Source organism: Macrotis lagotis, chromosome 1 (genome assembly GCF_037893015.1).
Source record: "Macrotis lagotis isolate mMagLag1 chromosome 1, bilby.v1.9.chrom.fasta, whole genome shotgun sequence".
NCBI lineage: Eukaryota > Metazoa > Chordata > Mammalia > Peramelemorphia > Peramelidae > Macrotis > Macrotis lagotis.
This window is the reverse complement of record NC_133658.1, coordinates 24,068,982-24,213,160: the sequence shown is the minus strand read 5'-3', so window position 1 is coordinate 24,213,160 and position 144,179 is coordinate 24,068,982. Positions and strand designations below refer to the sequence as shown.

Below are 144,179 nucleotides of genomic sequence, written 5' to 3'. Positions count from 1 at the left end.
GAATGATAGTTATTTTGATCATGATAATGGCAATATAATAACAAAAAATTCATATCTTTGCATATACTAAATGAATGCGGTCAGGCTGGTTCCACCGGACAACTTAGAATATAATGCTATTGACATTATCCCTGTTGGGGTCAATTTGTTCTTTCAGCCTTAGTGCTGACCAAAAGCCAAGTATATTGAGCCCTGCATTTCATGATTCCATGAGCATTCTTAGTTGTGCTCAGACTATGGGAGAAGTTACTATTCATCAGACTTGCCCTTGGGTCACCTATCTGGGAGAATACAGAGAACTTTCAGAAACAGAACAAAGGACACAGAACTTGGAGGGCATGAGACTTGATTGAAGAATCTAAGATAAGTAAGAAGATAAGTGAAAGAACTTAACTGCCATCAGTGAATTCAGGTCACCAGAATTATCTGAGTTTAAGGATGGGGGGGGAAGTATCAGTTGAATCATCTAATCACTTCACTCTATTACAGTTACTAGCAAGACACTCTATTTCTGATACTTTTATTAGGAGCAATATGCCTTCCAATCAATCCAAAGTATCCAAAAAATCTGTAATAAATTTTGGAAGGAGAAAAATTCTTCTGATTATTAGATGAAATGAAATGTTGTCACATAGGAAATGTATTGGGATTGATTGCAGAGACTCATCCATGCCTGGGTTCTTGGACAAAACAGAAAGTCACCTCAGAATCTGAAACTTAAGGGACAGGCTAGATTACTGTTGGAAATAATTCCAGCAAGCCTGTTAGAGGGAATTTCTTGCTGGGGAGAAGGTGAAGGAGAGAGTCTTTACTCCCTTGATGAGAAGATGGCCTTTGAACTGTGAAGGGTTAGAAGATTTTTGCATATCCCTTGGGTATCATAGCGGTTTCTCTAAAACAACAATGGCAGATGGTAGCAAGTGCATTGGGATCAGAGAACAAAGTAAATACAGTTTTAGAACCCTTTTAGAAGTACAGCAGAAAGACACACCATAATTTTTTTTTTTGTTTTTTAGGTTTTTTGCAAGGCAAACGGGGTTAAGTGGCTTGCCCAAGGCCACACAGCTAGGTAATTATTAAGTGTCTGAGACCGGATTTGAACTCAGGTACCCCTGATTCCAGGGCCTGTGCTTTATCCACTGCGCCACCTAGCCGCCCCAAGACACACCATGATGACTTCATTTAGGAGAGAAATGACTATCAGATTCCAGGTACTTTGAACTACTCCTTTACCAAATTTGCTCTCCAAACGTGGACATATAAGAACTTGTGGGAGAGCGTTTTTTCAGTTTTTGGGAGAGGATATGTTGTTCCAACTCTTCTTACTCTGACATCTCATTAAATTCTCATTTCTAATTTTCTAAATCTAATCAGAGTGGATTGGTTAATTGATATCAATTGGTAGTCAATAGGGGAAACACGCCAGTAGGGGCTTATGAGCTATAAAGCTAGATTACCTCTTAGGGTTGCTCTTAAAGCTCTGAGAGGAAGTAGTCATTGCCACCTTATGGGGACCCTGCTTGCTAGAAGCTAGTGAAACCCTGTCTAGGATCTTGGAAAAACCACGGAGAATTAGGAGAGTTATTGTAGGCCAAGAGATGATGTCTCAACTTTCTAAAAAGGGGAGGTGGGTGGGCTCATCAAAAACAAGTCATGACTGACTAGTCTGAATTCTTTTGTACATAGAGTAACTTGGCTGATAAAATAGGGAAATGAAATACACACAGTAAATGATTTGACAGAGCAAGTGGGCTGGATGATAGATAGTAAAGTCAGGTGAATTCAGATTTGGTTGAGTACCTGAACTCAAAAAGCAGAGATGGATGGCTAGATGATATTTGTATGAAGAAAAACCCAGGCTTTCTAGGGGTAACAAACCCAATGTCAATCTACACTGTGATTGTTTTTTGTCTGTGAACTCAACTTGGGTTGGATTGAAGAGTGTGAAATCCCAAAGGAGGGAGCTGATAGTTCCATTATACTTTTCAGTTAATCAAAAAGCTATTTGCAGGGGTGGCTAGGTGGCAGTGGATAGAGCACCAGTCCTGGAGTCAGGAGTACCTGAGTTCAAATCTGGCCTTATCACTTAATAATTACCTAGCTGTGTGGCCTTGGGCAAACTACTTAACCTCATTTGCTTTGCAAAAACTAAAAAAAAATGCTATTTTCTCTGCATCATATCAAGTACTAGGAATGTAAAGAAAGACAAAGTCAGTCTCTGGACTATAAGAGTTCAAATCCTTATGGGGGCGGGGGAAGCCTGTAGATAACTAGGGACATCCAATGAATATACAGAATAGATGTTATTAAAATCAGAAGAGAAGACCATAGGAACTTGAGGCAGAGTTGAGATGGGTTGGAACCGAGTCTTAAGGGAAGTTAAGAGGTGTGAATGTTCAGGAAAATCATTCAAGCTTGGGAGGATGGTCAGTGCAAAGAGGCAGAGAGGGAAGACCAGAAGGGTGATAGAGTTAGTCAGTGGAACCAGAACGTCAAGAGCAAGAAAAATGTGTAAGAAAACTGGAAAGATAGAAAGGACCCAGATAGTAAAGAGCTTTCATTGCCAAACTGACGATTTTATATTTGACTTTGGAGGTAAATAGGAAGCCATTAGATTTTATTTAATAAAAGGTGAGTGTCATGCTTATGGGGAAACTAGGGGGGCATCATAAGACACAGAGCACCAGGGCTGGAGTCAGAAAAACTCATCTTTCTGAGTTCAAATCTGACCTTGAACATTTAGTAGCTGTGTCACACTGGACAAGTCACTTAACTCTTTTTGCTTCAGCTTCTTCATCTGTAAAATTAACTGGGGAAGGAAATGGTGAACCACTTCAGCATCTTTGCCAAGAAAACCCCAAATGGGGTCACAACTGAAGCAACTGAAAAGCAAGAGTGTGAATAGAGAGAGAGAGAGAAGGGAACATATACAAATAGACATATACATACAAACAAAATACGCACACATACAAAGGTGATGTGAAGGTAGACATAATAGAATTTCACAATGAACTGGATGTGTGGCATACAAGTAGTATAATCAGGCACCAAGGTTGTGAGTTTGGGTTTCTAGGAGGAATGGAGTGCCCTTGTCAGTGAAAGGGATGTTTGGAGGAGTGAATGGTTCATTTTGGAGGAAAGATAATAAGTTTGTTTTTGTCTATGTTGAGTTTGGGATATCTGGTCTGAGATGTTAAAAGACTTGGTGGTGTGGGACTTTAACTCTGGAGAGAGACTAGTGTTGGATGTATAGATCTAGAATCACCTGCAAAGAGATCACAATTAAACCCGTGGAAGCTGATGAGATGCCAAAATGAGACAGTATCCATCAGAAAAAGAAGAGGGTCTGTGATAGAGCTTTCGTGGACATCCGTGATTAGCAGGTATTATAAATAATAAAATAATGATGATGAGAAGGATGATGGTAATAACTAACATTTGCATAATGTTTACAGTGTGTCAGAAACTGTGTTAAGTTTTGATAGTATTATGACATTCTATCCTCACAATAACCCTGGGGCGTAAATATAGGATATTATTATCCACATTTTATAAGTGAGGAAATTGAGGCCAAGGGGGGCTCAGTTACTTGTCCAGCGTCATATAGCTAGTACGTATCTAAGGGTGAATTTGAATTTGTCTTCATGAATAAAGAACCAACCAGACCAAACTATCAATGCAGCAATTAGTGTCCAGGACATTGGGGTCAGGATGGTGAATGGATAGATTTTATTAGGCCATCTCTTCTGAGATTGGGTTTGTAAAGAGCTTTCCTCATGACCACCTTGCATCTTGGCAGAAATCTCATTATCTTGAACACTGTCCTCATCATTATATCATCCTGCCAGCGATGACAGCATCATCACCATCACTATTGCCATCATTGCTGTTGTTGCCATCTTGTTCATCATCATCATCATCATTTTCATAAGTCTTACCATGACATCATTACCACTTCCATCACCATCCCACATACTTACATAGTCCTAAAGTGTTTTCCATATATGATGGCTCCATAAATTTACTTACTTTCCTTCTCTTCCATGTGATGAAAACAACAGTACAGATTGGCAACAGGGTGATGAATGCCAGGATGCTCAGGATTATGTACCAAGGCTTAACCTTAGTGGTCTTTGTAGGCACTAGGAAATATGAAAGGCATCAGATAATTGGGCAGTATAATCAGAGGTAATAAAGTCCAGGATTTAGAAGTGGAATCCTGCCCTGTGGGCCCTCCCTGATAGGGGTTGCAGAGGCTAACTCCGAGGTATGGTTTCCTCAGCCATTTTGGGTGGGACACTTACCAGAGTATACAGTTGGAGTCTCTAACTCACTGTGCACCACTACACAAGTATAACCTGTCTCAACATCCTTTGGCTGGAGCTTCAAAGTGATTTGGAAGTAGAAGGTGGCATCAATGTTGGGCAAGATTCCACTGGAACTCTCCTGCCCCCACATCACCAACTTCTCATCCTTCTCCCAGTGCAACTGGATAGAACGGGGGTAGAAACCTGTGGCTGTGCAGGAGAAGGTGACATTGCCATCTGGGGTATCATGCTGGGACACCGTCACCTCTGGGGACACTGTGGGCAGAGGTCAGTACAGAATGCATCATGGCCAGCTCTTTCTGATCATTGACTCTTTTCTTTACTTCTTAATTTTTTAGGTTTTTGCGAGGCAAATGGGGTTAAGCGGCTTGCCCACAGCCACACAGCTAGGTAATTATTAAGTGTTTGCGACTGGATTTGAACCCAGGTACTCCTGACTTCAGGGCCGGTGCTTTATCCACTGCGCCACCTAGCCGCCCCTCTTTCCTTTATTTCTACCCTCTTTTCTCATCTCAAACTCCTTGTTGACCCAATTCCTTCCACATTAACTGAGACCCAGTAAAGCCTTGAGTTCCAATCTCTCATCCCTTTGTACCTTGCTCACTGGTTTGCTGAATTGTCTACATAAAAAAATCTCCCAAGAGAAGTCAATTTTTAAAGTTTCCCTCAGAAGAAAGCAATATTCTCCAGGGAAGAGACTGCTTTCAAATCTCCATCTTTTTGTTCATCACCTTGTATCAAGTAGGTATTTAACTATTGCTTATTGGATTATATTGATGTCAATGGCACCAGGGGAGTCATCAAAATAAATTATGAGTTGTCATTAAATTGGCATTTGTTGTTGTTGGGAATTGGGTTAAGTGACTTACCCAAGGTCACACAGCTAGCAAACAAGTGCCTGAGTTCAGATTTGAACTCAGATCCTCCTGATTCCAGGACCAGTGCTCTATCCATTGCACCATCTAGCTGCCCCATCTTCATTTGTTGTAATGAAGACTATTTGAAGTCATAATACTTGAGAAGATTCATGACTTCATCATTGGGGGTAATACCCATGCACATCACAATACCTACCAAACTAAACGGATAGGACCTCCTGAGATTCATTTGAAAACAAAGAAATAAAATCAGCCAGTGGTTGTCTGTTTAACGAAGGGCATCTCTGCCATTGGCTAGGCTACTCGACAGAGACAACTTTATATTTTTTTTAGGTTTTCTTGCAAGGCAAATGGGGTTAAGTGGCTTGCCCAAGGCCACACAGCTAGGTCATTATTAAGTGTCTGAGACTGGATTTGAACCCAGGTACTCCTGACTCCACGGCTGGTGCTTTACTGAGCCACCTGGCCGCCCCTACTTGACAGAGACAGACAGAGTTTGTCACTGGAGGTAGCTGGTGGTACTATGGATAGATTTCTTTGTCTGGAATCAAGAAGACCCCGGTTCAAATCTGACCTCAGGCACTTGCTAGCTGTATAATATTAGACAAGTCATTTAACCTCTGTTTGCCTCAATTTCCTCCTTTGAAAAATGAGGACCATAATAGCAGCCTACCTTCTGAGGTGGTTGGGGGATCAAAAAAGACAATATTTGTTAAAAAAATAATCCAGCATCACAGTCTGTGGTCCGTAGTAGGTGTGATGTAAGGCACCTTTCCCTTTGCTTTGAGCCATTGTATGCTTTCCCAGTTCAGGTTACAGTTGGTGCTAAACTGCTACCATTTTTAACCTCAATTAGGCATCTGAATAGAATTTGAAGCACACAGTTCCTTCTCCATCAAAGGACTAAGAATTTTACCCATTTCTCTGGTGGGGCTTTTGCACCATGAATTTGAGGTTCCCTGGCATTCTAACCTAGAGCACTGGGCTCCTGCTTTAGGATTCCAGCTCCTATCCAAGGGCCACTGGGGTGGATCTCCTGAGAGAAGAGCGACCTCACCATGCACCCGGATGTTTGAATACTGTAGCACTTTCCTCATTGGTTGGACACAGTAATCCTCCAAGTAGCACTTCACTTTCTTCGAGTCGTAGATCTTTTCTGAGAGGAGAACAAAACGCTTGGCTTCGGGCTTCTTGGCCACCCAGTGACTTATCTGCTCATCCATCTGGCAGAAATCCTCACCATCCACAGCACACCAGATGCGGCTGCTCACGTGGATGTCGTGGTCCAGGTGACAGTTGTGCCAAATCTGAATTGTGTGGTTTTCTGGGAGAGCAAAGGATTCCTTTGAGGACAAAGCTGGTGTGAGGAGTAGAATGAAAATGCCCAATGGGTGGGGTTTTGGATGTTTCAGTCCCCAGTGACTGACACTAGAGTTGCTTAATACTTGACTGTTTTGGATTGGGAGGAAGGGAACCTGAAGAGATCATCTTGGTAAAGGTTGGAATGATTTATGTTAGGTTGAAGATTTCTGATTTTTGAGGTAATGGGAACATGGCCATCCTGTCTTCTCCAGCCTCGTTCCCCTCTCTCGCCAATCCTCAACATCTCATCTCTTATCTCTTCTCTGCTGCCTACACACTTATTTCTGTCTCTCCATCCTTAGAACAAAGAAACAAAATTTTCTTGATCTGACCATCATTGCTAGCAATTGCCTTATCTCTGATCCTCTTCATCCATAAACTTGGCAAACCCACCTACAATTGGCATGTATTTCCTCTCTTCTCACTCTCTCTAAACCCTAGCCCTCCAGCTTTTATTGTTCAACTGAAACTGCTCTCTCCTATTTCCAAATCTAAGACCTTACCCAGTCCCCATCTTTCTTGACTTCTTAGCCTTTGATACTGTTGGATCATTCTCTTCTGCATATTGTTTTCTCTCTAGGTGCTAAAACTTCTTTCTCTTGTTCTCTTACTTGCCTGATGATTCTCGTAGTCTCCTTTGCTTTCTTCCTCCAAGTCTCACCCATTAAATGTGATCCCCTTCTCTTCTCCCTCCATCTATTTAATGTGATTACACCAACCCTCATTGTTTCTGTGATCATCTCTAGGTAGGTGAGTCTCTGACCTAGGTAGGTGAGGCTGAAGGCAAAGAACCATGAACTCTTTCTAAAAAAATTGATAACCTGAGAAACTGATATTATTTACTGAGGATTAAGGCTTAGGATGGAAGCCTTCAAAGTCCTTTCCCTGGATTGGGTCATAGTGGGCATTGAGGCCCAGGCTGCTTACCTTAATGGTATGACTTCATATTTTTGGGCCCCTAAAACCCCAAGGGAAAGGGAGGAAGTTGGAGGGGAGGGGGAAAAAGATGAGTGGGGCAGACTTACTTTCACCTAAAGTATCATTCTGTATCCAATTCTGGAGGGCCCAAAGGTAGTCAATCTCATTATATATCAACTTCTGCTGCTCATCTTCAATGAAATCAGTCCCCAAGACATGAGAGACCCAGGCTTCTTTGATCACAAGCTGCTGGTTCTTTTTGCTGTAGAATGCAACCTGTACATCATCCAAGAAACTGACCATGGTGAAGTCCAAGAGAGTCTTTGTTGTACCCACTGCAGTAAAAAAGATCTCGTGACTGTGATGGGCTAAATGATAGGAAGGAAAGGAGAGAAAATGGTAGTCAGATATCATAGCACCTCCCATGCCTCCCACCGTTAGGAAGCTAACTGGGGTTGAACACACTGAGCAACTTTCCCAAGGGTCAACAAAGAAGAGGGTAGAGCGCCTATCACTCATTCAGTTAGTGCCTCCTATTTAACTGCAGGACTCAATAGGTCCACTTGTCAATCAGTTGAATCAGAGGTCTTTCCTTGATGATGTGACCCTTTCTTCTACCATGACCTTGCCTTTTGGCGCTGAAGAACTGAACATGAGGGTTAGGGATGTTGGATCATGGAGGAAGCAATGAAAACAGCAGGTGCAAATGACTGTTGCCCCAGAGAGTGAAGCAGTTTTTCTGACTATGCCAGGGCTGGGTACAGCTGGTCTATTTAAGTAGGTAAGGTGATATAGCTACAGTTGTTGTAGAAAGGACTGGTCCCTTATGATTCTGCAGACACAGAAGGTTATATAGTTCAAGGTCAGAAAAGAATGGAGTCACTGTGGACAGGAAGGCAACCTGGCTGGGTTGGGGTACTCAGGGGGGCAGTTTTTCCTGCTGGAAATTAATTTCTTCAGGAATGAGATCTTGAGAAGGAAACTCTATTGTATGGAATGTATGGCTTACTGGTTGATCTGCCTTCATTTTCTTCTCATTCCATTTTATCTTCCACTCATATGACCAAGTGATTTCTCTAACATATAGCTATAACGATTTTATTTCCCTATTCGATACACTATAGTGACTGCCTGTTTCTACCAAGATCAACAGTAGGTCATATGGTGGAATTAGAAGATGAATTCCAGAAGCAGATTATTTTCTTCATCTTTGTCTGTTTCTCTCTCTCTCTCTCTCTCTCTCTCTCTCTCTCTCTCTCTCTCTCTCTCTCTCTCTCTCTCTCTCTCTCTGCCTCTGTCTTTGCCTCTTTTTTTGCTGTCTCTTTGTTTTAGTTTTTGCCTCTTTCCCTTTTTTTGAAAAACCATAAGTGTTGAAACACATGAGAAAGACTTTTTCATCTTTTTGTAGGAGGAGGAGGAACAAATGATGTACACTTCTATTCTGAACCTGAGTCTGAGCAAAAAGTAGGAATTGATTGCTTATGTAGAAATGACAGGAACCTGGAAAGAAGAAGGCAGGGGCACCTTTGAACTTTTAGCAGATTAAAAGGTCTTGTTCTGATATGTACCCTATACTTGGGAGAGTAATTAAAAAATCAAGTTAAAAGATAGAGAGAGAAAAACACCACTGTTCAAAATTTTATAGGAGAAATTGTTTCAAGAGAAAGGGACACCCTCAAGAATGAAATCATGACAAAAGATATCCAATTTATTTCAATGAGGAAGGACGGGGAAACTTTTCTGTGGTTTCATGATGTGACATTGAGATTTAGGGAAGCAGGCACCATCCTGGGAGGAGAGCCACTCAGACCACCCAATAACTAAACAGTAGGGCATTTCAGACTCAAACCTTAAGTTCCCAAACCTCCACATCCCAGGATTCCTTTATAATCATTATTATAGACCCTTCAAATAACTTTGGTTTACATGGACCTTAGTTATTGATTTTTACCATATTAGAAATAATCACATTAAACTTAAAATATTTGTCATATTAGAATTGAGTATATGATATTAGAAATGAAAGTATCTTAATGTTATTATTAAAATAGTTTTGATCTCAAGAAGCCTCTGAGGGACTCCCAAGGGTCCCTGGGTCATAGTTTGAGTATTGCACTATTTGCTGCCATTATCCTTTCAGCTTATAACATTGTTGGGGATAAACTGAATCACTTGTAAGACTTAAAACACCACATTATCATTATTTTCATCTATCATCATCATGATTACCACCGCCACTTAGCACTATTAGCTTCATCATCCTTAATTTGCTTCAGGTTAGTGTCACCTTCTACATGAAGTTTTTCTAGATTTGCGAGCTGCTAGGGCATCCCCTCCCAAACTGTCTTGTATCTCTTTTGTGACTATCTAACTGTGAGACTATTTCTCCCAGTTAAATCATAAGCTTCTTGAGGTCAGGCATGGACCATGTTATTTTTGTTTTTATGTCTCCAATATCTAGCAAAATACTCATCATGCTCTTTGATTATTTGATTGAGATTCTTTCCAATTCAGGTTTTTACGATGCTGTAATTCTGTGATCAAAGAGATCAGTCACACTAAAATGGAGTTGGAAAGTGACCAGGGCACTCCAAGAAGTGAAGAAGCATGGGGAAAGAGAATCAAGGATAAGTGAGGAGGATGATTTCCTTCTTACTGGGGGTTTTTCATGCTGAAACACTGACAGACCTGATCCCCAGGTTTGAGCAAGCTCTAATCAAAATTGCCTAATGCTTTGGTGCGTTTGTTCCCGGTTATACTCTGTACCCCGCAAAAAAGAGCCTAGATATAGAAAGAACGAGTTGATACCCATCCTGCAAACAAGGCAAGGAAGGAACTGTGCTATTTTCCAAGACAGTATGCTCCTTTCTTCTTGTGCCAAGGTTGAAGTTGCTCCCTTGCCAACCATGTTCATATTCCAGAAATGAATGAATAAATAAACTTTCTCTCACTTCCCCAGTAGCTTCAGATTCAGCCTTGTAAACAGACCCCCCCCCCAACTCACCTGCTCCAATTTCCCTCACAGCAAATACTCCCATAATGTACATCCAGGATGAGAAAGACTCTGCCCTTGACTTCTGACTCTTCATCCTGCAATGACTTGACTTCCTCAACAACATCTCATTTGGATAGAGGCTCTGGCCTCCAGTCTCTCTACTGTCTATGGTACCCAAATGGGTCTCCCTGTGCCTCATCCCCGCCCTTGCTGGGATTGGTGCTGCCAAGTCCTTTTCTGTCATATGTTGCAGACAGGCATCTGAATCCAGGCAGAACCTGACCCTGCCTGGCAGACATAAGAACAGAAGTGAAATTTAATCTGTGGTACAGTTGGGAAATTCCACAACAGGCTTTGGAGGAAGGACCACAAAGCTATGGATATAAGGATCATTCTTCCGATTTTTTGTATTAAGCCAGATTCAGAAAGTGAGCAATGACTGATGAGAGAGACAGAACTCTTGTTTTGGAGAATTCCTGTTCTAATGGAAGAAACATAGTCTCTCCTCTCAGGGAATCTATAGTCTCAGTGGAGAGATAATCTATTCCTGGGAAAGTACTTTCTATTGAAGAGATATGGTCTTACCTATAGAAACCCATAGTTTGGAAGAGTGGTTTTTGTACTGACCCCCTTTACATTCTCCCTCAGTTCACAAGGACTTCAGTGTCTGTTAGGGACCTCAAAAGCATTTTGATGCTGTGTGATCCTGGGCAAGTCATTTAACCCAGTTTGTCTCATTTTCCTCATCTCTAAAATAAACTGGAGAAGGAAATGACAAACCTCTCCAGTATCTTTAACAAGAAAATCCCAAATGGGGTCATGAAGAGTTGCAAAGGACTGAAACTGACTGAACAAAAACAACAAACTCTGTGCACTCCCATTTTCTTAGCCTCCTTAAATCCTTGACTTTTTTCATCCCAGTCACACACACAGGCGATATGTCACCTTGTATGTCACCGTTATCCACAATCATTCTATGCCCTGAATAAAAAGTGTGGACATTGTACTATCTGACTATATCTCCCATCATTTCATTTCTACCCAGCCCTCAACTCAGCCCAACATTTTCTGCCTTTATCACTCCTCCCAACCCCTCTATCCATCACTTTCTTAGCTGTTACCTCTGCTGCCGTTTCCTTTTCAGTTTTAACTATTTTACCATTCGACTCCTCATTCTTTGATACTTGTGAATTCATTGTTCTCTTGCTCCCTAGATGTAGTTATTCCTTAATCCGTGTCATGCCACCTCGATCTTACTCACACGCTGTCAATCAGGGCTAGGAGAAGGCCTACAACTATGCTAGTGTCTCATTTATTTTCCTTTATAGCATCAAAGCAATCTTTTTATTCCTTCCTAACTGATTGCATATCTCACTCCCCAGAGAAACTGTTCCAAAGCTTCTCCTCTCTCCTCAGTGTGCCCTATTCTGACTTCCCTTCCTCTTTCCTTCTCCACTGAGGAGTGAAATTGAGATTATTTCCCAGTCTCTCCTTTCTTCCAGTCTGATAATGAGGCGGCTCTTTACCAAGAGCCCTTCTATAGCAGATTGACTCTACCATCCTTCCCCCACCTCCCTCTTTTTGTCTTCAACCATTCCATATCTCCTGGTTCCTTCTCTACACCCCTTAAACAAAACTAAGTCTCTCCCATCCTTAAAACCCTTCACCAGACCCTACCTTCACCTTAAGATATTGTCTAGTCATTAATTCTCTTTTCTTTTTCAGTTAAAATCATAGAAAAGCAGCCTACACTTATGGTCTCCATTCTTTTTTCCTCTTATTTAATCTTCAATCCTTTGCCATCTGGCTTACCACAGTAATGGCTTTGGGTACTGGACTGGAATAACTCAGACTTTTGGGTTTAAGGGCTTGGGCTATTTCCCTCAGGATGTGAAGGGAGATGGTGGCCAAGGCAGATGATTTGCCTGACATTTGTATTCTCCTGTCTTTCCCCCGGCTGCTTCAGTTAGGCTGGCCTGCCTGCCCTATCTTGCCCTTTCTCCAGAGCTGCTACCCCAGATGCTGATAGGAGCCATTGACTGTAAGCAGGGACCTGTGTTCTGGGGGGATGCTACCACTTCCAGTGTTCTTGTGCCTATTTGTTGTTTCAAGTGCTGATTAGGAAGATGGACTCCTTTACATTTGACGGAGAGATAAGAAATGAGTCTAAAAAATGGCCTCTTTTACCTAGCACCCCCCCCCCCCCAAACAATCTAGGAGGGAAAGACCCTTAGGATTTCTGAACAAAACAGAAACTCACTCTGAGTCAATCAGGGCTCAAATAATGACCAAGTGGCATAGTGAGCTGAAGATGTGTACCCTATTGAATGTTTTACCCAAAATATCTCATCCAATCCCAGGTGGTTGAGTCAGAGAGCAATGCTAACTCTCTCCAACTGCTTCTTTCCCAGTAATGAGTTCCCAAGATATACTGCTCTCACTGATATCTAAGTATATTCCCACCCCTAGTTTGCTTTCTACTTGTCTCTCTCTACCATTCCTGGGAAGTCCCTTAAGAAGACTTCAGGGCTATGGCTCCAGGTATCATGCAAGTCATCACCTTGTTGCTGAATTGAGCTGTGGCCTTCATCATGAAGAAGAGGAAGACAGGTATGTTTGCGGGAAGAGAAGAAGCAGAAAAATGGAGATCACGATGAGAAGGGAGATTCTGAGATTTTTGCAGCCTCCTAGGGCAGTCTGGGAAAGTTTGTAATTTAATGAAGAAACTCCAAACAACTTCAGGGGTCACATGATAAATCCTGTGCTCCCAACATCCTGAAGTGGATGAGTTTATATGTGTGTGAAATTTTAGAACTTTGGTCTTTTGGTTGCATTTCAAAAATCACACTATATTTTATTATATACTTATTATTTGCTTATTTTGGGGGGGGAGGAGGGAGCATGCTGTTTCCTCTACTAGAATGTAGGGTTCTTGAGGGTAAGGTTTATTTTGTTTTTATCTCTATCTACAATACCTAGCATAGTGCTTTGTATGTAGTAGAGGATTAGCAAATGGTTATGGATGAATGAATGATTGATTCTTGAAAAATCACAGGAAACGAAAGAGAAGCTGAAAGACAAGAAAAGTTCTTCTTTAGGGGAGGCAATATGTCCTAGTCAAATGAATGCTGGACTAGATTCAAATATTGCCTCTAAGAGTGGCTAGCTGCATAACCACTCTAAGCCTTAACTTTTGTAATCTGTAAACTGAGAACAAAAATACCTGTAATACCTACCATACAATGTTGCTGTGAGGCTGAAATAAGATGTTTCCAAAATGTCTTGTAAATCTAAAAATAAATGCCAGACATTCTTTTCTTTTTTTCTTTTAATTTTTCTCTCCCCCCTCCCCATTTTCAAAGAGAGGAAGAAGTTCCATTCTTCCAACTCCTGGGTGAATCAGTCTGATTCATCATCTATTAAGATGATGCCAGGTACTTGGTATTAAAAAAAGACAAAAATGAAATTGTACCACTTCACCAGAGAGCATGACTTTGGCAAAATTTTACAAAAGATTCTCAAAGGGATGGTTTGTTACTATTTAGAAACAGAAGCAGTGATCACTACAAGCTGATATAGGTTCATCAAGAAGAGACAGATAATTTTCTAACATAGAACAATGAAGGGATATAATACATATAGTAATAATAGCTAAATGTTTTACTACATTAAACACATATATAATTTAGAGCAAAATATAGTTTTAATCATCTTGTGAAGAAGCATTTTGAATATTATTCTTCAGAAGAATTTTTAATGGATATCCTAAAAGCAGATAACTGGCAGGTTGGTGGTGCTGTAGAGGAGTTATCTGCTTTTAGGATGTCCATTAAAAACTCTCCTGAAGAATAATATTCAAAATGTTTCTTCACAAGATGATTAATACTATTTTTTCAGGAAAGATATTATTCTTTTTGTCTCTAGAATGAGAGTTAAATTGCCAGTGTTTCAATATTTTATTCTTTCTTAAAGTTACTTGAACAGTGTTTATAGTCTTTATGAGAGAAGCTATTGAGTTCAGTTGAATTCTAGCCCTATTAGAAGTTGGATTATAACAAATATTTTTTTCAGAACGTGATTTTGTAGTATATATTTTTTCTAATAATATTCCATAAAATGCCAAATTGTTTGAGGCTCACTCTCAGTAATGAACTCCACTACAAATTTGGGTTATATAGTCTCCATTGGGTCCCCATTGCTATATGACAATCCATTTACTTCTCCTTGGACAATTCTTTGTCACATTGTGCAAGGCATTTGTTCCAAATCTTTTCTTCTCAATCCACTAAGCCCAAGGTTACAATTTGTATCAAATCATTGAAAAAAAATTTTTTAAATCAATTTGGTCATGAACAACAACAAAATTTCATCAGATGACCAATCTCCTGGTGATATATGCCCCTCTGTGACTAGCTAGACTGGCACTCAGGAAGTAGATTTGTTCCATTTCTGGAACCATAGTCGGAGCCTTTCCAGAATAATTGGGCCTAATGGAATTGGCATTCCAATGATACAGCCTTCAACACTCACACTCTCTCACATGCCATGACTAGATATCCATCGGAATAGGACTTTATAAAGTAGAGGTACAGGCCATCAAAAAGAGTGTCAATGTAAGATTTACTTAAAAAAATAAAATGCTGCCCTTCTTTAGAAAGAATATTACATTAAGGCCAAGAATTTAGGTTTTAGTCTTTACTTTGCAACTGATAAGCTATGATTTTGACCCAATTATTTGGCCTCTCTGATCCTCAGTTTCATCATATATAAGAGAGGACTGAATAAGTTTATCACAGGATCAGATATCCAGGCTAGGAAGATTCTCTAGCACTTACCTAGTCTAACTCCCTTCTTGTAAAAACTGAGGACATTGAGGTGTAGAGAAGTTGAATGATTTGTTCAAGGTCATACTGTTAGAAAGTGGAGTTTGATTCCCAATCTGGCCCTCTTTTCTGTGTCTGCTCTTCAACCTCTAAAGTTCTAGGAATGTGGAAACTTTTTATCCTTGAGTTATGGGTGACCCTACCCTAGAAGTACAGAGCTGTGTCTATACTTTGTGGGACTATTTTTTTTTTTAGTTTTTTGCAAGGCAATGGTGTTAAGTGGCTTGCCCAGGACCACACAGCTAGGTAAGTATTAAGTGTCTGAGGTCGGATTTGAACTCAGGTCCTCCTGACTCCAGGGCCGGTGATCTATCTATTGCGTCACCTAAGCTGCTCCACTTTGTGGGACTATTGAGAAGAAACATATAACCTCTTTCCTTGTAATGACTTCATCACTTTATTGAAGGATTATTTTTCATCTTCCTCTCATGTCAAAGAGAGAGATCTAAGATCAAACTATACACCCTTGTCACATCATGAGATGACACTTCTCCACTCATAACTCCTGGGTGAGTTATAAGCACCACCTGGGGGGTGCTGAGTGACAGGAACTTGTCATTCTATTTTATCTTCTAAAAGCTTAGAGAGCCCCTCTTGCCAAGAGTTGAGCTTTATGCTTATAGTTCTATTTCTATAGTCCTCTCTCTTGACACTCAAAGATTTTATTTTTTTTTGGCTGTAGATCTATGGTGCCCAAGATATGCAAATAAGAATACCTAATCCAGGTTGATTCCACTGTGCCCACTCTCTTTTCCTTGTCTTAAGGAGGGCTAATGTTTAGTTTAAGATTTGTTTTGCAACGAATGCCTCCATCTTTCATTATATGGAGAATTCTCTCAAAGCCTGAGTGGCTTAAATGAAGGCCATTAGAATTTCCATTTTTTTTTATTGCAGAAGAAGAGGAGGAAGAGGTAAAGGGTCTTCCAGATGTTGTTGTGATGTTGTTCCTGTGGACAAAGATCTTTGAGTTAGACTCCTCTCATTTACCAATTCTCACTCTTCCTACCATCCATGTTAATGAGACATAGAAAGTAATGAGGGTAATGAGAACGCACCTGTACAATTGCACCCCGCCACCAGCCTATTACCTTCCCCCAAGAACTCTTGCTCACTCAGTGACTTGCCTTCTTTATCATTTTACCCTGTGACAGGTTTTTTGAGGTGGCTCCTTTACTTCCCTTTGGAATACATTCCAAGCTATCATAGATTCATAATTGTGCAATTATCACCCATTCCTTACCATTCCTCAGCACTTAAAAAATACCTGTGATACTATCAGTGTGGGTAACTGCTGAACCAGCACCTGATTTAACTCCTCCACATTTCATTGAGAATTTTTGAGCCTAAGCACAAAGCAGTGTTGTGATCTTGTATTTTTGTCTACTATGAACTTAGGCTACAAGAAGTGAGGTGCAATGTAATGACAGCTCTGATAAATTTAGCACTTGGCTAAGTTCTGAACTGGTAGAGAAGAAGGAGCAGAATAGAGAATGTTGATTTTCCTAGGTGTCTTTTGGAGTTGTTTTGAGCTCTGAGATTTGGAGATTCCATTTCATCATAACAGTATTGTGACTTAATTGGAATGACATTGCCATCATTAGCATAGGTATCACCATTAGCTTCAAGACCATTATCAGCATTATCATATTCATCCCCATTTCCAACTTCATTCCCTTTACCTGCATCTACATAATACTTTAAGTTTTGTAAACATTTTGTATTTTTGTAAACATTTCTATAACATTACTCTTGTACTTTCCTATCTCCTTGGGATCTATCTTTCTCTATCTATCCATCTAATCTCTTTACATACACACCTGTCTTCTTTTTCTTCCATATGTTGAAAACCACAGCACAGCTCAGAACCAGGATTGCCAGTATGCTCAGGATCATGGCCAAAGGTCTCTTCATAGTTGGTTTCCCAGGGACTTCAGGAATAAAGAGCAATAGATAAACAGGAATGGATATTTCCTCACCAGGCAATGGGGAGTGTGTGAATGGGGTCTTTTCCCAGGGGGTAGGGTAAAGAAACTCTAAGAACTGACCTTTTTGGAATGAATTCAACTAATGAGGTTGAGGCACTCACCTGGGAATGTGACTGGAGTCTCTAATTCACTGTGCTCTACCACACAGGTGTAACCTCTTCCAGGATCACTGGGTGGGAGCTCTAATGTAATTTGGAGGTAGAAGGTGGCATCAGCATTGGGCAGGATGCCACTGGAGTCCTCTTGTCCCCAAACACCTAATACTCCATCTCTTTTCCAATGAAGCATGATGGAGCGGGGGTAGAAGCCAGTGGCCCTGCAGAAGAGGGTGACTCTGCCTTCAGAAGAATCATGTCGGGTTACGGACACCTCAGGGGGCACTGATGGCAGAGAGCGGGAGAGAAGACATCAAATCCAAAACTCAATAGGAATCTGATCTTTATCTCATCTCTCTTTACTTCATAAGATCTGAGGCTATCTTTGGGTCTATGTTTCCTTCTTCAACCTCTCTACAACTTAGACAGCTGGCTTTTGACAAAAATTTAAAAAATACCCCAAAACTATTGACTAGTGATCAAATGTCTAGTGATGATTATCTCAGGTCTTAGCTGGGCTGGGTGACAGTGCCATCCTTGGGTTAGTGAATGATATTTCCTTTGCATATTATAGATCAGCTAAAACTGATGCCCAGTTTTAATGCCTCACATATCCCTGTTTCACATATAGGAAGAGATGTCAGAGTGGGACTTTTGTCACATCATGCACCTCCCAAAGAAGTACTAGGGCTTACCATTTTTTCTGCTTTGGATTTTCCTACTGAGACTTAGATAGCTCCTGGGACTATAGATATTCAGTCTTCTGGTAGAAGTGATGTGGACTTTTGTGAGGATATGGGGGGGAGAGTAAAGCAGGGACTCACCATTTTCCCTCATTCTTGAGTACTTTGAGATCCTCCTTAATGGCTCGATGCAATCTTCCTGCATGTAGTGTTTTATCTTCTTATAGGGAAAAATAACTTCCCAGAAGGGTTTGAAGCACTCAGCCTCAGGCTTCATTGCCACCCAATGTCTGTGCTGCTCATCCACCCCACAGAAAGTCTCTCCATCCACAGCATACCAGAAATGGCTGCTCATATGGGTGTCTCCATCTAGGTGACAGTCATGCCAGAACTGCACTGTGTGATTATCTGAGTGGGAAGGGCAAGAAAAGGATTAATTTGAGAACAAATCTGGTGTTTTTAGTTTAATGTAATCTCCTTGAGGACAGGGATGATTATTGTCATATTCTCAGTTCCTAGCAACGTGCATCGATTGTTGTTTAGGAAATGGTTGCTTAGGAAATATTTATTGGGTTCAATTGGGAAAAGGCGACCTAACGTACAAGTCCTATTTTGTATATCTCAGAAGGGAAGGACTTTTTTTGGTGAATTTTAGGGTTTAGTTCTGCCTTTTCTGATTTTTGAGGTGATAGGAAAATTGCCTGTATCGTATTGTTGAGGAGAAGGTGAGATCTTGTTAGACAAGAGATTACATATTACACAGAAGTGTGGGGACAGCCACGAATGAGTCCAGAAAAAGAACTTTGAAGCTAGGAAATAGCTAGGAAATTCCGATCCCTAGAATATTTAGTGACTATAAGACAAGTGTAGACTCCCCAATTATGGCTAAACTGACAGAAGGGTTTTACATTTGCATCCACTTTTCACCCCAGATATTGTGTTCATTGGTGAGAAATCGCATCCATTATTTATGAGTGGAAAGTTACATTATTATTATTATTTCCCTTCTGAATAATAAATGTTTCACACTAATATTTTACATTTTACTTGGTTTGTTGATTTGTTAGGTGGGGAGTGGCAGAAGAGTCCTCCAGCAAGAGCTCTAGAACTTTGAGAGTATTAATTGTCAAAGAGGTGGTTAAATCCTCTGGAGGGAGGGAGGGAGGGAGGGAGGGAGAGAGAGAGAGAGAGAGAGAGAGAGAGAGAGAGAGAGAGAGAGAGAGAGAGAGAGAGAGAGAACAAAAACAGAAACAGAGAGACACAAGAGAGACAGAGAGATGATATTTATCCTTCATTCTTGAAGAGGACATGACATCAGGGAGGTGATATCATAACAAGCACATGAATTAGATTTGAATGAGGGGGTCTGAGCTAAGTCACCAGCCTCACTTTCTCCTCTGGAAATATCTGTACCCAGTGACCAGATGAGAAGCAGGATGACTGTGGATATGAGGCAATAAGGCAATAAGTGACTTGCCCAAGGTCACGCAGCTAGTAAGTGTCATGTGGCTGAGGCTGGATTCAAACTCCCATCCTCCTGACTTCAAGATCAGTGCTCTATCCACCGTGTCACCTAGAGACAGATGGACAGACAGATTGACAACAGAGAAATACAACAGAAACACAGACATAGGTACACAGAAACAGAGACAGAGTTAGAGGCAGAGAGACAGAACAGAGACACAAAAAGACAGAGATGCAGAGACAGAAAGAGATACTAGAGGAGAGAAAGTGCATTATCATCATCCATAAACCTAAGTAAATGAACTTATGATTTGGAATGTATAACAATATAGGATTGAAGTGAAAAGCAGGCACTGAAAATCTGATGACTATGCCAGGACAAAGGAGATAACCGTTAAAAGAAAAATGGCAGCAGATTTCTGACTTCAGGGATTTAGGCAAGTCCTGAATTTGATTTGAGGTTCAGTGATTAAGGATGTTTGGGGCATTACAAGAGTCCAAGGACTAAAAACAAGTCCTCTGGACTTGTTCCAAGACTTAGAGCTGGTGCCTTGAGAAACTGATGTGGTTGAATGGGATTTGATGCTTAGGGCACAACCCTTCATAGCCCAGAATGGGGACAGGCTTACCTTCACCCTTGATATCATGCTGTATCCAATTCTGGAGGGCCCAGAGAAAGTTTATCTCACTCTCCACCAACTTCTGACGCTTCTTTTCAATGTAATGAACCCCTAGGGCCTGGGACACCCAGCCCTCCTTGATCACAAGCTGCTGGTCCTTTTTGTCATAGAAGCTCCCCTGCACACCATCCATAGAGCTGACCATGGTGAAGTCTAAGAGAGACTTTGTTGTACCTACTGCAGTGAAACAGATCTCAAGGCTGTGGTAAGCTAATTGTGAGAAAAGGAAAGAGAAAAGATAGGAATCAGATTTTATGTTCCCAAGATTTTTTCCCATGCTCCCCATTGTTGAGTGTAACTAGGGTTGGACAGGTTGGGTCCTTTTCCCAGACAGTTCAGATGGAGCATGGCATCCTCATACTTTCCCAACAGTGCCTGCCATAGCAGGGTTCAATAGGTCCTTATTGATTGAGTCAGAGACTGGTGAAAACAGAACTTTACCAGTTTTGCCTTTTGATATTTAAAATACGTAATGATGTATAAATATGACTATGAAGATTTGAGGTATTAATGTAGCTAAGTTTTGTGGGAGAGGAAGAAGAACAAGTGCAGGGGGGATATTTCTCCAGAAAGCGTTAATATTTTGTCTTCATCAGGGCTGTGGTGTAACTAATTTTTTAAATCAGAGTCAGCCATCTTTGAGGTTCAGGAGACTGAACCACATAATTCTGAAGACAGAACATGCTAGATTATAGGGAGAGAAAGGAAAGGAATCTTTGAGATCTCTTGGTGAAGTGAGACGTCCTGATTGCTGACCTTTAGAGGTCTCCAGGACTGCTTTCCCTTACGTCTGCTCTTTGTACTTCTGGGGTTTCTTGGGGAAAACATCATGGGGGTCAAGAGAACTCTATTTTATCAGTGGTATTGACTAGTACAATGGTCTCCTAATTTTTCAGGCCTTTCCCCATTCCAATTCATCATCCTTAGTTGTGGGAAAAGATCTTAGTGCAAAATGAACCAAACAATTTCTCCAAATCATAGATCTGTCCTTGCTAATCCCCTGCTCAGCAAACTTCAGTGATTTCCTATTATTTCTTGGGCTACAGTTTACTATTTTAAAACCCTTTACAACCTTGCCACACCTGCCCTTTCCAACTTTACTCCCTCTTTATGCTCTTTCCAACTCAACCGAAGCATTCCTACCGTTTCCACTATGAAACACTGTCTATTTCTCCCTGTCTTCAGTGGTTGCCCTCCATGTTTGGAATGCTTTGTAAATCTTAAATCACTATATGGATGATATTATCGTTATTATTTATAATAATGTCTAATTATTCATTAATATAATTTATATAATAAATTATAATCATTTATAATAATGATTATCAGCCTTACTTGATTGGAATGCTTTTAGAATCAACTATAGCACTTATAGCTATAGCTCTTTTGAGATGGTTCTAGTTGTCTGGAGGTTGGGAGAATCCTTTGAATTGTCTGGACTTGGATATCTCCCATAGAGCTATACATACATTCTGGTCCATTTACTCAAGGCATGTACTATGGCTACCTTGCCAGGGGACATGCTTTGGCATGATACTACAACTCCTCACCAGTCTAGATACAAGCCATTTTTCTTCTCTGTTCCTTACAGCAGCATTTTTTCTCCCCCACAATGGAGACTAATGTGTGCAAATTATTCCACAAATATTTATCAAGTCCCTTTTATGCTCCAACCATTTTTCCAAGGGCTAGAGATTTTTTGAAAATTCAAAAAACAGTGCTTGCTCTCAAGGAGATTACTGGATAATTGGGGAAATAATTATGTACAGACAACACATATGTGGGATGAATTGGGGACAGTCTCAAAGAAATGGCACTAAAGGGAAGGAGGGCTGGAAAAGACTTCTCATAGAAGATGAGACCTCAATTGAGAATTGTGGCAGGCAATTGTTTTTTATCATTATATGGGAAGCTTCCAGAAGACAAGAAGACTGTCTCACATGACCAGAGGATCTGTGGGAGCTAGAAATTCTTTTAGACTGGATAATTACCCAGGTGGTGCAGTGAATAGAGCACTAGCCCTGAAGTCAGGAGGGCCTGATTTCAAGTCCTACCTCAACACTTGACACCTATTAACTGCATGACCTTGGGCAAGTCCTTAAACCTGATTGCTTCACATCCAGGGTCATCTCCAGTCATCCTGAATCATATCTTACCACTGAACCCAGATGGCTTTAAGGAGAAAGTGAGGCTGGTGACTTAGCACAGCACTCCCTCACTCAAATCCAATTCATGTGCATGTCATTGCATCACCTGCCTGATGGCATGGTCTTCTTCTGGAACGAAGGACAGATATCATCATCTCTACTCAGACTAGGAGTTCCTTGAGGGTAGAAGCTTTGCCACTCTCAACAAACCCAGAGCTCTATTCAGTCTCAAACCCTATGTAGGATGAATTCAATGGAAGCGGTCCTCTTATTTAAATTTGCGCTGAATATTTCCAATGGTCTGGAATCAGTGATCATATCTTACATATTTGCAATTTTGAATAGTGTGAATTGAATTCACACAAGCACATTATTCAAACTCTCAAGGATCTCAACTTTCCATCTCACTTCCACCCCATCCTCTGACTCACCTGCTTCTGTATCCCCTAGAGTAATCACAACCCCAATTAGCAGCCAGAATGAGAATGATTCTCTCCTTGTCTTCTTATACTCCATCTTGATCTATAGGAATGGGCTTGGTCTCTCCAACAGTTGGGTGAAGTTTCTCTCCAAGCAAGTATTCTCTGCTATGTTCAAGAGGGAAATGAGCCTCCCTAAGCCTTATCCCCACCTTTGCTAGGGACTGCTCTTCAGAGGTTCTGCCTTTCTCTCATTGTCAGCTGGGGCATCTGTCTTTAGGTATTATCTGCTCCTGCCTGGGAGGAACAAAAGTAAAATGAAGTTTGTGGTGAGGGCAGGAAACCCGAGAGATAACTACTACCAGGTGTTACTGGGAGGGCCAGTTTAGACTGGGATGCATCAGTAATTGTCATTTTTTAAAAAAATAACTTTGAAAACTATGTAATTTGTTTTTCCCAATGTATCTTTATGCCCTGCCCCTTCTTCCTCCTTTCCTTTCCCCTCCCCTCCCCGCAGGGAGATATTTCTTATAAACAAACATTTAAAAAGAGGGAAAAAACCAGTTTAGAAAAACTTATGATGATATTAATGTATCAAAAAAGTTCAACAGTATATTCCTTGTTCCATACCCATAGCCCTACATCTTTACAGACAAGGTATTTTTCTCATCATCATTCTTTGGGAGGGTAACGCTTGGCAAGCATAACTTCAGAGCATTATTCCAATTGTAATACAACAGATATTAGTACTTAAGCATTCAAATGGGCAAAAGTCATCTCAAATAAAATGGGCTGAGTTTTAGAGGAAACTCACTAGAAAATCAACTGCCAATCAGTTCAAAACAAAAATAAGAGATAAAACCCATTAATTTTTTGATAGTAGATCCCTTTGAACTAGGGTGTATGTGAACAAGTCTTAGATCAAGAGCTACTCTAATGGGTGTGTGTGTGTGTGTGTGTGTGTGTGTGTGTGTGTGTGTGTGTGTGTGTGTGTGTGTGTGTTTGCAAAAGACCCCCAAATTATTATTCCCCAAGTAAAGGAAACCATGTAAGGAAACTCCCCAAGTCATATTCACATTCATGAAGTGGGTACTTAGGGGACAGATACTATTCTCTTTTGAGAATCTAGAGTTAATTTTTGAGGGGCTAGCCCTCTTTTCTTTAAGCATTCTTCAGGGTATATTTAAATATCAGTTCTTTTTCTGGAGGGGAATAGTAAGTTTCATCAGTAGTCCTTTGGAATCGCCTTGGATCATTGGATTGTTGAGAATAGCTAAGTCATTCATAGTAATACATTGAGCAGTATTGCTGTATTGTGTACTATTGTCTGGGTTCTGTTTTCACTAAGCATCAGGTGATAGAAATCTTTGCAGGATTTTCTGAAATTATTGTTTTTCATTTCTTTTAGCACAGTAATACTCCATTATAATCATATACCACAGCTTGTTTAGTCATTCCCCAATTGATGACCATCCCTTGATTTGCAATTCTTAGCCTCCACAAAAAGAAATGTTTTCAAATTTTTGTTCAAACAGGTCTTTTTCCTTTTGAGGCTATTTTTGGAATATTTATTTTTGTTTTTTTAGGTTTTTTTTGCAAGGCAATGGGGTTAAGTGGCTGGCCCAAGGCCACACAGCTAGGTAACTATTAAGTGTCTGAGGCTGGATTTGAACTCAGGTACTCCTGACTCCAGGGCTCTATCCACTGCACCACCTAGCCACCCTATATTTTTGGAATATTGACCTAGTAGCAGTATTGTTGGATCAAAGGGTATATAAAGTTTGATAGCCCTTTGGGTATAGCTCCAAATTGCTTTCTAGAATGGTTGGATCAGATCACAATTCTACCAACAGTGTATTAGTGTCCTCAGTTTTTCCACAATTCCAACAGTCAAGACTTTCCTTTTTTTTCTCATATTAGTCACTCTGATAGATGTGAGGTGTTGCCTCAGAATTGTTTTAATTTTTATTTCTCTAATCAATAGTGATTTAGAACATTTTTTATATGTGTATAAATAACTTTGATTTCTTCATCAGAAAACTGCATGTTCATATTTGACCATTTATTAATTGGGGAATGACTTGTTTTCTTTACAAATTTGACTCAACTCTTTATACATTGAGAAATGAGGTCTTTATCAGAAATTATATGCTGAAAAATTCTCCTCACCCACCCCCATCCCAGCAGTTTTCTGGTTGCATTGGTCTTGCTTATGAAAAACTTAATTTCATTTAATGTAAGTCATCTATTTAACACATTTTAATTTTTTCCTATATCTTCTTTGGTTCTAAATTCTTCCCTCACTCATAAATCTGACAGATAAATTAATCCATGCTCTCTTAATTTGCTTATGTCTAAATCTGTACCCATTTTGACTTTTTCTTGGTATAGGGTTTGAGATGTTGGTCTGTACCTAATTTCTGGCAGAACATTTTCCAGTTTTCCCAGCAGCTTTTGTCAACTAATGAGTTTTTGAGGGGTCAGCTTTCTACTAGTCTTGCTCAGAAGCACTCATCAATGTTCTTTTTGATGATGGCAAGTTGATTAGTTTTTATCAAAAGTATTTTTTTTTAAAATTTTGTTTTGCAAGGCAAACGGCTTGCCCAAGGCCACACAGGTAGGTGCTTATTAAGTGTCTGAGGTCGGATTTGAACTCAGGTACTCCTAACTCCAGGGCTGGTGCTCTATCCATTGTGCCACCTAGCTGCCCCTATCAAAAGTATTTTTATAAAATGATATAATGGCAAAAGGAAAATTCTTACCATGCACACACACTTTACTAATGTAGTTCAACAGCTCTACTCCATTGAAAATTAAAATGATGTGTATTGAGCATTAGAATTCACTTCTGTAGGGAAAAGCTATTCATGAAGGAAGTGTGTAGAAAGCCTGGTTGTATCCCACATTCTTCTACTGTAGGGGAATTATGGGAGAGGAGAGAATCGTTCCTTCCAGCTCTCTCTCTCTCTCTCTCTCTCTCTCTCTCTCTCTCTCTCTCTCTCTCTCTCTCTCTCTGAAGATTACTGGGTTAACCCCCCCATCATCTCTCCTCGGCTCTTCTTGGCATCCTTATGTTCAAGGCTGAAATCCTGAGATCCTAGAATCTCACTCAAACACATGCCTCCTTGTCTTTGGTCCCCTCCCCAAGAATTCTGTTTTCTTTTGTGATTACCCTTCTTACCTGTGCCACCTTTGCCACTTTGCCACCTTGGATGGAACTTTCATTGCCTTTCCCTAAAATTTGATCCCTTTTCATATACTTTTTAAAATAAATGAAAATTTTACTCCTGTTCATATAATTTTCAAAACAAATGAGAATCGCAGTTGATTGTCAGACCTTATGGGATCTCATGCTACTTTTGGGCAGCTCCTGTCCCTGTGCTAGAGCATATGTGATCTTAATTACAAAGTACCTAATTAGACTATTTCTCTGATTTGAGGGAGACAATTTTGTTTTATCCTCTGTGGCCTCCTGTCCTACCCATGAAAGAGCTCCTAGCCTCCAGATCCCATCTATGCGATACTGTGAATACTTCTACTTTTTGTTTCCCCTGTGATTTCTTTCATCTATGTCTGGAATCTCTCTTCACTCATCTAGTTCGACAACTCTTCTGCAGCTGATAGCTTTAGCAAATTGTCTGTAGCAATGAGAGCTTAGAAGATTTGCCCAAGGTTATTCCGTCAGTATATATCAGAGATCCAGAGCATCCTGACTAAGGTCTTGGTTCTCTGGCCAGTATACCACATTGCTTCTTACTTACAACTTGAGTCTCTCAAAGAAGAAGTTAAACGAATCAGAGAGGTTAGCCTTGAGAAGAGAAGACCCAGGGGAATAAGACAACTTTCTTCAGGTATTTAAAGGTTATGGAGAAGAGGTTAGTTTTTTCCCTGTTTGGCTCCATATAACAGATGGCAGAACTAAAGCCATGGATGGAAGTTGCATAAGAGCAAATTTAGGCTTGACTTCTGGAAAAAACCATCTTACTAAGTTGAAATTGTCCCAAACTAGACTACCTCAAGACAGTGGGATTTCCCTTCTTTGAAAGTCTTTAAGCTAAATATAGATTGTTTGTATAAATTATAGGAAGGATTCCTTTTATATATGGCCATTGAATTTCCCTTCAGCTCTCAAATCATGTGATTCTGTTCCTAACACATACTTTGTCACTGTATGTTTACCCTTCCTCCCCCAAACATAATGAAACCCTTCTATATCTTAGTACTTAAGTTGCTATGATTGAAGAAATGCAACAAGTGGAGATGAACATTTTTCAATGAATCAAAATTTTTAATTCTGTGTCCATACAACTGGGATTTAATTTGATGGTTCTCCAGCTTGGTAATAGTTGTTTTCATCACTACCTACATAACCTTTGAGAAACCAGGGTGACCATTATGCTACACTGAGGAATTGGAGAAGGAATTTTGGGTAGTCTTCATAGTAGTAGCAGTAGCAGCAATAGTAATAGTTGTAGTTGTAGTAGAAGTAGAAGTAGTAGTAGTAGTAGTAGTAGTAGTAGTGGTGGTGGTAGTGGTAGTAGTAGTAGTAGTAGTAATAGTAGTAGTAGCAGTAGTAGTAGTAGTAGTAGTAGTGTAGTAGTAGTAGTAGTAATTGTAGAAGTAGTACTAGTCGTAGTAGTTTACTCTAGGCAACCCTGAGACTGTGCTGTAGAGAATGAGTTAACCTACATTGGAAAAACGATTTTCCAATCACTTTTCGAATTTCCCATATCAATGAAATCGCAGTTCTGAACACTATCTAGTCTAGGAAATGTTCAATATGGAAACTTCCTCTGTTGATGAAGAAAGTTAACTTTAAGAAACTGAGAGATGATTCATTCAGAGTGACCCAGATAAAGACCCTGTTTTTCTGAAGAGAGAATGTGATCCACCATCAGACCTGTAGGTGGGACCAGAACCCAAGCCTATGGACCCCTGTGCTTTTCTATTTTCAGCTGCCACTCAGAAGGAAGGCAGAGTTGGCCCAGCCCTAATTGGAGATGCTAATTGGAGATGAGTTCTTATTCTCAGTCGTTTCCTAGTCCCCGACCAGAAACAATGGAACTCACCATTTAACTTCATGCTTGAATATTATAGAATTTTCTTCATGTTGTTTATAAAATCTCCCTGTATACAGTGTTTCACCAGCCTGTTCCAGAAGGCATTGAAGAGGGACTTGAAGCACTGAGCCTCAGGTTTCATGGTCACCCCATCATTTATCAGGCAGAAATCTTCACTGGAAGTGACTGCTCACTTGGACATCTGAGTCTAATTCATAATCTAAAAAGACTTGCAGTGTGTGGTTCTCTGTTGGGAGCAGAATGTGGGGCAGGATCTTTTAGATGCAAGGAATTCAAAGAGTCAGGGTAGGAAGATTCTGGGAGGGAGATTAGGAAACAGTTCCTTATTTTTCCAGTTCCTCAAGGCAATATCTCATTTGTAAAACATAACAGAGAAACACATGATTTCATCAGCCTTCTTAGATGAAATTATAGAATGAAGGAATGAACTCAATCCAGTAGGCCCAAGTAAGCAAGTCAGGAAACTGGCTCAGAACCTGGAAAAAGAACCTCAAATCAGTATTGATAGATGAAGAGAGAGACAATTAGGGATTGCTGTGACTTATTTCTGTACACATGGTCTGGAAGCTTGAGATAGTCAACTGATCTGGTCAGTCTCTCTAGATGTCTGGTTCAATTGGTTTGGTTTCATGGAGAGGGGCCCATTGGACTTAGAGGAGGTTAATCAAGAGGGGAGGCTTTGGAGTTGAGTGAGAATGATTCACTCACTGTTGGTTTCATTCTTTATTAAATTCTTGAAAGGCCTAGTGAAAACCTTTCTCAAGACTTATCAACTTCTTCTCTTTCTCTGCAATCTGCTTGATTCCCAGGGCCTGGTACAAGTTTCCTCTGTCACAAATTGTTGGCTTTATTCATTATAGGAGTTGAGCTGAACATCATCCACACAGGTGATCATGATGAGGTTCAAGAGGGTCCTTGCTCTGCCAATCACAATGAAATGCAGTGGATTGAGAGAAAGGAGTGAAAGTAGGAAGAATGGGCATTTGGGGGTAAGGCAATGCTTTCTCCCACCCTTCTTTCACCACTATGGCCCCATCAGTGCAATAAATTGGGCTGTTATGGAAGGGTTTGTGTTCCTTAGGCTGGTCTGAAAGGGGCAGAGTAGCACATAGTAATTTTAGTGAACAGTATGGTGCCAAGCAAATGATTGGCATTCATAAGTGCTACTTTAAAGTTAGAATTATTATTTCTAGAGCTGGATGGGATATCATAGGCAATGAAGTCCAAACCTTTCATCTTACAGATGAGGAAACTAAGGCAGAGGGAATTTAAATGACTTTCTCAAGGTCAGACACCTCAGAAACACTAGAAGCAAAATGAGACCTTAACTCCTCTGTCTCCAGAGCTAGGGCTCTTTTTTGCTATACCCTTATCCTCCCCATGATGCAGTGTTGGACGAGATAGGAAACAGATGGTAGGTACATTGTAGAAAGGAGATTTCTGTTTTCTTCTACCCCAACATACAATGTTATACCTTACTCTTAACATAGACAGTGTTTATTTTCCCCACCCCCACTTTCACTAGACCCCATCACAGCAGCCACTCAGGAATTTGAATAGTTTCAAAATCTTAATTCTTGTGCCCCTGGAATGGTCTTCACCTCTCCCTTCAGACAGATAGTTTGTAAGCTGAGAAATTCTTCCACAAATCAGCATATCTCTGGGGAATGGATCAAGAATCACATTCAGGGAAATGAACAGGGCTGTAAAAAATCAGAATGAGTGTTAGTACACTCATTCTGGGATGTCTTGGGAGGTAGAATGTCAAAGAAAGAATTCCGGAAACTTGTGTAAATAACTTGTTATGGGAAAATTATTGCCCTTCCTTTCTTCCAAGGCTTTTCTGTAATCTTTCTTAGCCATGTGTCAGCTACCAGACTGCAAGGTAGCTTTGTCACCAACTTCCTTTGTTGGTTGAATCCATTAACACAAACAACAAGCTGCCATCTTAACTTTATAAGGCCCCCTAACAATACCTAGTGTTTTTAGTACTCACCACACATGATATCACTGCCATTCTTATGCCTCTTAAGGACCCTGAATGGCAACAGATGCTATGGGCAGGCAATGATGGATGAACAGGCCTTGGCAGTGCCAATCCCTGTTGGTGTGGTGGAGAGGAATAGGGAGGCCTTGGGTAGCCAGGGTATTCACTTTCCACTTGAGCTATGATGTTTAGATATCTTATATGTTATTATATAATATAATATAATATAATATTATAATTATATAATATTATATTATATTATATAACATATATTATATGTTATTGAGGCAACCAGACAGTTTGGTTGAGGAACATGGAGTTTCAGAGGAGGGAAGAAAGATTCTCTTTTTGCCTGCTAATTCTGATAGTTTTTACTCCAAGGGAGACCCCGGCAGGTGAATATGGTGGAGAGGGGAATGGACCATAGCAGCATAGATCTGGAACTATAAGTGACCTTAGAACTCATCTAATCCAACCCCCTCATTTTATAAAGGTAGAAATTGAACCCAGGAGGCAGAAGAAACTTGCCCAAGGGATCTCAGGTTCTGGAAGAGGTGAGATTTGAATCTGGGTCCTTTGACTCCAAGGTTGTTGTGATTTCTACCATACCTTGTCTCCTTCTGGTTTGATGGTATACATAATCCCTGTTTCAGAAAGCTCCTAGTTTGATGGGAGTTAAGGGAAGTAATGAGATTTAATCCTTGTCTGCAAGATGTTTAGTCTTATAGATAAGCTATTGACATAAAACCCAGTTAGGTGGCTCAGTGGATAGAGTACTGACCTTGGAGTCAGGAGTCTGGGAGTTATAATCCAGCACCAGACACTAGCTGTATGATTTTGGTCAAGTCCCTTCACCCTGATTGCCTCCCATCCAGGGTCATCTCCAGTCATCCTGATTCATATCTGGTCACTGGACCCAGATGTATCTGGAGGACAAAGTGAGGCTGGTGATTTGGCTCAGCACCTACTCACTCAAATCCAATTCATGTGCTTGTCATGACATCACCTCTTCAATGTCGTGGTCTTCTTCAAATGGACAAACATTTATGATGATGATGATGATGATGATGATGATGATGATGATGATGATGATGATGAAACTGACAAAGGCAACCATAGAGATTATAAATTCATTTATTCAGAGCTGTAAAGGACCACTGAGGCATCAAGGCATACTTTGTTATTTTATAGGTGAATACATTGAAGTTCTGGGAATGTAAGGAGTCCGTGTCAGAGACTGGATCCTCACAAAACCATAGCCATGACTATTGGGCAGGATTTCGAAGGGGGTCTCAAATAAATGTAGCTAATTAGAGAAATCATACAGGAGAGGATGAGTTTCTATCCCAGAGAGTGAATATGCCCATATTGTCAGTTCTTTGAAATGGGACCCAGTTTTCAGCAGGAAGTAGCAAGACTTTGGAGGAGAGGCTGGGACAGTCAGAGTAGGGAGAGATTTAAAAACTTCACCTTCATCTCTGGGACCTGGTGGTCTGACAGGGGCATAGCCCTGTCACAGTGGGTGAGGAGGAGAGGAAGTGGGACCCAGGGAGAATTTCTTAGGAAACAAGAGCATCTTTGGGCTTTCCAAATTGGCTAGGGTTGACCTAAAGGGCAGGATCCCCAGGGCTTAGAACAATGTCTGTCAATAGGAGCTGGTTGCTTAATAGTCTTGTTAATGGACTGGCTCCTTCAGATGTGACATGAACTCCCTCCTCAGAAACTGTCTTTTGTCTTTTTATATTCTCAGTGATTAGTACAGGGCCTGATACATAGTAGGGGCTTAATAAATGTTTACTGGTTCATTGATTGATCTGTGATTCTTTGATTACAAAGGGAAGACATATGCTTGTGTTGATGTGTGTTGTGTTGTGTTGTGTGTATGTATGTGTGTGTGTGTGTGTGTGTGTGTGTGTGTGTGTGTGTGTGTGTGTGAGGGGGGAGAGAGAGAGAGAGAGAGAGAGAGAGAGAGAGAGAGAGAGAGAGAGAGAGAGAGAGAAAGAGAGATGAAAGGCGTGATTATTTATAAACCAGGACCAGCTGGTCTTTGGATTGTGAGACAATTAGAGAGGGAACAGGAACAGTAACTGTAAAGGGAAGTGGAATTTGGGAGACTTTCTTAGAAGAGAATGGAGAAGCTCAGGGTTTTCCATGCTTTCCAAGCTTGGTCCTATAAGCCATAACTGGCTGAACCAAAAACTTCTCCCAGGTTCAAAGACACAGATGATGACTATAGGTATTGGGATGATGATGAGAGGAAGCAATTTAGACCTAGGATCAGGTTTCAAGTGGGAAAACTTCAGGCAGAAAGGAATCAGCATCTACATTTCTGTGTCCTTAACATTTACACTTGCAGATATTATAGCTTTCTTTCAGAAATGCTAAGAAATTTTTCTAAGGTCACCTTGCTAGTAGGCATCAGAGGCAGAATTCAAAGGCATCATCAGGATTTTAGAATCAAAGCTAGAATCCAAGATCTGTCTTAGCATGGGAAATCCTTTGTAGTCTTTTGATTTCCTCTTGTCCATTATTCATTGGGATCCACAGCCCAAATGCTGCTGCTGCTGCTTGTTCTTCATTCTTGAAGGAGACCATGCCATCAGGGAGGCAATGCCATGATTTGCACATGAATTGGATTTGAGTGATGGGGGTTCTGATAAATTCCCAACTTCACTTTCTCCTCCAGAGTTATCTGCATCCAGTGACCAGAAAGGAATCAGGATGACTGGAGATGGCCCTGGATGTGAGGCAAAAAGGATGAAGTGACTTGCTCAAGGGCACTCAGCTAGTAAGTGGGAAGTATTTGAGGTTGGATTTGAACTCCCATCCTCCTGATTCCAAGACCAGTGCTCTATCCACTGCACCACCTAACTGCCTCATGAATGCTAATGCTTGCTTTTCTTTGATTCGGGGTCTAGAGAAGCTTCAGTGGTGACTTATTAAGAAGTTACTGGTTGGAATTTAAAGCACAACACAATCTGACTCTTTCCATATCTCTTTCATATCATTCTCCTTCATAAACTCTGTATTCCCACCAAACTTGGCAACCCATTTCTCACCTCTCTCCCATGTCTGGAATGCATTTTCTTCATTTCTACCTCTTAGCATCCATTACTTCCTTCAAGGATAGCTCAGGACCACCTCCCATGGGAACTCTTCCTTGATACCCTTGGTTGTTAGGGGTCTCTCCTTCCATGAATGATCATGTATTTCCTTATCTGGTCACTGGTTGTATTCTACCCACCTCCCAAAAAGAATTTAAGTCACTTGAGGACATTTGTCTTGTCTTTGGACCTAGTCTTATAATGTGTTTTTTTTTTGTTTTTGTAAGGCAATGAAGTTAAGTGACTTGCCCAAGATCACACAGTCAGTATCATGTGTCTGAGACTAGATTTGAACTCAGGTCCTTCTGTCTCCAAGGCCACTGCACCACTCAGGTGCCCCTAGTATATAGTCTTTTGCACAGAGAATGACTTTTGTGTTGCTTTTGAGAGGCCACTGAAGGTTATTGCCTAGTTTTCTCAATGCAACTTCATTTAGGAGAGGTTCTGGGTAAATTTGGTAAGATCCAGATGGGCAACCAATATACACAATGGTTCCTTGCTCCTCATTTTCAGCTAGAACCAGTGAGAGCTGGCAATGTCTAGAATCTGCCTTCTTCACTTCTCCCAATACCACTACCATCTAAAAAGTCAATTTTTAGGCAAACAATGGAAAACAAAATGGAGGATATGAAACCTCAGAGTTCTCTTTCAGTGGAGCTTCTCTGGTTGATGGATTCTAGGAAGGGAGGGGAAACCTGATCAAGGAAATGGGAGGGATCACTGGCAAACTTAAATTTCTTCAAAGTTTTGCCCCGACAACATTAAGCTTAAACTAAATGTGGATTGTAGAGAACTATTGGATTCATGTGTCAATGGGGATTCCCAATTCTGTAGGGACTTTGAGGATAGATATATTTTCATTATCCAAATTTTTATTATACAAGTTGAAATGGAGCTAACTCTGGGGTCAGAGGATCTGGGTTCAAATCCCATTTCTGTGTTACCTTGAGCTAGTCACAACCTTCCTCATTTGTAAAATGAAGGTGGATTAAACTTGGTAGCCCTTGAAGTCCTTTTCTTTCCATCTCCTAGATCTATGATTATGCTTCAAAACCCTCCATAAAAGCTTGTCTTTTTCATTTCTTTTCTTTTCTATTCTCTTCTCTCTTTTTTAATTCACTATTAATTACTTAGTAGGAGTAGCTAGTGGTTGGAGATGGGGAAAGGGGGGCTGGAGAAAGATGAAGAGGACCAGATAACTTTTAGGTTGTGAGGTAGAGTGTAGGTTAGAGAATACTGGTAGGAATACAACCTGGCTTGGAGGCGGGAGGATGGATCATATGATCTAGTGTATTTTCCTAAGCAAATCTCCACAGTGAAGAGCCTCAGGTCCTAATCAGTGGTGATAAACTATAGAATTTCAGATGTAGGCAGGCCCTTAGGACTTGGAAGCCTGAGATGAGAGGAATTTTTGCACCTAGAGATGGGAGGGGGGCTCAGAATACAGAATTCCTGGGCTGAGAGGAATTATTTAAAAAACAAGGACACAATGTTAGAGTTGAAGGGATCAAAAATCTCAGTTACTTCAGGGATATTATTTTGCAGATGAGAAAACTGAGGACCAGGGGATTGGTTGTGCAAGTGAACATATCTCGCAGGGAAGGAACACTTAAACCCAGTTTCCTTGATTATTACTTCAGTGCTCTTTGTTAAGCAGAGGGACAAGTTTAATTGATACGAAAAGAACCTTGATTCCAGTTTCCACCACTAGGAAAATCTAGAAATGGAGACAATGAGGTGGACTGGGATGGTTGCAGAGGAAACTCCAATACAATTTTAACACTAGAGATTCCCTAGAACTTAGCTAAGTCGAAGGAGGATTGCATTCTGCATCAGTGGATAAAAGACTCACACTGGAAGTTTTCCATTCTGATGAAATCAAAGATCTGTGTATTAATATACTTAGTCCTTGAGATAAGAATTTTGTGGTTTTATTGGCATATTTCAAATCCCAACTGCTTCATAGCAATATTAGTTTGGCATCTCATATTGTGGGTTTTTTCTTTTTGGGGGGATAAAGCATGATGAAGGATGTATTGTATGCTGAGAACTTATCACAGTGTCCGGCAGATAAGAAATGTTTAATAAATCATTTTTTAAAAAATAAATTGATTGGTTTGTATGTTCCTTTTGCCAAATTAAAAAAAAAGACTCATTTCATCTTTCACTACTTCTTTTTAATGTATAAAGTGATAGTGATTATAAAGGGAGTAATCTTAGGGTAAAAAAGGAGACCACTATTTTCCAACCAAAGACTGAAAGGCAAGAGAAATGGAATAAATATTTTATTTTATTTTTAGGTTTTTTTTGCAAGGCAAACGGGGTTAAGTGGCTTGCCCAAGGCCACACAGCTAGGTAATTATTAAGTGTCTGAGACCGGATTTGAACCCAGGTACTCCTGACTTCAAGGCCGGTGCTTTATCCACTACGCCACCTAGCTGCCCCTAAATATTTTATTTTTTAAAAAGTTTTAAAGGGATTTTTTTCCACTTACATGTAAAGATAGCTTTCAACATTCACTTTTATAAGATTTTGAGTTACAAAATTTTCTCCCTCTTTCCTTCCTCTCCCCCTAAGATAGCAAGCAATATAAGTTATACATGTGCTATCATGTTAAGCATATGAAGTAATATTTTTAAAATTCTTGCATTATTTCTGTGTATTATTTTTGATTTATCTTTATATTATAGTCTTACTTCTGCATAACTGACCATGAATTCCTTGAAGACAGGGATGGGTTTTTGCTTTTCTTTGCATCTTCAGTTCTTAGAATAGAGCTTGGCAAAGAGGAGGTGCTTAATAGATGCTTGCTAACTTGTCTTGACTTAACCTGTTAGTGATCATCTTCAGTAAAAAAAAGCAGCATTGATTAAACACCTACTGTATGCAGACATAAGCCCTGGGGATACAAAGAACCACCAGAATCTCTGCCTTTCTGAAACTCATAGCGACAACAAGCGAACAATAGGAATGAACAAGTTATAAACAAGATAGATGGGGTATAATCAAGGAAGAAATTTCTCCAAGACTAATAATTGCAAAATAGCTACTTATCTACATAGGTAGAGGGTGTTTCTTCCACTTATGACATACAGGCTTGGCCCAAAGGATCAGAAATATATTCACTGGCTCCTTAATCCTCATCTCCCTGAGATAGGGATAGTCTTGAGCCAAGCCCTCCCCTTCTATCATTTTCGGCCAGGACATCAGTTTCTAGGCAGAACTTTCTCTGTTTGGCAAGAAAATATGTGGAAATCCAAAGATAAGGTGACTCTGATGAGGGTAGGGTGGTCTTCAAAAATTGTCAAGAAATCCTAGAATAGAATTGTGCATTACCTATGACTGGCATTATATACACTGGTAGAAATAAGAAAGTCCCAGTTGTCATCAGGGAAATTCAGAGGATCAGGGATTCCCCAATCTAATAGGAGAAAGAGTCCCCACTCTTAGAAAGTCCCTCATCTAAAGTGGAAGATTTAGTTCATGCCCTCAAGATGAGGAAGTCTCTCATCTTATTTATTTATTTATTTTTTGTTTTTTGCAAGGCAATGGGATTAAGTGACTTGCAACTAGGTAATTCAAACCAGATTTGAACTCTTGTCCTCCTGACTCCAGGGCCAGTACTCTATCCACTGTGCCAGCTAACTGCCCCCCACATTTTATTTCTTATAATAGTGCTGGGTCACCTGTAAAATTTTGGGAGGAGAGGTGGTGGATCAGATATATTGGTCAATGCAAGGGACACCTACCAATGCAGCTCCAGGTCCCTTTGATTATCTCTATCATATCTGGTCCCAGTTTGCTAGGATTTTTCCCAGGGCAGAAGCCCTGTTCAGACTATTTAACAATCAGTTTGTAGACTTATTATCTATGGGTCTAACTTCCTTCCTTGGAGATGTATGGTCTGTAGGACCTGCCTTGAGTTTGGTCCTTGGAGTATTGGTTTTAGGCAACTTCATCTCATTGAAGACAGTAACTAAGTGCATTCAATATAATACTGTACTTTGACTTGACAGAATTCTGTCTCAGATTTTTAAAAGCTGTGTGTCCTTGGAAACATCACTGAATGTCTCTGAGTCTCTGTCACCTCTTCTATAAAAGAAACATAATAATGGTTCCTACTTCAAAGGGTTATAATGAGGCTCAAGCAAAATCATGAATACTCAAAAGAACATTCTGTAAATGTGAGCTATTATTGGTGTTGGTGTTGGGCAAGTCACTTAACCATTGTCTTCTTCAGTTTTCTCAACTATAAAATGGGACTAATGACAGCAATTACCTCCCAGGGTTCTTGGGAAAATTAATGAGATATATTTACAAGTGCTTAGTCCAGGGGTTACCACATAATAAGCATACTAAAACTATTTCTTCTCCTTATCATTATTGTCATTATTTCTAACTATGCCAGGGGAGCTAGGTGGTGCCATAGTGGATAAAGTCCCTGCCCTGAAGTCAGCAAGATTCCACTTCCTGAGTTCAAATCCAGCTTACTAGCAAATCAGCTTACTAGCAGTGTGATCTTGGGCAAGTCACTTAATCCTGTTCTTCAGTTTCCTCATCTACAAAATGAATTGGAGAGGGAAATGGCAAATTGCTTCAGTGGTAGCAAAGAAATGAAAACTGACTGAACAAGAACAATGAACTCTTTGACTCATCATCTCATTCATCCGATCAGTTGCCAGGACCTATGGTTTCTATTTCCACAGTAACTTTTACATATAAAATTTCCTCTCTGTCTCCACTTTTTTTTTTTAGGTTTATGCAAGGCAATGGGGTTAAAATGACTTGCCCAAGGTTACACAGCTAGGTAATTATTAAGTGTCTGAGGCTAGATTTGAACTCAGGTCCTCCTGACTCCAGGGCTGGTGCTCTATCCACTCCACCACCTAGTCACCCCACTCTGTCCCCACTTTGATTGTTTTTTTTCTTTAATCTATCATCTCTTCTTGCCTGATGGACTGGAAAAGCTTCCATCCCATCCTCCTTCCTATAATCTATCTTCTGCTTAATCCATTCCTAACACTACTTATTGCCTGAGGGTCTCCCTTACATACTTTTCTGATCATGTCACTCCCCTAAAAAAAGGCAGCTCTCAATGGCCTATGAAACAAAACATAAACTCCTGATCCTGGCATTCAAGGCTCTACAAAATTTTCTATCTTACCTTTCCTACTTTGTCTCATGTTATTCACACTGACATAATGAATGAATAGAAGTATGACTGAATAGAAGTGTGAATGAAGAAACATTTATTTAATGTTTAATATGTGCCAGAGACTGTGCCAAATGCTGGGGGGATACAATTAAAAACAAGACTGTCCCTGCCCTCAATAAGCTTGCATTCTTTTAATACATACATACATACATATTATATATATATATATATTTATATTTATACAAAATTTCAACATTTTATTTTTCCCAATTACATGTAACAAGTTTTTAACCTTCATTTAAAAGAATTTGAGTCCCAAATTCTCTACCTCCTTTCCTCCCTTCACCCTACATTGAAAAAGAAAGCAATTTAATACAGATTATGAATGTTCATCCATATAAAACATAAGTCATGTTGTAAAAGAAAACATGGACAAAAAATCCATCAAAAATAAAGAAAACAAAAAATATACTTTAACATGCATTTAGGCTCTATCAATTCTTTTTCTGGAGATGGAAAGCATTTTTCATTACCAGTCCTTCAGAATTATCTTGGATCATTATACTGCTGAGAATAGCCATCCACAGTTGATCATTGTGCAACGTTCTCTTGGTTCTGCTCATTTCACTTTGCATCAGTTCATCTTTGCATCATGTTTCTGAGAACATCTTGCTCTCATTTCTTAAAGTGCAATAGTATTCCATTTCCCAATTTTGGGCATACCCTCAATATGTAATTCTTTGCTACCACTAAAAGAGCTGCTATAAATATTGTTGTAATATAGGTCATTTTTCCTTTTTATTTTTTAAAAATATCTTTAATATACAGACCTAGTAGTAGTACTGCTAGTTCAAAGGGTATGCATAATTTTATTGCCCTTTGGATATAGTCCTAAATTGTTCTTCAGAATGCTTAAACCAGTTCACAACTCCACCTCCAATGCATTAGGATTTCAGTTTTCTCACATCCCTTCCAAAATTTGTCATTTTTTTGTCATTTTAGCCCAGCTAATATGTATGGAGTAGTATCTCAGAGTTGAATTAATTTTCATTTCTCTAATCCATAGATGATTTAGAGCATTTTTTCATATGACTGTAGATTACTTTAATTACTTTGTCTGAAAACTGCCTCTTCATATCCAACTATTTGTCAGTAGAGGAATGTCTCTTTTATAAATTTACTCAATTCTGTATATATTGGAGAAATTAAACCTTTCTCAGAAAAACATGTTGTATAATTTAGTTAAGATTACTTTGTAATGCCCTCCATCTTATTTATCCCCTTTTTATAATAATCTCTTTCTCCTTTCACCCAAAAGGAGCTTACATTCTAATGGGGAAAAACATTATATGGGAAGTGGTGGTGGTGGTCAAGAAAGGTTTATTTGCACTGGGAAGTCACAGGGAAGCCACAGAATTGAACCAAAGGGAAACTGATTGACACATGTTCTTTCCAGAAACAGTAGTAATGATTTAATTTCCACTCCCAGAGATAAAAGTTGAAAAGGGGATTGAAGACAGGGGAGGTGCAGAGGCTTGACATGAAGATGGCCAAAGAGCAGCAGCATGGTGGGTCTGAGCCAGGTTAGCCATGGAGAACTCTTGCAAGGCAAGATTAAGCAGATCCCAGGGTAAGAGCTAGAGAGATATCAAAGGTACCATTGTTATCACTGATACTTGGTGGGTTGAATCTATGATTAGGAATAACAGCTATGAAAAAGATGTTAAGTTGGCATAAGACTGGCCTTGTGCACCTCTCAGCAGTATCACAGTAAATCAAAGTTATCTTAATGGAATTAAAACTATCTATAGTCATATGGAAAAGTGCTCTAAATCACTATGGATTAGAGAAATACAAATTAAATCAACTCTGAGATACCACTTCATTCTCTTAGCAATACAAGTTAGCACCTTCTCAGCAGCTTAGAGTTCTAAAGACATCCAGAGTCCAGATGGATTAATTTCCTTGCCCAGAATTACCTAGCCAATATATGTCAGAGGAAGGACCTGATCCACGTCTTCCTGTTCCTATTTTCTACCCTGTTCCTGTTCTCTATCCACTATGCCACATAGTCTTACAGTGCAAGGATACAGTCTTTTAAAAAGATCAGAAGGGTGGTTGGGCAGGGTAGCACCATATTAAGAATATACTTATTTGGTATATATTCTTAGTTGAGGAAAATTAGGAAACAGAGTAGTGAATTATAAAGGATAAGATTTGGGTTAAGCTAAATGGCAGTAGTAACAAATACAATTTTGTCATATGCATTTACTATAGGCCACCTGGACAGGAAGGGGTAATAGATAAGGTGTCTGGAAAAATATTATTATTATTATTATTTGCAGGGCATATGGGGTTAGGTGGCTTGCCCAAGGTCACACAGCTAGGTAATTATTAAGTGTCTGAGGCTGGATTTGAACTCAGGTACTCCTGACTCCTGGGCCAGTGCTCTATCCACTGCACCATCTAGCCACCCCAAGACATTATCATTCTAACAGAGAGGTATGATATCATAATGTTAGAGAACATTAATTGTCTAGACATCTGCTGGGGCTCACTTTTCAAAGAAAAGAGCAATTCATGATTTCTTGACTTTCTCAAATGATAATTTCCTCTTTCAAAAGGTGGAGGAAAGAACATGTAGAAATTCTGATTTTTACCAAAACATTTTTGGGAGAACGATGCCAGAAGTAGTTATTAGGATGAGAGGAGGATTACAAATCTTACCATATGAACAATGGTCGGAGGAACAGGGAACATGCCCACTTATCTTCATATGTTTGCAAGGCAGAGGATTAGGAGCATTAGGAGCAATAGATTTGCATAAAAATAAATTTGGCATCAATAAAATTAGCACTGCAATAGTTGCCCCAAAGTAGAATATAATGCTTTAGAGCCGGTGAGTTCCCTGTCTCTGGAAGTCTTCAAGCAGAGGATGGCTGATTACTTGTTAAGGATGTTGTAGAAAAAAATTCTGTTGCTACATGAGAGACTAGAAGAATGTCAAGGTCCCTTACAAGTCTGATTTGCAATTTTTGGTATAGCACAATTCTTTTCTTTACAAACCATACAGTTATGAACATCAGTCATGGAAAGGTCAATTGCCTTATCCTTGTGATCTTCCCTTTCTACCTTTTGTACCCCAAACATACCTTTCTTCTTTTCCTTCCTTGTGATTAAAGCTAAAGCACAGCTCACCAGCAGCATGGTGACTAACACGATGACCAATGCCATGGTCCAAGGTTTCTGCTTAGTGAGATTCCCAGGGACTGGAGGGGTAAAAGGTCAACAAGTTAATTGAGTTGGGCAGAAGTTAATATGCCCAGGAGGCAATAATACCTTCCCTTGGGTCCTTTATGAGTCAAGGAAGATATGGGCATTGGACATTGGCTTGGCATTCTAAATTTAGGTCTAACCAACATGGATAAATTACTCACCAGGGTATATAGATGGTGATTTTAGTTCTCTGTGCTCTACCACACAAGTGTAACCAATCCCTGGATCCCCTGGCAGGAGCTCTAGGGTTACTTGGAAGTAGAAAGTGCCATCAGCATTGGGGAGGGTGCCACTGGAGCTCTCTTTTCCCCATATAGCATGCTCAGAATCCTTCTCCCAGCCCAGCAGAATCAAGTGAGGGTAGAAGCCAGTGGCTGTGCATGAGAGGATAATGGTACCATTCAGAGCATCATGGCGAGACACGGTCACTTCAGGGGGTACTGAGAGAAGAAGGCAAAAGAGAAGACATCACATCCAAACTCAGTATCGCTACTTCCCTTTGTCCTTACACACTCTTATTTCCCTGTTTCCTTATTGATTTGCTCTTTATTTTTACCCTTTACTTGAATCTAGCAGTCATAAGTACCCTGATGATAAGGGCCATATAATGTGCTCCTCCCTCAATTTCCAAGATCATACATTTAGTAGATACACAAGTAATATTCATTCATGAAGATCCACTATGGACAAATGGAATGGGCTGACTGGGCAGGGGAGCTATGTTCCTTCAATGTGAGTCCTAAGGCAAAGGTTAAAGGACCATATTGGTATCATAGAAAGAATTTGGCAGAACTCTTTTTTCACCTTTCTTTTTTCATATAGTTTATGTACAATTGGAATTAATTGTTCCTTGAATGTTTGGTAGAATAGTTGGTTATATTTTCGAGTATCTTAACCTGAGTTAAGTTCTTAACTGGGTCCATATAATCTCAAGAAGTAAATGGAGATCCTTGAACTTGTATAAAAATGCATTTTTATTAAACTTTAATAGAAATATAACTTTTCTTTCAATTATTTATTATTTTGTGAAAGGATTCACAGGTTTCACCAGTGTCAAAGTACCATGATATAAGAATTCCTATTCTAGAAGGAGGGATTGTATTATTTTAGACATGAAGTGACTTCTGAAATTCCCATTCTTATATAGAAGATAATCTTTCTATAAGACTAGGAGATGTCTTAACCAATAAATGGCAATAAATATTTGGCATGACAATCAATTCTTCTTCAATGTTTAAATACCTCCACAGATACACATGTGATTATATCAATGTGGTTATCCACTCCATGAGGGAAGACTGAATCTGCTCCATAATTACTTAGACTCATATTCATAATTTTCTGAGGGCCAATGATTTCATCACTAGGAGTCTAATGAATGGTGAATTTAACTTTAATGTTTCTCACACAACAGAAACAATCAGTCTAGCCTATAATTTTGATTCAAAACTTTTTCTGCAGGATAGAACTTGCTGGACTAACAAGATCAATGGTTTTCAACCTATGGGCTATTTTGATGTTCAATTGTTTCAGTTATATCTAATTCTTATGACTCCATTTGGGGTTTTCTTGGCAAGGATACTGGAATGGTTTATTTTTTCCTTCTCTAGATTACTTTACATATGAGAAAACTGAGGCAATTGGGTTAAGTGACTAGAGGTCCATTCCATTTAATAGAATCATAAGGACCACAAATTTAGGCCTGGGAAAGACCTTATAGATCATCTCATCTAACCCTATCATTTTATGGTTGAGAAAAGTAAGTTGCCCAAGACCACATAGCAGCCATTAGCAGACCAGGTTCTGTACCTTCAGAATCTGTGCTCTTCCTCATGTGGATACTTTATATAGACTAAATAAAAAGTATGTTTTACACATATGCATTGTGACTTAAATAATTTGTGATGTTGTCAAGTAAAATAATTTTCTTAATTACTGAGTTCAAAAGAATTTGTCACAATTTCAAAGAACAATTGGGATAGGGGATGGCATGAAATAAACACCTGATTGCAGAAGATAATGGAGCTATAATATGGTGGATTCAAGGTATGACAGATGGATCATTCAAGATGATAGTCGGGAGAAAGAATAATTGGCTCCCAGAACATTGGGAAGTTACTAATTGGTGATCTTATGGTAGATTGTAGAAGAGGGTTTAATAGGTTGGGCATCCATGAATGGATTCATATTTACAAAGATTAGGACCAGAGGGGACTTTTTAGCTTAACTTCTTCATTTTATCAATGAAGAAATTAAATTAGATATATTAAAGACTTACTCAAGGTCATACAGAGCTAGAAAATACCTTGTCATTGAGTTCATCCTTTTCACTGTTCAGATGAGGAAATTGAAGACTGGAAGGGCTAAATGACTTGCCCAAGGTCATGAAGCAAATGATTTGAGGCAAGATTTGAACTTGGCTCTTCCTGAATCTAAATCTAATGTTCTATCCATTACATTACATTACATTAGATTAAGCTTGCTAGAGGAGGTGGGGTTTTAACCAGTGCCTTTGGTCCTAAATTTAGGAATCTATTTCTAAATCACTCTGTCACGTTGTGTTTCATGAGGGGAAACCTGAATCAATGAGGGAACAATCAGGTATATGGGAATCACGTAGCCATTTGAAGATTTTAATATTAAAAAATCAATATCCTGGTATTATGATAATGTCATATGAGGGAAGAGGAAGGGAGTTATCTATGAAATTAATATAACAAGGGAGGGGGTACCTATGAAATTAATAAAAGATGGATAGTACTAATTAAATTGGGGACCACTGTGTTGAAGAAATCATACTCAACTGCATTTCATGATGGGGCATTAGACCATGCCATATCATTTGAGTAATGTATTAAAAACAATTAATTACACTGCAGATATCATTGTCTTGATTAGTGATAGTCTCTCCTCCCTCATAATTTCCAGTGGACCTTACCATGATTTATTTTATCTCATGTTACTTGATCATTTTTCACCAGTCATCAACCACTTCTCTATTCTCCAGTTTTGAAAAAACGATTGAATCAATTCTATCTTCATTTCTGAAAAGTGTCAGTCTACTTTCCTATAGTATCACTCGCTGTCTTTTTGGGGGGATCAAAGTCTCTTCTACAGCCACCATTTTATTAAGCATATTTTCTGCCCCTTCTAGTGGTCTCTTTGAGAGGAGAAATTGACTTTATATTGTATCTGAATCACTAGCACTTAGCATGGGGATTATAAGTTAAAAATGGTTAATAAATAAATGTTTTTTTCATTCATTCATTCACTCATTCACATATCTGAGGGATGGATTTTTCCACAATTGGTGGAAGTTAGAGTTTGGACTACACTCAAGGTTTTCTGTCTTCTGATTTTAGGTCTCTAGCTACTTACTACTCAGCAGGAAGGTGGAGTCTTCCTGGGAGAAGACAGAGAACTGATGAGACTCACCATTCTCCTTCATCCTTGAATACTTAAGAATTTTCTTCATGATGTCAAAACAATATTCCCGCATGTAGTGTTTTCTCACATGATCCCAGAAGACATTTTCTACAGCAGGTTTTAAAATGTAGCCTGTTGGCTTCAGGAAAATCCAATATCCTTGCTTCTCATCTCTCCGGAACAAATCCTCACCATCCCAAGCAAAATGTACATGGCTATCCACCTCGATGTCATCGTTCAGTTCACACTCTGCAAAGATTTGCAATGTGTGACTTTCTGGGGGGGAGAGGGAGAAACATAATGCTATCTTGGATTTCAAATTGTGGAGAAGTTTTGTGAGAGAAGATGGGGAAAGTGAGAGAGGTACCCTCTTTTGTCGATTCTCTAAAGTAAAGAGGTTCTTTTGTGGATTCTGGACTTGATCTATGTGTCCTTGGAATTATTATGGTGTCTATGAGAGAACTTGATCCTCTCAGTCTAAAACCATGGTCAAGTTAGAACAGAGAGCTATTAAAATATAGGGAAAAGTAGAATTTAGGTATTTAGCATTTCTTATGTGTTTTAACTTCCCTTTCCCTGATATATTATTTTTGAATTTATATATATTTAAAAGAGGGGGGATGCATTCAATTCATCTCTCCTTTCCTCAGTTGGTGCAGTTACAAAATGAAATCACAGATGATATGATGTTAGGGTTAAGACAATGTTAACTCATTTGATCTACATATGAATTGTGAACATCTTTCTTTAATTGAATCAGAAGTGGAACAGTTAGTTGTTCATTGACTAGGCTCAAAATTGGTCATGCTTTTGAGTCTTTAAATAGCTGTTCTCAGCTCTTTTTATTGTGGCAAAGAATTGGAAACTGAGCAGATGTTCATTACTCAGGTAATGACTGAACATAAAGAATATGACTCTAATGGAATACTATTGTATTATAAGAAATGGTTGTTGTCAGCAAAACCTGAGAGACTTACAAGAACTGATGTAAAATGAAGTGAGCAGAACCACAGAACACTGTACACAGAAGCAGCAATATTATATGATGATCAACTGTGACAGACTTAGTATCTCTGATTAAGACAATGATTGAAGACAATGCCAAAGAATCCATGATGAAAAATGTTAACTTTTTACCTCCACAGAGAAAATTGAGGAACTCTGAGTACAGATTGAAACAAGCTTTTTCAAACTTTATTTTTCTTATTGTTTTGGTCTTTTTTTGCAACATGGCTAATATGGAAACATGTTTTGTATAACTTTATATGTATGATCTATATCAAATTGCTTGCTTTCTCAAGGAGGGGGAGAAGTAGGAGGGAAGTAGAGATTTGGGAATTCAAAATTTAAAAAAAGATGGAATTGGGAAATATTTAATGAAATAAAATATATTAAAATAGTTAACTATTTAAATTTTATTTATTCATTTTATTTTTTTATGATTTATTTTATTTCTGAATCCTGGAGACTGTTCAGGGTTAAGCCACTCTAGTGAATCAATGAAGGAGCCAGCAGTCAAAGAATAACCTGGATCTTCACTTTTTGAGGGGAAGGGGGAAATACCCTCCTTGGAAACCAGTAGCAGCACTACTTCCTCAGAGATAAAATAGGAGAATGGAATCCAGAAGTATGGAGTTTCAGTTTGAAAGGACTTGAGGTATAATTGAGTGAGACACACAGACATGACTATGGAGAGGTAGGAAGTCTCCAGATACTCAAAGCTGTTTTGATGAATATGTCCTCTGGTAGCAGAGAAGAGTGCAGCTATAGATTCAGGAGATGATTAGCCTAGGCAAATTGAGAATTGGGTAGCAGAGAGAACAGCATGAGGAGAGAAAGGATTGGAGGGCTAGCAATATAGGAGGAGCAAGTAATATTCCCCACAAGTTTATATTACTTCTATTGTCTGCTAAATTGGTGTGACCTCTTCTTATGGAAGTGATGAGATTTGTGGGAGAGTGAGACTAGATTTTGTAGGAGGTGTTTGGTAGCTGGTGTTCTTGCTTTGTTATCTTGTTGAAAGTCTAAAGTTAATCATGCCTACTGACTGACTCATAGAAAGTATAGACACTCTATGGGTTCAACCCAAAATTTTAGATACTATTGGACATAGTAAGTCACAAAGTTCTTCTCTCTCTGGTTCTCTGTATCTGTATCTGTCTCTGTATCTGTCTCTCTCCCTTCCTCTTCTTTCTCTTCTCTATATCCACAAACACATTTTCTCTTACATATAAACCCTAAAAAACCACACTTCTGTGGCTTAGTGTGAATAGCAGAATAAGATAGGATGAAAGGAATATGTAAGAATTAGAACCAAGGACCTGGAGGGGGTGGCAGTACCAGGAAAGTAGGTAAAGGAAATCAAGGATCTAGTGGGACTGAACTCTACACTCAAGGACCGAGGAAATTTAGGACATTCGGTGCATTGAGTTCCAGTTCAAAGGTCAAGTAAACTTAGGAAATGATGAAATGTGAGAGGCCTGAAGCTGGAGACCAAGGACTCCTAGCTTACTACAACAGGAAGAGTTGGCACCTTGAGAAAGTGATGTGGTTCACTGAATCCTAAAGTCAATGACTGGGTCCTTAGTTCTGTCAATGATAGTTCATGGTCTAAGACTAAGATACTCTGTCCAGCAGAATAAACTCTTGGGGATTGATTTATCATGCTTGGGTGAGTGGAGAGGCAAGGCAGGATGAGGAAAGGAAGGGACCAGGGGATGGATAAAAGGAATGACTTACTTTCATTCTTGGCGCCATTCTGTTCCAAGTAACAGATCAATCTGTGGAAATCCTCCTCATAGTTCATCAACAGATTCTGCATCTTCTCCCTGAAGTTGGTACCCAGGACATTGGAGATCCAATCCAGCTTTATTTGAATCTGGTTCAGTTTGTGATAGGAAAACCACTGAATATCATCAATAAAGGAGACCATAGTGAAGTTCAAGAGGGAGCTGGTTGTGCCAATTGCAGTGAAATAAAACACATGTCTATGTTGTCCTGAAGAACAGGATGGGAGAAAGGCAGAAAAAGGGATTAAATGTGTGTTTGTGTGTGTGTGTGTGTGTGTGTGTGTGTGTGTGTGTGTGTGTTGGGAGGGGGCAGAAGCATCCCACTTTTGCCTTCCCTACATTATAGAAGTCTGGGCTGCAGTGCCAGAAGTCATTCTGTAAAAGGGTAGTGCCACTGGCTACATATTTCAGTTGGTGCCTGCACAAAACTGGTCTCAAATTTAGACTTAGGAAGCAGCTTTTGCTATTTGACCTATTTAGAGACAAGCATTTTCCTAACTCATTTCAGTTCAACTCACTTTTGTTCTCAGCTGGAAAAATGATGCAGTAGCAATAACTTGAAATATTCTGAACGTCAGTCTAGAGAGAAAGGCAACACAACTTGATCTAAATGGATGAGAGAAGGAAGGGAGCCAGAGCCTTGATACCAAGAGAATCCAACAAAAGTTTTGTCCATTCTAGGCATACATACAGCTAGGGAATTTGGTAGGAGAAACATTGAAATCTTTGCAGATGTATGAGAATCTAGCTCATTACAATTTTCGGTCTTCCCATCAGGTTAGGCATTCCTTGAAATTATAGAGTCTGTCTCTTCAATCAGTCGTGCAATTCACAGTGGACTCCTTCCTTTTAGATGAGATGTCCTCTGTCCTATTAGATGAGATGTCCTCAGACTAAGGTAAGCACTGAAACTCTTGCTCCCATTAGACCTCAAGCTCCATTTTAAGTCCTCCCTTCCCCTGTTTTCATAGACTCACCTGCCTGGACCTTCTTCAGAGCAAAGAATCCCAGAATGAGCAGCCAAAATGACAAGGATCCTCTCCCTTTCTTCCAGTTTGCCATCCTGCTTATCAGATGCCTGGTGTCCTCAGCATCATCCACCCTAGTTACCAGGGACTCTGTTTTCAAATCCTGTACCCTTGGAAGTGCCAAGTTGGGAAATGAGGATCCTTTACACCCAAATGCTCTCTGTCCCTCATCTCTCTCCTTTTGGGATTAGCTCTGCCAAAGTCCTGCCTCCTAGCATATCCAGTGGGCACGTTTGTTGCTAGAAGCAACATACCTCTGCCTGGTAGACATAAAGGTGGAAGTGAGATTGAGCTTGTGGTAAGGGCAGGAAACCTTCAAGTATGATCACCATCATGTATTGTTGGGGAGTCCTACAGTACTCCCACGGCACATTGTCACTGGTACAGCTGGGACTCCTATTATTAATTACAAGTTGAATTTAGGAAATGTAGAATTTGAAAAGTAACGTCTACCCACAAGAAGTTCCAGTAAAGTAGAAGGCAGTCTGGTTCCCAGGAAGTCCCTGGGAGATAGTCCCTGCTCTCAACCACATTTCATGGCACACAGTCCCCATCTTTAGGAGGGGAAGATCCCTATTCTGAAAATTTACACAGTTTTTCCACCAGAATTTTTTCCATAATAAAGGTTTCTCAGGTTGCTAGGTTACATTTCAGGTCCAGAGTACTTGAATCCAGAAATCTCACTTTGGCTTTTCAAAAAAAGGCATCACAGCAGTAGCCTTTCTTACCCCACATTGATTGGCTACCATCTTGATGCTCCAGCAAACATCTCAGAAGGAATCTTCTAACATGGGACAGTGGGAATCAAGGCAAAGAAAAGATGGACAGTTCTGAACACAGTGTTTAATATTGATTATATAGGTTTTCTTGAAATGAAAATTTATTATTTTATATTATAAATCCTCTCATGTTTTGCTGCATACTGCCATGCTTTTATTTTGTAAAATAAAAAATGCCATATATATATATATATACATCTCTTTCTCTTTCCCTACATCCATCTCTCTCTCTCTCTCTCTCTCTCTCTCTCTCTCTCTCTCTCTCTCTCTCTCTCTGTCTCTGTCTCTGTCTCTCTCTCACACACACACATCATCATCTAGCTATCTAGCTATCATGTAGCTCTCTATGTGTATATATTTGGATGATTATTGCTTTGTGTTATAGTTTATAATTTGGGCACTTGTAACTTTTACTTTTGCTTTTCATTATTATCCTCTTCAACATTTTGTTCCTCCAGATGAACTTTGTTAATAGTTTTTCTAGGTCTGTAGCAATTCATTGGTAATTGCTTGCTGTGGCACTAAATGAGTGCATTAACAGATCTCGTGATAGGGGAACTTTAAAAAATAATTATACTAATTGGATCATTTCATATATTAAGTGAGTTTAAAATCCCAACAAAAGACATTTACAAGGACATCTTGAGGAGAAAGATTTGCCCGCAAAGGGATTGAGAATAGCAGAGAAAGATAAGAGCCAGAGATTCTGGGGAACTGGACAAGAGAAGGAAACACTGGAGAAGTGGACAGGAGCTGTCAACAAGGGGACGGACTGACAAGAGCTGGAAATGCTGCTTCACTTGGAGGAATTTTTGGGAAGAAGTGAATGAGGTAATTGCCCAAGGCACTATAGAAATGAATCATAGCTATCATATATACTATATGAATATGAATATATATATATATACATAATGTATGCATATGTATATCTATATATGTTTTAAATATTCCAAAGTATTTTACATATCTTATCTTATTTGATCCTAACCATAACCATTTAAGGAAGTTTTTACTATTTACCCCTTTCATAGAGGGAAAAACTGAGACTGAGAGAAGATGCATGACTTACACAGGGCTCACAAAAACAGTAATGGTCTGAGGCAAATTTTGAACTGAATTCTTCCTCATTCCAAGTCCAATATTATCTTAAGTAAACTATTTAACTTCGAATAAAAAATTCACTTCTGGCCTATTCACTTTAACAAGTCTTTACTGAGCTTTGATTCTGTGCTCATATGAAATGGAGTGACATGGACAGCCCTTAGGGTTGTTCCATTAGTATGTCCATAAAGGAGTACCTTAGCTTTTGCAGATGGCAATCCACTGGGGCTAGAATTGAATAGGAGACAGACAGTCAAATCAAAGCAAGTTAACAATCATTTATTAATTAATGTTGCTAATATGCCCATTGTGTTTTTAAGGCTATCAAGATGCTCACAGTCTAATGGGGAAGGCAATAGGTAAATAACTGCATATAAATACTGTAAATAGAAAATCATTCCAGAAGCAAAGCACTTGGATTAAGATAAAGGCTTCTTGAAAAAGGTGGGATTTTGACTGGTCCTGAAGAAAGTCAAGGGAGGGAGGGGGTGATGGAGGAAGGAGAGAGTTCTAGGCATGAGCTAACATCCAGAGAAAATGCCTGAATTTGGGAGATGGATTGTAATGTCAGAGAAATATCAAGGAAAACTTTTGTCAATGAATCACAGAATATGTGGAGTGAAGAAAGGTGTAAAAATATTTAAAAGATAGGAAAGTGCCAGTTGAGAAGGAACTTTAAAAGTTAGAGTATTTTATTGGTGGTGGTAATAGGGAGTCACCAGAATTTACTAAGTGAGTATGGTGGGGGGATGGAGTGACATATTAATACCTGTACTTTAGGGCTGCATTTATGAGCTTGGTTATCCTTACCTGAGTTGAGTAAACCATTCCATTTTTGAACCTAAGGAGTTTAAACAAGTTTTATTTGAGAGAGATACTTCCCATAGGACTTAGTTAAGAGAGGGAAAAGATAGCATCTATATTTGTGATGGACTTCCTGGAATTCCATATTCATGGGGCTCAGAACATGATGATGATGACAATGGTGGGGAAAAGATATTCCCTTCAGCCTAGGAGCATGCAGGATGCTGCCAGTGCCAGATGTGAGCCCCATCAGAGCAAATGGTTTTTAGCAAACAGTAGTAATTCAGTCTTGCAATATATACTGTGGGTGAACCTGAAGCCCATCATTCTGACTGCACCTGGGTCCTTCCTGACAGTGTGCACATCCCAGACAACTGTCAACTGCACACATGCTAGAAAGCAATTTTTGAGAAAAGCAAAGATAGTCTAGATATGAGGGAAAAGTCGATGAAAGACTCCATAAAGTAAACACTAGGTAGGGCAAGACCTATGTTTAGAATTGTCTCTTAGTCTCTCCAATTCTGCCTTATTTTTTTTAATAAGGATAGTTTTTGGTTTTTGCTCTTTTTTGGAAGGCAAAGGGGTTAAGTGACTTGCCCAACAGCTAGGTATTTATTAAGTGTCTGAGGTTAGATTGGAATTCAGGTCCTCTTGACTCCAGGGCCAGTGCTCTATCCACTGCGCCACCTAGCTGCCTCCCTGTCTTAGGTTGTGACCTCTTTCGCCACTTAAAAATAGGCAGTGGTGGGGAATTCCCAACCTAAAAAAGCCATTCTTTTCACATTTTGGACAGCTTTCTTTTTAAAGAAGCATTTCCTTATATTGGATTGAAATCTTTGTCCCTGTAGTTTCCACTCCTAGAGTAGAACATCATATTCTGCACTCCTGAACCAAGCAAAACACCCATGATCCTTCTTCCATACAACAATGCTATAAATCCCTGAAAGGGCTGATTAAGTTCTGTCTTACCTTTTGCTTCCTTGAACTAAATGTTTTCTGGTGCTTCCATACAGCGTAATTTCCATTTCTCTCACCATCCTGTCATCATCTTTTGAAACAAATGCCTAATGTTTAATACCTTTCTCCCATGGTTATTCAGGATAAACACATGACTCCAGATACAGTCTTAAGAGAACAAAGCACAGAAGACCTGGTACTTCCATTATTCTACATCTTATTTCTCTTAATGCTGCCCAAGATGACTTCAACTCTTTTCACTGTCACACAATTCTTTTGAATCATATGTGGTTTACCATTCTCTGAAATCCCTCTGATCTTTTATTCACCAACTATGGTTTATAATGACATTTATATTCTATTCTTGTGTACTTTGGTTTTTTTAATCCAAGCACAGAACTTTCTTTTTTTTTTCACTACACGCAAAAGTCAAAAGTAGCTTTCAACATTCATCCATTTGCCAATTTATATATTCTGCATTTTCCTACCATGTTCCTTTCCCTCCCCCCTCCCCAAGGCAGCAAACAGTCTGGTATAAACTGTATATACATATATATATATATATATATATATATATCTGTATATATATATAAATAATCACATTTAGCATATTTCCATCTTAGTCATATTGTGAAAGAGAAATTAGAACTGAGAAAGAAATAAGAAAATATAAACAAAAGAAATTTCAAAAACTGAACATAGTATGATTTGTTCTGCATTCAAACCCTTGATATGGATGCCATTTTCCATAACAAGTCTCTCAGGATTGTCTTTGATTACTGAACTGGGAAAGGAATCGTCTTCATCCTAGTTCATCATTCTCACAATATTGCCATTGATGTGTACAAGGTTCTTCTGGTTCTGCTCACTTCACTCAGCATCAGTTCATGCAAGTCTTTTCATGCATTTCTAAAGTCCAGGCACTCATGGTTTCTTAAACAACAATAGTACTACATAACATTGATATACCATTCCTTAGTCAGCTATGCTGGACATTCCCTCATTTCCAATTTTTTGCCACTACAAAAAGAACTGCTGTAAATATTTCTGTACATGTGGGTTTTTCTCCCTTTTTTATGATCTCTTTGGGATATAGACCTAATAGTGGTACTGTTGGATTATTCTTTGAGCATAGTTCCAAATCATTCTCCAAAATGGTTGGATCAGTTCACAACTCCACCAATAGTGCATTAGTGTCCCAGTTTTTCCATATCCCCTTCAACACTGATCATTTTCCTTTCTGTTATTTTAGTCAATCTGATAGGTGTGAAGTGGTACCTCAGAGTTGTCTTAATTTACATTTCTCTAATCAATAATGATTTGGAACATTTTCCTATTTGATTATTTTCTTCATTGAAAACTGCCTGTTAATATCATTTGACCATTTACCAGTTGGAGAATGACTTGTAGTCTTATAAATTTAATTCAGAGAACTTTTTTTAATCCTCACAAAATTTCATTGTCTTAATGACATTTTATTCCCACAGCTAAAGATCAGTCATTACATAATCCTTAGAGTTTCACATCATTTGAAGATATGATAAGAAGGTCCTCTTGGTTTTTATCAAACACGTTGCTAAAAAGCAATACCGACAGAGAACCTTGGGTCTTTCTACTATAGAGTTGTCTATAGTTATTTCTTCATTCATCAATAAAGTCATTAATATATATATATATCAAGCCATTATTTTTTTGGGTCTGCTTATTTAATCCCTTTTGAATTCACTTGACTGTACTCACCATATGTCCTTCTTGTACACAAGCATGACTTAATAACCTTTGTCAACAATCTGACTAGCAGCCCAGTGAGCTTGTGGAAAAAGTAATTGAGTTTATACTGGTTAGACCTTTTTCTTGAGGAATCCATGTTGCATCAGAATATCACCATTTTTCTTTTAAAAGTTTATAAAAAATTCCTTTAATTGTTCATTTTAGAAATTTTTAATTAAACAAAATTAAGCCCAGAAGATTATCTATTGATATTGCTATTTTGAAAATTGTGACATTGTCTACTTTGCTGATTAATGGATTAATTATATTTAAGTCCAAACAATGTGTAGAGAAATCAGACAAGCTATGGCATATATTTCAACCCTGCCTTGATTATGGCTTCCGTGAACCTGGAATGTCTTGGATGTGCAAATGAACTCAGAAAGATTGACTAGAGACAGATTGTGAAAGGCTTTTGAATGTCAGATGAATTTGCATGCTATTCTCGAGGCAATAGGGAGCCATTAAAATTTCTCTAGTTGTATTGGGAAATGGCCTTGAATTTTCAGCTGATCACTTTGGTAGCTTTGAGGAATCCATTGAGGAGAAGAGAGGATGCTTTAGGTAGCTATTTCAATAGAGTTAAGTTTGTAGAGGTCCCTAGAACAAATGATGCTAAAGTTTATCTTAATTATGCGTAAGTGGGGACAAGATATAGGAGTTAAATTTTAAATCTGTGGAGATCTTTAGGCTACCAAGCTTTTCCTTGGGATCACATTTTACTTCTGTTCATCCTATGTCCACCCATTTGTAGTTATGCCTGGATCTATGCTGGCCATGTGGCTTCTAGAGAATGGCTGCCTCATGTATTTTAGCTGGCACAACTTTCTTACATCATTTTCAGATCAGCCTTTGCCTAGCACTGCCTTCTTTCCCATACGTCAGTGGTGTCCTAGCTTTGCCGCACCCTTCAGGATTGTATGTTCCCTGGGAGCTGTGTGTCTTCTAGCTTCCAGATACCTGTGTGCACACACTCCCTGGATAGATTGACTTATCAGTGATGTCATTATCTAGAACTGTTGATGCTTTTAACCTGAGAACTCCCTGAAGGAAATATCTGTTCCACCCCTCAGACTGAGGGCTCCATGAAGGCACATTCTTTGCCTCTCCTCATACCTAAGGACCACTGAGGGTAGGCTCTATGTTTCCCCATTAGAACAGGGACTCCCTGAGGGCAGGACCAGCTCCCTCACTTGACTGGGCATGAAATCCATGAAGATGGATCTCTGTAAGCAGAAATAATGATATAATTTATATATCATTTAAATATTTACAAAGTTCTTTATATATTAACTCATTTTAATATCACAATCCTGTGAGGTAGGTATAATTATTATCCACATTTGACAGAAAAGGAAACAGACAGAGAATCTAAAAGTCTAAGGCAGGATTTGAATTTAGGTCTTAGAGACTCCTGCCCTTGCACTTTATGGTCTAACATGTCTTTAATTTACCTAACAGTTACAAATGCCACCTGTTCTCATGGTACTGAGAATGCCATGTGAGAGTCACCACTGCAGCTCCCCAACAACACCTGAAAACGTTGAAAGTCAAGAATTTCCTGCTCTAACCACAGGCTTCATATCACTTTCATTTTTCCCTTTGTCAGGCAGGGGCAGGCTCTCTCTACAGATACTCTTTTGGGAAGTGATAGGAGGGCAGGGTCTTGACAGAACCAATAACAAAGTAAGGATACCCTAGGGTATAAAGGGACTTCTCCAAAATAGGAACCATTAGACAAAGGGACTTATGGATGGCAATTCTCCTACGTGAAGGACTCTAAATAGAAACATACAAAGTAGGATGATGAATTGGAGAAAGGGGAAAGAGTCATTCTCATCCTGGCTACTTATTCTGATGCTGTTTAAACTGGGGAAGATCCAGGCAGGTGAGTATGGGGTGAGGATGGGGCAGGTGGAAGGTTCTAGGTTTGGCATAGAAAGTTTGATTTGATGTGAGAAACACAAATAATGACCTCAAAGCCTAGCCTATTGTGGGAGAGACCCTGTCATCAACCCTCTGGGAACTATCAATGTGATAGAAGAACCATTGATCATGACTTCAAGGAACTTCTAGTTTGATAGGGAGACTCAATAAAGACAGAGGAAATAAATATAAAGGAGCAGAGAAGCAAGATAATAACATAGAACATCTGGATAGAACTATTTTTATTTAGGTTTTTTTGGCGAGGCAAATGGGGTTAAGTGGCTTGCCCAAGGCCACACAGCTAGGTAATTATTAAGTGTCTGAGACCGGATTTGACTCCAAGGCCGGTGCTTTATCCACTACGCCACCTAGCCGCCCCCTGGATAGAACTATTACCTTGCTTTCTGTAAAGTTCAAGGGACCCCAATCAATCTGAGTCAATAAAGAAAATGTGCTTAGAGAAAGGAAAATATTACCCAAGAGGGAGGCTGTGCCATTTAAGCAAACTTCCTGGTTTTTGTTCATTTCTAAGCAAGAATTGAGAGGGATTAATTGAGGGGAGTTGTGGACATCAGGGCAATGTAAGTAATGGAGAAATAGGAGTTTAATATCTTTCTTTAATGTGCCGAAATTTCAAAGATTTCCTGACATGAACTTGACTGACACCTCAGGGAGACGGGCAGAAGGGGAGCTATCCAGGCTATTATACCTGAGGAGGACAGGAAGAAGGATCCAGACCTCCCTTTAAGAGACTGAACAAAGAGATAGGGAGGGGGAAAATGAAGCTATACCCATATATCAGTTTGATAAATTATTTTCTTATAACATTATCTCTCTCTATATAAAAGTATATTAAAAATTATATAATGAGAGAACTAGTCTGTAAATTAAAATTATATTCAGTGCTAAAAAAAAGGAAATGGAAAGCACTTTGGTATCTTAGTCAAGGAAATCCCAAATGGGGGACTGCAATGACTCAGCAACAACAACATTTTCATAGTCTTTATGTTATTATAGCCTTATAGAACTATGTCCATTTGGGTTTTATTATTTCACTAATTATCATCATAATTTTAGAATCTGATTCTATCATCCAACATATTAACTATTCATCTAAATTTGGTATAACTGAAATTATAAATTCATTTATATCTATCATAAAAATGTTGAACAGATGGGACCAAGGACAGAGATTTGAGACTTTTCTCGAAACCTTCTTTCAAATCTACTTTGAAACACTAATCACTATTCCTTATGTCCATTTGTTTAACTACTTCTGAATCTACTGAATTGTACAATATAGATTGCTATAACTCTGTCACATACACAGGGATGCTTTGAGAGACTTTGTCAAATGCATGATGGCTGAAGTCCAGGTTTTTTCCTTTATCTTTTAGTCTGGTATTTTTTTAATACAGGAAATGAGTCTGGCATGACGACTTGTTAAAGTCTTGGTGAATTGTATTTGTAGCTTCACTTTTTAAACACTATACAATCATTCTTTTTTTGCATTTTGAAATTTTTCTAAAAGTCAAAGTTTAGTACATTAGAATATTATTTAAGAAAACTTACTTTTCCCATTTTTGAGAATTAGGACAATGCTTGCCCACTCTCAGGCCTGTGGACACTTTTATACTGATAGTCTCCTAGAACTGGTTCATAGCTTCTTGGTTATTCTCTCTACTCGCTATGAGGATCTTACTTTCTATTCACCATGGAAATACCTAGAATTGAAAAACAGGAAAGGTGGAATGACTAGAACATTTTAAAAGACAAGAGAGGATCACATGGCTATATACTACCAGAAATTTATATATGGATAGAATCAAAATGGGTCCATAAATATTGCCATTTCTGCCTTCCAGGAGTTGAGATAGTTAAGCATGGTAGCTGACTCCCTATCAATGTGACAGATATCTAATATTAGAGCTGTGACTAATTTGTGGGCTAGAGAGATGAGGAAGACATGTCTGAGGAGAACCAGGGATTTTGCAGAGGAATTTTATGTGACCCTGGGGAATTCCTGAGTCACTCACTAGGCAAAGGTTGATAGCAGATACACAAGAGTCAAGGTGGGGTTGCCATTTAAAGTGTGAGGTGAAATCCCATTTCCTTTGTATAAGAATAAGTAATTGGGGAGAAGGGATAAGGAAGAGGGACAAATTAGAATCTCAGATGTGATAACCTACTGTTTCCCTTGGGAATGAACATTTAGCCTTTCCCTAATCCTCATCTTTGATGACTTCCAAAGCATTTGACCGTAGTGATCAATTTCCTTTCATTATTTCCTTGATAAATGCCAAGTTGAAGCTTTTAGCTCTTCTTTAATTTTTTTTCTGTTCTCAGCTGTGCTATAAAACTCTATTTTTTCCAGTGGTATTCAATGCAAGATTTAGCTCCTTTTACCTTTCAATATTTCCAATATTTGAATAGGATCATGTTACACTACTACATTCATTCTTGGTTGCCTGGTCTTAGCTCCACAGTTTTTATGTATTAAAAAAATCTGGATTGATTCAGGACTTTCCTTTTTAGTAAACCCCCCAATCCCATACCATTTCCTTCTCCATTGGAATCCTTTATGTTTGTGTCATCAGAATTTTATTTCTAAGAGCAACCCATCTCTCTTAAATGGACTACTTCCATTGAAATCTAGGCCAAGGGATCGAGTATATATTCTGTTTGGATTCTGAAACACTATCTTCTTTGTCTAAGATACTTGTAAAGCTATACCAAATAGTTCATTTCCTTAGTTATCAAAATGATGGCTTCCATTTATATAGTGCTTCACAGTTAACAAAGCATTTGGCATTCATTTTCTCATTTGAGTTTTACAAAACTCTTTGAGCTAAGTATTACAAGTATAATTGTTCTCATTTTATAGAAAAGCAAACTGTCTCAGAGACAGAAAATGAATTCCCCGTGATCTCATAGCTGATAAATTATAGGATCAAGATTGGATGCAAAGCTGATTTCTTTTTTTTTATTTATTTTTTATTCTCATTTTGTACAAATTTTTTTACATTAATAAAATATTCTTGTTTACAAGTAAACAAAATACCCCTCCCCCATGAATATAGATAGACTTGCTTGAGCGAAAAAAGTAAAGGGGAGAGAAAAAAATTGAAATGAAAAAAATAATAATAATAATTGTAGGTCTGGCCAGGTGGCGCAATGGATGAAGCACCAGCCCTGGAGCCACGAGCACCCGAGTCCATATCCAGCCTCGTAAACCCAACAATCACCCAGCCGTGTGACATGCAAGCCACCGGATCCCCACTGCCCTGCAAAAACCAAAAAGAAGAAAAAAAAAAGACCCAAAATAAAATAAAATAGTAATAATAGTAGGGGTGGCTGGGTGGCAGAGCATTGGCCCTTGAGCCAGGAGCACCTGGGTCCAAATCCGGCCCCAGACACCCAAAGATCACCCCGCTATGTGGCGCCAGGCAGGCCACCCAGCTCCACTTGCCCTGCACCCTCCCCCAAATAATAATAACAAAAAATGTGCTTGAGTCTTTGTTCCAACACCAACAACTCTGTCACGGGTGGATCACATTCTTTATGATAAGTCCATCACAAAAGTTACTTCCATAGTTTTCCAACGTTGCCATTGCTGATCGCAACTCCCTCCTTTCTTATTTCTCCACTGCCATGTACTATATTTTCTCTCTCCTTTCACTCTGACTCTGCTGTAGGGTCGCTGAGTGGCACAGCAGACAGATCCCTGGTCCTGGGGCCAAGAAGCCCTAAGCCCCCATACCACCCCTTAGGCCCAGCCTCCACCTGGCCCTATGGTCCTGGGCAGGTCTTCCAATCCCAGCCCCTTGCAAGAAGTAAAAAAGAAAATGTGTTATATCTGACCACTCTCCCCCCATAGTCCATCCTCTCCTCCTTTATTCACATCCCCACCCCTTCCCCTGCTCCCCCCTCCTTCTTACTCCAGATGTCTATACCCCATTGAGTATATTTGCTGTTTCCTCTCCTAGCCATCTCTGATGAGAGCAAAGGCTCCCTCATTCCCCCTTACCCCCCCTTCCATATCATTGCAATAACTCATTGTAATAAAAAAAATCTTATTATGTGAAATATCTTGGACTATTCCCCCTCTCCTTTTTCTTTCTCCCATTCCATTTCCCTTTTTTTCTATTGACTCCATTTTTACCCCATATTTTATCTTTGAATTCAGCTTTCTCCTGTGCTTCAACTATAAAAGCTCCCTCTACCTGCTCTATTAACTGAAAAGGTTCATATGAATATTATCAGTATCATTTTTCTATACATGCAGTTCATCCTCATTAAGTCCCTCATATTTCCCCCCTCTCCTCCAATCTCCATGCTTCACCTGAGTCCTGTATCTGAAGATCAAACCTTCTGTTCAGTTCTGGCCATTCCAAAAGGAACATTTGAAATTCCCCTGGTTCATTGAAAGTCCATCTTTTTCCCTGGAAGAGGACATTCAGCCTTGCTGGGTAGTTCATTCTTGGCTGCATTCTAAGCTCTCTTGCCTTCTGGTATATTGTATTCCAAGCCCTATGAGCTTCCAATGTAGTTGCTGCTAAGTCCTGTGTAATCCTGACTGCAGCTCCATGATATTTGAACTGTGTCCTTCTGGCTGCTTGTAATATTTTCTCTTTGACTTGGGAGTTCTGGAACTTGGCTATAATATTCCTAGGCGTTGGTTTTTTGGGATCTCTTTCTTGGGGGTATCAGTGGATTCTCTCCATTTCTATTTTGCCCTCTGCTTCTAGAATATCAGGGCAATTTTCCTGTAGTGATTCTTTGAAAATTATGTCAAGACTCTTTTCCTGATCATGACTTTCAGGTATTCCAATAATTTTTAAATTATGTTTCCTAAGTCTGTTTTCCATATCAGTTGTTTTTTCAGTTTAGATATTTCACATTTTCTTCTAATTTTTCATTCTTTTGGTTTTGAAGTATTGATTCCTGATTTCTCATAAATTCATCAATCTCCCTGAATTCTATTCTTTGCCTGAAGGATTTGTTCTCCTCAGAGAGTTTTCTTATTTCTTTTTCCATCGGGCCAGTTCTGCTTTTTAAAGCATTCTTTTTGAACTGTTTTATCCATTTGACCTAAGCTGTTTTTTAGCATGCTATTTTCTTCAGCATTTTTTTGGATTTCCTTGACTAGGCTGCTGACTTCATTTTCATGTTTTTCCTGCATCTCTCTCCTTTCTTTTCCCAGTTTTTCTTCCAACTCCCTCATTTGATTTTCAAAGTCTTTTTTGAGCCTTGTCATAGCCTGAGCCCAATTTCTCTTTTTCTTGGAGTCTTTAGATGCAGGAGCTTGTGCTTCCTCATCTTCAGACTGAGTATTTTGATCCTTCTTGGGCTCATTTGCAAAATATTTCTCAATAGTATTCCTTTTGTTTCTCTGCTTGCTCATTTTCCCAGCCTGGGCCTGGTCTTGGGGTGCTTCCTGAGCTTTTGGGGTACTCCCACAAGGGTCTCAGTGTGTGAGGCTCTCTCCTACCTCCTGGTCTGTGAATGACCCTAAGCGTCCCCCTCTGCCATGGGGCTGAGGTGGGGGGGGCCTGCTGTTCTATGGGGGGGCCTAGACTGGGATCAGGATCTGAATGTGGTCAGAGCCCCAGAGTCCTGTTTCAGGGGCAGAGGAAAGAGCTCACAGTCTCTCTTCACTCCCCTCCCTCAGCTCAATGGGCTCATGCCCTGGGGGCACCTGCTTACAGGCTCTGCCTGCTTCTGTTTCCTGGATCAGGGCTGTGGAAAGACCAAGCTGCTTGCTGTGTGCCCTGAGGGCTGGGCTCCATGTGCTTGCTCTGGCAGAGGCACCCCACTGTTCCCCCACTTTGTGCCCGGTGCTCCCCGGAGTGCAGTTCAGCAGACTCCCCTGCTGCTGTGAGCCACAGCTCTCAGCTCCCTGGGGCTGCCTCTGGGAGGCTGAAGTTCTTTGGCTGTGGTGGACCACCCCTCTGGCAGGCTGCCCCTCTGACCCAGGGAGCAGAGACTTTCTGCTCTTTTCCAGGTTACCTTGAGTAGGAGAACTGCCTCACTGGGTCCCTTTGTGGGTTCTGTCTCTCAAAAGTTTAGTTAGAGTCCTTAGCTGATGAGTTTTATCAGAGAGCGCCTAAGACTCCATCCCTTCATATCACCATCTTGGCTCCGCCCCTGAAAAGCTGATTTCAAATTCAATTCTTAGTTCACTCTACCATGCTGATTGTGTGATATCTTGTGTCCCAACTTCCCCTCATTTTTGCTTCAGAAAGCCTCTCCTCCATCTTAGCAAGAATCTAGTCCATAACAGCAATTTACCTTATTGTTTGCACTTTCTGAAAGTTGTAAATGTCAGCAGGGCAAGATAAGAGTTTCTCATTTATTCTGATCATGGCAGAAAAAACATTGTAGTAATTGTCTGCTTAGCCAAAGTCCTTTATCATCACTGCATTTTATTTTCATAAAACTTTGTGATTTGTTTCCAGAACTCATCATCTGGTTCCTCTTTTTGTTCAGCATACAGTATATATTTTTAACAATATTGCTTCCTTTGATCTTTCTGTTGATTTTCATACAAATCATTTTTATCAGACCTCCCATTTCTGATTTGCAGATTCCTATGCAAGAATACAACTTATACACATGCAAGCCTGCTTTCCTTTTTTATTATTTATTTATTTTTGAATTTTGCAAGGTAATAGGGTTAAGTGACTTTCTCAAGGTCACACAGCTAAGCAATTATTCATATGAAGTCAGATTTGGACTCAGGTCCTCTTGACTCCAGGGTTGGTGCTCTATGCATTGTGCCACTTAGCTGCCCCTATTATTTTTTTTTAATTTAAAAAGAATTTAATTGAAGGGCAACTAACACAGACCCCCATTCAACTCCTGCAAGGTTATTCCTTCAATCACCTTTCCTTTTGTCTAACTCTCCTTCCTGTAAACAGGTTGGTATCTTTAGGTTTTTCATAAAGACCAGACATCTTCACTTTTGTAATGTATTACTGTAAGAGAATCTGTGAGATTATGGTAATACCGTCTCTCACTCTTGTGGAAACAAAACACTTGATTTTTTCCACAGGTGACATAGCACAGCATCCCTTCACTCAAATCCAGTTTATATACTTGTCATGTTATCACCTCCCTGATGTCATGGTCTTCTTTGAGAATGAAGGACAGACCAATTTTTAAAAAATTGTTGAATAAGATAAACCATTCTACCAATGTGTACTTGTAAGTTACTAAGGTTCAATGACACCTTAGTGTTAAACTATCTAGTTCATTTTACTATTAATTATTCTTTTTGTTTTGTTTTGTTTTTTTCCAAGGCAATGGGGTTAAGTGACTTGTCCAAGGTCACACAACTAGGTAATATTCTTAAAAAGTTTTTTATTTGAGGCAATGGGGTTAAGTGATTTGCCCAAGGTCACACAGCCAGGTAATTTGTAATGTCTGAAACCGGATTTGAATTCAGGTCCTCCTGACTCCAGGGCCGGCGCTGTATCCACTGTGCCACCTAGCTGCCCCTATTAATATTCTTTTGAATGGATAGAATACCATACCTAGAATATAAAAATATTTGAAGCAAAAGACGTTATGGTATAGTGGCCTCAGAGTCAGGAAAAACTGAATTTAAGACCCTTCTCTGACCCATAAAGAACTCCCAAAAATATATTTCAAAGAATATGCTGAGGTGAATTGATAGTTAACAAACACTTAGCATGTCCCCAGGGTCTGAACTAAGTATAAATACAAAGCCAAACAACACAAGATAACCCCTGCCCTCTAGAAGCTTATATTGGAGTGGGAAAAGAATAGATTAAGCGGAACTAAAAGAAATGTGTTTGCGGGAGGAGAGAAGGTATCCTCATAGAGTCATGGTTGAGAATCTGTAGAATTAAGATTGTAATTGGAAGAGGAAAGGAATGATCATGACTGACTTGAGCATTTCATCAAAATGGAGATTCTAGGAGGAATACACTAAGCAGATGATGTAATCCTAGGGGCACAAGGATGTTACTGGATGAGAGTGTTCCTGGGACACAGTGGGGAGTTCAGAGTTCAGAGGAGAGCCTGGAGTGGGGAGTTCCTCACTATAGTTCTTTATGTAGGAAAAAATCAAGGCAGTGGGAATTATCACATTCACTTGGGAAAAAAAAAGTCTATTAATTGACATTTGATCTCGTCCTAATCCTCTTAAACAATATACCTGCTACTACTTATTGCAGAGTTGAAACAAGAACAGATAATAGGATTTATAACTGGAAGATATGATCTCTTCTAAGTTCTGATTTTGCAGAAAGATAAATTGAGTCTCAGAGAAAGAAAGCTATTTTTCTCTAGGCGGTAACTGAGCCAGACTTCACATCCTGGTATTCTGACTCCAGATTCATTTTAGTTTTAAATTTTCTCCATTAGGTTAAACAGCTTCTGTCACTCACCTCCCTACTGATCCTCCCTCTCCCCTACTTTCTTCTACTTTTCTCTTCCTTGAGCCCCATGGTATCCCTTTGTATGAGACCTTTATATAGGAAGTATCTTACAATGGCAGATACATTTGCTGTATTCAAGATGGGACTTTCCTTTTTGGTGTCCCTTAGCTGAGGGAAATTCAACACAGGAATACACAGAAGACAAAAGTCCCTGGGAGTCCAAAATGAAAGCAGTCAGTATTCCTGACTTCATTTGACTGAACCCTTCCGTGTCTCCTTATTCCTTATTGCTCTGTGTCAGATAAATCTCTCATATGCCACCGTTGTTGTTGCATTCCCATTCTCCTAGTTCAGTTGCACTTCCTCTCCCTTCTGTGTTGTTGTTGACTTATTCTTCAGTTGTGTTTATTAATGATGCTATTTGGCTTTTTCCTGGCAATGCGCAGTCTTGGTTTTTTTTTAATTTAAATTTATTTTTTATTAAAGATATTATTTGAGTTTTACATTTTTCCCCCTAATCTTGCTCCCCCCCCCAGAATGCACTCTGTCAGTCTTTACTTTGTTTCCATGTTGTACCTTGATCCAAATTGGGTGTGATGAAAGAGAAATCATATCCTTAAAGAGAAGTCTAAGAGGTAACAAGATCAGACAATAAGCTATCTGTTTTTTTCTAAATTAAAGGGAATAGTCCTTGTACTTTGTTCAAACTCCACGGCTCTTTATCTGGATACAGATGGCACTCTCCTTTGCAGACAGCCCAAAATTGTCCCTGATTGTTGCACTGATGGAATGAGCAAGTCCTTCAAGCTTGAACATCCCTCCCATGTTGCTGTTAGGGTGGACAGTGTTTTTCTGGTTCTGCTCATCTCACTCAGCATCAGTTCATGCAAATCCCTCCAGGTTTCCCTGAAATCCCATCCCTCCTGGTTTCTAATAGAGCAATAGTGTTCCATGACATACATATACCACAGTCTGCTAAGCCATTCCCCAGTTGAAGGACATTTACTGGATTTCCAATTCTTTGCCACCACAAACAGGGCTGCTATAAATATTTTTGTACAAGTAATGTTTTTACCCTTTTCCCTCATCTCTTCAGGGTATAGACCCAGTAGTTTGCCCAGGCTTGTTAATAAGTCTCTGTGGCCAGACTGACCTGAGGAAGATGAGTCTTCCTGATTACAAGCCCTCTGCTCTATTCACTGTGCCAGCTACCTTTATTAGAGCCCCCTTCTACACTAATACTGTTTACAAAATCCTCTCTGCTCTTGCCTAATGCTCATGCCGCAATACTGAGAACATCAAGACTGATACAGAGCTTACATTATCAGTTACATTCTTCTGAAGAAACTGAATTCTTATTGAGCCATTTTGTTTGCCTGGTCTTATAGAGTGTCTCGTTGTTTTCTGAATTGTCTTTCTTTTCCAAGTTTAAATTTCATTTCTTGGGGCAGGAGCTAATAGGATCATAAGATCAGACATTTAGAGATAGAAGGGGGCCTTTGAGGCTATTGAGTCCGACCACCTCCTTTTTCAGTGATAATACTGAGGCCCAGATATATTAAGTAATTTTCCCAGGGTTAAAGAATTGTAGGTGTCTGATCCAGGATGGGAATGGGGAATTTCTGACTCCTAATTCCATGCTCTAGTCACAATGCCACCTAGATGCCTCCTAAGTAGCCGGGCAAAGGAATGAATGGGAGAAGGCACAAGGGTTCTACCCATCTTCCATCTTTCAACTGATCTCCTTTTCTCCTCCCTTCCATTCCTATCCTGCAGATTATCACAAGCATGAGATACAGTTCACAGTAGTGGGCACAAGAAACTCCCTTTTGGACCTCACTATGGTGGACTTTGTGGATGACATCCAGGTATTCTTCTATGATAAACAGAATAGTCAGCTCATGGCCAAGGAGGCCTGGATCTCCCAGGCCCTGGGGGCCAGATTCATGAAGAAGACTCAGCAGAAGTTAGTAGAACATGAGAAGAGCTTCCTCTGGTTTCTGAACAAGTTGGGACAGAATGATACTAAGAGTGACAGTGAGTCAACCTCTCTCTTCTTTCCACTGATTCTTACCTCCCCCTCTTTTTTTCCTACTTCTCACTGAGTCCCATGGTATCCCTTTTAAGGAGATCGTGTTATTGGATTGAGGTTCAGGATCAAGGAGTATTCTAGGGAGAGGACCATGATTTAGACTTCACTGAACCACATCCATTTTTTGGGATACTGGCTCCTCCTCTTCAAAATAGTTCAAAGGGTCTTCGCTTTCATCTTTAGGCTACCCCTTTGTCTACCTTCTACATTTTCTCAATAATTGAACAAAAATTTGAAGCAGTTAACTTTTTGCTCCTCTATAATTTTTCTCTATCATTCTGTGATTTCAATCTTTTTCCCTATTGAATCTCAATCCAATGCTCATTCCACTCGACCGCTGACTTCTAATCTCCCTTTACAGAGAATATGACACTGCAGCTCTTTGTAGTTTGTGAACCTCAGAGGGACAATATCATAGGAAACCAATTTCAGATTGCTCTGGATGGTGAGGATTTTTGCTGGCTGGATGAGATCGACCAATGGACTTTCATGACTCCTGAGGCTGAATTCTTCAAACCTATATTGATGAGTGCCTCCTGGGCTGACCAGAAAGCATCCTACATGCAGGAATATTGTTATGGAGTCATGAAAAAAATCCTGCAGCATCCAGGCAGAAAGAAGGATGGTAAGTTTCTGCTCCTGTCTATCCCCAATGAGTTGGTCCTTCCCATCTCTCCTTTTTTAGGTAGTAGCTGATGCCTCCATGAAGGAAATCAATAAACTGAGGTTTTAGTCTTGGCTATATCTCTAATTACTTGAGAAAATGTAAAGGCTTGTTGTTCTGTATGCTTTTACTCAGCATTGGAACTGGCTCTTGTATACCTGTTTCTTCCCCAGAAACCAGTCCTTCTGTTAGAAATGATTTGGGAAGGAATTCCTTTCATTTTTTTTTTAGTTTTTTGCAAGGCAAATGAGGTTAAGTGGCTTGCCCAAGGCCACACAACTAATTATTACCTAATTACCTAATTATGAAGTGTCTGAGACTGGATTTGAATTTTTTTTTCTTTACAATTTAAAGGATGAAGTACTCACTTAGCTAAGTCACAATGTTATTAGTCATTGTGCTTTTGGTAGTAAGGGAGCTCCAGGGAATGCCTGGATAATTGAAATCACACATCACTGTTAAAGCATGTCTCTATACAGACTTTGGGGGAGAAGTTTGTGATCCTGATGGTCTCTGATCCTCATCATTGAAGGAATAAGCACACATATGAAATCATGGATTTGTGCGCTGGGTAATATCGAAATACCGAAGATAATTCTGGAATTTAACTTATTGTTATTGGGAAAAGATCCATTGACTTCTTGTTAGCTTAAAAATCTGATAACATTATTGAGTATCAACAAACATTGAATGATGGCCTACTGTGTAAGGGGAGAGTGGAGCAGTATAAAGTGAGTATGGAAGGAGTATAGATTGAAATTACTTTGTCTTGCCTTCAAAGACATTGAGTCTTCAAAGACATGCTGAGTCTTAAGTGCTATGACAATAAGGAAATTGAGAAATAGAAAATAAAACACGGAGATTTGCACTCACTGTCTTGTCTGACCTTTGTCTTCAGTGCCCCCTGAAGTCACCGTGTTATATCATGAATCTATGGATGGTACCATCATCCTGTCCTGCTCTGCCACAGGATTCTACCCCAGTTCCATTCTGTTACACTGGCAGAAGGGTAGGGACATAATTAATGCAAGGAAGGAGAGTTCTAGCAGCCCTCTGCCCAATGCCGATGGTACCTTCTACCAGAGAATCACCATTGAGCTACCATCGGGGGACACAGGGACCAATTATGATTGTGTGGTGGATCATACTGGACTAGGAACACCAAAAGTATTTCCTGGTGAGTGCCTGCCTTGAACCTGTTGGTCTGAAACCCAGGAAGATAAGGAATAAACTATTTCTGACCTCTGCCCTTTCCCTAGAATGGAGCTATGGGGTGGGTTCCATTTGGTGTACTCCCTTTTACTCCTGCCAGTGCCAATCAGCCTATTTTCCTCCTTATCCTTGAAGATTCTCACCCCTATTAATCATATGCTCTTTACTCCTACCCCTTAGTACCTGCGAAACCCCTGAAGAAGAGGACTTGGATAGTGACACCCAGCATTCTGGGTGCTGTCATCCTGTTGCTGAGCTGCATTGTGTCCTTTATCTACTGGAAGAAGACAAACACAGGTGTGTGTCAGAGGAGAGAGGGAATAGGACAAGAATGGTAGGTCAAAAGGGAATGGAAGAAATCCGGACTGACCGACAACTCTGGAACAACTCTGACGAGCGGGCAAGTTGCCATGGAGGACTCACCACCTCCTATGGCAGCTTACTGAACTACCTTAATTGTTATATTTTTTTCTTACACCAAATCAAAGTTTCTCCTTTCTCTTTTAACCTCTGATGGTTTGCACCCATGACTCCTGGTTCTATCCTCTTGCACCACATCTAGTCCCTCTTCCATATGGCAGCTTTGCCAGTACTTAAAGTTAGTTATCAGACCTTTTCTAAATCTTCTCTTTTGCAAGCTAAATGCTGAATCTTCTTTCCCCAAATCACAGAATTTGAAAGCTTTAAGATAAGATGCCTCATTGTAATCTGCATGAGAAAAGAATTGTTCAAATCCTGCTCAAATGGCATGGTGTCTAATGCTCTCCCTATCTAGGTAGTTGCCAACATCCTTCCTAAAATGTGGCACCAGGACTAACACTCCAGGTGGGGTATGATGAGGCAGAGGACTGTGGGATTGTCACCTCCCTCATTCTGCATATTAATTTAGTTTGACATAATAGTCACTTTTTTCAACTGTGATGCTTGCAATCTAGTTCCAGTCTTGGATTTTTTTACACAAATACTATTGTACAGTCATCCCTCCCTAACATGCTATTAGAAGCTATATAACTGATTTTTAAAATCCAAATGATGGATTTTTTCCATTTAATCCTATTATATTTCATCTTATTAGCTTTAATTCATCTTTCTTTCCTGTTTTGATCTTTTTGTATCCTGACTGTCATTGGCATAAGATCTCTCCCTTTCTGCCAGTTGATAAAAATGCTAGATATGATGTCATTCATCTCATTGATTAAACAATACTGAAGATCATAGGTCCAGAGTTAGAGGCGTGAGTCCAATTGGCAGAGAACTTGGTCCTATCCTAAGGGCCCCACAGATCTGCTTGGGGAGAAATAGTCCTCATGCATAGCCAGCTCCCAATCTGATTTGCAAAATGCACAGTCTCTGTCTCTGGGAAAGAGATATTATCTCAGATTTTGAGATAAGTTATCATTCTTCCTACAGATGGGCATGTGGGAGGCACTTTTCTAGATCCTCTCTAGATTTAACCTTTTTTAATGACTCTAATTGCATTACAGGTTACAGCATCCATGAGTTTGCTGCAATGGAAGGTGAGACACTGTCATGGAGTGGGGTGGGGAAGGGAGTAAAGGGGAGTAGTTGGGGAAGACCAAAACATATAAGATATATCCCACATTTTCCCTCCTTCAGACATTCAACTGAATATTCAAGAACACTAGAGTATTATTTTGGGTTGGCCCCAGAAGCACAGAAGACTAGCTGCAGCTGGATATGAAGAAGAAAAGTATAATTGGAATGATAAATCATCTTGGTGCCAGTCAGCCTATACTCCTCCCTGTCCTCAGTGGCTTCTATCCTCTCTCCCAACTTGGGGACATGCCTCCGTTCCTTTTCTTTTTGAACGGTTTAGAGGCAGAACTCAGTAGTAGCAGGCATTGGGTTTGGAGTCAGGAGAATAGGGTTTAATTTAATTTAATTTTGGACAGCTCTATTAAGTATATCATTATATTGGATTGAAGTTTTTGTCTCTGTAATTTCCACTAGTAGTAGAACTTCATATTCTGCACTCTTAAACCAAGCAAAATACCCATGATCCTTTTCCCACACAACAACCCTACAAATCCTCTTTTATTTTTGAAAGGCAAAAGGGTTAAGTGACTTGCCCAAGGTCACACAGCTAAGTAAGTATTGTCTGAGGCTGTATTTGTACTCAAGTCTTTCTGATTCCAGAGCCAATGCTCAATCCATTGCATCCTCGAACTGCCCTAGTACAAATCCTTAAAGGACTTAATACCTTTTGCCTTAACTCTTTTTCCCCTGGGCTAAATTTTTCTTAGTGCTTTCATGCTTACCAATTATCTCACCATCTCATTATCTTTCAAACTATTCAATAACGTTTCCTCATGGTGATACAGAATTAACACAGTCTTAACAGACCTAATAGAATAAAGGATGGGGTGCCTGACATCTCCACCATTCTACATGTTGTTTCTCTCAATGTTGTCCAAGATGACTTCAAGTATTTTATCTGCCATGTCACTCTTTTGACTCGTAAATGGCTTAATATTCTCTAAAATCTCCCTAATATTCTGCACATCAACTATAGTTTATCATGATAGCCACATTCTTTTGTGTACTTTGTTTTTTTCCAATCCCAGCACAGAACTTTCCATTTCCCCCCCTCTCCAATTTAATTGTATTATTGTCATTTTATTGTCACAGTTAAAGATCAATTTGGATCCCATTCAGAATATTACTTAGTGTTTAGAGTTTCATATCATCTGAAGACGTAATTGTCCTCTTGGACAAAGCCATTGATAAAAAGTGTCAGCAGCAGACTTGGGCTATTCTACTATAGAGATATTTGTAGTCATCAATTTATATTCTTATTAATTCTTTGGGCATGATCATTCAACATCTTCTGAATCCACTTGACTGTGCAATAACTCAGCTAGCATCTGTCTTTCTTGAACACAAGTCTGGCATAAGAGCCTCTGCCAAAAATTTGGGTTAATAATTTCCATTATGGCAATCCTCTGATCTATGAGCCTCATAAGTTTGTGGAAAAAGATAAAATGAGGCTATTCTGGGATAAGCTTTTCTTGAGGAATCCATGCTACCTTGAATAACACCATTTTTCTTTCAACAGCTTATAAAACATCCCTTTTATAGTTCTTTTTAGAAATTTTCAAGAAAACAAAGTTAGGCTTAGAACATTGTCCATTGGTTGAGGACATACAGATGTTGCTTTTGGAAAATTGTGACACTATCTATTTTGCTGATTAATGGATTAATTAGATTTGAGTGCAAACTGTATGTAGATAAATAGAACAAACTATGACATATATGTCAATCCTGATAGTAATATCTTCTTTCTTGACTTTTATCATGAACTCCCTGGATCTGTAATGGCTTTGATCTACAAATGAATCCAGAAAGTAGACTAAAGACAGATTGTGAAGGACTTTGAATGTCAGATGAATTTTGTATGCTATTCTAGAAATATTAAGGGGTCATTGAAGTTTCTTGAGTTGGGCTGTGAAAGACCCTTGAATTTTAAGATGCTCACTTACCAGTTTTGGAGGAAGAACTGAGGAGAAGACAGAATGAATGCAAGGAAATGTTTTAAGTAGCTATTTCTATAGAGTTAGGTTTGCAGAGGTCTCTAGGATACTGGTACTAATGTTTATCTGGATTTTGAGTAAGCGGGAACAGATCATAGGAGTAAAGTTTTAAATCTCTGTAGATCTTTAGGCTATCAAACTTTTGCCTTGGTGATGCTTTGTGGCTCTTGTTCATTCTTTGTCCCTCCATTTGCAGCTATGCCTGGATCTGTGTTGCCCCCGTGGCTGCCTCATGTATTTTAGCTGACTCAATTTTCTTCCATTATTAGCAGACCGGTTTTTATCTATCACTGTCAACTTTACCATCCTTTGGTAGAATTCAGGCTTTGTCTCACTGCTCAGGATTGTTCATTTCTGTGTAATCACATATCTTCCAATTGCCGGTTGTCAGTGTGAACACACTCCCTGTACAATACGACTTAGTACAAACCTGGATAAATAACCCCAGTTGTTCTCCTATTAGTGGCTGCTGCTTAGACAAATCAGTTCTCTGTGAGCAGCTACAATTTGAAAATCTAATAATTTACATTGTCAGAAACTCAAAAGAGATTACAATGGGCAGAAGACTGAAATTCTTATTTACAAAAGGTGTGAAGTTTTACATGAATAAGGGAAGAAAAGGGAGAGTAGGAGTTTTTATAAGAAAAATTGTCTCTATTTCCAAACATCTTCAGTCTTGTTTCTACTGTGGTCTTTGTGTTTCTGTAACCTTATCCATTTCTCAACCCAGAAAAATCCCCCAGCATTCTGAGGTTGAGGTATAGGATCACCCAATGTCCCACTATTTATGATCATTCAAATGCCAACTAAGGTTAGGGAAGTAAATAGTGCCATGCACCTACAGGTCACTGAGGGAGATCTAGGGCACAGAAGCCATTGTGAGGGTGAGACCCCCAACAACTTGTCCTGGAAGATCAAGGATAGAATTTAATGTTGTCTCAGAGCCTGATCTACTCTCCCTGTGCCCCAGGGCTTTAGGTTATGTTCTACCTCAAGTATTATCATTAATTCCTCATATTCATTCACTTTATGTAGCCAATCCATGTCCACATCTTACAGTTTCTACTTTCACAATATCTCTCATATATATATATATATATATATATATATCCCCTTCTTTTTACTTTTACTGTCTTGCTCCAAAATCCCCTGCAGTGAGATTTTCCAGGTTCCCCATAATAAGGGCTCTAATGTAACATCAAAGAAAGAGACTGGGGAGCTCCAAATTGATTATATAAGTAGTTTAGCAATTAAGCTGAGATTCTTACATTGGCACAGTATGGAGCAGCTGCCAGACTACATATTTGGATCTCCCCACAAGCCTCCCTGAAAAGCCCCAGTAATTATGGAAAATAGACAAAGGAAGGAAGAGCTGTGAAGTTGGTTCATGTGATTTAGCTGATATTTTTGGGTTTCCTCTGTTCAGTACTGGCCTCAGGTCCTAGACACTTGGGTGCCATATCTGTGCTGTTTGGGTTAGAATCCCAAACTTGTAGACTAGACTTATATAGCCATGTCCCAATCATACTTTGGTCAGTATGCTTTCTTTTGTCTTTCTTTAATCTTAGTCTCCATTATTCACTGCTTTCATTGATAGTGACTGCATATTATTATTATAACTATTTTCTATTACTACTACTACTACTACTACTACTACTACTACTACTACTACTACTACTACTACTACTACTACTACTACGGCTTTTACCTGTAGAGACTATTGCTAGGGAACTCACATTATTCTTGGTTTTTACTGCTTAAGGAATCCAGATTATAAATTTCACTGACAGGGATCCCACATACACTGTCACTAGACCTTTTAACCACATGCCAGGACTATTACAATTGCCTTTTAAATGTTCTCCTGCCTCAAGACTCTCCTTACACTACTCCATCTTCTGCTTAACTGTTAAAATAATTTTCCCAGAGTACACATCTCACCAAATTACCTCCTTACTCAATAAAGTTCAGTGGCTCCCGATACTTTTAGAACTGGATATAAATTACTTTTTGGCATTCAAAATCCTTCCCGACCTGACCCCTTCTTATCTTTCTAAGTCTCTTCCAAACTTTACAAACGAATCACTTTGCTTTCCTTCTTCTTCTTCTTTTTTAGATTTTTCAAGGCAATGGGGTTAAGTAGCTTGCCCAAGGCCACACAGCTAGGTAATTATTAAGTGCCTGAGGTTGGATTTGAACCCAGGTACTCCTGACTCCAAGGCCAGTGCTCTATCCATTGCACCACCTAGCCCCACCCCTTTACTTCTATATTATATCATAGCTCACCATTTCTAGGCATTGAATAAATGCAAATTGACAGAGAAATCGAAGTTTAACTTCCATTTGAACTATGATAGCCCAATACATGAAATAATGTGACAGTATGGCTTCCCAAATTTGATGACTTGAAGGTTTAAGTCAGTTGCATATTTTTTAATCATGTCACTTGCATATTTTCTATCATTGATTTTGATGACATAGTTATCAGATCTGCAAGTAACATGAAGTTGAGAGCGTTTACTATGAATTCTATGGGTGGGGTCAAAAAAGGTCTTATAGACTAGAATGTTGATATCAATACAATGAGATTACTTTGAATATATATATATATATATATATATATATATATATATATAACATATTCTTCAATTGAAGATGTCACTAAAGAAGTGCAGGATGGGTATGATGTAGATCAACTCACATTATATCATATGTTCTCAACTCCTGAAAAATTAAAGTAGTTTACCAATTCTAATCACCATGCAAATTTATAAGAAACATCCCAATTCTTTAGGTATGTAGTCTCCCAAACTGGATTTATCTTTTTTCAAGGTAAATAGGAAATAAATCATAGAGATGAAGTTTAAAGGTATAGAGAGTTGGAAAATGGGTTACATGTTATATTTGCTACTTAAACAGAACTCAATTATCTCATTCAGTGGCTTGTCCTAAAATCCAGAAATGAGTTGGGTTAGAATGTTTTCATAGCTGATGTGAGTGTTTAGGTCTTTGTTAGCAAAAACAGTCATTGCCTGGTGAGTGTTTAGGTCTTTGTTAGCTATGTTAAGTGACCATTGCTTGGTATTCTGATCTTGGGTGACATAAGGTGGCTTCCCAGGCCTGCCTTTGTTCCTTTTCCTAGGTTTTAGGTGTCTTCAGGATAGAAGCCATCAGTTGACCATAGAGAAAGTAGGAGCAGCAGCAGCAGCAGCAGCAGCCAGTTAGCCACTGGTACCATTGGATGGATTTCATATCTATGACTCTGGTGTGATCATCTGCTCTGCTCCTCTTATTCTATGCCTCATAGCTACCTCTTCTACCCAATTGCTTTCAGGGACTCATACTGACTCAGACAATCCTATCAGGGCAGCAGGTTGCAACCCATAGAAGAAAACTGGGAAGGGATGAAGTTAGCCCAGTCCTTCTGGCCCTGGAGATGAAGGGGTAGGGATAAATGCAGCAATTTCATTTGACTAAATGCAAATAAATTACTCTTTGCATGAGTTATTCAATAGTTTACCTTCAACTTGCAGCAGATTCAGAAAAGAAGACATCAGAAGGAAGAAAACAATATATTTTGATAAGTGTATGAGTTCTGAGTTAATTAGAGTGGAGAACTTTTATAAAGGGCATGCACGTGTGTGCATGTGCATATGTGTGTGTGTATGTGAGAGAGAGAGAGAGAGAGAGAGAGAGAGTGTGTGTGTGTGTATGTGTGGTTGAAGATCAATGATCAGAGAAATGATTGAATGTGATTGACCAGGAGGCTACTCCATGCAACTCAGGCTATTCAACAAAGAACTAACAAGGAGACTCCATCCTCATCTCCATTATTACAAACCTTCCTCTTCCACTAACAAACTCTTGGCCATCTTCTCTGTGAAATCTTCTCCACCCTTCCTTTTAGTTGTCATTGTTCTTTCCATCTTTCCATCACAATTATTTTTTCTTCTGTATTTTTTACCCTTAGCAATTATGTTACACCCTTGAAAGAAGTGATGATCTCATTTGTTGTCTTTGAATTTCAAAGAATAGTGCAATATCTTAGCCATGATTGATATTTAACAAATATTTATTGAGCTAAGTTTGAGCTGTTGGCAGGATGTTCAGGGAGAGGTAATGGAAAACAATTGTAAAGAAGTGGACTAGAACATAAGGGCAAATTTGTTGGCAGTAATATAGCTTATGGAGTTACCTAAATTGTGAGGATTGATGTCCATGGATTAATCCTAAACCACCTTATCAAAGGCCAGATGGCACATAGGCTCAACCTCAGGGGAGAGGCAGAATGGGACGTTATGAAAGAAGCCAAATGCAGTGAGACTGCCGCTGGCAAACATGGTTCAACTTTAGAAATGACCCAGGGAGCTGAGAGGTAGCTTTCAAAGAAACTTTTTTTCAGTGATGTCATTATCTAGTACTAATGATATTTTCACCCCAAGGCCTCTCTAGAGGCAAAAACCGTTTGACTCCTCAGACTGGGGGCTCCATGAAGGTAAGTAGATTCTTTGTCTCTCTTCTTATGGCAAAGACCACCAGGGATAGACATTATGCTTTCCATTTAGAATAAGGATTACCTGGAGACAGGATCATCTCTCTCACTTGGCTGGGGACTAATACCAAGAAGGTGGATTCTTTGATTAGAAATAACAATATCATTTATATGGTACATTTAGATTTGCAAAGAACTTGAGATATACAAACATTTTTAACATCACAACCCTGTGAGGTAGGTACAATTATTACCCATATGTTACAGATAAGGAAACCAAGACAGAGAGGTTAAGGGACAGTTGGGAAGTGTCTAAGGCAGGATTTGACCTCAGGTCTTCCAGACTCACTGGAGTAGTGTTTCCCATAAAAATCCCAATTTTTTTTTGCATGACACATGATCATCTAAGTGGTTAGGCCATTTGCTGCTACCCAGGTGTCTGTAAAAGAAAAATATGACATTGTCTCCCCTTCTCTTGTTTCAATACTTGACATACAGGCGTCACTTTTGTCCACTGACTGCTTTCCTGTTCTTTCTAAAATATTATTTGTTACAGCCTTCCAATACCTAATTTGTCCTAAATATCTAGCAGAGCCATTCGGTAAACCAAGTGTTTTTCCTTTTATTCAGGACTCAAGGCATCATAGCCTTGATTCCATTTGACTGGTGAAACTGCCTTCTGAGGGGGAGTGGTCAGTGGAGACTGCACTTGAGGTTAATACAGATACTTTCTCAGGCAGGGGAGAGACGCCAGATTCTCCTGGTTCAGTTCTGTTCTGTATGTACCATTTCCATTTAATTATACTGGACTTCTGTGCATGTCCTATCTTATGAGAGATCAGAGTCTCCATTTCTGCAGCTCATAATAGTTATTTGGGGCCTTTAACAGAACTTCATGATTTAAAGGGAGCTGTTCAGTTTCTACTAATGCCCAATATGCAGCTAGCAATTGTTCCAAAGGAGTATAGTTCTCTCCCACAGGTAGCAGTCTAATGTTAAATTTTTTTTAAATTTCTCCAATCACTTTTAAAAACATATCTCCATTTAGTACAAATCTGGGTTGCCCAGTCCCAGAAGAAATTCCATAACTTATTAGTTGATTCATAGCTCTCTATGTTCTTTCCTACTTTACATTGGTTTTAAATCAATTCTCAAAACTTCCAAAACCAATATCTTATTTATACAAAGTCAAACTTGCTCATACTTTCATTCTACATGCTTTAGCTTCCATAAATTAAAAAGAACCTAACCTTCTCTATGCCTCTTCATTTTCTTTGCACCTCCTTCCATTATTCTCTTCACAGGTCCTCAAATCCAGTATTCAGACTGCACAACTTGCATTTTCTCTTAACATACTACTTAAGCATATTACAGACTTCATTCACCCCTCCTTTCTTCTTCTTTTATTTTAGCACATATTGTTCACGACTAGATCCAATGATTTATTTAAAACCTTACTTTTGCAGCTAAATAGGCATAGTTCTATTTACAAGTTCTTGGGCAAGATTTTTCAATGTCCCTAATTCCATTGTATACTTAAAATGTTACAGATTGTAATGGTCTTTGTACTTTTGCAAGAATAATTCCTCATCAAGTAAATTGAGAGTCATCCCCCTTAAAATGTACTAATATGTACTCTGGGAGAAAGGGAACAATCATAACTGACCTACCTTCATCATTATTTTAACTTGTTTTACCTAAATTTCTTTTCCTCCCAAGCCTGTAATTTTAACAGACATTCCATTTCTAAATATGCTAGGATTGCCATCCATCAAAGGGGTCTCATCCCAATTTCAAAACAAAACAAAACAAAAGAAGCAAACAAACTTTAGTAACAGTTGTATATCCATTTTCCAATTTATAATGAATTAATCTTATGAGAGACTGATAGTTCCTCTGTCTGATCTCCCTTACTGGGGTTTGGTCTCTGTCTACTATTCTCCTTTAAAATGTTCTAATGAGGGATACAAGGAGTGGGGGGAGGAAGGGGGACGGAACAGTAGGCTCCACATTCAAGGTAGAAACCTTTCCTTTATCTCCCACCTTTTTATGGTATAATTGATACATTTCAAAAGTACTAATGCCATCTATCTCCTTCCTTTGTACTCCTGCTTTGAGCAGGGCAGAGAACATTTCTTTATGGGACATGCGAGCATTTGATTTGCAATTCCTAGATTTATTCCATTCTCTGGGAGCAGACTCTCCTACATCTTTAAATTCTCCTAAATCTTCCAGCTGAGATAATTTATCTATCACTTGTCCCAGAGATTCTCCTAAAATAAAATTTTGACACTGTAACATAGACATAGACCCTGTAGGTCAATCAATTCTTTCTCCATTTGAACTTTCTCTTCCTCTTTCTTATCCAAAGCTTGACATACCTTCCCATACTCGGTTAAAAGAGCCCACCCCCTTCTGCAAATACCATTCCTTTCCTTTCCCTTTTCTATGGTAATTTTAATTTCAGCACTCAGGAGGTTGGGGAGGTTTTCCAACCCTATCTTCACACCAGCCAGTATTTTGAGCCCAGACCTTTGCTAAAGTAGAAAAGGGAGGGTCTTCCCATCCTGGTACTTCAAAGGGGATGAGGATCTCTGCTGTTTTCTTAAATAGAGGCATTTACACAATGAATCCTGCGTGAGGCCAATTAATGTATTGTGATTTTAATGAGGTTCGGATTCGTTCCTGTAAATGCAGTTGAAAATGAAAGTATTTTAATAATGCAAGGCAAGGAATAGATTGCTTACAATAATATTCTATACAGCAAATTATATATATATATACATATATATATATGAGAAAGGATTATTAATACTGTAACAAAAGTAGAAGAGAAAGATAAAGAAAACATCACCAATTTGGGGGAGCACCAACTCTTAATCGGTTTGGCTGGATAATATCGGTTCAACAGCCAAGAGTCCCAAACGGGAGTCAAAGGCAGAATGTCTTCTCCATGGGTGGGATTCCCTTTCTTTTGCTCCTTCTCCTTCTTCTTCTTCATGATGAATGATTGGAGTCTCAGGATATTTATTAGGGGAGAACAAAGGTTTGTTGCCAAATTCAATTGGAAAGGATCCCAGAATTCTTATCATGAACACAGGAAGTCAGTAAGTGTTATGACATTAGGAAGATGTCATATGGGGACACAACATAATTAAGGTCAGTACTGTGAGAAGAGCCTGTTCTTTTCAGTACTGTTTGTGTTTCAAGGAATGGCTAGTTCCTGGGACTCTATGAACGAGGTCAAATCACATAGGACATGTTCCAGGGGGGAAGGACACGTTCTCATACAGGCTTGAGTGAACTTACTTATATAAGAATCTTAATTTCTTATACACCTTCTTACTAATTTAGGTTTCTTCTCTCTATTATTCATGTCTGTTCTTATCAAGTGTTTTTTGTAAGAAAAAGGAAATCAAAAGAAGAGTTGAGTGCTATTTTCTCTCAATAGTTAGCCTTCACCCCATTTGTTTTTTATGTCTAGATCCTCTATCCATTTTGATCTTATCTTGGTAAAGTGTGTGAGGTGTTGGTCTAATCCAAGTTTCTTCCATACTAACTTCCAATTTTCCCAACAGTTTTTATCGAAGAAAGAGTTTTTATCCCAATAGCTGGACTCAGGGTTTATCAAACAGCAGATTGCTATAATCATTTCCTGCTATTGCACCTAGTCTATTCCATTGATCCACCACTCTATTTCTTAGCCAATATCAGACCATTTTGATGACTGATGCTTTATAATGTAATTTGAGATCTGGTAAGGTTAAGCCACATCCTTTTGCACTTTTTTTCATTGAATTCCTAGAAATTTTTGACTTTTTATTTCTCCATGTGAATTTACTTACAAGTTTGGAATTTTGATTGGTAGGGTATTAGTTTTGGTAGAATTGTCATTTTTATTATATTAGCTCTACCTATCCATGAGAAGTTGATGTTTGCCCAGTATTTAAATCTGATTTTATTTGTATGAGAAGTGTTTTGTAATTGTTTTCAAAAAGTTTTTGAGTCTGCCTTGGCAGATAGACTCCCAGGTATTTTATATTGTCTGAGGTTACTTTGAATGGGATTTCTCTGTCTAGTTCTTTCTGCTGTATCTTGCTAGACATAAATAAAAATGTTGAGGATTTATGAGGGTTTATTTATATCCTGCAACTATACTAAAGATGCTAATTATTTCTAGTAGCTTTTTAGATGATTTCTTTGGGCTTCTCTAGGTATAACATCATGTCATCTGCAAAAAGTGACAGTTTTTTCTCTTCCTTTCTAATTCTAATTCCTTCAATTTCTTTTTCTTTTCTTATTGCTGAAGCTAACATTTCTAATACAATTTTGAATAGTCTTGGTGATAATGGGCATCCCTGTTTCACCCCTGATCTTATTGGGAATGCCTCTAGCCTATCCCATTGAATATAATGCTTATTGATGGTTTCAGATAGATACTGCTTATTATCCTAAGGAACAATCCATTTATTCCTATACTCTGAAGCATTTTTAGTAGGAATGGGTGTTGTATTTTGTCAAAAGCTTTTTTAGCATCTATTTACATAATCATATGATTTCTGATAGGTGTGTTATTGATATAATTAATTATTCTAACAGTTTTCCTAATGTTGAACCAATCCTGTATTCCTGGGATAAATCCTACTTGGTCATTGTGTATTGTCCTAGTGATACCTTGTAATCATTTTGCTAGGATTTTATTTAAGATTTTTGCATTGATATTCATCAGGGAGATAGGTCTATAATTTTCTTTTCCTGTTTTAACTCAGCACCATATTGGTGTCATAGAAAGAGTTAGGCAGAGTTCTGTCTTCACCTATTTTTCCAAATAGTTTACATAGAATTGGAACCAGTTGTTCCTTAAATGTTTGATAGAATTCATTTGTGAAACCATCTGGCCCTGTAGATTTTTTCTTAGGGAGCTCAATAATGGCTTGCTAAATTCCTTTTTCTGATATAGGGTTGTTTAGGTATTTAATTTCCTCTTCATTTAACCTGGGCAACTTTATTTTTGTAAATATTCATCCATTTCATTTAGATTGTCAAATTTATTGCCATAGAGTTAGGCAAAATAATTTCAAATTATTGCTTTAATTTCCTCTTCATTGGTAGTGAGTTCACCTTTTTTATTTATGATACTAGCAATTTGTTTTTTCTTTCCTTTTTTTAATCAAACTGACCAGAGGTTTATCAGTTTTATTGGTTTTTTCATAAAACCATCTCTTGTTTTTGTTTATTAGTTCAATAGTTTTCTTGCTTTCAATTTTAATTTCTCCTTTAATTTTTAGAATTTCTAATTTGTTATTTAATTGAGGGTTTTTAATTTGTTCTTTCTCTAATTTTTAGTTACATATCTAGCTCACTCACTCTTCAGAAAATCTCATTCCAGGCCCTTCAATCCCTTAACATTGATGCAGCCAGGTCCTGCATAATCCTTACTGTTACTCCTTGGTATCTATATGGTTTCTTTCTGACTGCTTGCAGGATTTTCTCTTTTATCTGATAGTTCTAGAATTTGGCCACAAAATTCCTTGGTGTTTTCATTTTAGGATCTCTTTCCAGAGGGGATAGATGTATTCTTTTAATACCTATTTTTCCTTCTAGTGCCATGATATCAGGACAATTTTTCTTTCACTAAATCCAGTAATATTAAGTCCAGCCTTTTTTTCTCTTCAATGTTTTCAGGAAGATGAATAATTTTCAGGTTGTCCCTTCTTGATCTGTTCTCGAGGTTTTGCTAATTTTTGATTTTTTGGTTTTATTTAACAGTCTGTTGCTGTCTCATGAAGTCATTTGTTTCTACAGACTTCATTCTTTTTTCTAGAGAAGAATTTTCTTCATTTACCTTTTGCAACTCCTTTACCAATTGATCAATTCTATTTTTGTAAGAATTTTCCATTTGACCAATTGAGGTTTTGAGAGAATTATTTTCTTTTTGCATTTGTCCAATTGAGGATCTGAGAGAATTATTCTCACTTCATATTTATCCAGTTGTATTTTCCAAGGTGTTAATTTTCTCTCCCAAATTTTCAAATTGATTTTTAAAATCCTTCCTGATTTCTTCAAGGAAGTCTTTTCTGTGCTGGAGACAAGATCATGTTCTTCTCAGAGGTTCTAGGTCTCTCTGAGTTAGGGTCTTTTTCTTCTAGGAATTTTTCCTCCTTTCCAATGGCCTTTCTTCATTTTCCTAAGACCTTGTGTTGGGGAGGGGCTGGCTTGCAGAGCTTTGGTGTTGGAATCCCTAGAGGCTTCACTCACTGGGTTTAGTAACTCCACATGGGCCAGGCAGTAGGCGGCACTGGTTGCTTTTTCTGGAGTGTCTATGACCTTGATTTGAGCCCCTCTCCCTTGGCCTAGAGGGGGTGGTTAAAGCTGTTGAATATTTTTATATTTGAACAATGGTGGGCTTTGCCCTAGGGCAAGGTAATTGCTCTCCCTATTCACAGCTGAGGGAGCTCTGCTGCTCACAGCTGATCCTGGGGCAGAGGTGGGCTGTCATTGTGTTTGTTCTGGGAAAAGACCTCAACTGAAATGAAGGCATGGACTCTGAGTTCCTCCAGACCAGAGGAGCCCGGGGATCAATGTCTGCAACTCTCCCACACTGAAACTCACCCTCCAGCCCTGCCAGGAAGTTCCAGAGAGTTAGTGCCACCACCAATGCCTCTGCTCCCCATATGGCCCCCGCCCCTGTGGCAGATCAGGCCATTCATGCTCTCAGGCTCTCATCCTGTCCTGTGCTTCCAGCAGTCTACCCTCTGTACCCAGGCTCTCCCACGATCCTGGAAGACAAACCTTGAGGTAGATGTTCTTCTCCTAGCTTCTCTTTCTGGGTCTTGTCAATCTGATTTCTATTAAGAGGTTTGTTTCATATTATTTATGAGGGAAGATCAGGAGACTTTAACACAGTGCTTGTCTTCTCTCCGCCATCTTGGCCAGAAGCTGTCATTTGTTTTTAAAAAAATTTTTACCATAAATTTTGATCTTCATTTCCCAATGAATTTGACCCAACTCCAAGGAAATTATTTTCCTAATAACAATTAAAAAAGGAAACCAATCCTTGAAAAACTAGTTCAATTACAAGAAAACAAAATACAACTAAAAAAGACTTTATGGAGTGTTTCACCCCAAGAGTTACCCTTGAAAAAGTTTTCAAAGAACAAAAGAATAGCTTTTCATATCTCTTCTTTGTTGTTAAGGATATTTAATATTTTTCACCTCCATTTTCTTTAGTTTTTTTTTTGCAAGGCAATGGGGTTAAGTGGCTTGCCCAAGGCCACACAGCTAGGTAATTATTAAGTGTCTGAGGCTGCATTTGAGCTCAGGTACTCCTGACTCCAGGGCCAGTACTCTATCCACTGAACCACCTAGCTCTTCCTTCACCTCCATTTTTAATAGTTTTATATTTGTTTTTTTCAATTATATTTTATAGGAATTTTGCATAGGGTTTTCCTGCTTATGTTTACTTTACATTGCATCAGTTATTATGTCTTCCTGTGGTTTTTTTTACATGTCATATTCATTCATATTCATTTTATATTTATATACAACAGATTCTACAAAAATCCCTCAAAAGATTAGCATTTACATTATTTCCAGTTCCTTTATTTTACAGAAAATATTGCTCTAAATATTTTAAAAATGAATATGAGGTCTTTCTTTCTAATAATTAATAATAGCTAATATTCATATGATAAAGGAATTTTCAAGGGATTATACTAAAAGCTTTAAATACATATCATATATAATATATGTAATTTTTACATATAAATGTAAAAATAATTAATTAACATAAATTATAATAAATATATGATATAATAATAACATAATTAACATAATCATAATATACATCTAAATATTTACACACACATATATGCAAACACTCACACACAAATATTTTTTGTTTTATTATCACAACAATCCTGAGAGGTAGGTGCTATTATAACCCATTCTTACAGATGAGAAAATTGAGCCAAATAAATGCTAAGTAACTTGCCCAGGTCAGTGTGTACATGCCACATAGCTATTAAACCTTGAAGACTCTGACTCAGGTCTTCCTAATTCAGACCTAGATTCAGTACACTGTGGTGCCACCTAGAGACTCTTTTTTGTCATTGATTTTTGTAGTCTGCCTGGAAGAGGAATCTTGGGTTAGGATTATGGATATCTTATTCAGTTTCTTCCCATAATTCCAAATTGCTCTGAAGAATGTTTGAAATAATTTGGGGAAACACCAACCATGCATTAGTGTGCTCTTCTTTCCACTCACTATACTTCCAAATATGCTTTTTATTCCTTTGTTATCTTTTCCAATTTGGTGAAGAGAAGTTGAAAGCTCAGAGTCGTTTTGATTTGTAGTTCTCTATCAGTGGTTTGAAATATTCTGTCTTATAGTTGGTAATAGTCTGATTCTTCTTTTGAGAAGTGCTCGTTCATACCCTTAGACCATATATCTTTTGGGGAAAAATTTTATTAAAATATTTCTATGTATCTTAAATATCTGACTCCTGTGAGAAATAATTGTTCCAAAACTATGACTAAATCCACCACTTCCCTTCATAGGTCATTTGCAATGATTTTCTTCACACTTTTCAATTTCATGTAATTGAAAATTATGTGTTTTATTTTACATCTTTTCTGTGCCTCTTTTCTTTAATGAATTCATCCTCCGGATATAATTTTGAAAGGAAACTGATGAATTCTCTTTTTTTTAATTTTATGGACTTTAATATCCAGGTCACATATCCATTTTATGTTTATTATGATATAGAGTGTAAGTTGTTAGACTAAACTTCATTTCTGCCAGCCTTCTTCCTAGTTTTCTAGGTACCTGGCTTCATTCTTATATGTTAAGGTTTTGTATTCATCCTCTATCACCTGCCTTTCTCCCAAATACTGTACATGTTTTTTTTTAAATCCAAGTTGGTGAATTTTTTAGGCATGTACATTTGTCTATTTAAAGTACTCTCCTTTTTTTCCTTTTCCTCATAATTGTTTCTCTTTGTGACCACAAAAATTCCCTCTTGAAAATTGCACAACCCATCTGAAGAGACTTCCTTTTGCAGAATTTTAGTCTATATGATTCAAATGATCTTTTTCAAAAATATTTTGAGATCTTCACTCTCCAAATAGAGGGCACATGTACAATTATGTGTTAATTCTTCTGTTGTCTATCAAAAATTCTAGGGCAGCTAGGTGGTACAGTGGGGGGCAGCTGGGTGGTGCAGTGGATAGAATACCAGCCCTGGAATCAGGAGGACCTGAGTTCAAATCTGACCTCAGACACATAATAATTACCTAGCTGTGTGATCTTGGGCAAGTCATTGCCTTGCAAAAATAAAGACAAAAAATATTCTAAGATGGCATAATCACCAATGCACAAATTTTCATAATTTCCCTAATAACACTCAATTTTTCCCCCTTTGTAATATTCCTAATAGAATATCCTTATTTTGGTTTCTTTACTATTTGAATGATAAAATCATTATTAAGGAAAATCAAAGAAATTTGGTTGCTTTTTACTTGGCAGAACCAGGTAACTAAACCTCTTCATTACTTCCTTATGCTTTTGTTTTTTAGCTTAAGCTTCTTGATTTTTCTCTCTTTTTCTGGAAGTCTGTACTGTACTGTGGTAACAAAAACCATTGTGTTTTCTCCCTGAATTGTTACCCAGATGTTCTACTCCATGCTTACCCTTTCTTGTTTCTAGATTTTCTTCAATATAGACATCATCTTAATGTGCATGATGATGTTTGTCCTTCCTTCTCGAAGAAGACCATGACATCAGGAAGGTGATACCATGACAAGTACATGAATTGGATTTGAGTGAGGGTGTGCTATGCTAAGTCACCAGCCTCACTTTTTCCTCCAGATCCATATGGGTCCAGTGACCAGATAGGAATCAGGACAACTGGTTATGGCTTTGGATGTGAGGGAATAAGGGTTAAGTGACTTGTCCAGGCTCACACAGCTGGTAAGTGGTCTGTGACTCAGGAGATATTCAAACTCCTGTCCTCCTGACTCCACTGTGCCACCTAGCTGCTCTCTTAGTATACAAGACTATGCTGAACATCCCTCATCTCTCCTACGTACTTTACTAAACTTTTAAAAAAATTAAATTCAAGACATGGATCTCATCCCACCCATTCTCAGACATAATGTGGAAATTTATTTCTTGCCTCAGGATCTGGAATTCTTGTTTGTCATATTTTTCACAGTTCTTCCTTGGGCACTAAACTAAAGAAAGTGGTGACAGACTTTAATGATGGTAATAAAAATGGGATAAACAAGAGAAAATAAACTTTGAGGAGTGATTATCTAGTTAAAAAGATGGCATCTGGAAATACTAGAATTTCTAAAACATAAGGATGACAGACTTGTTGCAAAACTTTTCACAGTCCTTACTTTCTACTACATTATTAAGCCAACATGGCATAAAGACAAATAGGTATATTATCCATTCACGAGTGCCATTAAATAGTGGTCACATGAGTATATAAGATCCACAGTGACCCACACATCAAATGTACAGAGTCACATACACATATGCACTTTTTCAAATATGCACACATTTTCCATAAATATGTACACATATGCCTATTCATATATATTCCTATACATACATACATATGTGCCTGCACATACTTTCTTCCTGAGTTGTATGATATGAGCTTGGATGAGATCATATTTGTCACAGAGAGAGGAAAAGGTACATTTCCAGGATACTTAAATTATTACAAAAGAAAGAATATGTTCTTTAGAATGTGTTAAATAGAGGTATTTAAATTTCACCATTGGGTACTGTACCTTTTTCATCACTTAATGAACATTTGTTAGACCTCCCCTACTGTGTGATTTACTGGGTACTATAAAGGAAAAGAATGGATTTCTGGTACTATTACATATCCATTGAGATCTTTTTCATAATGAATTTATTAGAGAAAGAAAGGCATCAAAGGAGATATTCTTCCTTCTCGAAGAAGACCATGACATCAGGAAGGTGAAACCATGACAAGCACTTGAATTGGATATAAGTGAGGGTGTGCTGTGCTAAGTCACCAGCCTCACTTTCTCCTCCAGAACCATATGGGTCCAGTGACCAGATAGGAATCAGGACAACTGGTGATGCCAAAGAAATATAAATATGTGGGAGTGAAAGAAAAACAAAAAGAAATATTGAACAAAATGGAGGTAGTTTTATTTGCCCCCCCCAAAATCCCCTTTTGACAAGCTTCTGACCAGGGTTAGATAAGTAGGGGGTGCAGTGGTTAGAACATTGGGCCTGGAATCAAGAAGACTGGAATTGAAATCTATCCTCAGAGGTGTACTGTCTGAGTGACCTAGGGAAAGTACTTGGCCTGTATTTGTCTGTTTCCTCAACTGCAAAATAGGAATAAGAATAGCACCTACCATGTGGAGTTGTTGTGAAGATGAATGAGAAAATATATGTAAAGTGATTAGCAGAATGGCTGGAATGTAATAGGTACGATATAAATGTTTATTTCCCTTCTTCCCATTTAACTGCTTTCAGCCTCAGTTTCCTCTATTATAAAATGAGAATATTAATAATTATCTCTTTATAATCCTTTTCTTTCCTTTCTTTTTTTTGATAAAGCATGGCAAAAGTGTTTATGCACTTGAGATTGTATAAATGTCATAAAATAATTTTAAATTAAAAAAGGTAGTGTACCTTTATTTATATGAAATTTTATATGAAATCAGATTCCATGAAAATGCAATAGAAAGAGGAGAAGGATGTGTGGCAGCAGAAAATAGCTCATATGAAAAGAATTGGACATTTTTGGTGAATTTGAATACTCAGAGGAGGGCAATATGGCATACTAAAAATTCAAATGAGATATTTAGTTGCAATAAAAGAGACATGGAGACTTCACTGGTAGGGGAGAAAACAGGGTAACAAGGTGGATTTTCAGAGGATGAGGCTTAGTCTTTGGAGGGCAGCTGTGATGATACCTCATACTTCCCCAAACGTAGGGAAACTAGGATGGGTAAATTGTGGTAATGGTTTCCTCTTTCATTGTGTGTTTGAGGAAAAATAAAAGTCAGTCAAAGGAATCATTTCCAGATATAAGTAGGTGCTCACCTTGTTCTACTTTGACTTCCATTAAGTCCCATCTGAAGAATTCTATCAATTCAAGTTCTGAAGGATTCAGAGTAGCAGGATGGATTGAAGGGACCCTTAATGTTCAACCTCAGGGACACATACCATGGGTGGATGAGTCAAGGAGATGGCAGGGCAATTATAGAAGTCTTCAGGTGTTGTTATGTAGAAGAGGGAGGAGGAAGGAATGGGTATACACTCTTTTTAAATACCTACCATATTCAAGATATTATGTTGAGCCACTTTACAATTCTTATCTCATTTGATCCTCATCACAATCCTGTGACAATGAAGAAGGTGCTATTACAACTCACATTTGATAGTTGAGAAAACTGAATCAGCCAGATGTCAAATTACCTGCCCAAGTTTCCACAGCTAATAAGTATCTAGGAATGACTTTGAACTTAGGTCAATCCCAATGCTTCATCCAGGTGCATCAAGAAGACAAAGAGAAAACAGATTTATTCTTTTTTGGACCCAGAGGATAGAACTAGTAACACTAGATAGAAACCTGTAAGAGATAAATCTAGGCATAATATAAGGCAAAGTTCCCTGACAATTCTTCTGTGGTAAAGGTAGCTTTGGGAGGCAATGAGTTAGTTCCCTTCCATGAGAAGTCTTCAAGCATAGGCCAGTTGGCCAATTAAGGAAGGGACCTTTGTTTACATATAAATGGGGCTAGATGACCACTGACACCCATTCACATACTGAAATTCTGTGTCTGTAACTTCTCAGAGTTTCTGAGAATCATGCATCCCTCTGTGACTTTTCTTTTGTGAGAATAGGTTACAAAGGGAAGTCATGCTGACGAGTCATGAAGAGAGATGGTATAGACGCAAGGCTGCTGAACAAAGGAGATCCCTTGGGAAAGTCATCAGAGGGAAAGTGCATTTGTCTTTGTAATTAATTCCTGAACATTGGTTTCATTCCTTTCCTTTATCTCTATCTTTATTTTTATTTTTATTTTTTTTTAGGATTTTGTAAGGAAAATAGGGTTAAGTGGCTTACCCAAGGCCACACAGCTAGGTAATTATTAAGTGTCTGAGGCTGGATTTGAAGCCAGGTACTCCTATAACCCCAGGGCCGGTGCTTTATTCACTGAGCCACCTAGCTGCCCCTATCTCTACCTTTATTAAGAGAAGGCAGGAATGGCTATGGGGATGATGGCATTAGCTTAATTTAGGAATTTTTTTTTCACAGGGACAGCTTCATGAACAGAAGTGCAAGGACCTTTTCTTTCTTCCGTTTCTTCTCCTGTTACTCATCTTTCTTGAAGAAATTATCAACCCACAATTATGACATTGAGGCATCTTCCCTGGAAGCCTCCACCTATTTGTCAGAGGGGTCATTTGTTGGATAACTAAGCATAATCCTAATCCTTTCTCTAACTGGCCTCTCTATGTAAGACAAGTCTGGAATGGAATATCCAATGAACATCCATTAAATGTGAGACACACAGCATACGGTCCACTTCAACTTCCTTTGACAATGGGAAAAATGAAATTTTCATTAAAAGCAACTGAATTTATGTGATGAAGAATGTTGAAAACAATCAAATGCCTGAAAGTGTGGAGAAGTGAGACTTTCAGAAGTGAAAATATTGATATATTTGCATGAAAGAAGAAACTTAGATCTTTGTTATAGGAGGAAATAGGGATGGTCTTCCTCCTCTCCCTCTTCCTCATAAACAAGGTCTTTGGAATGTATTTCTGAGAAATCTTCAGACAAGGTCAATCATTATCTTCTCTGGGAGCCCTTATAAGACACTAAGTCATCAATTGCAATCCCTATCTCTCCTGTCTCCCAACAAGAGACTTTTGGGTTGTTCCTAAATTTTCTTTTAAATATATTTGTATTGCTATTTATGCTTTTTTACTCTGAATTTATTTCTCCCTCAAACCTCTGTCCCTACTTAAAATTTATTTTTAATTTTTTTGCAAGGCAATGGGATCACTTGACTTGCTCAAGGTCATACAGCTAGTTAATTATTTGGTATCTGAGGCTGAATTTGAACTCAGGTTCTCCTGACTCCAGGGCCAGTGCTCCCCTTTTTTAAGTAAAGAAAAAATAAAGGGGAAGAAGAGAAGAAAAATTCAACAAAACTGATTAATAAATTGAATTACAATTTGACAGTATATGCAAAATTTTCTGCTTATGGATAACCTCATTTCTGACAAAAAGTGGGGAAGTTTTCTCCTCATTTATCTTCTTTGGGGGCACATATGTTCTTTTAAATTCTGAAACAGAGTCAGTTAGGTGGTACAGTAGATAGAGCACTGGCCCTGGAGTCAGGAGGACCTGAGTTCAAATCCAACCTCAGACACTTAATGATTACTTGTGTGACCTTGGGCAAGTTACTTAACCCTTTGCCTTGCAAAAAACAGAAAAAAAATCTTTTTTAAAAATTATTTTGTAATTCTACCCTTTCACTTTAATGTCTTGCTTTTTTAGATTTTTTTCTTGTCTATGATAGATTGTAGACTTTTTTAGTTTTTCTTTGTATGTATTTTGTAGTCTTCCTGGCTCCATTTCCTGATTTTGTATCAGTTCACATAAGTCTCTGTATGATTCTCTGGATTCATCATATTTTTCATTTCTAATAGCAAAATCTGTTTCCATCATATCCATTTGTCCAAACAGTCTCCAATTACTATAAATATGTTAGTATGTGGAGGGTTTTTGACTTCTTTAATATTTAGCAGTGAATTTCTGGACCCAAGTGACTGGGCATTTTAGCCAACAGATTTCCACAATTCCCTATTCCAATTCCAATAAAGTTGTACTAACTCAGAAACCCACTAACAATTCATTTGTGTGCCTGTCTTTCTACAACCCCTCTACATAGATTATTTCCATCCTTTTTCAGCTTTTTGGGTGTGAAGTGGCACTTTGAGTTTGTTTTGGTTTATATTTTGCTTACTGTTTTAAAGCTGAATCTGCAGCATTCGTTCATTTATTTTTAATAGTTTGTCATTCTCTTATGGTTCAGATCTTTTGACTTCATATTTGTTATTGTCGTTCAGTCATTTTCAATTGTGTCTGACTCTTTGAGACATGATTTGGGATTTCTTTGGCAAAGATCCCAGAATAGTTTGCCATTCCCTTCTCCAGATCATTTTGCAGATGAGGAAACAGAGGCAAACAGGGTTAAGTGACTTGTGTGGATTCACAGAGCTAGTAAGTGTCTGAAGCTAGACTTGAACTCAGGTATTCCTGATTCCAGACATGGCGGCATTCTATCCCCTGCACCACTTAGTTGTCCACTAGTTAATGGCATTAAATCTTTCTGTCCTTATCTGTGTGTCATATACCAAGCCGTAATGAGAGGTACTCAATGCAATGATATTCCTCTTTTCTTCTCATCCTAGTAGCATTAATTTCATTTGTCCAGGTGTTTTTCAATTACATTCAATACTCCTTGTCTTATTTTCTTATTTATGTCCTTTTAAAATTCATTTTATTGTCCCCTTTTGAATTTAGTGCTGTCATTTGAGGATTTGAGTTTGGTATGTAAATTAGTTCATCATTTATGATTTCTTTAAGCATAATACAGTTTCTTTGTCTAGATTTGTTCATGCTGTGAGATTTTATTTTTGTTTTGTCTGATAGAATGATACTTTTATTTTTGGCTTCATCTGATGCACAGATTGTTTTTTTTTACTAGACTTTATTGTCTTTCATTTTATATATATGTATATGTGTATATATATATATATATATACATACGCAGCAGATTGTGGAATTTTTTCTTATAGAATTTTTCAGTCTCTGATTTGAAGAGGTCCTTATTTCTATAAGAATATATTGAATCTGAAGAGATGTCATCAAATATGATGAAAAGTTTTGTAATCACAGCTCTTATCAATCTTCCTTCATCAGGTTTTCACAGTTGGAGAGACAGTTCAGATCTGGGTTACTGGTGGAAAAATACTGAAGCAAGTAAACCAAGGAGTGGCCACTTATAAAAGAAAGAAAAGAATGTGATTTCCTTGGAGTGCATTAATTGAATGACTTCAGTTTTAGCAATGTCTCCTGGATTACACCTCTAAAAATTTATATGTCATTTTAATGTCATATATTAAATTATTTGCAAGGAGAACAGAATGAGATTTAATTAAATTTAATTTTAAATATTTTTGCTAATTACAATCTTATGTAGGATTACTCTGAATTACAGGAGGAGATGAAGCATTTATTGAAGCTTTAGTATGAACTACCTTGAATTAGTCTCTTAACAATCATAATTATGCATTTATTGTTTGCCAATACTGAGCAAATTTGGGGAGGGAGGGAAATGGTAGGAGGAAGGAAGGAAGAAGGAGATGATGATGATTGTCCTTCATTCTCACAGAAGACCATGATGACATCAGGGGAGGTGATGCCATGGCAAGCACATAAATTGGATTTGAGTGGAAGGATGTTATATGTTGCCAGCCTCACTTTTTCCTCCAGATTCAACTGGGTCCAGTGGCCAGATAGGAATCAGGATAACTGGAGAAAACTAGAGATAAAGAGCAAAGAATGTTATGAAAGAAGAAAGGGTTGTAGTGATGAGGAGAAGAAGGGAATAAATCACAGGAGGAAGAAAGGGAAGGGAAAAGGAGGGAGAGAGGAATGAGGGAAAGAAAGAAGGAAGAGAGGAATAGAGTAAGAAGGAAAAGATGGAATAAAGGAAGGAAAGTCAAAAAATGAAATGAAAAGGAGAAAACAATTAAGAAAGGGAAAGGAAGAAGGGAAGAAAGAAAGGATGAGGGAATGAGTCTTGTCCTCAATGCATCCACCTTGGGAGTTATCATATTCTCTGCCTCTTTGAATCTGATCGCTCTGACAATGTTCCTAGATAATAGAGCTTTTCCTCCCTTATTGATTTCCATATATATATATATATGCATATATATATATATATTCAGTGAAAGAAATGTATCTTGGCTAAGGAGTTAGAGGATCTACATTGAAATATCACCTTTGATATATATTACCTGTGGTACCTTGGGCAAGTTATTAAATATCCCAAGACCTCTGATTCATCACTTATAAAATGAGAAGTTTAGACTAGAAGACTGAGATCCCTTCCATTTCTCAATCTAGAATCCTCTTCTTGTCCTCTCAGTAGGCCATGTAGGGGAACTGGAAAATAGGTCCTCCAGCTGTTTGGCAAGACACAGGGAGCACAGAAAACCTCTCCTCTGGACTTCTAAGGATTCTCTCTGTTCCCCAATGTCTTTAATTGTCATTGCACATGGTAGTATGAATGTGCACTTGCCTACAAGAAGCCAAGTCTGCACCTCAAGTTCCTGACTAACTTTTTTGGGTAGTATAGCTGTCCCTGAGCACCAGCTACCCAACATGGATCCTCAAAGATGGACATTGCCAGCTTTGGTATCTCTTCTGTGAATGTCTCAATTTTCAGGTTGGCTGCTTGTTGGCTGGCAGGAGATAATATTGAAAGCAGCTTCTCACAGCACAAAGATTGGCACCCTTTCCAGGAAAACTCTGGAGCTAGGTACATTAAAAAGTCCCACCTGCTTGACCAGAGGATCTGGACTTTTTGTGAGCTGTTGGATTGGAGAGAGCTGAGGTGAATATGAACCATGAGAATATCTTCTCTGCTGGGAGAATTTTATAGATGATAGGATATCATTTTTAAGGTTTAAGGAATTCAATATACTCTTTTGGGTCTTTTGGTACTCTATAACTATTCTTTTGTAGTAGTAGGAATAAATAGTTGTCTATACCAGTTATCTATTTTAGCATTAAGTATTTCTTCAGAAGTGAACTAATAAATCACTTTTAGCATTTAGACATGAATCATACCAAAGATTCATTGTGATGATTTTCCTTGGACATTCAGGGTCCAAAGTAATTGAATGAGAGTGATACAAGATTAATTCTACTGTTTTAGGAATCCAGGATAGAATCTATAGAATTTGATTCAAGAGCCAGACATTCAGAAGTCACCCATTCTATCTGGAAGATCCAGAATCTCTAGGGCAGAGGATCGTCAGGGATAAGTCAGTTTAATCCACAATAATGTCCTCTTTACGGAGCTGACAAGCTTATCTTTTATTGGGGGAACAACGGATATTAATAGAAGTAGATGTAACACATACATACATAAACAAAGGAATTTTATGGCAGTTTGGTGGACATTAACTGAGTCAATATTAAATTGAATCTAAGACACAAGATTGGTGGTATATAAATTCTTTTATGGTTACAGACTTCAGAGATCTCTTGCAGTAAGATTCTGAAGCCTTATAACTGTTTGGAGTGTGACCAGATTTTTTTCAAATAGGAATTCTATTTCCTTAAGGCACAAAATCCTGTAGACTTTCAGGGACACTTGTCTGAATGAGTAAAGTGAGAGATGATCAGTGAGTTGGAGGAGAAAGCAAATTTATTTTTTCTTCAACTCCCCCTCCTACTCCCAGGACATATTTATTGTTTATGATGTTCCTGCTCCTATGCTGATCAACAAAGACATTTCCTTTCTTCTGTTTCCTCTTTTCAATTTCTATCCCATTAATATTTTCAAATTCTCTATCCCATAAGGTCTCTCCTTCCAATTTCATCTTCTGGGATGTTGTGATCCCTAGGACTGTACTACTTCAGAAGCAACACTAGAGACTGTCATTAAAGTAGAGAGCACAGACTTGGAGAAAGGGAGTTAATTATAGAAGAAAATGAACCATGGATTTTGGAGAGGGGTGCAGGAAATCAATATTGATTTAACTTATCTCAGAATACTTGCTATATCTCTCCCAAGTCCTTTAGGGGAAATGAGATCAAAATATAGTTAGATAAGACTCTTTCCCACATGTGATCTCCTACCTCTGTGTACCTACAGGTGACTCTGAAAGTCTTATAATGCCCAACCATTCTCATCTCTATCTTTGAGACTCCTTATCTACTTTCAGGGCTCCAAGGACACCCTCCTTTATGAAATCTCCTAAAATTGTGATCTTTAGTTGTTAATGTTCTCTCTTTTCTTGAATTATCTTAAAATTATTTTATCTGTAATGGATCCTCCTTCCATAATATGTAGCAACTATTGTCTCATTCAATCTTCTTGTATTCCCATGGAAAGCAGACTACTTTGCAGAAGGCACTGTAGGCATCAAATAAATGAATATTGAGTTGAAATATATGTTGGGTTTGACATGACTGACATGGCATTTCAGGAAAGCTAACTGGAAGATGGTTGTTAATCTTCCCCATGGGATAGAAGTGTAGTTTCTGGAGCCATCTGCAGTGTAATTAATTTTTCCAACTACATATAATAATAGTTTTCAACAATCATTTTTCTTTTACATTTTATCCCTCCCTCTCTTCCCTCTCCCTTCCCACTGAAAGAAATCAATGTCAAATAGAAATAATAGAGAATGTAAATAGAGAAATCAATGTCAAATAGAAATAAAAGAGAAAAAATGACAGAATTCATTAGACAACTTTTTTTAAAAATTGAAAATAGTAAACTTTGGCCTTCATTTAAACTCCACAATTCCTTCTGTGACTATGGATATCATTTCCCATTACAAGTTTTTTAGAATTGTCTTTGATTATCGAATACAATATGATTATTGAAGCCTAGGATCAAGCACAAAATATTCTTGACTCAAAGTCTTACCTCTCCAACTTCTGCTTTCATATTAGGCATCTTCTCCATACATACTAATATCTCTTCAAATAACCTAACCTTTCATTCTTCAATTCACTCGTTTGTTGTGACCTACAAATGTACTCCAACTGGGTTAGCTACAGAGATGATCACCTTCTTAATCTTTACTTCACCCACAACTTTTCCACTTCCATATTCATAAATTCTGAAGTTTCTTTTTCTGATCACAATCTGTTGTCATTCCGTGTGTACCTCTGCTTTTCAAGAATTTACCTCGGGGACAGCTAGGTGACACAGTGCAAAGAGCACTGGCCCTGGAGTCAGGAGAACCTGAGTTCAATCTGACCTCAGACACTAAACAATTATCTAGCTGTGTGACCTTGGGCATGTTACTTAACCCCAATGCCTTAAATAAATAATAAAAAAGAGTTAACCTAGTTCTTCATCTTCACTATAACCAATCCTTTTAACCCCAAAGTTCTTTCTGTGGCCAACCCTCCTAGATTATCTTTGTTCTCCTTCCTTCCCCAGCTTGACCACTGGATGAACCACTACAGCTTTACATGGCCATTTTCTCTTTTAGTCCCAATCACTGATCATGCCCTGATAATCCTCAGTCTTGGAGGACTCCCACCATTTATTGCCTTCAGTTCTACTTACGTGATGCCAAACAAAGTTGGAGAAAATCTTGAAATTGTTCACTGAGTCCATGATAAATATCAGTTACATAATCTCAAATGAATTTTCACTATAGCAAGGAAATCCTTTGACATTGCTGAAACTTTGTTACTTATCCGGTTATATTAATGTAAACAATATAAGACATTTAGATTGGTTTGTAGCTCTAACTTATTACATAATGATGTAGCATTGAAAACAACTATTGTACCCACTAGCTTGGTGTAATACATTTGAATACTTTATTACATGGTGCACTAACCACTCTTCATTTATATTGTACAAGATATTTTATTCATAATATGCTTCAAAGCAAGTCACAAGGTTAAATTTAACATTCAAAAATAAAATAATGATGGTTGTTTTATTTGGGAGATAAAATATGAATGTTTACAGAAGTTTTGGGGGATTTCTTAGCACAGAATTAGCACTCATCAAAATCATTTTTGGAACTTAATGATAGCCAGAATTTGTATGAAACTTAAAGGTTTGTGATGCCCTTTACAAATACTATCAAGGAAAGTTTGCAGAACAAGAGACTTTATATACAATAGCACTGCAAATGAATCATGAAAAAATTAGTAGAGGTCTTGGAGATGAAAAATGGAACATACTCTTTGTTCAAGAAAAATGGATTTGAAACATGAAGAAAGAACATTGTTAGACAAGATTTTCATGTTAGACAATTTTAAAATCAAATTTCTTTTCTGGAAGAGAAGGTTCAAGCTGGGAAGTGTTTTGTACATAGTTGTTGGCATGTTGTCTCCCCCATTAGAGTGCAACTTATTTGAGGACAATCCATCATTCAACAAACTTTTATTTAACATCTACTGTGTACCAGTCACTGTGCCAAGCCCTGGGTCTGCAAAATAAGTCTTTGGTCTCAAGGAGCTAGTCTACAGAGGGACACAACCTTCAAACAACTATGTAGATGAACACACACATATATATCCAATTTTCTATATGTATGTGTGAAAGCAAACACATACACATATGCCTATATATCTGTACATACACAGACATATACAGAAACTGGAGATAATTGGCAAAGAAAAACACTAAGATTAAGCAGGAAGTGTTTTTATATCACCAGAACTTAGAATAAAGTCTGCCATCATGGCTTAACAGACATTGGACTTGACTTATTTTGACATGGAAAAGGCTGTTGGGAATTCAAAAAGGCATCAGTGCAATATGCTGAAATGTGTGAGGTCTATTGGACTTCAAAAGGTTATTGAGTCCGAAGTGACATAAGGGAAGGAAAAACAAAATCATATAGAATGCCATCTCCTTTTCCTATCATACAGGGGAGCAAAATAAGGGAGCATAAAGTAGAAGAGTGTGGTGATTGAAGGATGAAATGATAGCCCTTGGGGTAAAGTCATTCCCAGTTTTTCTCATTGGCACATTACCAGTCCCACAAAAAAGGAGGGAGGATTCCTTAAGGAAAAGGAACAATTCTAGGTTTTCTATATTTGTTAGTGCCTACCTCATGGTAAGCACTGAATAAAATTGATTTCATTTGACTTCACTTGGATAGAGAATTTGCCATGATTGCAAAGACAATAGCAACCTAGGTACTAGATCTATAAATGGTCCTGTGAGTGATATGGTTCTAAGTAGGGAATATTAAATGCCCAGAGGTATGTCCTTATAGTCATGGCAAGTTCTCTAAGTGAAGCCAAATGAAATCAGCAAACATTTATTATACCTCAATTTCCAAAGAAATGATTTGATTTCTTTATACTTCTACTACTTTTCCTTACTTCATTAGCTAATATCTAGGCATGAAAACTCTTCTCTTCCAGTTCCAAATAAGACTTTTGTAGTCTCTTGGGTCCTGTTCATCTTCTGTGTTAGAATACTTCCCAAGAGTTGGGAAGTTCTTCATAGAGTAGGTTGTTGGGAGTGAGCCAATTTCTGGCCACTACTGGGGAAGTGAGCAAAACCTTGTATCACATAGTTGGCCGTGGGAAGAAAACCCAGTCTTAGACTTGAGGAAGGTGGTGAGATTCTTCAAGTCAGAAGAGTTAGATTTAGAATGGAAGACCCAAACTTTATCCCTGAGTTGATTGCTAGGCATTACAACCTTACTCCTCATATAGAAGAGACTTGGGAGACTGAATAATTCAAGTCTCCAGGCTATAAGACAAATTTTCTTACTAGGCACTTGTGCTAATTATATTCATTAATAATCAGAATCATAATAATAGCTTGACCACCATGATACTATGGACATGGTGGAAATGCTCTTTTGGGTTGTCTGTGATGAACAGTAGATACATATCTCTGGGGATGGAGGGGTTTGGAGCCTGGGTAATGATACAAAGAATTTCCTCCAGCATTTCCTCATCTGGCAGATCTGAGATGTGAATTGGTCCTGGGTTGGCTGATGCCACTCTTTTCTCCTCTTTTTTTAGTATATTTATTACACATAGCTTATTGATCAATATGAGAATCATAAATTTCCTTTCACATTAGACGAGGAATTATAGAAGAGTGTTTGGAATTCAAATGGAGAAAAGAAGTCAGATGTTGGGAGGATGGACCAGAGAGGCAAGCTTCATAGAATTTGACAATTCACTTTACTAGAGAAATAAGGTGGGGGGAAAGAGAGGATTCAAATTTGACTTCAAGTTTATGATAGTAGGAAGCTGGTGGTTTCAGCAATATGAACAGGGCAGGAAAGGTCATGTTTTGGGGTGATGATTTGTTCATAGGTCATTGAGCTAGAGCTCAAAGTGACCTCAGAGAATCTTTAGTCCAATCCCTCTCATTTCAAAGATGAAGAAATTGAGGCCCAGAAAGCTTCAGAGGCAGGATCTGAGTTTATGGTCACCACCCCTAAATACTTTGATTTTTCTAGTAAACAATGATGTTTTTGAAATGGATATGTATGCGATTTTCAGGGTATCCAACTGTAGACTGTTACCAGGAATCAGAAATAGAGGATTAGTCAGATAAGGGAATGATTGGCATAGAATCATTGGCACAGTTTAAGGTCTGGGACAAGACAATTCTCTCCAAGACCAATGACCTAAGGTTTAAGTCCCAAGCAATACATATTCACACATGATAGGACATCACACCATTTAAAAGGAAGAATCTAAAATTTGAGATGATGAGGTGACACCTCCTAATCACTCCTTTGAGGGTCAGTGAGTCAAGCACTGAAAATAATTCAACAAATTGAGGGGTCAGACATTTTAGAGTGAATAGCCACTAACAAGGAAGCTTCCTCTAGTTACATATTGGACTGATATCCACATGTTTACTATTTGCCATGGACATGGTGAGACTTAACTTTTTTAAATGAATGAAATTAATTGTGGGCATGTCATTTTCAAAGAACCCAATGACCATACTATTTTCCTAGCTGGATATTTATGGTTACTAATGCAACAATGCTCAGAAGGCTGAAAAAGTTGAGCCACAGTCACTCATCAGTTTTAGAGGTTGCATTGAGGGAACTATCAGCTGCAAACAGAAGATCAAGCACCAGCAACACCCCCTCTATTTTGTTCTTGGCTTGTAGCCTTTTCAAGTTGAAGAATTTGCCATCAGTGTGGAATATGACTTTGAGGTCATGTTCATCCCCAATGAAAGCATTTGATAACATGGTTGAAAATATCATGCTGCAAAGGATGGGAGCGAGGACACATCCTTATTTTATTCCATTGGCAACTGGGAAATCTCAAGAACATTGTCCGCTATCCAGAACCTGGGCAAATATGCAAATATGATGTACAATATGGATGAACTTCTCCAGGCAACTAAACTTTGACATAATTTTCCATAAACCCTGCAACTGACAGTATCAAAGACCTTGATCAGATCTTCAAATGTTGTATACAGACTTCTGTTCTGTCCTGGCATTTTTCCCAGAGTTGTCAGGCAGCAAATACCATATTGACTGTTCTTAGATCCTTTCTGAGGCTTTCAGAGATCTGGTCTATAACATTGCATTTGCTCATATGGACCATAACATTGAAAACATCAAGACTGGTTTGATGAAAATGATGGGGAAATACAGAAACTGCTAAATGAAAAACAAGGACTCCATAGGTTTTACCAGAAAGATAGTTCATCCATTTCTTTTTTCTTTATTTTTGTTTTTTTTTTTTGGCAAGGCAGAGGGGCTTAAGTGACTTGCCCAAGGCCACACAGCTAGGTAATTATTAATTGTCTGAGGCTAGATTTGAGCTAAGTTCCTCCTGACTCCAAGACTGGTGCTCTATCCACTGTCCCACCTAGCCACCCAAGTTCATCCATTTCTAAGAAGGCAGTATTTAATTTCATCAAAAGTAAACTACAAGTGAAGCTTAGAGAGATACAGGTCTCTTGGCTCTGTAAAAAGACAGATGAAATTCAGTGTTATACAGATAGTAACAAACCAAAGTGATTTTATGATGTCCCAAAAGCTATTTGTGGGCCAAAAACCTAGAATGCATCTCAACTACTCAATGCTGATGGAGCCACATTGATTAATGATAGGGACATGATCCTAGAGAGGTGGACTGTGCACTTCCATGGTGTTCTTAACAGATCATCATCAATCAATGCAGAAACCATTGACCATTTATCTCAAGCTCAAGTCAATCAGTCCCCAGTTGAAGTTCCATCTGAAGAAGAGATTTTGAATGCTATTAGGCTCCTTTCAAGTGGCAAAACTCCTGGTGCTGATTCTATTCCAAGTGAGATCTACAAGGCGGGGGTCCATTGCTTATCCAAAAACTGACTGAAATTATCCAGATGATATGGCATGAAGAGGTTATCCCTCAAGAATTCAAGGATGCCTCCATCATCATTTCTATAAAAGTAAAGGTAATAGATTATCCTGTGACAATCACAGGGGTATTTCTCTTTTAATCATTGCTAGAGCATTTCTCAATAGGGGGTAACTAAGGCAGGATTTGAACTCAGATCTTCCAGACTCCCACCCCAGCACTCTATTTTCTATGCCATCTAACATGTCTTTAATTCACCTAACAGTTATAAATGCCAGCTGTGAGAGGCCCCACTTTGCAGCGCCCCAACACCTGAAAGTTATGACAGTCAAGTGTTTCCTGCTTTCACCACAGGCTCCATTTCACTTCTCCTTTTATCCCTTCCAGGCAGGGACAGACTCTGCCTGGTGCTAGATGTCCTCACTGGCAGTAACTGGAGGGCAGGGTCTTGGAAGAATCAATTCCATAGCAAGGAAAGCTTTGGGTTTAATGGATTTCTCTTCTTCTTAGGCAGAGTAGATTTATAGACTGTTGTTCTCCAAAGTGGAGTGATTCTGAAGATTCTAAAGAGACATGTATAGAGGTGGGATGATGAACTGGAGAAAGGGGAGAGGGTCATTCCCATCCTGGCTACTTATTCTGGTGCTGCTTGTTCTGAGGGAGATCAAGGCAGGTGAGTCTGGGTAAGTTGGGGTGAGAATGGGGGCAAATGGAAAGCTCTGGGTTGGGCATGGGAAGTTTGGTCTGGTGTGAGAAATACAAATAAGAACCTCATAGCTTGACCTATTGTGGGGGAGACCCTGTCTGGGGTCAAAGGAATGGGAACTACTAGTCTGAGAGGAGAGGAGACATTGATCATACACCTCAAGGGACTCTTATTCTGATGGGGAAACTTGACATACCAGAGAAAACATATAGAAGTAGGTTGACAAGGCTAAAACTTGGAGCATCTGGACCAAAGTACTACTTTGTTTCATGCAAATCATTTCAAGTGATCCCAACTCATTGAGTCAATTAGAGAAATGCCTCCAGAGAAGGGAAAATTTTACCTAAGACAGATGTTGTGCTTTTCAAGACAACTTCCTCATTTTTGTCCCTTTCTCAGCAAGAATCAGTAAGGATCCATGAAGGACAGGGATATGTAGCCATCAGGGCAGTGTAAATAACAAAGAAATGGGAATTCAGCAACTTTCTTTAATGTGATGAAATTTCAAAGATATTCTGAGATGGATTTGACACACCTAGGGGAGTTGGGCAGGATGGGAACTGTCCAGGCTATCACAGGAGGGCAGGAGGAAAGACCAAAATAGCCCCTTGAAGAGACTAAACAAATAGATAGTTAATGTGACTATACCATTGTACCAACTTGATAAATGTTATGAATTATCCCATAACATTGTCTCTGTAGATACAAGTATGCTTTTAAAATTTTATATTGTCCTTTATGACAAGATAAAGAGCTGTGCTGTGAGTCAAGACAATCTGGCCTTTAATGCCACTTCTGATAGATATTAGTTGTGTAACTATGGGTAAATTATGGAACAAACCAGTGCCTTAGGGAACCCTCTGACAGTAAGGTGCAGAACAGGGGCATTAAAAGTAGTTCTTATACTGATGAAATCACTAGAGTTGCTGTTCTTTGAAAGCTTTATTTACTTTAGTCCAACATTGTTTTGCATAAACCACTATTTTTTGACAGAAGATTTCTTCATTGTTTAACCAGGGCAAACATAAGTAGGGATATGATTCACTGGGGTCTCATATAATCCAGGCGATTATCCAGGGAGAAGCTGAGGTCGGATCCCAGTCTGGCAGTTCGAATAACGCCATGTTATAGCTATTCGTTCCATCAAAAGAGGTTTCATTCAGATTCCATTTAATAATGATGAAAAATAGTAGTTAGAGGTGGCTAGGTGTGAGATGATTCTAAGGTTTTGAGCTACTTTCATGTCTGACCCCTTTTTCCCCCTCTCCCGTCTTGTGATTTAGCCTATCACAAGCATGAAATAAAACATATTGCCGTGAGCACATCCCAAACTCTCTTGGATCTCATTGTTGTTTGCCTTGTTGATGACATTCATTGGGCTTCCTATCACAAATCAAGCCAACAATTTGTCATGAAGGCAGCCTGGATGTCTGAGGCCTTAGGAAAGAACATAATTGAGGACATTCAACAGTCAGCAGTAAAGAATGAAGAATATTACCAGCTTGCCATTCATAGCTTGATAAGAAATGACAGCCAGCCTGAAAGTAAGTCAGTCCCTCACATCCCTTGTCCCATTCCTTACCCTCATCCTAACCTTTGCTGTTAACCAAACCTAGTGCATCAATCTCCAAAAACTTGATCTATGAGATCAAGGGCCTCATTCCAGGGCCTCAGATCATCGTTGACTTCATTCTGTAGGGAAAGCTCTGTTAAAGATCCAGAACTGAACCACAATGGCTTCCAAAGACACCAAATCCTCCATTTAAATCAGTTAAAGGGCCTTTCCCTTCAATGTCAGGATTTTCCCATTTTATTTCTTCCCAAGTTTCTTTAATTATTGTGCATGAACTCAAGATTAAACTTCTTAGTCTTCCTTGATCCCTGAATTCAGTGATTAGTCCCACTTGATTCCCTGGCTATTTGATTCTCTTCTTCTTCTTCTTCCTCCTCCTTCTCCTCTTCCTCCTCCTTCTCTTTCTTACTAGTTGTTTGTTGTTGTTATTCTTCTGCTTCTCTTTCTCCTTGTTCTTGTCCTTGTCCTTCTATAGTTCTTCTTCTCCTTCTCCTTCTCCTTCTCCTTCTCCTTCCCCTTCCCCTTCTCTTCTTCTCCTTCTCCTTCTCCTTCTGCTTCTGCTTCTTGTTTCCTTCTGCTTCATTTCCTCCTGTACCTTCTCCTCCTCTTTTTTTTCTTTTCCTATTTCTCCTCCTCTTCCCCTTCTTTCTTTTTCTTGTTCCCTCTTTCTTCCTGGCATATTCCCCTAATTTTTGTTTTCTGTTTTTTAATCTTGCCTTACTACTTATTCTAAACCATAGAAATGGTTTTTTTCTAATATATATTATATATATTTCAAATAAAAGACCATATATGAGTTCAGAAAGAAAACAGTAGAAAAAATGAGTAGGAATACATAAAAAGACTGCATTGTACTTGATCCCTAAACATATCTTTCCTTTAACAGCCCCCCCTTCCTTTCTTGGTTAGGGTTCTTCCTAGGTTGGAGAATCAGGGTCTCTTAAAGAAAACAGAATATTACTTTGTTACAGTTCAGTTTGAGAGCTTACAGAACAAATACCTTTCTCTTTTGGTACCCACCACAAAATTTCTGTTCATCGATTTCTTCATATCAAATTTTCTCTCAGAGTGTAACATTTTTAATCCTCCCCACAGGGAACCACACATTGCAGATTCTTTTAGATTGTGATTTAGATGGAGAAATCCAGTTGAGTAGCCATATAAAGTATGGCTTGGATGGCGAAGATATGCTCCAGTTAGATGGGCTAGAAGGACAATGGATAGTCCTGAACCCTATAGCTCATAGCTTCAGATTCAAGTTGGAAGAACCTTTCTGGTCTGAAGTGAGAAAAAATTACATTAAGAGATATTGTATTGAAATCATGCAGAAAATTCTTTGGAATTCAAGCATCACAAAGAATCGTGAGTATATTCCCTCTCCATCCTTTCTCTTCTTCTTCTTCTTCTTCTTCTTCTTCTTCTTCTTCTTCTTCTTCTTCTTCTCCTCCTCCTCCTCCTTCTTCTCCTCCTCCTCCTCCTCCATCTTCTACATCAGCTTCTTCTTCTCCTCCTCCTCCTCCTTCTATCTATTTTATAAATTCCATGCCATCTCAATTAAACTAACAAAAGTATTTTACAGAATCTGATAAAATAATAATAAAATTCATTTGGAGGAACAAAAGGTCAAGAATATCGAGGGAACTAATGGAAGAAAATTTAAAGGAAGGAAGCTTAGCAGTACTAGATCTTAAACTATATAATAAACCAGTAATTATCAAAATTATTTGACACTAAGAAATACAAAGGTAGATCCATGGAACAGAATAGACATACAATCCGCATTACACAATGAATATGGCTACCCTGATAAAAATTCGTTATTTAGTAAAAAAATATATACATTTTTTTCAGAAAGCTAGAAAGTAGTTCAGTAGAAATTGGGCTTGGACCAATATCTTAGACCAAGGTAAGGTAAAAATGGATATATAACCTAGATTAAAAGGAGATATTGCAAAAGAATTAGAAGAAAAAGGAACCCATTTCCTAGGAGACATGAATAAGTGAACAATTTATGAACAAACAAGTGATAGTAGTGTAAGATATAAATGGATAATTTTGATTATATTAAATTAAAAATATTTTGTACAAATAGAAGGAAAGCAGAAAACTTAGAATAACTTTTTATAGATAGTTATTTCTTTCTTTAGGTTTTTGCAAGGCAATAGGGTTAAGTGGCTTGTCAAGGGCCACACAGCTAGGTAATTATTAAGTGTCTGAGGCTGGATTTGAACTCAGGTACTCCTGACTCCAGGGCCAGTGCTCTATCCACTGTACCACCTAGCCACCCCTATGGAGAGTTATTTCAAAAATAAATAGAACTTTGTCAAATCTACAGGATTTAGAATCATTCCCCAATTGAGAAATGATCAAAGATTTGAACAGATAGTTTTTTGATGAAGAAATTAATGCAATTTATAGTCATATGAAGAAATGATTATTGATTAGAGAAATGAAAATTTAAATAAATTCATTACACCTATCAGATTGTCTAAAATGGTAGAAGGGGAAAGTAACAAACATTTGAGAGGATTGTGGAAAAATTGGAACCTTAATTTATTGTTTATGGATCTGTGAAGTGATCCAAATCTTTTGAAAAAATATTTGGAATTATGCTCAAAGATGGGGTAAAATGCCTAAACCCTTTAAACCAGCAATACCCCCATTAGGGTTATTTTTTAAGTAGATTAAGGAAAATGGAAAAGACATTCTAAAATATTTACAGTGGTACTCTTTCTAGAGGCAAAGAAATAGAAATTGTGGGGATGACTGTTGGGGAATGACTAAACAAATTGTGGTATATAGTCATGATGGAATATTATTCTGCTATAAGAAATGATGAGATTAATGATTTTTGAAAAGTATGAACAGACTCCATGAAATAATGAAGAGCAAAATGATCAGAATCAAGAGAATATTATATACTGTAATAGTGGTATTATTTTAAGATCTTTGAGCAACCAAGTCATATTGATGATTATGAATATACAAATTAACCTCCAAGATCCTATGAAAGAAGATACTATTGGAATCCAGAAAGGAATATTGCAGTAGTGTAGGAAATGATGAGCTTGCTGATTTATAAAAAGATGGAGACGCTTGGACTTATGAAGAAAGATGCTATCTATTTCAGAGAAACAGATTATAGGAAGAAATAAAAGTCTTACATATATGTGTAGGAGTGTATATGTGTTTATATGTGTATATTATAGATATATGTACATATCCATACCCTATTATAATTTCTTTAGGATGGAGTAGAGGGAGGGGAAAAATAAACAGTGCACAGGAGGGAAAAAAGGGGTTAAATAGGGGAGAATTTCTGGCACAAAATTTTATGTTAGGACAAAGCATAAAGATGAGGTATGTCTTCAAAAAAAGACATTGTGATCTGAACTTTTCATAACATTTGCTGCTTATCACCACTTGCAGTTGGCTTAAATATCTCCTTTTTGTTTAGAAATAGAGAATCACAGATTTCCAAGTAGATAAGAATGTTATTTGTATGTGAAAAAGCATGTCTTCTAAAATATGCTCAATACTCATTCCTTTACCAAACCAGATGCAATGAGAAATATTGAGACACACATGCATGTGCATATATGTGAATATTTATATACATATATATTCATACATATGTCTATGTAAGTATGTGAATGGGCATAGGGAACTTGTTTTAACTAACTACATTATGTTTGGAACAAGAAATATGAGGAAAAAAATTAAATAGATTTTTGGCAATAAAAAAGAGCTGTGAACTCTTGTAGGTGTTTTTAGATGTGGTCACTGTATTATTAGTTTTATTTAATTTTTTTGCTATTATAGACCTCTCATAAAAGGGAAATAATCTCTAAATCTCTAAATGTTTAAATAGTAAAAAAAGAAAGCATCGATAAAAGGATAAATATATATATATTAGAAACAGAAAAACTTTCAAAAACAGTATCATAAAATTTATATAAGAAAATAGCTGCATTTTTGAGCCAGTAATGAACTAAAAGTGTCTTCTTATAATCACAGTTACATAATTTGACAAAATAAATTATCATGATATGTTTAAACATTTTGCTTTATTAATGTGAAGTAGAAATTTTAGAAAATAAAATGCAAACCTGATGAGTGGTCATCTCGTCTTTACCTGAGGACCTCTAATAGGGGGAACTCCCTCCTTCCTCAGGCATTCCATTCTCATTTTTCAAAGCTCATCTTCATAAAGAACAAAAGTGACAAAACAATGTGACATAATGTAAACAAAAAATAAGGAAAAATGGGTTTTTGTTGAGGATTGGTTAATAAGAATTAAGAGAGGTAGACCTATGGATTCTAACTACTTTGGTCTTCTCTCTTTCCTTTAGGACCACCAGAGGTGTATGTATCCCGCCAAGATTTCCCCAATGGCACCATCACCCTTTCCTGTACAGCCACAGGCTTCTACCCACAATCCATCTTGCTGCACTGGGAAAAGGGTACTGATGGTGCTATATGGGGGAAAGAGAGCTCCAGTGGCACTCTGCCTAATTCTGATGATACCTTCTATCTCCGAATCTCTCTGGAGATCCAGCCAGGAGACCCAGGGACAGGTTATGCTTGTGTGGTGGAACACAGTCAGTTGGAGTCACCAACTTTGTACTTTGGTGAGTGTCAGCCAAGGTACCCCATACCCTGAAGTACAAGTCATGAAATACTATTAATTCCTGCCCACACCCAACCCTGACTAATAAAGAGTGCAAGGGCAAAGTCCCCAAAGTACATTCTCTCCATAGCATCATGGAAAAACAATCCCATTAATTTGCTAATTCTTCTCCTTCTATAGTCCCTGAGAATTCTTCCAAAGGAAATTTGTGGACTGTTGCTCTGAGCATTGTTCTAGCAGCTATCCTGACGATTAGCTGTTTTGTCATCTTCACCAAATGGAAGAAGAGAAAGTCAGGTGTGTATTTTTAGGTGAAATGGAAAGGAATGGGAAGAAAAGGCAAAAGAACAAAACAAAGTCTTATTCTGGGGTTGATATTAATAATTGTGAACTGTATGAAAAGAATAACAGAAACACAGAATCTCAGAGTAGGAAGTCACCTTGAATACCATCTATCCAAATCTTGTAAGGACATAAATTTTCTGTCCATGATTCCCAACCAATGAGCTTATATCCTTGACTTGAAGATTTCAAGTGATAGGGAAGTCACAGTCTTAATTTTTTTTTAAACATATATTAGTTTGTTGGAAAGGAAGCATGGCTTAGTGGATGAAGGAGACCTGGGTCAGATCCAGTTTCTGACACAAACTGGTTGTATGTTCCTCGCAAATCACTTGTTCTCTCATCCCTTAGGCAACTAACACTCAAACTTTCAGAGATGTTAACTTTCATTGGTCAAGAGTTTGTTTACCTGTGTTTAGCAAAGTTTCTACCACATCACATATGTTTAATTGAGGCTCTTTGTGGACAAACGGACCTGGCTGTTTCTTCATCAGTATAGTCGTAAGCACAGTCCTTATATCTGTATATTTTTTGTACATTACCTACATTTCCCTCTATATTAATCCTCTAATTTCACTTAGAAATAGATCCCTATAATAAGAAGTGAGAGGTGGTGGATAGGTGATGGGTCAGCAAAACTAACCACCACATTGGCTATAAAGAACCCCTAAAGTTACTTTGTACTCATTTTGGACAGTTTTTGGACTTCTGGACAAATAATTTTTTTTCATATATGAAAGGCAGAATTTTTTCTTTTTACCATGTAGTTATCATTCCTACATTTTTCCTCTGAGTTCAATTAAAATAATTTTCATTGAAGAAATTCAGAAACTTAGATGGTGATTACAGCCCAATTTCCTTCAAACCATTCTTATGTGGAATAGCTCTTAGGCATCTCAAAATTATAGTCACTAAATGTTTGTCCTTCTTCTCAAAGAAGACCATGACATCAGGGAGATGATGCCCTGACAAGCACAAGAATTGGATTTGGGTGAGGGGGGCTATGCTAAGTCCCCAGCCTCACTTTTATTTCCAGAGCCATATGGATCAGATATGGATAAGGACCACTGGAGATAGCCCTGGATGTGAGGCAATGAGGGTTAAGTGACTTGCCCAAGGTCACACAGCTAGTACATGTCTGAGGCTGAATTCAAACTCCTGTCCTCCTGACTCAAAGACTAATGCTCTATCCACTGTGCAACCTAGATGTTGTCTAGTCACTGACCTCTGGATAGGTTCCAATTTGTTTTTGTCTTAAAATAGAGAATCTCCAGAGAACACAACATTCCAGCTGTGGTCTTTCCAGGACAGAGTTCAACGGAACTCTTGCTGCCCTTTATTCAGCATACTCCTTAGCTTTCTGGCTTACATACATTCTTACATACCCCTTTATCTTTCTGGCTGCTGTGTCATATTGTTGTCTGTGAAGGGGATTAATCTCCATTGAAATCCTTAGGTTGTTGTCTAGCTATGGTCCCCAATACAGTTGTAGGACTGTATATTTATTTCTTTAAAAATTGAACTCATTGGCTTTTATCCTTCTACTCTCCTGTTGCCAACTTTATGGATGCCAATTGTTCTCTCTCTAGTATGTTAATTATCCCTCCCAGTTTTCTTTTATTTTTCAGATTTGAGAAATAGTCTGTCTACAACTTTATCTAAGTCATTGATTGAAATATTGAACAGAAGAGAGTTAAAGATAGATCCCCATGAAGTACCACTGCAGACATTCTCCACCATATGTTGTCATTGATCTACTAATCACTAGACTAGTGGGTCCAGGTTTTCAACCAGTTCTCATTTAGCCAATTACATTTGGCCTTGATATAGACCTTAGACATCTTTGTCAAATGTGTTGTGATATTCTATGACATATAGCTGATGAACAAAGGATCCTTTCATTAAATGGAAATAAAGTTCAACTGGAAATGTCCTGTTTTCCTTGAACTCATGCTGGTATCTCAGTAATGTCTTGCAGTGAGTGCCTCCAGTTTTCTTAGAATCTGAAAAGGAAATTCCTCTGGATTAGGTGATGCTTATTCAGTCAGGCCAACTACACTTTCTACTTAACAATTTAGTTTTCATCTCTGCATTATTCATGCTTGTGTGCATTAACAGCTATCATTTGTATAAAAAAGAGAAGCAAAGTGAGAGCAACAATATCTTCATGCTGTCATTAGTTTGCATCTTATATACCTCTGCCTTTGACCATCAAATTTGTTCCTCATTTCCCTGTCCCTAATATAGCCTTAACAATATCACCCTTATTTTTGTACTTAGCATAAATCATCACTTTCAATTTATTATGGACTTCTGTGTTCCTGTCATTCTTTTTGAAAAATACAACTTTTTGGATGAACTTTGATCTTCAATCACATACATTTCCCAATGAATCTGATCTTACTCCAAGAAAGTTTTTCCATAATAACAAATAATATATAAAGGAAAGAAAATCAAGCAAAGCTAGTTTTAATATAAATAAAATAGATCAAAAAAGACTTTTATCATATGGAAATTTCCATCCCAAGATTCTCCCCAGTTCTAGAAATAAAGGCATAACTTCTCTTATCTCTTCTTATGGACATTTAATATGATTTTCCACCTCCATCTTTAATAATTTTATATTCATTCTTTCTGTTTATATTTTAGGTGAATTTTTCATATGATTTTCTTGTTTCTGTTTACTTTACATTGTATCAGTTTATGTCTTTCATCGTTTTTTGTATGTATCAGGTTCATTTTTCTAACCAAATAACAATATATTTATATACCATAGATTTTCCAGTCATCTACCAAAAGATTAATATCTACTTTCCCCCAATTATTTTAGTCTACATATTATTCTATCTATATGACATCTTTCTAATATAATAAAAAATAATTTCTAGCAATTATACAGTACCTAGAATGTTCCAGACATTGCACTAAATTCTTTAACAAGATTTTTTTTTTCATTTTATCCTTACAGCAACTCTGAGAGGTAGATACTATGATAATCCTCATTTTACAGATGAGAAAGCTAAGGCAAATAGAGGCTAAGTAACTTGCCCAAGGACTTATAGCTATTGTCTCTATGATCATATTTGAACCCAGCTCTGCCTTATTCTAGCCCAGTGTTCAATGCACTATGGTGCCACTTAACAGCCCTTTCTGTCCTTGGTATATGTGGCATATGACTGGCAGTGACATCTTGGGACAAGGGTTATGAATATTTTAGTCATTTTCTTCTCATAATTCCAAATTGCTCTAGAAAAATTAACAGAACAATTTAGAGACTCACCAGTTATGTATTGTATATGCCTTTCTTTTCACTGTCTCCAAATGTAAATTTTATCTTTTTGTTATATTTTTGTAATAAATGACTCATGAATATTTAGTCCAGAGTGATTAAAATGTTTTCATTTTTTTAATTAAGACACCTTAATAAATGGGACACATCTCTCTTAAGGGGAGAGGGGAGGAAGAATACCAGAAATGTTAGGTCTTATATACAGTTTGAAAGACTTTGTTCCCACCTCTTTGTGCCAATCATTGGCTGGGGTTACAATTTAATTGATGTAATTTGCCCCATATATTTTCCCCTCCCTTCTCATTATACTAATGAGTAAGAACAGTTACCTCCTTGAGCATGCGTAAAGGAGAAGGACACAGACCCTAGGTTAACTTAGAACCAGGTGGGGCAGACCTGGCCTAATCTCAGGTTTTTTTTTGATCAGATGAGGCTAACCCACATACCTGCCCATAGTCAACAATACAGTCAGACTCCAGTCTTTGTGATATAAACTAACATTTCTCCCTTCACATTCCTGTGGAATCCAAACATCTTTATATTCCTCACATTTTCTACTTTGGTGAAGAGGAGGTGAAACTTCAGAGTTGTTTTGATTTGTAGTTTTCTATCAGTGATTTGAAACATTCAGTCATATAGTTAAAGAATGACTTCTATTTTTGAGAATTACTATTCATGTCCTTGGGCCACATATCTTTTGGGGAATGGATTTTATCTTTTTATATTTCTATGTATCTTAAATATCTGACCCTTGTAAGAAACATTTTCTCCAAAGATATTTTCCTGTCGACCACTTCCCTTCAAAGACTATTTATATTTATTTTCTTCACACTTTTAAATTTCATAAAATTGAAAAATATTTATTTTATTTTAAGCAATCCTTTATGTTCCTCTTTTCTCTTATGAATTCAGTTCCTAGACATGGTTTTGAAATGAACCCATTTTAGTTTCTTCTTATTTTTTATTGTATGATCTTTATATTTAGATCACATATATGTTTTATGTTTATGATAATATATAGTATAGGATGTTGGTCTAATCTTAGTTTCTGCCAGACTTGTTTTCCATTCTTTTGATGTCATTCATATAAGTCATGTTTTTGCATTCATCCTCAATTATCTGCCTTGCTCCCAATTTCTGATTTTCTGGCCATCCACATTTGTTTATATAAATAACTCTCCCTTTTTCCTTATCATCAGAATTATTGCTCTTTGTGACCACAAAAATTCCTTCTTGAGAATTGCACAACCTATCTGAGCTGGCTTCCTTTTATAAAATTTTAGTCTTTGTGATTCAGATCATCCTTCCTCAGGATATTTTGAAACCTTCACTTCCCAAATATAGGGTGCATGTCTTACTTTGTCCAGTTTTTCTGTTCTCTATCCTAAACACTAAGTTGGCATGATCGCTGTTGCACAAATTCTCAACATTTGCATGATAATACCCAATTCCCCCCCTTTTAGGAATATTTACAGTTGAATTCCCTTCTTCCTAGTTCCTTCATTATTTAAATGACAAAATTATGATTAAGGAAAGTCAAGAAATTACTATTTGGTTTTCTTTTGACAGAGTTGGTTTATAGTTTATAGCATGCTTAGTGAACTTCTCTTTTCATTCTGGGAGATTGCAGTGTATTCTGGTGTCAAAAATAATTTTGTTTTCTCTCTCAGTTGTCATCCACATATTCTGCTCCATGCTTACCCTTTCTGGTTTTGGATTTTCTTCAATAACAAATCTTTAATATACCCTGAACATCCTCCATCTCCTTCCACATATTTTACCTAAACTATATTTAACAATTAGATATGACTTTGTAGTGTCATAGTCAAGGCCTAGATCTCATTTCACCAATTCTCAGAGATAAAGTCAAAATGTCATTCTTGTCTTAGGTCTGTAATTCTTCTTACTTATCTGTCATATTTTTCAGATTTCTTTTTTTTATTTTGGCTTTTTATACTTGCCCAAGGTCACACAACTAGGTAATTATTAAGGGTCTGAGGTCGGAATTGAACAAAGGTCCTCCTGACTCCAGGGCCAGTGTCCTATCTACTGCACTTACCCAGTTACCCCACATTTCTTCTTTGGCAAGAAATGGAAGCAAGAAATGGTGGCACACGTTGTATCTTTATTACTGCTGCTAATAAAGACAAGGTACAAATTAGAGAAAAAAAACTTTTGGGGAGTGATTATATGTGTCGCTTAATCATATGATGAATAGTCATGTCCCTGAAAATCCCTTTTTGCCAAGTCACATCCCATTTTACCAACTCACTTTACAGGTCTGTCAGTCTTATAGTTTTATGTAATGATTCAGAATTTCTAGTATTTCCAGATGCCAGCTTCTTGATTAGATATGTGTATGGGTGCCATAGACTTATGAACTGACTAGATACATATAAGGAATTACCATACAGACAAACAGGTACATTTCAGTTTCTTTATCCATTCGAGAGTGTGTGAGTGTATGATTCAATAATGTCATTATATGATAGACATTGTTTGCTATTGTTGTTTGTCCCTCATTGTGGAAGAAGACCATGACATCAGTTCACATATATGTGAATTGGGTTTGAGTGAGGGGGTGCTATGCAAAATCATCAGCTTCGCTTTCTTTTCCAGAGTCATCCAAGTCCCATGGTCAGATATGGATCAGGACGACTGCAAATGACCCTGTGTGGGAGTAAGTCAGTTTTATGCCACTTGCCTAGGGTCACACAGCTAGCAAGTATGAAGTTTCTGATACTGGATGTGACTTCAGGTCCTCTTCTCTCAAGTCTCTGCCCTATCCATTGTGCCACCTGTCTGCCTATTATATGTATCTGTGCACAAATGTGAACACACATACCTATTCACATGTATGCATATATGTACAAACATTCACACACCCATGCCCATACTCTCCTCCTGTGCTATGATCTAGAGAGACTGAATAAGATCAGGTAGGGCACGTAAATAGGAAAATGTACCTTTATATATGTAGTTTTTCTCATTGGAAAGGTACATTTAAAAGATACTTAAATTATTAGAAAAGGAGGAATGTGTTCTTCAATAGTTATTTACCCTTGATCACTGACTACTGTAGTGTCATCAGTTAGTTAATCTATCATTGAGCCCCTAGCATATGTTTTACTGGATACTAGCTAGTGAAAGGAATGGATTTCTGGTATAAGTTTTAATGAGTTTTAATGAGTTTTAAATCTATTAGGGGAAGGGATGCACCAAAGAAGATGTCTAGGTTCAAAGATACATAATTTAAGACAAAATGGAGTCAGTTATATAAAAAAAAATCCCCTGTGACAAGGTTCTGTTCAGGGATACAGTGTGCCTAGAGATGTAGAGTGTAGAACACTTGGCCTGGAAGATTTGAATTCAAATCTCTCCTCAGATGCTCACTGTCTGAGAGACCCAGGAAAAGTCACTTAGCCTCTATTTGTCTCTTTCAATTGCAAAATGGGAAGAAGAACAGAATCTACCATGTGGGGTTGTTGTGAAGATTAGATGGCTAATATTTATGAAAGACTTAGAACAATGACTGGAATATAATTAACATAATATGATATGATAGGATTGTTAGGATATGATATGATATAATATAATATAACATGATATGATATAATATAACATGATATGATATGACAATATGATATGATAGAATAGAATAGAATAGAATAGATGATACAGTATAAACATTTCCTTCTTTCCACTTAACTGCTCTCACACTCAGACTTCTACATTGTAAAATGAAGAAAATAATAATTGCCTCTAAATAATCCTTCTCTTTCCCTTCTCTATTTGCCCAATGATAGAAAAGAGTTATACAATTTAGATTTGTATAAATGTCATAAAATAATTTTAAGTTAAAAGGAAAGAGAATTACACAATCTGATTCTATGTATCTATGAAGGCAGCTTCCATTAAAATATATGAGGTAAAGGAGAAGGAGGAGAGAGAGGAAGAAACATAAGTGTTAGAAGCCCCAGCAAATAACTCATTTGAAAAAGACTGGACAGTTTTCATAGATATGAAAACTCAGATGAGGGCAATATGGCACGAAAAATTCAAATGAGATATTCAGTTGCAATCAAAGAGACACGGAGACTTCACTGGCAGAGGAGAAGATAAGTTGATGAAGGCGGTTTCTCCTAGGGTGAGGCTCAGTCGTAGCAGGGCGACAGTGATTACCTCAACTAGCTCCCAACCTGTGAGGAAACTTGCGTACACTATTTGTGGTAATGGCATTTTGTTTTTTAGCCTCTCATGTATTTGAGAAAAAAATAAGATAAAAATCAGTCAAAAGGAATGGTTTCCAAGAATAAGGTGCTCATCCTGCTCTAACCTCTATTTGGTTCCATCTGGAGTCCTCTATTTAGTTGGGGGACATTCCAGGAAGGTCAAAAGATCTGAAGGATTTACAGTAGGAAAATGGGCTGAAAGAAGTCTTAATGATTAAGTTGAAGGACACATCCCATTAGGCCAAGTCACTTTACAAATATCTCAAATAATACAACAACTCGGTAAGGGTGAAGTAAATATGATTATAATTCCCATGTGATAGTTGAGGAAACTGAGACAATAAGAGGTTAAAATATTTGCCTAAGGTTCCATGGTGAATACGTAACTGGGACTGGCTTTGAACTTTGGCCCAGCTGATTTTAATCCCAAAGCTTCATCCACTGAGTCACCAATTGAATCAAAGAGAAAAAGAGGAAACAGATTTTTTTCTGTTTGGGCTCAGAAGGTAGAACTCAGAACACTAGGTAGGAGCTTCAGTGAGATAAATTCAGGCATGATATAGGACAAAATGCCTGACAATTAGAGCTATCTTCTGTGATTAGGGCAGCTGTGGGAGGCAGGCAATGAGTTTTCCCCTTCTATCAGGGTACCCTTGTTCATATATGAATGGGGCTAGATGCCTACTGATGTCTCTTCACACCCTGATATTCTGTGACTCTGTGACAATTCATGGTTGCTGAGAACCATGCAGTCTTCTGTGACTTTTCTTTTGTGATTTATATACAAACTCAGAATAGGTTATAAAAGGAAGTGATGGTGAAGGGGCATGAATTGAAATGGTTCAGACACAAGGCTATTGAGTGAATGAGAAGTCTTGGGAAGTTACCAAAGGGAAGGTGGATTCATCTTCAAAATTAATTTGTAATTAATTCCTGAACCTTGGTCTCTTTCCTTTTCTTTACCTCTTCCATTGAGATGGGAAGAAAGAAATGGACATGGGACAGGCTTAACTGGAAATTTATTTCATAGGGACGACTTCACAAGCTGAACTGGAAGGACCTTTTCTTCCTTCTGTTGCTACTCTTGTTACTCATTTTCAATGAAGAAATTCATCAACCCATATTTGACATCAAGGCATTTTTCATCTTTCCTGGAAACCCCCATATGTTTGTTAGATGGATCATTTGCTGCATATCTAAGAATAATTCTAATTCTATCTCTAACTAGTCTTTATATGTAAGACTAGTTTGGAATGGACCATCCAATGAACCTCCATTAAATCTGAGACACACAGCATATGGTCTACTTTAACATGCTTTGGCAATGGGAAGAATGAGACCTACATCAAAGTAGTTGAGTTTAAATTATGAAGAGAGACTTCCAGAAGTGAAAATATTGATATAGTTGAATGAAAGAAGAGGCTTATGTTTTTGTTGTAAGCATAATTGGGAAGGGTCTTCTTCCCCTCTCTCTCCACTATGAGCAATCTTATTGGTATGTATTTATGATAATTCTTCAGAAAAGATCAATCATTGCCTTCTCTGGGAACCCTTGTAATGCAAAAAGTCAATGGTTACAAGTTGCTGCCTTTCTGGCATCTTTCCTAGCAGGATGGACTGTCTTGTCTTTGGACTGGATCCAGAGTTTCTTTTAATTTGAGTTGTAAGGATATGTGTATAAATATACACCCAATTATATGTGTTGGTTGGTTGGCTTTTATCTTTCATTATCTGTCAATTTTTGTGCTTTCTTTTTCAAGATGATGACTTTCTCTTATATTTCTTTCCTCAATTTTTCCATTTGACATTACTATGCTTGAGACAAATTACAGTGTGTTTGACTGTGATGGATCAGCCCAATTTGAACTCACAATCCTCTGTCACAGGTTGGGCACAAATAGTCTATGTGAACACCTGGGGGAGGGACTCTAAACTAGCAGATGTCACATTTCCTTTGAGCTGCTCCAGTTCTGCCTTCCTCAGAGTACAGCTTCCTCAGTGATGAGGGCGCCATGCTGGGTGGTCCTGTACCAGTGTTTTCCGTGCTGTACAATCAATTCTAAAGTTCTTCAATGAGACCTTCAGGGTCTCTCACACATGCACATACATATATATGTAAAGTATGTTCTTTTTATATTGCTTAAATTTTTCCTTTCCTCCTTCTGCTCCATCTCAGAGAACCACTCCTCATAACAAAGGGTGGTTATTTTTTGTTAATAAAAAATAAATGGGAAGAAAAGAAGAAACATTTCAAATAAAATTGATCAATGCATTGACTTAAAATTTGACTGTATATGCAAAATTTCCCACTCATGGAAACCCTCACTTCTGCCAAAGAGATGGGGAACTTACTCATAATTTTTTTTGGGGGGGAGGTCCTCATGTTCTTTTTAATTCTGTATCATCCTTTTTAAAATCATTTTTGTAATTCAAGCCTTTCCCTTTTATGCTATGTAAGTCTTGCTTTTTTAGATACATTGCTTGACTGTAAGAAATTGTAGAATTTTGTTTGTTTTCTTTCCAATTACAGTGGATTCTTTTGGTGACTATTTTGCCCTCTGGTTCTAGGATATTAGGGCAGGTTTCCTTAATGATTTCTTGGGAAAAAAACATTATCCACTATCTTTTATTTGACCAAGGCTTTAAGGTAGTCCCATAATTCTTAAATCATCTCTCCTAGGGATGGAAATGCTGAGTGAGATGAGCAGAACCAGAAGAATACTGTGTCACCCTACCAGCAACATGGGGGTGATGATCCACCTTGATGGCCTCGCTCATTCCATCAGTGCAACAACCAGGGACAGTTTTGGGCTGTCTGCAATGGAGAGTACCATCTGTATCCAGAGAAAGGATTATGGACTTTGAATAAAGACCAAAGACTATTACCTTCAAATTAGGGGAAAAAAGTTATCTTAGTATGTAATTTTACTATCTCCTACTTTATTTTTCTTCCTTAAGGATACTTCTCTGTCATCACATTCAACTGAGATCAATGTATACCATGGAAACAGTGTAAAGACTAATAGATTGCCTTCTGTGGGGGTGGGGAAGAAGCAAGAATGGGGGAACAATTGTAAAACTCAAAATAAATAAAATCTTTCTAAAAAATTATCTCTCCTGGATCTATTTTCCAGGTCAGTTGTTTTTTCCAATGAAGCATTTTATATTTTCTTCTATTTTTTTTCATTTTTTTTTAGTTTTGCTTAACTGATTCTTGATATTCTCATGGAGTCATTAGACTCCATTAGACCCAACCTAGTCTTCAAGGAATTACTTTCTTTACCTAGCTTTGTATCTCCTTTTCCATTTGAGTCATTTTATTTTTCATTTGTCCAAATGTATTTTTATAGGATTTGTTATCTTATGTCAATTTTTGTGCTTTGTATGATGATGACATTTTCTTACATTTCTTTTCCTAATTTTTTTTTGCAAGGCAAATGGGGTTAAGTGGCTTGCCCAAGGCCACAAGGCTAGGTAATTATTAAGTGTCTCAGACTGGATTTGAACCCAGGTACTCCTGACTCCAGGGCCGATGCTTTATCCACTGCGCCACCTAGCTGCCCCTTTCCCTAATTTTTTTAATTTGATTTTTAAAATTGTTTTTGAGCTATTCCAAGAAGTCTTTTTGGGACTGGAAACTAATTCACATTCTCCTCTGCAACTTCATATGTAGTAATTTTTCTACCATCCTCATTTGAAATGATGTTTTGCCCATCCTTATCTTTCAGGAAACTTTCTATAGACCCTGATTTTTTTTTTCCTTTTCCTTTTCATTTCCAGTTTTATTCCTGGGCATTAACCCAAGGTTCTTGTGTTGAGAGAGGGACTGGCTTCCAATTCATAATGACTGTGGAGATAGGTATTCCAGATACTATTAGATATTTTTAACACATAAAGAAAAAATTAGTAAATCTATCTGATCTTGCTTTTCTCTTGGGAAGTTCATTTATGGCCTGTTCAATTTTTTTTTCTAAAATAGGTCTATTTAGATATTTAATATACTCATCTGCCAGTGTAGGCAGTTAATATATTTGAAAACATTCTTATATCGAAATTAATATATTTGAAAACATTCTTATATTCCATTTAAATTGTTAAATTCATTGACATATAATTGGACAAAATAGCTATTTTCAATTGCTTTGATTTCATATTCAGCAGTGATATTTTCACTTGTTTCATTTTTTGAAGCTAGTGATTTGATTTTCTTCTTTCTTGTTAAAAATTAAATTAATATTTATTTTTTAAAATAAAACTAACTCCTAGTTTTATTCATTCATTCATTCATTCATCCCTTCATTTGTTTGTTATTTGTTTGTTTATTTGTTTAATTATTTACTTTTTTATTTATCTATCTATCCATTCATTCATTTATTTATTTTTTAGGATTTTGCAAGGCAAATGGAGTTAAGTGGCTTGCCCAAGGCCACATAGCTAGGTAATCATTAAGTGTCTGAGGTCGGATGTGAACTCAGGTACTCCTGACTCCAAGGCCGGGGCTCTATTCACTGTACCCCCTAGCTGCCCCAGTTTTATTTATTAATTCATTTTTACTCATAATTTTAATTCATTCAACTTTTCTTATAATAGTTTTGATGCTATAGTTTGGGGGCATATGGATTAGTTATTGATATTGCTCCATTGTCTATGGTTCCTTTTATCAAAATGTAGTTACCCTGTTTTTCTCTTTTCCTTAAATCTATTTTAACTATAGCTTCATCTAAGATCATGATTGCTACCCCTGCCTTTCTTTGAATCAGCTGAAGTATGCTAAATCCTACTTAAACCCGCCACTTTAGCTCATTCTCTCTCTTTTTAAAATGTGTTTCTTGTAAGCAACATTTTGTTTTATTCTGGTTTTTAATCCATTCTGCTATCCATTTTTCTATTTTATGAATGAGTTTATTACATTCATATTCAATCTTATAATACTTATTTGTGAATATCCATCCATCTTAGTTTTACTCACTCTTTTCCTTTATCTCTGATACCATATCCCCTCTTACACTTTTATTCCCTATTTTACTCATTTCCCTAAATATCTCTTCATATCCTCCCCCCAAACTTAATCTATACATCATTCTAAAAGCCCCACCCTAACTCTTAAGTTTTCTCAACTCTCTAGAAGTTTAGATTTTTAAATCTTACCAACATAAATATTTCCTCTTCACCCTAGATGAGAATAAGGTTCCAACATTACTAGCTTTCTACCTCCATCTACTTCTATATTAGTTTTTCTTTTCATACCCCGTTTTATAAGGTAATTGTTGCTTTATATGTTTTCTGAACCAATTTTCTTTTCTTAAGTCACTCCTTTAAAAGCAAGTTAGTCTCAAAAAGGCAGTTAAGTGATGCAGTGGATAGAGCACTGACCTTGGAGTTAGGAGGACAGGAGTTCAAATCCAGCTTCAGATACTTGCCACCTCCTGGAAGTGTGACCTTGGGCAAGTCATTTTACCCTGACTACCTCACATCCAGGGCCATCTTCAGTCATCCTGATTCATATCTGACCACTGGAGGAGAAAGTGAGGCTGGGGACTTAGCATAGCCTGCCTCGCCCCCCCTCCGCCCCGCCCCCAGCTATAGTCCAATTCATGTGCTATAATGGCATCACTTCACTGAGGTCTTCTTTGAGAATGAAGGACAAGCATCATACTTAGCCCCAACCTTTCTTTCAAAGTATAATGATGACAGTTTAAGAATACTGATAACATTTTCACATCTCATAAGTAAACACTTTGATTCTAATGAGTTTCTTGCAATTAGTCTTTGTTTTTCTTATATTTCTCCTGAATCTTTTATAGCAAATTTTTTATTGACTTCTGTTCTTTTAGATTTTGCAGGGCAATAGAGTTAAGTAACTTGCCCAAGGTCACACAGCTAGGTAATGTCTGTGTTCAAATTTGAACTCAGTTCATCCTGACTCCGGGGCCAGTACTCTATCCACTGTGTCATCAAGCTGCCCCTTCTGTTCTTCATATTATAAATAATTGAAAGTGTTTCAGTTCATCAGTTTAGTTCATCAAATGTCCATTTTTTTACTCAGGATTATATTCAACATTGCTGGGCAAGTTATTCCTGGATGCAACACCACCTCCTTTGCTCTTTAGTTATATAATTCTCCAAGATCTATTACATTTTGATATAAAAGCTGTTAGGTCTTATGAAATCCTAACTATTTTTATGCAGTATTTGTATTGTTTGCAGTATTTTCTCCTTAATCTGGGAATTTAAAACTTGACTCTGAAATTCTTTTGAGATTTTTTTTGGGGATCTCATTCAGGTAGAAATTTTTCTAATTTTTTCTTTTTCTACTATAATCTCTTGCTCTACAACTTTGGACCAATTTTCCTTAGTAATTTCTTGTGATATTATGTTCAAATTATTATTTTATCAGAACTTTCATGTAGTCTGACAATTTTGATATTGTCTTTCCTTTATCTGTTCTCCAGATCATTTGTTTTTCTGGAGAGATATTTCAGATTCTTTTCTATTTTTCCTAGTTTTATTGTTTCTTGTTGTCTTACAATGTCATTCAATTTCATTGCCCAATAATAGTTTTCAAGGAGTTATTTTCTTTCTTAAGATTTTTTATCTTTTTTTTGTCCCAGTAAATTTTCCTTTTCATAAATTTCTTGGATTGCTTTAATTTTTTTCCTCTAATTTTCCCTCTGTTTCTCTAATTGGATTTTTGAATTCCTTTTTAAGTTCTTCCATGAACTTTTGGGTTTGTGACCATTTAACATTATTCTCTGCTATAGGAGTGTTTTTTTTTTTACTTGACTATCTTTCTCTGAATGTGAGCCCATACCTTCATAAACTATCTATGGCCAGGTTATTTTTCCTTTGCTTACTCATTTTTATTTTTAAATTGTCTTTTTTTTTTAGCAGTTTATGTCATTATTGCCAGTTTTAATCTTCAGTTGAGGGTAATGTGGCCAATGTTTCCCAAGGCTTCCAATTCTCCTTATGGTTGTTTTCTGAATTCTGTCCATGGCTTCATCCTCAGGTGGTCCAATTCCTCTCCTCTCCTTAGCCACAGTTATATCTCTTGACCATGTTGTTCTGAAAATGTTCTTGCTCCCCTTGCTCCCTACTACGCTTACTGGGCATGTGCTCACTTCTCATCCACAACCACAGCCTGGGAAAATGTTTGGACAACACTTTTTTTTAAAAGAAACATTTTATTTATTTTGAGTTTTACAATTTTTCCCCTAATCTTGCTTCCCTCCCCTCACCCCCCACATACATCATTTCCATGGTATACATTGATCTAAATTAAATGTGATAAGAGAGAAATCATATCCTCAAGGAAGAAAAATAAAGTATGAGATAGCAAAATTGCATACTAAGAGAATGTTTTTTTTTTTTTCTGGACAACACTTTTAGATCTGACTTCTAGCAACAGTGGGGGAATCCTTTAATCTTCCCCTACTCAATCATCTGCTAATCCTTAGAGGAAAGTTTGTGAGGTGTGAGTTCCTGAGGCTGAGGAGGGGATAGTGAGGGGCATTACGAGGTACAGATAGGGAGAGAGGTTATACCAATGTTACATGTGTAGGAGCCAGGACTTGAGAGTGTTCAAAGTAGGGCAATCAGCATGGTGAAGGACCTTTAATCTTTGTACAGAGATTCAGCTGAAGGAACTGAGCTTCTTTTGTCTGGAGAAGAGAAACTAGGGAGGAAGGAAATCACAGTTGTATTTAATTCCTTGAAGGGCTGCATGTTAGAGTGTATCTCTTGACACCCCTATTCCTTCTAAACAGTATAGTAAGAAGTTTAAAAACAGCCAATATAAAGAGGTCATAGCATGAATTACAAAAGGGACCCAAGAAGTAATGTACAAATCATCTCAGAGAATAGAGTAGTATAATTTACAAAGACAAGAGAAAAAATCAGCATAAAGAGATCAATATAATGAAAAAAATCTAAAAATATGTGCAGCATTCAATACTTTAGATCACTCATATCTGCTCAGTATTTGGGAGGTTACAAAAATAAAGTATGGGAGAGAAGAGATATTAGACTGACTACCAAACTCTACAGTCATTGTGCTGATCTCATTGCTGTGTGCCTGTGAAACCTGGAGTCTACCAGCACCACGTCTGGAAACTGAATTGCTTCCATTTAAATTGTCTTAGGAAGATTCTGAAGGTCACCTGGCAGGAGATGATAGCAGACACTGAGGACCTTTCTTGAGCTAAACTGCTGAGCATCCCATGCTTACTACAGAGAATACAATTGTGATGGGCTGGATACATTGTTGGAATGCCCAGTGTACACTTGCCAAAAAACCCATTTTATGGAGCAAGTACTCACAAGGGGATCAGAAGAAGTGATACCAGGACACCCTGAATATCTCATTGAAGAACTTTAGACTTGACTGTACATCATGGGAGACACCGGCATGGGGGACCACCCAGGAAGGCATATTGGAAGCAGCTCAAAGGAAACGTGACATCTGTAAGTTTAGAGTACCTGCCCCAGGTGGACTATTTGTGCCCAACTTGTGGTAGAGCTTTCCAAACACGTATTGGTCTGATTAGCCACAGAAGGACACACTATAATTTGTCTCAAACATAGCGATATCATTTTGGTCTTCTTCCATAATGAAGGACAAGAATCACCATAACCAACCACCACCACATCTCTGTAAAGGAGTGGTTTAGGAATTCTTTCAAGTCATGCTTGTTCTTAGTTTCTTGATCCACTTTTTAAAACCATTATCACCAACTTCCTGAGACAAGAGACAAGAATCTCTCTCTCTGTCCACTGGATATAATTTTAGCCCTAAGGTTAGGGAACACCAAAGAAGACAGTGAATGGTGCATACTCTGGAGTCATGACTTCCATCTATATAATTGCTTCATTGTGGATTAGTAGAAGGAAGATAAGAAAAATCACTTCCAATTAACCTGTTGAAAAAAAATTAGACTAATGTCATATTATAAATCTTAATCTAATGTTGTTGATCATAATGCTAATATAAGAAGGAGAGGAGAACCATGAATTCTTGGAATTTCTCAAACTCTAATAAACTCACAGACTCCTTACTTTCTCTTGCCTTCATGAAAAATTTTCTTTATTTAGTGATTTCCTCACACATCCTGTCCTATGTCTCTCAGATGAGGTCTCTCCTACTTTCTTCTACAATCTTATTGGAGTTCATATTTTCTTTGTTGGTTACTTTGAGGTTACTTTTAACTTGCTGCCTAGGATTCTGATCTCAGAACCTGAACTCTTACATATGAATTATGTTCATCACCATTAGCAAGCTGTTTATCCTAAAACTCTTCCCATCACTCTTTGCAATGGCCAAGAAATCTTTCCTGAAACTCTAACTTAAAAACTCTCCAAATCTCTGGCAATCATAATTGTAATGGAATTCTGACACATACCCTGTGGAGCATAGAGTGAATTTTGGAAATAACCCTGTGGAGTCAAGCAGAAGAAGCTGAGATGAGAACAAAACAAGTTGTACGTGAACTTGGTGAGAACACTATTACAAGGGAGTTAAATTTGTGAGTCCAGTCCATCCAGAAATCTAGGTTATATTTTGTTGTCCTTTCAGAATCAGGGGTGATTTCTCCTGACTTTGTCTTTGCAAGAACCCATCACAGAGAACAATATGCCCTTCAAATGTACTAGTTAGGATGGTTGGATCAGACTGAATTAGGAATAAATGTAAATTTTTAAATGACTAAAACAATTGAACATATGGGCAGGGTATGTAGAAATAACATTTTTTGAGAAAATGAAATGACCTAGGATCTTCAATGCAATGTAGGTTCTGAAAAAGTCAATAATGTGTCATGGCTACCCCCTCAAAATCTTGTGAAATCTTATTGGGTTGAAGGATTTATGATCATATTCAAGAGATTTATTGACATTTATGTAGCATTTTAAATTTTGCAAAGCATTTTAATTGTTATTCTAGTTTTGCAAATGAGTAACTGAGGCTCAGAGAGTTTAAGTGATTTGCCTGGAATATTAATGAGATAATTTTTGATCAGGTATGGGTTAGTGTTATGACTGTTATGACCCTGAGAGTCAAGGATTCTATTTTTTTTCTACAAAAAAGCAGCTGGGGTTACCATCTGCCCATCTCCTTGGGAGCTCCCTATTCACTTCTTTTTGCTCTTCACTTCTCTGTATATACATACTTGAATTATTCTTTTTCCAGGTGATGAAGGTCCCAGTGGAGATTAGCATCAGGATGACAGTCAATAATGTCCAGTACTAGAACCCAAATTCTTTTTATAGTGGATTTATCATAGGAGTAAAAAACACTAAGTTGGAGGTGTGCTTAATGCAAGAAGGGAGAAGAGAGAAGAGGTAGGATGGAAAAGTGAGGGATTCTCCACAACAATCTAGAAAATGTAACAGACCAAATTCTTAGTGGGAAAGCCACGATAAAACTACAATGAGTAATGTTTTCAGGTCAGGGAAGCTTAGGAAAATAGAGAGGTAGTGACTGACCAGGAGCAAAGTGCCGGAGTTCTTTTAGAAAGGAAAATTTTGGCACTCAGGAATTGTAAATGGACTGAGAATAAACACTAGGAAAGGAAGTATTGAAGCAGTAAAAATCCATGGGACCCACGATCTAGCACTGGGAGCAAGAATGAGGGCCAGCAAACACTCTCTCACCCATTACCTACTTCCAGGCCATATATTCAGGGCCAAGAGGAGCAGTTGCAACAGAGAAAAATGGAATACCAAACACAGAACAAGTTCCAGAAATTTCGCTGTGACTCTGAGCTCAGAAGCAGAACAATGACATAGTTCCAACCTTTAGTCCAGTATCTAAGCCACAGGAGATCAAGCCTAAAGGGAAAGTTAACAATAAATAATATATTATCCAAATTCATGATGTAGGCTGTAGGAATGAACAAACCAAAAAGATCCTCTATGGTGGTGTTGCTGCTGTTGTTTGTCCTTCATTCTTGAAGAAGACCATGACATCAGTGAGGTGATGCCATGAACATGCACCTGAATTGGATTGGGGGGGGTATTGTGCTGTCACCAGCCTCAGTTTCTCCTCCAGAGCCATCTGGATCCAGTGGCCAGCTATGAATCACTCTATGGTGACAGAGAAGCTTAAGACTTAAAATAGGGTCTGGAGTTCTGTGTCTCTGAATTTGTAGAACTTTCCAGCAAGCTAACAGTGATTGAATTTAATAGGAGGCTACTGAAACTCAACTCTACACAAGCTAGCATGCCCAACATGCAGAGCTCAGACCTGGAAGACAGCAAAAAGATTTCTCTTCAGATTACACCATTTTAAAAGCAGTTAATACCTGGAGGTCTCTAGACTGAGTGGTGAAATCAGCAGGACATAAAAGGAGAGAAGCTCAGGCAAAACATTCCACCTACTCTCATGTCTCCCCTCAAAATGAATAGTGTCAACAATATCGTAAAATCCAGATTCAAGAAGTAGGCTGGAAGGATGAACAAACAAAACAAAAAAGCACCTGACCAAAGGAGTCATTGTAGTATAGGGAAGATTGAGACACAGGAGACAGTGACTTGAAAACAACTACAATCAAAATCTCAAAGAAAAATGCCAAGTGTATACAAGAGCAGCACAGATTCCTAAAGGAGTAAAAAAAATTAAAGGAGTTAAAACTGATTTTTAAACTAAATGAGAACTAAGGAAGTAAGATAAGAAAACAATAACAGTAAAAATAGATATAAAATCTTACTATAAAATTACTTCTTAAAAATCAGAATTAATCAAAAAGACATTAATATCTCCCTGAAACAAAAATAAAACATACTAAAAGATTGTAAATTAGCAGAAAATGTAAATTATTGCATAGGGAAAAAACTTACCTGGAAAACAGATCAAGGGGAGATAATTTAAGAACTGATGAACTACTTGAAACTCCATTTTAAACAGGAACCTAGATATCATATTTCAAGAAATTATAAAGGAAAGGTACCCCTATATCTTAGAAACCAGTGTGGAAAGTAGAAATATAAATAATTCCAGGCCACTTTCTGAAAAAAAATTAAATTGAAACTCCCTAGATTATTTTAGACAAAATCCAGAGATTCCAGGCCAAGGAGAAAACTGAAAGTAAACAAAAAATAATTCAAGTACTGTGGAACTAGAATCAAGATCATACAAGATTTAGCAACTGTAATTAAGGGAGTACTTGCAATAGGATATTCTAGGAATCAGAGTATTTAGAATTATAATCGATAATAATCTGCTCAACAAAATAGAATATTTAGGAAAAGAGGGAAGATAGAAGGGGAAAATCCCCCAACTAAATGGTGCAATGGATAGAGTACTGAGACTTGAAACAGGAAGACATCTTGATTTCAATTCTAACCTCAGACACTTCCTAGAACATTAAAATAAGGGACTAGAATAGCATTTATTTTGCTTCAGCTAAAGTTAAAAAAGGCAGATTTGGAAATTATGATCTCAGGCAAAGAAAAACAAATATAGACTAATTAAAAGAGATATCAGGGAAACTACATTTTGTTAAAAGGTACCATAGGCAATGAATTAATATCAATATGAACATATATGCACCAAACAGCATGGCATCTAAATTTTTTTAAGTTTTTTTTTGTAAGGCAATGGGGTTAAGTGGCTTGCCCAAGGCCACACAGCTAGGTACTTATTAAGTACTTGAGTTCGGATTTGAACTCAGGTACTCCTGACTCCAGGGCCGGTGCTCTATCCACTCTGCCATCTAGCCGCCCCAAGGCATCTAAATTCTTAAAGGAAAATGTTAAATGAATTAGAGGAACTAACAGTAAGAGTATAATAACGGGGAACTCAGTTTGCCTCCTCTCAGACCTTTAATAAATCTAACCATAAATTCAACAAGAAAGAAGTTGAGCTGAATAGAACCTAAGGAAAGTTAGATGTTATTTTTTTAATATTTTGTTTCACCCTAAACACATGTAAAAATAATTTCTGACATTTATTTTTAAGTTCAAAAATCTCTCCATCTTTCTCTCCCTTGCTCATTGAAAAGGCAGACAATTTGAAATAGATTATACACATTCAAAATAGATTTCAATGTTAGTGAGAAAACAGGTAAAAAATCATAAAAATATGATGTAAAGAAAAAATATGTTTCAATCTGCATTCAGATTCCAACAGTTATTTCTCTGGAGACAGATAGCATAGTCCCTCGGAATTGTCTTACAACATTGTATCCCCGTGAAGAGCTGAATCATTCAGGCGCATTGTTATTGCGGTCACCATATACATTGTTCTCCTGGTTCAGCTCCTTTCGCTTTTCACTTTGCATCTTCATGAAAGTCTTTCCAGATTTATCTGACAGCACGCTACTTGTTATTTCTTATAGAACAATAGTATTTGATCTCAATCTACCACATCTACCACAATTTGTTCAGCCGTTCCACAACTGATGGAAATCTCCTCGATTTCCAATTATTTTTCCCACACTAAAAGAGTTGTCATGTTTTTATACTTATCGATCGTTTTCCTTTTTTAATCTTTATGAAATATAGACTGAGTAGTGATATTGTTGGTCAAAGGTATGCATGATTTTATAGGTCTTTGAATATAGGTTCAAATAGCTTTCTAGAATGGTTGAATCAGTATACAACTTCACCAACAATTGATTAGTATCTTTTTTTTTACATTCCTTCTAATATTTGCCATTTTCCTTTTCTGTCATAATAGCTAATATGATAGGTGTGGGATGGTGTATGCATAGCGCCTTTACAAAAAATAATCATGTGTTAAAGAAAAACCATAAAAATATAGAAAATAATATTAAATGTGTCATAATAAAATAAAAAAATCAATAAAGTAACATTGAAGCACTAATTGGAAACTAACAATTCTAAAGAATAGGTGCAAATAAGAACAAATGCTAGAAGTAATAAATAATTTCAATAAAAATGACAACAATGAGATAACATTCAAACATTTCTATGATATAGCTAAAGCAGTGCTTTATATTTACAAATTCTTGCATCCATAATAGAGGAAAAAGAAAAGATCAATAAATTGGGCATGCAACTAAAAGAATAGAAATTCAACAGATTAAAAAAATGCCCATCAAAATAGAAATTCTAAAAACCAAAAGAAAGATTGAAAAAACTGAAAATAGAAAGCTATTTAATCAATAAATGATATTAGCAGTTGGTTTTTATGAAAAAAAGCAATAAAATAAATAAGTTATTGGTTAATTTGATTAAAAAAGAAAAAAACATTTTATTATTATAAGTACTCATTATTTGAAAAAAAAATCGTTGGGAAATCTGACAGAAATCTGGCAGAAATCAGACCAACATACAGATCTTATGCCAAGCTAAACTCAAAATGAGTACATGATTTAAACTAAAAGTATGATATCATAAGCAAATTAGGAGATAATGGAATAACTTAATGGGTAGATCTATGTGTATGGGAAAAATTCATGACTACACAAGAAATAGAAATGTTTATGGCAGCTAAATTGATAATTTTGATTTCATAAAATTAAAAATTAATTGCATAAGCAAAACAAATGCACCATAGAAAGTTTTTCTGATAAAAATCTCATTTCTAAAAAAATAAAGGAGAGTCAAAGCAAGAAAAGAAACCTTATGCATTGCAAAAATGGTCAAAAGATATGAGAAAGCAGGAAAAGAATAAAAACTATCAATAGTCTTATTAAAATGTTCTAAATCACTAATAATTAGAGAAATGCAAAAAAATGAGAAAACAAGTCTGAAGGACTTCTTATCTATCAGATTAAGATGACAAAAAAAGAAAAATGACAAATGCTGGAGAATGTGTGAGAAAAATTGGTGAAGTTGTGAACTAGTCCAACCATTCTGAAAAGCAGTGCCTCAAAAACTATTGCCAGTATTGTCCAGGCATTGCAGTTGTGTCTTATCTTCGTTGATCCGGGGTTTCAAAGATACTGTCATTGCCTTTTCCATCTAATTTGACAGTTAAGGAAATTGAGGCAAACAAGGTTGAGTGATTTACCCAGGGTCACAAGCTAATATGTATTTGAAGCTAGATTTGAACTAAAGTCTTGATCATAAATCTGGCACTCTATTTTCTGCACTACTTAATTGCACCCCTAAAAAACTACCCCTTACTATTAAATAGTAAGTAGTCTATGATCCATGAAAAGCATTACCAAAATTATATTTCCAAAGACATATTCAGAAATATTTATAGCAGATCATGTTGTGGTATTGGGCACTAAGGGAATGCTCATCAACTGGTGAATGACTGAAGTCGTATATGAATGTTATGAAATACTTTAGTGCTGCAAAAATGATCATGGAAAGGGTTTTAAGCAAGTCTAGGAGGACTAGTATGATCAGATGCAGAGTGAATTGAGCAGAATCAAGAGAACAGTTTATAAAATAGCAATAGTATTATAATTATGACAATGTGATGACCAAGCACAACCTCAAAGGACTCATGATAAAACATGTTATTCACCTCCAGTTAGGGTGGACTTAAAGAATAGATTGAAGCCTATTTTCTCTTTCTTTTCTTTTTTTGCTTTTGAACACAGCTAATATAAAATTTGATGATACATATTTGTAATATATTTTATTTTTCTTGACTTTTCAAAGGGTGAGGAAATGTCAGGAAGAGAAAGAGAAGTTGAAACTGAAAATAAAATAAAATTGAATTAAAAATTGCTCCTTTTATTTATCATTTACCCTTTACGTCTAAGCCAGGTCTCATTTGAATATCATCTTGGCATAGGATATAAAATCTGTTTTATACCTGGTTTCCACCAGTCTTTTCCAGTTTTTTTTCAACTGTTTTGTGAAATAGAAATTTCTTGTCCCCAAATAGCTGGAATCATTGAATTTATCAAGGAAATATGAGCATGAAGCCCTCAAAAAAATGAAAGAAATGAGATACTCCATGAGCTGGCTTCCTAGGGATGTTCCCAGAGGACCTGGCTGAGCCACTCACTTGGATACACAGTTGGGTCATTCAGCTCACTATGCTCCACCACTCAGCCCATCTCTGAGTCCCTTGAAGGGAGCTCTAAGATAACTTGCAGGTAGAAGGCAGCAGCAGCAGCATTAGGTAGGGTGCCACTAGAGCTCTCATTCTCCAAAAATTAGCTTCCCACTATTCTTCCAGTGCATCAGGATGGCATGGAGGTAGAAGCGCATGCCTGGGCAGGATAGAATGATTCTGCCATCTGCAAAGTCAATATGGGACACAACTACCTCAGGGATAACTTAGGGCAGAGACTAAGAAAGGACGACCCAGATTCCTTGGAAAAAAAAATTCTTATCTGTCTCCTATTTCTTACCTACTCCTTGTATAATCTGGACCTTATGGAAACCTGTTTCTCTCCTTCTGATATAGCTTTCTTTACCACTGTTTCTATCACCAGTTGGACCCTCAGTCTGACTCACTAGACCTGGAGTAGGAGGAGATTTAATTTTGTAGATTGGTAGAGATTTTACAATCAACTGTTACGACCTTTGAGACCTCAAGGCTTCTTTGTAATTTGACTGGAAGTGTAACATGATGCAGGGCGGGGAAGAGGAAAAACATCTGAATCATATCGCGGATTTCTCTATGTGGAGTTGGCCAGAAGTTGAGATTCCTAGCTCTTATGCTAGGGCACCAGTTACTGTATAGAAAGATGGTGAATCTTACCCTCTTTTTAAAAAAATTTTGAGCATGCAAAGATTTTCTTCATGTGACTAACAGAATATTTTTGAATGTAAGCCTTCCTCAGTTTGATCTAAAATTCCCCTTCCAGAAAGGAGTGGTCTGTATTGAATTCATGTTTTGGAAATTCCCAGCATCCTATTTGTTCAACTATCTGGCAACATTCCTCTCCATCCCAAATAAGATGGCTATATCTTTTTATCTCGATGTCCCTGTCCACTCCACAATCTACCATAAGCTGGACTTTGTGATTTTCTGTAGAAAGAAATAAGGATGAGCTCCTCTGGATGAAAAAGCTTCAGGGGTCAGGGAACATGAAGGAGAATCTGTGCCTTAAAAGTCTGGTTAAAAGTGGGGAGGTTGTTCTTTTTTTGAACATTGGGAGTAACTTATATGTTAAACTATCCTGTAGCCCGTAATGGCTAGGCTTTTACAATATAGAGAGAATCATGATCAAATACGGCAACTAGGTGGCATAGGGATAGCATGCTGGATCTAGAGTCAGGAATACCTGAATTCCAATCTAGTCCTAGACATTTAATAATTGTGTGATGTAACCCTTGTTTATTTCCTTATCTGTAAAATAGTGATAAAATTGTACCCTTGAGGGCTGCTATGAGGATCAAATAAGATATTTGTAATGTGCAAATCTAAAACATATTAATGATTGTTGTTATTATTAAACTCATTAAACTCAGTTGGGAAAGTAGGGAAATAAATTGACTGAGGAGTGGAGTTCTCTTCGGGCTGAAATCACAAAGCATTGTACTATATATATATATATATACATATATATATATGTATATATATATATATATGTATATATATATATACACACATACTTTTAATTGACCTCTTTGAATTTGGAAACTTTTTTGCAAATACAAAAAATACAATAAAAATAAAAATGAAAAAATTAATACTGTGGATTGAGCTATTTATCAAGTGACTGCTCAAAGAAATTTTCAACTTTAAAATTATGCCCTAAAGTTAGTCTAGGAGCATAGACTGTTTTTCTTCTCTCAGATACTTAACAACTAAGTGACCATGAGTTACAGATACTGTGCTAAGTGAATTACAAATGTTATCTCATTTAATCCTCAAAAGAATCTCTTTATCTCTTTCTCATAATTGGGGAAACTGAGGTAGAGGTTATGGGATTTTCTTATCGTCACTCAAATATCTGAGAATATACTTGAATTCCAATGTTTCTGACTCCAGGTAAAACATTCTGTCCACTGTACCACTCATATTGCAAAAAATTGCTAGATCTTATAGGAATGGCAAGGGAACCTCCATTAAAGAGAGGAGACCCTGATATAATGGGGAATACGGTTGCTGCCCTAAGAGAGACCTTGGACTTAAAAAAATGTTTTGTCCTTCATTTTTGAAGAAAACCATGACATCAGAGAGGTGATGCCATAACAAGCACAGGAATTGGATTTAAGTGGGGGGGGGGGGCTGTGTTAAGACACCAGCCTCACTTTCTCCTCTAGAATCTTTTGGGTCCAGTGGCCAGATAGGAATCAGGACCTGCCCAGGACCTCACAGCTAGTGAGGGTCAAGTGTCCGAGGCTGGATTCCAACTCCATAAGCCTGTTGTCCGGACTTGAAGTCCAGTGTTTTATCCACTGTGCCACCTAACTGCCAGGTGTCCAGTATTAACATACTTCCTTCGCAGTACGATTTAGCGTGGTCCTGGCCCAATGAACCTAGTTATTCTCCTGCTAGTAACTGCTGACATTCTTAGAAAAGTCGCCTCCCTGTCACCAGCTACAATTTCAAAATCTGCTAATATACAATATCAAAATCTAAAAAGAGCTAACAGTGGGAAGAAACCTTATGTACAAAAGGGGGGAGTTTTATCAGTATGAGAGAAGAAAAGGGAGCATGACAATTTATATAGGAAAAACAGTTCCTATTTTCAAGCATTTTCAGTCTTCCCTTCCATTTATAGCCCGGTAGTCTATGTGGTCTCTGGTATCCTGGCTATCTTTCAAGCCAGAAAAAAACATTTTGGGGTTGAGGTGTGGGATTCCCCCATGTTACTCTATCTTTGGTCATCTAAATTCCCAGTCAAAATTAGAAAAGTGAATAGTATCATGTATCTGTGGGTGACTAGGGGAGATGCAGGCCACAGAGGGGAAACCAGTGTAAGAGACCCCTAAGAAAAAAGAACAAGTGCTCCAGGAAGACTAAGGAGAGATTTCAATGTTGTCACAGAGCTTGATGAGCTCTCCCTTGCCCCCTCCCAGCATTAAGGTCATGATCTGCCATTAGTATCATTCTTAATTCTTCGTATTTACTCACTTTATATCCATCTTCAAATCTTCTATTTTCTACCTTTGTAATTTCTCTCATATATATCCTTTTCTCTTTTACCCATTTATTACTTATCCTCTCTACTTACCCAGTCACTTGCTCTTTTATCACATACCTGGACTATTAAATTAGACCTTTCGATGGTTTTCCTGCCTCAAGTCTCTCCTTACTCCAAATCCAACCTTTGCTTAGCTGCTAAGGTGATTTTCCTAACATGCACATCTGACCACATTACCTTTTGAAGTTTAAGAAACTTCAATGGCTTTCTATTGCTTCTATGATAGGATACAATTTACTCTTTGGTATTCAAAGCTATTCCCAACTTGGTTCCTTCTTGCTTTTCTAAATCCCTTATAGATATTTTATAAACCAATCACATTGACCTACTTCAATTTAATGCCATAGACTCCATCTCTAGGTATTGAGAAAATGCATACTGATAGAATAACCAAAGTAAACAAAAGTTTATCATCTATTTGACTTTTGATGGCCCAAAATACACCACACTATGTAATTGGATGACTTTCCAAATTTGAAAGCCTGAAGGCTTATATTAATTGATGATGATGATGATGATGATGATGATGATGATGATGTCTGTCCTTAGTTATTGAAGAAGACCATGACATCAGGGAGATGATGTCATGACAAGCACATGAATTGGATTTGAGTGAGGAAGAGCTGGACTAAGTCATTGGTTTCACTTTCCCCTCCAGACCCATCTGTTTCCAGTGAGGAGATATGAATCAGGATGACTGGAAATGGACCTTAATGAGAGACAATCAGGATTAAGTGACTTGCCCAAGGTCACACAGCTAGTAAATGTCAAGTGTCTGAGGTGAGATTCAAACTCCTGTCCTCCTGACTCCAAGGCCAGAGCTCTATTTACTGTGCCATCTTTCAATTGCATAGTTGTCAGATCTGTAGGTGAAAGTCGAAAGGGAGTGTCATTACTTTGAATTCTATGGTCAGGGTCCAAAAAAGTCTCAGGCCAGAATGTTAACAATGAGATTACTTTAAGTAGAGATGAATATGAAGTTATATACTTCAATTGAAGAAATCACTTAATAAGTACAGGCCGGGGAATGATGCAGATAGACACATAAAATATCAAATGTTCTCATGTCCTGAAAAATTAAAGCAATTTAACCCAATCCTGGTCATCTTCCAAATTCATAAGAAATATCCCTACTCTTGCAGCTCAAAGAGAAATTTAGAGAGTGCTCCTGGTGGCAGAATGTAGGAAGGGAGCCAGGTTCCTGGACCCTGTTCCAAACCTCAGTTTTAAGAGGGAAAAGAACTGGATGAAGTAAAGGCCAAGACTGAGCCAATATGGCAACTGTATTTTGGTGAGGAGATGGGCTTGTCCCAGCTGTTTCTGCAGGCAGAAGCTCCTTACTGCTGTATAGCAGAATTTGGCAAACTGGGATTGATTCAGTTTAAGTATCTAAATGCAAATGTGAGCAGCTTCCAATGAAAATTTGTGAATGAAGTCTGAAGGTGTGAGGCCTTAGAGAGGATCCTCAGTTTTCTAGAAGAGGAGATGAAAGAGGAGATTGTGATACAAAACCCTGAGAAACCTCCACAGACAGCTCTACCTAGAGAAATGATAGATCTCAAGATCATTCTGGAAAAACTGAAGGTGGAACTGCAGGAAGTCAACCAGAACCAGAATTCTCTGAGAACCAGATTCTTGCAACTAACTGAACTCAAATATCTCCTGAAGAAAACTCAAGACTTTGAGATTGAAACTAGCTTAACTGATGGTTTCTTTAGTGAAGATACCTCTTGGGGCAGTTAGGTAGCACACTGGATAGAGCATCAAACCTGGAGTCAGGAGTACCTGAGTTAGGGTCTGGCCTCAAACACTTAATAATGACCTAGCTGTGTGGCCTTGGGCAAGCCACTTTACTCCGTTGCCTTGCAAAAAAACCCTAAAAAAAGACACCTCTTTCTTCCCCTGTGAGTGATTTTTCACTGATTTCTTCTTCAGACATGCTGTCTCTTTGTCTCTAAAGTAGTTTTCAATAGTGAGCACTCTTAGCTTTTTTTGTCATCTTGGTGGTGGTAGTTCTGCTCCTGGGGTATATGGAGTACAGATCCAAACTTTTATTTTTCTGGGGCTGGCATCTGATCCCTGGCTGTTTGCCACGATGTTGCCTATACAGTCCAGGTCTTGCCTTTGCAGAGGGTTTTTTCTCCTCCTTTATGTATAGGTTCTGACTTAACAGAGGATTGTTCCCAACCCAGTCTTTTACCCTGGTGTTTTCGAGGTTCAGACTTTGTTTAGGTTTGGGATCCTCCCTGCTGGCTTGCTATCTAGCTGCCAGGACCTCTGTTATTATTAAGCTGCTGGGACCTGGATTACACCGTGGCTAAAAGCCTCCTTCTGGCTTTCCTGGCTCTCCCGCCTCCTGGACTTTATTTCCCCTTTTCCCCCAAAGAGACAGACCTTCACTGAGGATCCTCCACAATGTCTGCAGTTGAAAACGTCTATGAATCTTCTTTTTTTCTTGATGGGATCTGTAGCTTGACTGTCAGAGCAGAGGCTTCATTTATCTTTTGTAGGGAAAGGCTCTGGGAGCAGGTTAGCTTGGTGCCACCATCTTGGCTTCTCCCCAGAAGTCCTCCAATAAATGTCTATTGAGATGGATTGGAGTTGTAGGCATGATGTCTAGGGAGAGATAGTCTAAGGAAATTATAAAGAAGGGAACTAGAAATAAGAGAAAATATGATGGAAGAATTACGACTTCAGGAATCACCTGAATTGTGATAATTGATAACCAGAGATGAATGCCAAACCACCTTATTAAGGGACAGAAGGAACTTAGGCTCATCCACAGGCATTTGGCAGGATGGGCCATCCTGTGAAAGGAGTGGGAGTACCACTAGCAAACATGAATCAGTTTTAGAAATGAACCCAGAGAGTTGAGAAGTAACTTTCAAAAAACATTTTATCAGTGATGTCATTATCCAGAACCGTTGTTTTTCAGTTTGAGGACTCCCAGAAGGCAACAACTATTTGACTCTTCAGACTTGGGGCTCCATGAAGGCAGATTCTTTGCCTCTCCTCACACCAAAGGAATTCCCTGAGGACAGGATGTTTATTCTCCCTTGACTGGGGACCAACCACACGAAGCTGAATCACTGTAATCAGAAATAACAATCTAATTTATATAGCACTTTAAAACTTGCAAAGCATTTTATATATATTAACTCATTTTAACACTAAAACTGTGTGAGGCCGGTACAATTATTATCTATATGTTATAGATAAGGAAACAGAAAGTTTAGGGACCTATGAAAGTCTAAGAATTTGAACTCAGATCTTCCAGATTACAGGCTAGCAATCTATTTTCTATACTTTCTACAATGTCTTTAATTCACTTAGCAGTTATAAATGCCAGCTGTGCCCATAGCACTGTGAGAATCCTCAGTCAGAAGCTCACCAAGAGCACCTGAAAGTGATGACTGTCAAGAGTTTCCTGCTCTTACCACAGGCTCCATTTTACTTCTTCTTTTACTCCTTCCAGACAGGGGTGGACTCTGCCTGGTGCTACATGTGCTGTTGGGTAGTGACAAGAGGGCAGGACTTTGGGAGATCCAATTCCACAGCAAAGAAGGCCTTGTGCATAAAGGAATTTCTTTTCCTACATGGGAACTCTTAGACAGAGGAGCTTATGGATTGGTAGTTCTGCTAAGTGGGGTGATTCTGTGGATTCTAAACATATACATCCAGAGCAAGATGTTGAACTGGAGAAGGGGAAGAGAGTCATTTTCATTCTGGATATTTATTCTGGTGCTCTTTGTTCTTAGAGAAATCCAGGCAGGTGAGTCTGGGAAAATTGGGGTGTGAATGGGGATAGATGGAGACCTCTGGGCTTGGCATGGGAAATTTGGTATGATGTGAGGAAATACAAATAATAACCTTATGATCTAGTCTATTTTGAGAGAGATCCTGTTATCAACTGTCTGGGAACTACTAGCGTGACAGAAGGAACATTTATCATGACCTCAAGGAACTCCTACTCTGATGGGTAGACTCAATATAAAGAAAGGAAATATACAGGAATAGAGAAGCAAAGTTATAATTAAGAGTATCTGGACCAACTATACTACCTTGTTTCCTGAGAAAAAGGTTAAGGAATCCCAACAGATCTGAGTCACCTAGGGAAATGTAAAAGTTTGCCTAACAGAGATAGGTCACTGTCTCTTTTGAGGCAACTTCCTGGGTTCTGTCCATTTTTTTTTGCAAGGCAGTGGTATTAAATGACTTGCCCAAGGTCACATAGCTAGGTATTTACTCACTCTCTCTCACTCGCCAGTCCTGTCCATTTTACCTTATAACATTTCTTGTTTGTACCCCTTCCCTCCTCTGACACGACCACTCAACTAATGTAGGCCCTCATCATTTCACACCTGTATTAACCTTCTTGTTCTACATGTTTCAAGTCTCTCCTGATTCCCATTCCTATTTTCCATGTAGCTGCCAAATTAATCTTCCTCAACCACCAATCCTATTATGTCTCTCCCTTATTCAATAAATTCTAGTGGCTTTCATCACTTCCAGAATTAAGCATAATATGCTCTATTTTTCACTCAGAACATTTTATAGCATGACCCCCTCTTACTGATTCCTGCTTTTATGGATCCTTGATTTGTATTCAACCTGTGATAAGTCCTGATTGGAAGGTTGCCTGTATGCATTTTCTTTTTCTGGAATGCCCTCCTGGAAAAGATCTGTAATTCCTTATGTTCTAAATATGCAACAGTGATTACCCCAGCCCCACTTCCTAAAAGCCAGGAATGTTATATTCTACACCTCAGCTAGGATTCTCTAGTAAACTTAAGGATTTGGTGGCATCTAGACTCTTATCTAATCTCCACTAGTGGTGTTTCCTCAGTTGCAGGGGTAAATTTCTACATCAGAGTGCCATTTAATTGCTAAATATGCAAATGTGCTTTTGCCAAGCAATATTTAATTCAAAGATATAACAAACAGATAAGCATAATTTTCAGCATGGGGAGCCTAATTACCCCTTACACCATATCATTCTCAGGTGTGGGAAAGGGGATTAAGTTCATGGCTTACTTTATTACCACCCTAGAACAATCAGAAGTTTCAAATGCAAAGCTGCCCTTGGGTCAGAGTCCCAAGTCCCCTAGCTTCTCAGGGCTTCCATTCTTGAATTGCCTAGCTGTATAATTAATTGGAATCTTGCCTCTAAGTTTATCATGGCTTGGTTCAGAGTCTGATTGGTGAGAATCCTACTTCTTTTACCTGAATCTGAGATGACCAGAAAAATAGAAGTTCTAAAGCCATTTTCAGGGTGATAGGGTCTAAAAGAAGAGGGGGAGGCCCCTTTCTCCAGTTTAGTTCACTGTGTTCAAAATGTGTGTAAATTTTCACCATCTCTGGATACTAAGGAGCAAAAGTGAGGGAAAGGATAAAAGACTATCTTAGTCTGGTAGTTTGAACAACATAGAGTGTTCTAGAAAACCTTTCATCAAAGGAGGCTTCTCTCATTCAAGTAATAGGGTACCTTCTTCATATGATCTGAGCATGCTCCAAAACCCTGATTGCATATACTATACATATGTTTGTGTGTGTGTGTGTGTGTGTGTGTGTGTGTGTGTTTTGACAAGACAGTGGGGTTAAGTAACTTGCCCAAGGTCATATAGCTAGGTAATTATTAAGTGTCTGAATCTGGATTTGAACTCAGGTCCTCTTGATTCCAGGTCAGTGCTCAATCCACTGCACCACCTAACTACTCCAATTGCCTGTACTAATGGTCAAAAGTAGTAGTGGGAGGTAGGTGGGTGTGAGGTTCTGAGCTGCTTGCACATCTGATGGCTCTTGTGTCTCTGTCTCATTTTGCCATTCAGCCTACCACAAGCATGAAATAAAACACATTGCAGTGGGAACATCTCAAACACTCTTGGATCTCACTGTTGTTGGACTCATTGATGACATTCAGTGGGCTTCCTATCATAGATCAAGCCATCAGATTGTAACCAAGGCAGCCTGGATCTCTGAAGCTGTGGGAATGAATTTAATTGAGGAGATTAAAGATGTAATGATAAAACATGGAGAAAATTACCATTTTGACATCCATTACTTGACAAGAAATGACACACAGACTGGAAGTAAGTCACTTCCATGCTTCCCTTGCCCCATCCTTTCCATGATTTTAACAGCTCCTGTCCACCAAGCCTGTTGGACCAATCTCTAAGAACCTGATCCTTTAGTAGCCCAAGGAGCTCAGATCACTCTTGCTTCATTCTGAAGGGAAAGGGCTGTAAAAGAACCTACTTTTTAAGATACTAAATCCTCCACTGAAACCAGTTCAGAGAGTATTTCCCTTCAACTTCAGCTTTCCTATTTTATTTCTTCCCAAGACTCTAATTATTGTATGTGAATTCAAGATATTGAGTCTTTGTACTTTACTTGATGCCTGAATTCATTGATTAGTCCCACTTTCTTTCTTGGTTCCCTGATACTCTCCTCATTCACCTTATCCTTGTCTTTATTCTCCTTTATATCCTTCTCCTCTTCTACTTTTTCTTCCTCCTCCTCTTTTTTCTTCTTTCTCTATTCCTTTTTCATCATTATCATATTCTTTTTCTTCTTTTCCTCCTTTTCTTCCTTTTGCTTTTTCTCTTCTTCCTCCTCTTCCTCTTATTTCTCCTTTTTGTTGTTCCTTCTCTCTTGCTGGCACTTAATTCTAATTTGTGCTTTTTGTTTTTAATCTCTCTTTATTACTCATTCTAAATCCCAGAAATGTGCTTATTCTGTGTTCTTTATATAAAAGAAAAGAGCACATAATAATTCAGAAAGAATACAGTAGGGAAAGGTAAGTAGCAATACATATTCAAAGTTGAATGTTACTTGACTTCTAATATTCTCTGTCCTTTAACAACTCCCCTTCCAATTTTTGCTAAGATTTTATCCAGACTTGGAGAATGAAGTTCTTTTAAAGTCACCAGAATCATTCTACTTCACATATATGGTAGTTTAAAAGTTCACAAAACAAAACCCTTTTTCTTTTTTAAAGAAGTTTTTTGAATGTCATTTAATTTATTTTTTCATTTACATGCAAAACTAGTTTTCAACATTTTTTTGTAAACTTTTGCATTCCACATTTTCTACCTCCTTCCATTCCCTCCTCTATCCACCATGACAGTGAGAAATTTGATATAGGTTATACATTTATAATCATGTTTCACATATTTAAACATTAGTCATATTATGAAAAAAGATTCAGAACTAAAGGGAAAAATGAGAAAAACTTAGCAAGTTTTAAAAAGTGAAAATAGTCACCATGATCAATATGGACCTATTGTTTAACATGGCTATAAATATAGACCCTATATCAGATTACTTTCTGTCAGGGAAAGGAGGAAGGGAAGAGAGGGAGGGAGAAAAATGTAAACCCAAATTCTTGCAGAAAATGATTAGTAAAACTACTGGTGCATATAGTTGGAAAAACAAATAAATAAAATATTTTTAAATAGTGAAAATGGTAAGCTTTGGTCTCCATTCAGACTCCATAGTTTTTTTTTTCATTTGGATATGAATGCATTTTTGATCTAAGACAAGACTTTTAAAATTGTCTTTAATCACTTGCTAAGAGGAGCTCATTTCATCATAGCTGATCATTATATAATGTTGCTGTTAATGTGTACAATGTTCTCCTGGTTCTGTTCCCTTCACTCAGCATCAATTCATGCAAGTCTTTCCAGGTTTTTCTGAAGGCTGCCTGCTCATGGAAAAAAAATACTTTTATCTTTTGGAATCCACAACAGAGTTTCTTTCCATCAATTTCTTCATAACCAATTTTCTCCTAGAATATCTTCTGTTTTTCCTCTCCACAGGGAATCACACATTGCAGATTGATTTTGATTGTGAATTAGATGGAGATATTCAGTTGAGTAGCCATGTAAAGTATGGCTTGGATGGAGAAGATATGCTCCAAATAGATGGGTTAGAAGGACAATGGATAGTCCTGGACCCTAGGGCTCATGGAATCAAATTAATTGTGGAAACTCCTTTCTGGACTGAAGTGAGAAAACGTTACAATAAGAGGCATTGTATTGGCATCATGCAGAAAATCCTTTGGAAATCCAACATCACAAAGAATTGTAAGTACATTTTCTGCCATCTTTTACCAAACCATATCTTCTCAATATTCAATACTATCTCAAATAAATAATCAAAAAATTATGGAACTAGATATAATAATATCAAAATTCACTTAGAAGTTACAAAGGAAAAATATTAATAATAAAGGAAGGAGGTTTAACTGTACCAGACATAAAACTATATTATAGAGCATTATTTATCAAAAAAAATCTGGTCCTGACTAAGAAATAGAAAGATAGATGAATGGAACAGAGTAGACATACAATATATAGCACCCAATGAATATAGTTGCTTGGTGTTTGAAAGTGTAAAGTTTTAACTTTTGGGAATAAGAATTCATTATTTGGTAAAAATAAAATGTTGGGAAAACTGGAAAGTTATCTGGCAGAAACTGGGCATGGATATACATCAATATCTTTCCCAAGATAAGGTAAGATAAGGTAAAAGTGGTTGCATAATGTAGATGTAAAGGGAGATATTACAAGAAAATCTGAAGAACATGGAACCATTATCTATTACTCTTATGGATAGGTGAACAATTTATGAACAAAGAAGAGATAGTGTTGTGAGATGTAAAATGGATATTTTTGATTACATTAAATTAAAATGTTTTGTACAATTAGAACAAAAAGCCAAGTGTATAAGAGTGTAAAAAAATTATATTGGAGAGAATTTCTGGCAGAATGTTTTATGTCAGCATAAAACATAAAGCTGAGGTTG

The 144,179-nt window shown here is 37.9% G+C and overlaps 5 protein-coding genes and 1 pseudogene across 6 annotated transcripts in view; 3 read left to right on the top strand and 3 right to left on the bottom strand.

Moving 5' to 3' along the window:
• Positions 1–3,831: 3,831 nt before the first annotated feature.
• On the bottom strand, positions 3,832–10,605 carry LOC141487641 (zinc-alpha-2-glycoprotein-like). The gene is made up of 6 exons (XM_074187436.1): positions 10,491–10,605; positions 7,594–7,854; positions 6,264–6,530; positions 4,305–4,583; positions 4,030–4,142; positions 3,832–3,933 (listed from the first exon to the last, which is right to left on the bottom strand). The coding sequence occupies exons 1-6, from the start codon at positions 10,603–10,605 to the stop codon at positions 3,832–3,834; spliced, it is 1,137 nt and encodes a 378-aa protein (XP_074043537.1).
• A 5,644-nt stretch (positions 10,606–16,249) lies between these two features.
• LOC141512915 (zinc-alpha-2-glycoprotein-like) lies at positions 16,250–22,934 on the bottom strand. Its single transcript, XM_074222279.1, has 6 exons — positions 22,850–22,934; positions 20,221–20,481; positions 18,269–18,535; positions 17,451–17,729; positions 17,182–17,292; positions 16,250–16,311 (listed from the first exon to the last, which is right to left on the bottom strand). The coding sequence occupies exons 1-6, from the start codon at positions 22,932–22,934 to the stop codon at positions 16,250–16,252; spliced, it is 1,065 nt and encodes a 354-aa protein (XP_074078380.1).
• A 4,218-nt stretch (positions 22,935–27,152) lies between these two features.
• Positions 27,153–41,398, bottom strand: LOC141523146 (uncharacterized; annotated as a pseudogene).
• Positions 41,399–55,722: 14,324 nt separating this feature from the next.
• On the top strand, positions 55,723–83,233 carry LOC141522269 (hereditary hemochromatosis protein homolog). The gene is made up of 8 exons (XM_074235962.1): positions 55,723–55,982; positions 66,202–66,462; positions 66,879–67,142; positions 68,080–68,358; positions 68,574–68,690; positions 69,878–69,910; positions 76,193–76,319; positions 83,056–83,233. The coding sequence occupies exons 1-8, from the start codon at positions 55,898–55,900 to the stop codon at positions 83,231–83,233; spliced, it is 1,344 nt and encodes a 447-aa protein (XP_074092063.1). The 5' UTR covers positions 55,723–55,897.
• An 18,806-nt stretch (positions 83,234–102,039) lies between these two features.
• LOC141512908 (class I histocompatibility antigen, F10 alpha chain-like) lies at positions 102,040–119,145 on the top strand. The gene is made up of 7 exons (XM_074222269.1): positions 102,040–102,250; positions 103,567–103,827; positions 104,952–105,218; positions 108,209–108,487; positions 108,667–108,783; positions 114,737–114,797; positions 119,030–119,145. The coding sequence occupies exons 1-7, from the start codon at positions 102,151–102,153 to the stop codon at positions 119,046–119,048; spliced, it is 1,104 nt and encodes a 367-aa protein (XP_074078370.1). The 5' UTR covers positions 102,040–102,150; the 3' UTR covers positions 119,049–119,145.
• A 19,721-nt stretch (positions 119,146–138,866) lies between these two features.
• Positions 138,867–144,179, top strand: part of LOC141512898 (hereditary hemochromatosis protein homolog) — a 14,775-nt gene continuing 9,462 nt past the window's right edge. For both annotated transcript variants that reach the window (XM_074222257.1, XM_074222247.1), the window contains exons 1-3: positions 138,867–139,146; positions 141,203–141,463; positions 143,192–143,458. In XM_074222257.1, coding sequence (XP_074078358.1) covers positions 139,062–139,146; positions 141,203–141,463; positions 143,192–143,458 — 613 coding nt within the window. In that variant the 5' untranslated portion in view covers positions 138,867–139,061. The remainder of the gene's footprint in view (positions 139,147–141,202; positions 141,464–143,191; positions 143,459–144,179) is intronic.

What these genes read in the sequence shown, in the direction of transcription:
- LOC141487641 (XM_074187436.1), bottom strand. Translation starts at nt 10,605, where the DNA reads ATGTTGTTGAGGAAGTCAAGTCATTGCAGGATGAAGAGTCAGAAGTCA. An exon ending in TGTGAGGGAAATTGGAGCAG is followed by an intron (nt 7,855 to 10,490) that starts GTGAGTTGGGGG and finishes CCTATCATTTAG; the next exon opens with CCCATCACAGTCACGAGATC. An exon ending in GACTCCAACTGTATACTCTG is followed by an intron (nt 4,143 to 4,304) that starts GTAAGTGTCCCA and finishes CATATTTCCTAG; the next exon opens with TGCCTACAAAGACCACTAAG.
- LOC141512915 (XM_074222279.1), bottom strand. Translation starts at nt 22,934, where the DNA reads ATGGAGTATAAGAAGACAAGGAGAGAATCATTCTCATTCTGGCTGCTA. An exon ending in TCTAGGGGATACAGAAGCAG is followed by an intron (nt 20,482 to 22,849) that starts GTGAGTCAGAGG and finishes TCTCACAATTAG; the next exon opens with CTTACCACAGCCTTGAGATC. An exon ending in ATGGAAGAAAAAGAAGACAG is followed by an intron (nt 16,312 to 17,181) that starts GTGTGTATGTAA and finishes CTTTGTCCACAG; the next exon opens with GAACAACATCACAACAACAT.
- LOC141522269 (XM_074235962.1), top strand. Translation starts at nt 55,898, where the DNA reads ATGATGAATTGGAGAAAGGGGAAAGAGTCATTCTCATCCTGGCTACTT. An exon ending in AACACCAAAAGTATTTCCTG is followed by an intron (nt 68,359 to 68,573) that starts GTGAGTGCCTGC and finishes CCTACCCCTTAG; the next exon opens with TACCTGCGAAACCCCTGAAG. An exon ending in TGAGTTTGCTGCAATGGAAG is followed by an intron (nt 69,911 to 76,192) that starts GTGAGACACTGT and finishes ACCTTATCAAAG; the next exon opens with GCCAGATGGCACATAGGCTC.
- LOC141512908 (XM_074222269.1), top strand. Translation starts at nt 102,151, where the DNA reads ATGTATAGAGGTGGGATGATGAACTGGAGAAAGGGGAGAGGGTCATTC. An exon ending in TCTGAGGGAGATCAAGGCAG is followed by an intron (nt 102,251 to 103,566) that starts GTGAGTCTGGGT and finishes CTTGTGATTTAG; the next exon opens with CCTATCACAAGCATGAAATA. An exon ending in AAATGACAGCCAGCCTGAAA is followed by an intron (nt 103,828 to 104,951) that starts GTAAGTCAGTCC and finishes TCCTCCCCACAG; the next exon opens with GGAACCACACATTGCAGATT.